Below are 144179 nucleotides of genomic sequence, written 5' to 3'. Positions count from 1 at the left end.
GATGACCTGCGCCACATCTCCAGCGTCTATCGGGAGGTCCATATATTCTCTGTGTTTATTATTGAACCACGCCAACGCGATGGAATCCAGCCCCTTCGGACACTCATCCTGGGTGTTAGTTAGGCCTGGGCGGTAAATTCCGTTCCGTTCGCGGAATTTGCGGAATTTGGGTAATTTCGCGTTCTGCGGAGAACGCGAAATTACCCCAAATTCCGCTTTCCGCGACTTCGCGGAATTTTTGCTTGTTCGCGTTCTCAAAATGCGTGTTCGCGAGATATTTCTCCCCGAGCACGCAAACAGCGATTGTGAACAGGAAAAAAGCATCGCGAACAAGCAATTCCGCGTGTTCGCGGAATTTCTGCGTGTTCGCGGAGATTTTTTACCGTTTCGCGGAGATTTGCGTAACGCGATTACGCATATTCCGCCCACCCCTAGTGTTAGTATATAATCTGGAATAAAACTCGGAGAACGCACCTACAATCTCCCCCTTAGTATGAAGCAGTTCGCCAGTCGTCGTGCGCAGTTCATGAATATATGTCGCGGGACGCGGCGGCCTGGTCATATTTGCCAATACCTTCCCCGGCCTCCCACCTTCGCCGTATCGCCGTGTCTCCGCATATTTCCCTAGAAATTTAACCTCCCGCATCGCCTCCTCGTCGTATGCCAATAATTTAGTTTTCAGCAGCCCCGCCACCTCCGATTCCCCACCCTCAAAGAAAGTGCGTTCGAGCTGTTTTATATGGCTTCCAGCGTAGCTAGGGTGCCCGTATCGCCTTCAGCACACCTGCCTGTCGGGCTATACACTGGCCTCTAATGACGACCTTGAAGGCCTCTCATAGAGTCGCCTCAGCGCTCACCGATCCCACATTTCGCTCGAAATAGTCAGTGATATCCGTCCGTATCTCCTCTTTGAAGGCATCATCAAGTAATGTGTGAGGCGGGAGCCGCCACGAGAACGCCGGGAAAGGATCACCAGGGATCAGCAACTTTAGCATGCATGGCACATGGTCGGACAACGAGCGGGGCATGTGCTCTACCTGCGACGTCCACAGTGCGACGTCCCGCGACACCAGCCAGAAGTCCAAGCGGGACCACGCGCCGCCATGAGCTGAAATACAGGTGCCCTCCCTCAGATCCCCATGTCGACCACGCCACAAACCCACCAGCGCGCCATCCAGCAGAATTTCACGCAGCGTGAAACTCGCCAGCGGATTCAGTGTGCGAGCCACCCCCTTCCTATCTGCTCTGTCATCAATCACGGCATTAAAATCCCCACCCCAAATAAATGTATCGCAGCCAGTGGTCTTCACCTGCCCCCAAATCTTGTGGAAGAACCCAGGGGAGTCAACATTAGGCCCATACACAGCCACAAATACCACCGAAACGCCGCACACAATACCATGAACCAGAACATATCTTGCTTCTGGGTCACATTGAACGGAGCCTTCCCACCAGTCCAACCCGCGACGGATCAGTATTGCCACCCCTCGGGCATAGTTGGAGTAAATAGCAGAATAAACGTGTCCCCATCTGGTGTGTCGCAGCCTTGGGGCAGGGGCGGCATTCAAATGGGTTTCCTGCAGAAGGCAGACATCCACACAGTGCCGTACCAGATATGCATGCACCAACCTAGCCTTCCTATGATCATTGAGCCCCCGAACATTACAGGTAATACAGTTCAACGTTTTTCCAGCTCTGGGCATTCCCCACACACATTAAGTAGATTGCAAGAGGACATGTTGACGAGAACCAACCTGCACGCTCCTGACACCACACATAGAGCATAAAATCAAATCTGGCAGTGAACAACAGAACAAAGACCCCAACCAACCTCCCCCCACCCACTCCAACCCCCCAACCGGGTCGTAGAATAGCCCTCCGCATACTGCCCCCACATAAACCTTAAATAGACACGGGAACATTCCCAATGGGGTGTGGCTGTGCCGGCTACTCCCCTGTGTAGAACAGGGTGGCCGGAAGATCTGCAGGGGATGCGAGCCGCCCAAACCCTAATAAAGGAAGTCTACCCACGTTGGCATTTGGCAGCACCAGAGTACTGGGCCTCCCTAGTGCACAACCCATTAGGGCGGATAGGAGACCCCAGACAAACATGAGCCATTCCCTCCAAGATACCAGAATGGGGACCCGCAGTTACTCAATGTCACTGAGTCCGCCAGTCACCGCCTCCACCACACCCTTGGGTCGTTGTGCGGATTTGCGACCCACGTGTTTGGCGAACTTCATCGCTTCCTTGGCGTCAGTGAATATGTGGGCAGACCCCTCAAAGGACACCTTTAGCTTAGCTGCATAGAGGAGCGAGTAGGGAACCTGCGCCTGCAGAAGAAGCCGTTTGGCCGGTAGAAATTCCCGGCGGGCAGCCTGAACAGCCGGGGTGAAGTCAGGGTAGAAGGACATGGTATTGCCCTTGTGCGTGATGGTCCCTCTTTCCCTAGCCAATTTAAGGATCAAGTCCCGATCTTGATAATTCAAGAGTCTTGCAAGTATGGGCCGGGGCGGCGCTCCAACAGGGGGTTTCTGACCCAGCGACCTATGTGCCCTCTCGACCGCAAACACCGCTGAAAGGCTAGGGTCAAACAATTCGTGGAGGAGATCAGTAACATACGTTTCCATTTTTGATATGGCAGTGGTCTCCGGGACACCAGTGACGCGCAGATTATTGCGCCGGGATCGCGCCTCTAAATCCTAGTTCTTGGCGCGAATTATGCCCAACAGTTTGTCCATATGCAGTAGCTGGTCCTTCGTCTCCACTTGGAACTCATGGAACTCCGATTGGCGAGTCTCAAGCGTGTCCAACCGTGTCTCATGCGACACCACCTGCGTTTTCACTGAGTCCAACTGACTGGTTAGGTTGTCTAGCTTAGTGTTAATATTACGGAGACTAGAGCGCATCTCAAGCATTAATGTACGTAAATCTTCGCCCTGATCTTCAGAGGGCAGGTCGTGCCTCTCCGCCGCCGGGGGGCCCTGCTCCGACTCGACATGCGGCGCAGAACGCTTGTGGTCGAAGTTCAGCTTCGGCTGCTTAGAGTCGTGTTTACCCATGGCGGAGAAAGCACAACCGGCTCGCGCCGCGAATCCCCAGCCTCCTCTCCGACCCGGGTCACCCCCACACCGGCTTAGTCCCTCTCACCAGATGACCACCTCTATGAAAGCCGGGGGGCCAGGCAGCAACCGTTATGTAGTACTTCCGACCACAAGTCCACGGTTGTAGGCCCCTGCGACCGTCGCTAGCACCACCTCCAGGTCACCCCGGGGCAGCAGCACAGGGCGGACCACTCCACAGCCAAGACACAGGCAGATGTCCTCCACACTCTCCTATAGTGCTGGGCAGGGGGGGAGGGCAGCCCCCTAGTCACCCCCAATGGCCACCTATCACCTGGCCAGCTCGCGGCAGCACCCGCCTCTGTACTCGCCTCCTACCTTCATGGAGTCCACATTCCTCCCCCTGCACCACGATGTCGTCGCTCGGGCTCGCAGTCTCTTCGCCACCAGCCCCTCGGCGTGTATCACTTGTGGCGCTCAGGCAGGTCGGGCACTCACCACCATCCCCAGAGTTTCAGCAGGTGCCCACCAGGCTCCACCCGACTGCCGCGGGGCCTCACCGCAGCTCCTCGCAGCCCACCGGTCAGCACGCCACGTCCCTCAGGCTCCAGGCACCATCCCCAAGATGGCGGCCGCCGCCACCGAAAGGGACCATCTGCCACTCAGCAACGGGGCCAGATCCAACAACTCGCAATCCCCCGAGCGCGCTGGGGCGCCGTATTCATACAGCTCAGGTCGTGTCTGCCAGGCTCATCAACTAGGCTGTCTCCGCCCGCTACGGTGAGCAGCGCTTCGATCTCCGGTCCGCCTCTCGTCCCCTTGGCTCACCGCAGCTCCTCGCGGCGCCAGCTCGGGGTCCGCCTCCCCTCCGCAGCGCACGCAGAGTCCAGTCGTCGGCGCCGGTCGGGCAGTGACTCCACCGCAGCCCTTCACCACACCAGCTCCGGCCTATTCGGCAGCGCCCGCCTCGGGCTCGAGCTGCGGCTCACCCCCGAATGAGCTCCAGGATGCGCCTCCTCCAGGGCCGCCCACTGGTCATGCAGGTCCCGATCGTCTCCAGGGCAATCGATGGCGGGCACAGCCTTCCACCGCCGATGCTCCGTCGCCACCTGCACGGATCCTGCTGGTTTGGGCAGCACACGCTCACCCCGATGTGTAGGATAGTGATAGGATTACGTTCCGGCCGGCGGAGCTCACTCACAGAGCGGCCACTTTGCTGCTCAGCAAGCCACGCCCCCCGCTGTGGAAACATATTTGATGTTTTAAGTTTTTGCAATATCTAGTGGTGCACGTTTGCTTGTGTTCTATTAATGTACACCTCTTTGGATAGATCTGATGGTCAAAGAGTAGGCTGAGAAAGAGTGATCTGAAAATGTTGTAGACTTGGTCGGAAAAATGTGAAACCATTCAGGATGTGGTATGGAGATAACGCACATGTTTCTTTTTTACTTGATTCACCTGCAAATTTGTCTAACCTAGTTTTATTTGGAAGAAAATCTATATAAAATTTCAAGGATTTTATTAATTGCTTACAGATGACCTGTTTGATTCACGGTATAGATCAATGAAGACATATAATTTTGAAACTCACTGTAGGATATAGTTGTTCTCATTGTCTTTGTGTGAACACAGGGTTCCTGCTTTCTTTGTGTCAAATATTGTGTTACATAGATGCCCTCACTGCCTCTCTTCAATTTAAAGTTCAGTGTGTCTTGGCTTTACCAAAGCATCCCATGAGAGTAACATTTCATATGTGATAAAGTACCCTAATCTTACATTATAAGGATACTGCAGGTCACAAAAGATTTGCATGAGCATAACAAGGAACAAGGCATTTTGGTGAGTACTTTTATAAGATCATGGAACTCTGAGATGATTAGCTATATCCATATAATTTACAGCAGGGGTACTTTACTCCTTATAATGTATGGTCTCAACATCATCCTTTCCACAATTTGTTTAAATCCTTGGTGTGATGTCCTTTCAAAGGAAAGAAATAGGATTTTTGCAAGATATGAAAGATAAAAATAGGATCTTCTGTGCGAAATTAACTTATACTAAAAGCAATTAGTAATTTTTTGCTGAAAGATATTAGAACCATTTTAATATGTTAGATAAAAAAATGCTGTAGCAGAAGGAATAGAATAGAATATCTTTATTTGCATGATTAATTAAAACCTTGGCAATACTTTACCTAAAAAGTAGAATAATAGGCAGAGAAGTCAAATTGTGCAATTATTACATTAACATAGTTTCATGTGAGAAGTCAATGAAATTGAGTTAAAAATGTAAAGCTAAGCGTGACTGGGGTATTTTCGTTCAGAGTGCCGTGATGAAGAGGCCACCATGGGCATAGGTTGTGTGCAAAAATTGTCGTTCGAGGGATTTCAAAAGCCATCTTATACATTTAAAAAGCAATGGTAGCAGCAGCATTTAATTAGTAACTTGGACGGCTCATCTGCTACTGTTTTGATGAGAGGCACGTCCACCCTAGGTCATCTTTAATTTTAGTTGGTCATACCATTGTGTGTTTAGGTTGTTTATCTTTTATCTTTGTGTCCACTATTGTCAAACATTTTACCAGACAGCAACTCAGCTAGCCGTCCTCTCCAGAGAAACTAGCTATCACTGCTTCTCTGCTGGACCGTATGTTTTATTTGTTGAACTAGGGTCTAAGTAATTCTCGGCGCTCCCTTAGTAGTTCCGTGCAAATAGTTAGGAAGGGCAGTATGTCCTCCTACCCTTCCCTGCAGAGTTGGCAGGTTGCTGGCATTGGAGGACGTAGCCATGGTGGCAAGTGCAATGAGGATGCCTAGGTGAAAATTCAGGAACTTTTCTTTAATGGACTTAGAGAAACCGATGTGAAGGTACGTTTGCGGCATAACTTTGGTGTAACTGTAAATTGAGAACCAGACGTGTGCTCTCTCTGACAGGATGGCTTTACCCTGTATAAGAGACTCTCTTTTGACAATTTTGTTGACTACGTTTTTTAAGCTTACGTAGCTCTCTGATGTCTCCCAAAGTCCGCTTACTCCTAAATGTTCGAGCTAGTCTTCAGATAGCGTCTAGCTAAACCTGCCTCCTTAGTTTGCAGTTCTTTCCATAAGTATGCATTTAGGGTTTCTGGGTCCCCCTTTCTTATTTTGTACCAGCTTTTGATATATACTCCTTTTGCAGGCCAGGTCTTGTTTTTGCATCCCAAACTCTAATCTCAATTGTGTGGGAGATGTACATCTCGGCAAGCCATAGATCATCCGTAGTGCTCTTGCTATTGTGCCGCCCAGTGCTTCTGCGTCCCTCCCTCTCAAGGCCTCACTTCCGTAGGTGATAGACTGTGTGAGTTTCGCATGTATCACCCAAGTCAGCGAGGAGAAACTTGTGCCAGAGATCTTATGTTTCAGATTTCTTAGTCCCTCAGCTGTCACTATTCACTCCTCTTTTTTATGGCCTGTTGGACAGAGAAGTTTGCTTTGCTGTCAATAATGACTACCAGGTATTTATATTTTTGTACAGTTTCCAGCTGGTGTGTTGCCAGGTGCCAGGGGTAGAATGACTTTGCTCAGCATGTATTCACGTACCGGACCTTTGTTTTTTCTTAGTTAATGCTCAATTCATTATCTCCTGAGTAGCTGATATGTCGAGCAAATGTTGTAAGCCATTTGGGGTCCGGCTAATGAACACAAGGTCAACAGCGTATAAGAGATTTGATAAGGTCAAGCCTCCCAGCTTCGGGCCATATGAATTGCATGTGTGCAGCCTGGCCGAAAAATGTGCCATAAAAAGATTAAAAAGTGTTGGTGCTAGCATGCAGCCCTGCTTCAGTCCTGAGGTCGTAGGAATCTTTTTTGTTAGGTAGTCTCCTGCACCTAATTAACTATTTTAAAAGTAGTAGTGGTGTTTTCAGTTTTTGCAGCGTTTGCCATAATATAATATATTTCTGTTGATGTGGTCAAATGCTGAACTGTAGTCAATAAAACAGATGTACAGGGGTCATTTAAGTGCAATTGTGCCATCTATCATAAGTGAAAGGGTTAAGATATTAGTAGTGAACCCCATGTTCTTACAGAAGCCTGTTTGATTTAGGGGAATTGCCGCATTTTCTGTGGCCCAAGTCGTTAGTTCCTGTAGTATTAGCCCTGCGTAGTATTTGGCTTCATTGTCCAGTAAGGCTACTAGCCGGTAATTTTTCGGATCATTCCTACTACCTTTTTAGTGGATAGGAGAAATAATGGAACCCCTCCATGATGCTGGAATCGTTGATGTTTGCAGGATTGCTACGAAGATCGGTTTTAATGCTTTGGCCCAATGTTCTTGGTCATGTTTGAACAGAATTGGTGGGGTCCCGTTAGGGCCTGGTGCGCACTCTGGCTTGCCCATAGAAATTCTTTTACATATTTGATTGTCCATGATGGTTAATATCTGTTCCGGTGTGAGAATATGATCGAATTGGGACAATGATTCTAAATTAATCCAAGGTGTGTTTGTGCTGGTTTGGGTCCCTAAATCTCTGTTAAAATGAAGTTGGAGAAAAGTTGACCAGGCGTCATCTGTCAAATGTGAATTGATGGCTTGGATCGATGAACTGGTCAAAGTGTTAATTGTTTGCCAGAAACGCAAGTTATTGTTGATCTTAATATCATACAAAAGTTTTGTCCACAAAGCCTCTTCTTGTTTTTTGAGGCGCCAAATACATTTTTGGTGTGTAGCTTTTATTTGCCTCAGGTTGTTCAAAGCAGAAAGATCTTGACCACATTTTTAAAATTTCCGAAGTGCATGATTTATGGAGGCCTTAAGATGTTTTACTTGTGCGTTTCTTCCTATAGTGGAAGTGAGGGATCTGCTCAGAGGCAGACTGCTCTCCTGATTTGTTGTTGTTCCTTTTATCTCCTATGTGTTGTTCGTTTTTATCTCCATATGTGTTGCCTACGTTTTTTGTGAATATCTCCCAGCTTTTTATTGTATCAGGCTCTGCAGCTTGAACTTCTCCGAGAAGTTGTTTTGCAAGGGCCAGATGGCCTTCCGGGTCTTTTATTCATTTTACTTTTTTGTCGTTAGTTGTACATACTTGGCATTGTGCTTTTGCTGGCAAATATCTGGTTGTTGCCAACATTTTCATCGTAGTTTCTTGCAGCAATTGATCGCTCTGATCCAAGATTACAATATGGTAGTTCTCTACTTTTGCAAACATATGGAGAGAGATAAAAGTATAATCGATTGTCGTGCTTGCTACTGTGTTATGGAATGTTGCCGTCTGTTGGCGATCTCCTGGGAATCTGCCATTTAGTGCACAGAAGCCCAGATGCTCTAGGGTCGCAAGAAACTTCTGAGCTAACTTATTTTGTCTTCCGTTAGTGTTGCTTTCTTGTGGGGGTGTGTTCCATGTGCATAGTTCATCTTCCATATGATTATCATCGACTGTTGAACTCAGTTTGTGTAAATTACAGTCCCCAGTAATGATCATGTTGGTCGTTTTCTCCTCCGGTAGTATTTTCATCAATTCTTCCCCCAACTGATTGGTGCCCTTGATTTTATCACACGGGTGTAGCTATAAGTTTATTAGTAGCACAGATTGATTTTTATTCACCCCCTGTGTCATTATTCTACCTACTTGCATTGCGTTGGGGGTAATAAATTGTAGGGTAGTGATTCCACTGCATAGATGCTCCTAATAGAGCTGTATGTGGCAAGACCCCCCTTCCGAGGGCCGAATTTGGCACTCTTCGTAGCTGCTAAATGATGTAGATTAAATCCTTGCATTTAAACTGGTGATTCGCTCCACGTTTCCTGCAACGAAATGATGTCAAATTTTTGAAAATATAATTGCAGCTCCGGGGTCCGAAGTCTTGTCTCCCATACCGGTAATGTTCCAGGTATAGAGTTTTAGAATATTTTTTAATTTTATGTAGTTGGCAGATTATGTAAAAGATTATGACTTTTGGTGTTTGTAGTCCTGGACAGCCATCCTCATTCTTGTGGGGCTATGGTTCCGGTTTTGTTTATCCTAGAATTCGGCTGCTCTGCAAATTCTGTACTCGTAGGAGATTTGCTGCGGGCTCCTCACAATACTGAGTATGGTCGAGTGCTGGGTTGGATTTCTGGTTGGTTAATTGGATCTACTAGTAGGGGTTCAGGCTATCTTGGCTTAATAAAGGGCCGCATTTTAATGCCCCAGGCGTTGAGTTGGGCATACTCATTCAAGACTTTCTTGGCTAAGTCTAGCAATGCCCAGACTGTTTTGGTTGCTTCAGTTCCCGGTTGAGCTGTATTCCAAAAATTCTATTGACTCCAAGTCATTGGTTTTTAGATTCTTTAAGTTACTGATGGATTTTCAGAGACATAAGATTTTTCCCCTGTTTAATATGTCAGCCCAGCCCTTTGATTTGTATTCAGGAAGAAACACAATGGTTGTTGACTCCTGTTAGGCTGCTTGTTCGCCGAGTGACTATATAAGTTGATTTTTTTAGTCTTGTGCTTTGAGGGCTCGTTTCGCCCACCCGTGCTGAATCTATGCCAGGACCTGCTATTGTGGGTACAACCCCATGTGTGATTCCTCTTCTGTCTCGAGAGTTCTCATTAGCAACTATGCTGTTGCTTGTTGTTATATTCCCGGTCGCACTTCTTTGGCGTCTTTAAGCCCTTCCTGGATGATGTTCTCCACTGTCTCATAGTTATGATCATGCTGTTCCCTCTCCAAAGTTGAGATGCCTAGTGAGTTTACCTTTGGTTGCATACCAGGGCGTTGACTCTGATCACGGGTGGAAGATGCTGGTTGAGTCATTTTCCTTTTCCGACCCTTCCTCTTCTGCTTTCTCCGCTGTTTTTATCATTATTGATGAATCAGTTTCCTGCGGAGATTTACTTATCGTGACAAGATCCCCCATTGTGGGTGTGAAGATACTTCGAAACAAGGATGTATTGGAATCTTTTGCTTTTAGCCTCGAATCCTCGTGGGGCTGCCCGGCTTCTGATTTTAAATTACAACTGAGCTTGCCCCAATCTCGGTATATTGGGTTTATCGCTGGTGGGTCGATATTCTCGACTGGGACTGTTATTTTCGCTGATTGACTTACCATAGCCTCTCTTATATCAGCTAAGAGATTGCCCATTGCTGTTGGTAATGTTGGCAATTTGTCTACAATTGTTACGCTGGTACAGCTGGCCTGTGTAAACTGCACCTCTGATTGGGCCTTCCTGATCAGGTTGTTAAGGTCTGCCAGTTTATTATCGATATTTGCCACAAAAATAGAGAGTGAATTTAAGACTAACAGTTGGATATCCATCTTTTCAGATTGGTATTGCATGGCGTTCAAGGACATTTGCGTAGTATGCAACAGGGAGGTCCAGATGTTTGTCTTGTTTGAAATCACAAGGTTTCACACATGTTATAGTTAGCTGGACATTTCACTCGTAAAAGACCAATGAAATTCCCCCGTTATAGTTAGTTCAGGTAACTATAACTCACGCGACCGCAATCCACTGCTGATGACGTCAGATATTACATCACTGTATTTAGACACTTATTTACCCATTTATTCTTCCATTAACCTTTAGTTATACATATATTACAAATATTTATTTTACAGAAAGACACATATGTCATCAGTGATGTAATATCTGACGTCATCAGCAGTAGATTGCGGTCGCGTGAGTTATAGTTACCTGAACTAACTATAACGGGGGAATTTCATTGGTTTTTTACGAGTGAAATGTCCAGCTAACTATAACATGTGGGAATCCTATGGTTTGTTAAGTGAATTTGCAAGGTTTTTTAAATGCTAATTCCTAACTATAACGTGTGTGAAACCTATGGTTTTTTTAGTGAATTTCAAAGGTTTTTTAAATGCTAATTTATGTATGTATTACTTTTTTTTTTTATTTTTTTTTTTTATGGGATTTTCACCGTGCGCGCATGGTGCGCGCACCTCGCGATTTTTTTGTAAAAAAATAAAATGTTTTTTCTCACCCTTCAGGGTCCTTCTGTGACCCCCTGACAAAGGCTAGGGGGTCAGGAACTCTCTTCCCTGCCCCCTTTTCACGTTTTCCACCTTTTTTCCACCTTTCCTTTTCAGTGCGACAGACAAAATGGCGGCCGACACTTCCTGATTTCGACCGATTCAAATGTTTACTGACATCTAACAACCAATCAGAATTTCGCTCGCGCGGCGGCACCGTGCGCGCATGATGCGCGCACGGTGCGCGCTTATAGATATTTATGTACTTTTAAATGCAATTTTCTCAGGAAATACTGAACAGATTGACACCAGATATGCAAAAGGCACTTCCCTGACCTGAGGACTACCTCTCTGCCAAATTTCAAGTAATTCTGTTCAGCCGTACGGGCTGTACCTTCGACTAAAGGTCCCTATGGAAAAATGCATGGGGAAAACGCGTTTTGGGACCCCCCTTTTTTCTCGGTCCCCCGCTTGACGAATCACCCCGAGACTTTCAGGGTAGGAGCTGAGCGGAGCGCCCCATTAGTTTTGAAAATTTCGCGAGGATTCATCAACCGGCGCCAAAGTTATTCAAAATAGAATTTTGAGATTTCCTATTGAAACACGATCCTAACTATAACTATCTACTGGCGACTGCCAGTAGATAATATATATATATATACATATATATATATATATATATATATATATATATATATATATATTCACTGAAAAAAACCATAGGTTTCATCCATGTTATAGTTAGGAATTGGCATTTAAAAAACCTTAGAAATTCACTGAAAAAACCATAGGTTTCAGGGGCGTTATAGTTAGCTGGACATTTCCCTCGTACAAAACCCTAGAAATTCCCCTGTTATAGTTAGTTCAGCTAACTATAACTCGTGCCCCCGCAATGCACTGCTGATGACGTCACATATTACATCACTCATGACATGGTCAGTGACATCACTGATGACATCACTGATGACATCTCAAATGACATCACTGATGACATCACTGATGACGTCATCCATTGAGTATGTGTTTCTGAACAGTTTTAATATGTTTAATATATATAGGATAAGGCCTGTTGAAGAATAAGTGGGTGTACAAGTGTGTTAATGGGTGATTTTCTAGGTGCGTAACTGACTCTATAAGTGAGTCATTAAATGTATCTTACTGCAGACTAGTGACTAAACTGTGTGAATGTCTGTATCTGTCTGTCTGTTGGTGTATAAGTGGCTGCATGGTTTTGTGAATAGCTATATGAGTGTCTATATGGGTTATTGATTGGTTGTCTGAGTATCTGTATGGGTGCCTGAGTGTATGTGTGGGTGGGGTGTGTGTGACTATGTGCATAGATGTGTGAGTGGGTGATTCTATGGGTGCATGGTTTTAAGAGTGCAACTGTGATGGACTGTATGGTTGGGTGAGTGTATGTAAGGGTGTGTTAGTGATTGAATGTATATCTCAGTTGTACATGTGACAGTAACTACAAATGTGAAACACAGTGTATATGTGTATAAGAGTATATAACTCAGCGCTACCAACAAAGTCCACACTTTCGGACAAAGTACAGTACTCAGGGAATATTCCGTAGGTTTGTTTATTCAGCAACAAACAAAAGACAGACGCGTTTCAGGTTATCCTTCTTCAGTGAAGGATAACCTGAAACGCGTCTGTCTTTTGTTTGTTGCTGAATAAACAAACCTACGGAATATTCCCTGAGTGCTGTACTTTGTCCGAAAGTGTGGACTTTGTTGGTAGCGCTGATTTTGAACGCGGGGCACCACCGCGTTACACCACCCGCCTACGAGTGCCTTGGCTTCTGGTGCAACTTGGTAGCGATAAGAGTATATAACTATCTATATGTGAGAGTGTGTGATTGCGGGACTGGCTGTATGGATGAGTGTGAGCTTGTACTAGAAATTGAATAAGAGTGTCAATTTTTTTTAGTATTTTTATGAGTAAGTGAACTTGAGTGTGTTTAACTGTATAGGTGAGTCAATTGGACTGTGTTTAATTATTTGCACAACTGTCTAGGTGTGTCAGTACCTCAATGGATGATTGGTAGTGTGTGAGTGTCTATATATGTGTATAAATGCATATGATAGTCTTGTACGGAGTGACTGTAAGTATGAGTGACTGTACAGGTGAGTGAGTGGAGGTGCATGCAGATCTAAGAGTCAATGAGTGGGTATGTAGTTATTGGTATTGGAGTATCTATGGTTTTCAAAATGGCCGTCTGAAATCTTGAGTTGGTGTATCAAAATTTATATTAGGGTGTGAGAAGGTGTACTAATTTATTACATAGATGACGTCATCAGTGATGTCATCAGTGATGTCATTTGAGATGCCATCAGTGATGTCATCAGTGATGTCACTGACCATGTCATGAGTGATGTAATATGTGACGTCATCAGCAGTGCATTGCGGGGGCGCGAGTTATAGTTAGCTGAACTAACTATAACAGGGGAATTTCTAGGGTTTTGTACGAGGGAAATGTCCAGCTAACTATAACGCCCCTGAAACCTATGGTTTTTTAGTGAATTTCTAAGGTTTTTTAAATGCCAATTCCTAACTATAACATGCATGAAACCTATGGTTTTTTCAGTGAATTTCAAAGGTTTTTTAAATGCCAATTCCTAACTATAACGCCCCTGAAACCTTTGGTTTTTTCAGTGAATTTCAAAGGTTTTTAAAATGCCAATTCCTAACTATAACGTGCATGAAACCTATGGTTTTTTCAGTGAATTTCAAAGGTTTTTTAAATGCTAATTCCTATCTATAACTTATCTCTAAAGATATCATGTTTAATGATTTTGATTGGTTTTCTATATTTTTCAAATTCAGTGTCAATTTCATGAATTTTTTTTTTTTTTAAAACAACTTTTTTATCACCATTTTTTAAACATATTTTTCCAATTAAAAAATATTATTTGAACTTAATGGGTTTTTCAAACATATTTTATATTTTTCAAAATATTTTTTTAACTATATGTGCAAAACTTTATTTTAGATCTATTTTTTTCAATGTTTTTGGATCCGCGCACCCTAAGCGCACCGTTCACGATCCATACCCGATAGTATCCGAGCATGATATGCGTTGGGTATGTGTTTAGTGCGCGATCGCTATGCGACCGGTACGCGACTCCCAGCCTATACGCGATACGTTCGATGTACATAACGCGGCGTTTACGCGCTTCCGCAATGCGTCATATGCGTCCATGACGCGGTAGGTGCGCGAATCCCGCGAAATATTTTACATTTAAAAAAACATATACATATGTATTTTATGTGCATATTAATTCAAGACAAACTGTAAACTAGTCTTAAAACTAATACATTTTTACATCTAATGCTATAATTTTTTTAAATTCAATTTCGCGGATGCGCGCTGGTTGCATGCTGCGTATGCGCAGGGTGCGTGGATACCATGTGACCTGCAAAAAAAGAGATTTGATTAGTTCATTACACTTCCTGTTCTAACTACTGAAAGACCCCACCCATTTCAATCATTCTTCTTTGAGCTTCTTTGGAGAACCATCTCTTTGGAGAGAAGAAGATTTTTTTAGACTAAGTATACACTTTTTGCAACCAAAAATGGCTTTAGGGCAGCAGGCATCACCTGCATCACCTCAAACCTCTGAGGATTAATTTTTGCCGGAGGAACCACGCAAAAAACGTTTTGCTTCAGTGGTGTGGACATTTTTTACTTTTCTCGAAGGACAGAATAAGACCAATGCCACCTTGGTCTCATGTAAGATTTGCAAAAGAGTCTTATCGAGAGGGATTCCTACCAAGAAATACTCTTGCGGCACGGCAAGTATGATGAAGCACATGAGGAGCCTTCATCCAAACAATCTTGCACGTGAAGAGTGCCGACAGATGAGAGACACTCCTGCTCCTGCGCCATCCACCTCATCGCAGCCGAGCACGTCAAGAGTGCATCAATCAGACCAAACCTTGGACATCCGTCCTCAATTTAAATTTTTAAAAGTGCTCTGCACTAACTGCAATAAGAATTTGTGCTATGGTGAGCAGTCAATCGGCCTCATCTGCCGCCGGCTGGAAAGCCATATTTGCTAGGTTGTTTTTTTTTTTTTTTTACTGTTCTCTGAAGTTCATTGTTTGGTTTCTTCTGGTTTTTTGGGGGTTTTTTTTTTCAGAAAAACCAAAAAAATCACAAAATTGTTCAGAATACCCCAAAAAAATTATAAAAGAAGAAAGAAGAAAAAAAAAAGTTCTTTTAAGAACTAACTTTCCTGGTTTAAAAAAAGAGCTAAATTTCTTTGTTAGTGTGTGAAAGTTTAGATGAATGTATGTGTAGTATGTAATTGACTGAATGAATGCATTAGTAGCGTATGGTGAATGTAGAAGTGCAGAACTATAAGGAAGTGCTGCAGCATCATACAGTAACCTCTTTAATTGTAGTGTGCTGTAGTACTTCCGAAGCACAGGGATGCAACATATGTACATAAATATGTTGCAAATCTATGCTTCTCTCTGCACGGCTGCTTAAACTGCAGCCATGTGGTGACACAGGCACCCTTGCACAATAGTGCAAGGATATCTGTGTCATGTGCTGTTTGTTTTTCTACAGGAAGACACACCTTCCTGTACAAAAACAATGAGAAAAGGCATTCTTCTCCTTCAATGTATGCTGAACATTTCAGCATGCATTGAAGATATAAAAATGTGGAGAAAATAAAACAATTCTCTTTGTTGTGCTTTCCTACACCAATTGTAGAATGGTGCACCATTCACACACATATCGAGATTTACGCTTTCTAATAAATCTAGACATGTGTCTTGTTCTATGAGTATTCAGTGCAATCATGCACAACAACACTTATAGTACACCCTTTCAACCAAAAGTGGTCTGCATGATGAGGTTATAATTTCATGGAGTATAAAAAGTGCACAGAGTGCCTTTTCCTCTCTTTGAAAATATGAAAGAGTATCTTACACAATAACTATGTTACAAAAAGTGACATATTTCCGTTTTTAAATTTCCTTGCGAATGATAGAAGGTAAGCACAGGATTTTGACTGCAAAGATGTTCAAAGAAGAATGATTGAAATGATTGCGCTCCTTCAACAGCTAAAAAGATGAAATATTATGAACCGCTCAAATCTCTTTTTTTGCAGGTCACTTGATATCTGATTATGTTCAGATTTCAAAACTACATAAACAAAGTGTTTCAAGAAACGTGTTTCAACTTTGTAGATTCTTGCAGGCCTCTTCATTCTGTATATTGAGACTTAGTTAAACTTACCTTCACAGTAATAGGAATAAAAAATGTTATTCATTTTTGTCTATTTTTCTTTCAAATATAAATTCTTAAAAATTGCTCATTTTAAAATTTGGATCTGTAAAAGAAAATAAAATAAAAATTATAACATATAATAATACATTTTTTACAACACAACATAATTTCACAAAGTAATTTGTTTGCCTTTTTTGCTGTTCTCAGAATATATTGAATTTCACTCGAAATAGTGATTTCAATGGTACTCATCACTTAACAGCGGGCAAAAAAAACCAATCACAAAGATTGTTAAAAAAAAAACAACATACTATTCTCAGTAAAATACCAGAAAATACAAATCATACATATATGAAATGCTTACAGCTTACAAAAACTTTAACTTATAAAAACTGTAAATGTTGCCACATTAAAATAATCACCGAATGAATGACCACCAAAAAGTTCATAATTCAAAAATATACCTTTCCTTGAGGCCAAATGGTATTTTTGCACTTCTTCTTTATGTAAACTGTCCAATGGTAGTTCTATTAAATTATAATAATAAATTCCTCAGAGAGTGAATTAGCTTCCTAAAACTTTGGCTTCAAAAATATTAGGGTGCCGATTCCGATCCTGGAAAAACCCTATACGAATCGTTGGACGGAGCATTTTCTCCGTCCGACTCATACCCGGGAAAAAGACCGTACAAACATGCAAGTACGATTCGTACGGAAACACCATTTCCGTACGAATCGGAAAAAACACCGACAGACTGAAAAATACATACGAATGTGATCCGGGACAGCGCATACGCGACATTCGTACGGAGTTAGGCAGCTTTTTACGTACCAGCAAGTACGATTCGTACTGACAGCACTCCGGACGGCAATATTTTTACGGCACCCAAAAAGTGCCGGAAAAGCTAAGGACGCCGTGAAGTGTGAGGAAAAGGGGACCCGGTACGTGCCGAACATCCCCCAAGCCCCCCCCGTATGTACGTGCTGAACACCCACCCAGCCCCCCCGTATGTATGCGCCGAACCCCCCCACAGCCCCCCCACGGCTGGACGTGCCGTACCCCCAGACCCCCACGGATGAACGCGCCGTACTCCCAGCCCCCCCACAGATGGACGCGTCGTACCCCCACCCATGTATGTACGGAGCGTACCCCCACCCATGTATGTATGGAGCGTACCCCCACCCCACCCATGTATGTATGGAGTGTACCCCCACCCCACCCATGTATGTACAGAGCGTACCCCCACCCGTGTATGTTGAGTGTACCCCCACCCAACCCGTGTATGTACGGAGCATACCCCCACCCGTGTATGTATGGAGCGTACCCCCACCCGTGTATGTACGGAGCGTACCCCCATCCGTGTATGTACGGAGCGTACCTCCACCCGTGTATGTACGGAGCGTAACCCCACCCCACCCGTGTATGTAAGGAGCATACCCCCACCTGTGTATGTACGGAGCGTACCCCCACCCCACCTGTGTATGTACGGAGCGTACCCCCACCCGTGTATGTACGGTGCGGACCCCCAGTGCTACGTGCTGGGGGTCTGCACCGTACATACACGGGTGGGGGTACGCTCCGTACATACACAGGTGGGGGTATGCTCCTTACATACACGGGTGGGGGTACGCTCCGTACATACACGGGTGGGGGTACGCTCCGTACATACACGGGTGGGGGTACGCTCCGTACATACACGGGTGGGGTGGGGGTACGCTCCATACATACATGGGTGGGGGTACGCTCCATACATACACGGGTGGGGGTACGCTCCGTACATACACGGGTGGGGGTATGCTCCGTACATACACGGGTGGGGGTACAGCACGTCCATCCATGGGGGGGCTGGGGGTACGGCACGTCCATCCGTGGGGGGGCTGGGAGTACGGCGTGTCCATCCGTGGGGGGGCTGGGGGTACGGCACGTCTATCCGTGGGGGGGCTGGGGGTACGGCGCGTCCATACGAGGGTGGGGGCTGGGGGGTGTTCGGCGCGTACATACGGGAGGGCTGGGGGGGTGTTCGGCGCGTATGCGGGCACATGTTTGGACATCTGCATGGTTGCTATTGAAATTTGCTCCGGACGGTCTTTTTCCATACGGTTGTACATTCGGACGGACGGGATGGATCGTACTCGCGCGGTCGGACTTCAGTTTTCCGATTCGTACGTAAAACTGTCCGGGGACGTGTCGGACACTTTTCCCGACCAGAGGACATGTCGGGGAATTTACCCAATGCGATTCGTATGGACTTTTTCACATACGAATCGTACTTGCCAGTTTGTACGGAACTTGTACGATTCGTACGGAAAAAAATCCGGATACGATTTGTACGGGGAAACTTTTTAATGGATCGAAATCAGCACCTTGCTAGGAATTTTGTAATTCCCTAGGCAAACGTTGTTTGAAAACCAACTGGGCATCATTACAAAGTGCCCAGCCTTTGTCACATTTTAGATAGGCAGTGTAATGTCCAGATGTGGTGGAAGGACTATCATGGAAATTTATTGCAATTGCTACAAAAGTCCTTCCTGACATTGATATTTGTGCTGCTACAAATTGTTTTATTAAAGTATCCAATTTTCTTCCATCAGCTGTACAACGTTGCATCATTAAAATTATGTATTCCCCATATTTTGTTAACAATAATGTGGATAACATTTCTGATTTACATTGACTACTCTCCATGTTTTGAATTGCACCTTTCACTAATGTATTGAAAGCCACTGATTTACAGTCTGGTAATGTTAAATACAGAAATCTCTCAGTGTCTACATTGGTGCTACATGTATACGTGCAATTTTCACAATGATGTTCCCATTTGTAAGAAAGGCCAAAAATATTTTCTATTTCTACACCTTCATTTTTAAAAATGGTAAGCATATACATTATAAATTCCTGAGCATCTTGTTGAATATTTTGAGTAAATTGTGTAGAACCAGAACACACATCCAAAAGATTACGAACATCTGAAACAGATTGTATTTTACTTCTATGTGTTGTCAATTTTTCATAAACAGAATGCAACAGAGAACAAAATCTTTTTTGCCGATTCTCCATAATTTGTTCTTGCAAACCTTCAAGATAGAAAACAACATTGACCACTACATTAGCATAGCAGTTGACACCAGAACTATTTTCAAACTGATAACCAACAATTCTCTTCAACGGTGTCCAATTTCTTTTTACCTGCAATCACAACATTATCTTGTTCTTTTCTTTTCTTGATACCTTCAGAACAGATACTCTCTAACCTTCTTTTTCGAACAACCACACGCTTTGCAAATACAGGATATTGATCTAAATTTGGAGCATACACCCTTCTTAACCTATTATATTCTTTTACACAGTTTGCATCTGCAGTAACCTTTGTCTCATCAAAATCAATCAAAAACAAACCAGATAATGTTAAATACAGTAGATCCAATGTTCACCAATGCACTGTCTACACTTAATCCTTGAGATTTATGAATAGTCACTGCATATGCCAGAGAAAATGGAAATTGTTTCCTACGGACATATAAATCTTTAACAAGCAAAAAACGAACTGAACAACGACCAATTTCTTTAACTTCATCAATCTGATCAAATTTAATTTTTAAAAATTCAATTCCTTCTTTTTTCTGATAATTCACAAAATCCACCACTTTGCCCATTGCACCATTAACTAAACCTTTCTCTACATCCAAATTACGCCTTAAAATTACCCGACAGTTTACACACACATACAGTGTCTTTTCCAAACCAGCATTTGCCTGTCGCATATTTGTTGTCAGTTCTTTGTATTCAAAATTACTCCAAATGTTCACATTACCAACACTGCCAAGAGACTTTCTCGTATCTTCATGGGCAAGTGTTTTAAATACCGTTTGTCCTTTTACCGGTGTCAGTTGCAGTAGATCTCCAAAAACTATGACGTGTTTTCCTCCAAATAACACGTCATACTCTGTTTTAAGAATTTGCTGCATTCTTAAATGCACAAAGGCAAGCATCAAGTTTGAAACCATGCTCACCTCATCAATAATGAGAAGTTTCATTTTCTTCAGCACTCTTGAAACTTCACAACAAGCTTCTCCAGATAGCTTGTGGTATTCCAATTTGTTCTCATGCGCTACTGGCAGCATTAGTAAACGATGTAAAGTAATTCCTTTAATGTTATGTGCTGCCAACCCAGTTGGAGCAGTGACAAGACAAGACAAATGCGACTCAGTTGTTTTTTGCAGATAACTTGTAATTACTTTAATTAAGAAACTCTTTCCTGTTCCAGCTTGACCACTCACATTCATTCGGATAGGTTGAAATGATGGACATGAGCAGTCTTTCTTTTCATGAAGTTATCCATGGTCAATCTGCTCTTTCACTTGCTGATATATTTGTTTCTGTTCAACATTTAGTTGCTCTTCCAAGTTTCCTAACTGTATTGCATCTTCTTGTGCTTGATACATTGCTGTTTCCACCTCATTCATGGCAATCGCTGCTTCATTTTCAGCAATTGGTGATCCAAGTGGATCTTGACTCAGCAGAACTTTGACTGTCTTGAGAACTGTCTCTAGCAATCTCAGCTGCAATTGTAGCCTCTTGACCAATTTCATCATTCAACATTTTCATATAATTTGCGAAAGCACTGCATTGTATGCTATCTTTACAAGCATTAAATGAATCTTCATAGCTGGGAAAATCTCCAAGTAATTCCAGTTCAGAACGCCATGGATTGAACATTTGCAAAAGGGCTAAATAGTAAAATTCCCTTTTGTCAGCAGTGTCGCAACTCAGTTTTCTGTGATCAATTAAATTTCCTTTCCTTTGTTTCACCAGACATCCTACAGAACCAATCACTCCATATTTTCCATTGTTGATGTTCTCTGTAATATTCCGTTTAAAAGTGTAGTTTTGCAACACTTTATAGAGACACATGTTCTCAAGATGATGACTTCTCTTTGGATAGTATGTGTCCAACATATTGGTTTTCAAAATATCTGTACTTTCAGGGTCATTTTCTGCTAAATATTCAATTTCTTGAACAGATTTCAGTACCCGATTTCGCATTCCGGCAAGACCTAGACTCACCCAAATGATTCTTCTACTTTTGGAATATAGACTTGCAGATGATAACCGATCTGAACATTCATATGCTCCAATTTCACGATGCGATAACATCTTCAAACTGAAACTGTATAATTTCTTACTTAGACTCTTCTCGTGAGAAATCTCTTCCCACATTTCTTTCAATTCAGTCTTTTCTGATTTAGTAATGTAAGACGTAACATATCGAGCAAGAGCAATAGAATTGTCCGCAACATACTGAATATCCATGTTAGCGTTCCACATGGATAAAATAACTGGTTTGTAGTCATTTATGTATTTTGATTCTTCGCTTCTTCTTAAGTTGTAGGTGTTTTTCGGAGACTTTCTTGTGTTGGCATGTCGTACAGCTGACATGAAACTGTTCATTCTTCCTTTGGCTAATACAGGACATGGAAATCCAAAACGACATTTGGTATAGAACTTATCCTTTGACTTGTACTTTCGTCGACAGTATTTTCCACACCTATGGCTTTAAAATCGTAAGACTTGTTCTTTTAAGTTTTTGTCTTCTCTGCTATTTGGTACAGCACATGTAGCATAATCTTCAATGAAAGACAAAACACTTTCATCTGAATCTGTTCCAAATTTGGGGGCATCCTTGACCCATTACAACATATGTATGTGAGGAGCACCTCTTGCTTGATACTCCTTTCTCCAAAAGAAATCCACAACTTCTCCAAGAGGAGGATTCTTTTTATTGCAGATGAAAGACATCATAGCCTCAAATTTATGATTGAAATATCTGCATACATTGACAGGATCCAAAGAGCACAATTCTCCAGGTGTCTTGTATTCAATATTATTTATATTGGAATTTGCCTCTCGAAGAAATTCAAGTAAATCATCCCAAGCATACTCAGCACAGCTTAGTGTAACAAACCATGTAGGAGTTCCCAAGTTCCGTAGCATGCATTTCAGTTCTCCATGTCGACGGTACCAATATTCATTAGTCCCACGCTGACATGCCATCAGATTAATCAACTGAGATTCTAAATGATCATCTCTCTGATGCACTTTATCCATAAAATCCTTTGCAGTTACATTTTGCAGATGCATTCCAGTTTTTAAAATGTGATTTACTGCATATGAAAGTCCAGACAAGTCACTTTCAAATAGAAGATGAAACATATAAGGGATACATTCTGCATATAATCTTGTTGTCCGATATTCAGATGCAGGAATCAGCACAGGACGTTCATCATATTTAGTCCACCTTTTTCTGTTGGAAACAACTGTGGGAAACAACGAGCTTCCAAACTCTCTTCCCATACACTCATGGGACTTCCTGTTGCTTTTTTCATTTGAAACAACTCAATTGTATTCCCCATCACCTCTTTGGAATGAAGTGGATGTACAATGTAATGTTCATAGATCTCTTCACATCTGGACATGTCCACTTTTTCAATTTGTCCACTTAATGTTTCACTATCTTCTGCTAAATCTATTTCTTCTTCTCCAACAAACACATTTCTATAGTACTCATTATTTTTTATCAGATACAATGATACCTTTTGCACTTTTCTAACATCCACTAACTCTTGCCAGATTTTCTTATTCTTAGTAGGAACACCATTAACTAGAATGACTAGTGGCTCATTTTCTGCATGGTCTACACCAATAGTTTCAACATTTTTCCTTAAATCTAATGGTAAATACACAACTCTTCCTTTCAATCCTCTTTGCAACTCTAATGGAGGTAATTTATTTGTTTTGGGCTCCATACGAACAAAAGCCTGAAATGGGTGAACACATTGTATCAGAATAGACTCATACGTATTTAAATCTATCAGCTCTGGAGGAATAGCAACCAACTCTAGATTATTATGAACAGCTCTAGCAGGCATTTTATTATCATCTAATTTATTATAAAAATATTTGCAAATACGCTGCTCACATCCCAAATCAAAACAATCCTCTACCAACAAATAAGTTGCAAATTCCATCCACTTATCATTATCTTCTATTTCACTTTTTAAATACAGATTGGCACCCCTAGTCTGATTTTCATAGTGACTTCGCCGACAACAAATACAAGAAACATTTGGCCTTTCACCTGAAATTACCTTAAACTTTGTAATTTCATCCTCAAATTTTTCTGTAATTACAGGTTCTACATTGTCTTCAACATTTTGTTCTACTAATATGTCAGTTTCTTCACTCTCTTGCTGAGGCCCAAAGTAACAAAACTCAATATCCTCACAGACCTGCTTCACATCTGAAACTGACCCACGCAAAAGAGCACTGTTCAACTCACTTAACTTTAGTGCTGGACTTTTTGCATAATACAACCTCTTCTCACTAACTTTCGCATTTGAGTATGATGTACTGCCAGCATTCTGAAATGGTGAAAAACACTTTCACAAACTTTCCTAGAAAGACAAGCCAGAGAATGACCTTGCAAACCAGTATGTTTTCTCACTCTGCAAGGGTCTAGTCCTTGCAACAGCTTAATCTTTTGTTTTACACTTTTGTTAGTATAGACTCGTAAAAAACGACACAATTTTTCAATAGATTCCTGTCGTACACTACAAACACTACTGCAATCCCAAGTGTACACAGGGTTTTCAGCACGTCTCCCTAAAACTTCATCAGCTATCACTTCTTCTGCATTTCTTTCAACCATTTTCTTTCTCCATTGGACAACCATCACTAACCTCATAACCTCTACCACTGGTGTCACCTGCATACAATCATTTTTCACTTAGTGAATAACTCTCTTCATTAAAAAAAGCCTCTGAACTAGAACTGTTTCCATTCTCCCCAAAAAACATCACAACATTTTTTTTTAATAATAACTCTTTTCCTCCTACTTTTGGCCTTCATTACATATATTGGTTTATCTAGTGATGGAATTCTGTTTAACACTAAAATAAACAGTTTCCTTTTTACTTCAAAAGCCTTTTCCACAATGCTTTCAATATGCTTCTTCTTTTTATAAAATAAAGCTCTCTTTTTATATTTCTTCACATCTTTCAGCAAATTATGCACTACTCTCTTGTAAAATATTTTTTTGCGTAATTCCTTATACTGATTTTGTATTCTTTTACCATACTTTATCTCCTTTGACTGAACATTTCCTTTTTTACTTTTCCTCTTATTTTGATTCTTTTTCTTACTTAAAAAAATATTTGAAGTTGCAGCATTCTCTACATTCTGTTTGCTCCTACAAACATTTTTAATAAATTGCTTCGTGATCTTACCAGAAGATTTTTTCCTTTTAGCCACATTATCTTTTTCATTCAATACTTGTGGTTGATGTTTCTTCAAATAATCCTCCTGTCTCTGTTATTTTCTTTTTCTTTTTTTTTCTGGTATACTTTCTCGATTTTAACGTTGAATAACAGGATCTGCAAAAAAGAGTCACAAATAAATGTATATTAATAACTTTCAAATTTACAATATTCCATTACTGTACAAACACACTTTTTATAAAAACAGACTAAAAAACTATAGCCCTGAACCACAAGTGTGACGATGATTAAAACACTACATACATAATGCATACTACTTTGAAGCAGTTCATGCCCTAAAGCCTACCTCACTAAAAGACTACATGCTAACTAACTGAATGATTACAGTACTAAAAAGAGACACACTGGGTGAGTAACAGGGTGTTTGCCAGAAGTGTATGAATACTAACTGGGGAATTGAAGCTGCAAAAGACAACTGTGTAGCTCATTAGAGAACTCAATGCATACTGGATAGGCATTTAAAGCAGTCCATGTGCTAAGGCCCGGCTCACTGCATGAGTGACTGAATGATTAGACTACAGCAAGGAGACTGCCTGGATGAATTTATAACTGGTAGACTTTTCGCACAGGGAATGAATTAGTACTTGGCACTAAAAAGATCACTAAAAGACTACAAAGGGAGTGACAAGATGTTTGCTGGACTATATGGATGTTGACTAGGGAATTGAAAGTATAAAAGACAAATCTCTAGGTGGTTAAAAGACTGCATGCATAGTGCATAGGGGTTTGAAGCAGTCCATATGCTAAGTCCTGACTCAGTGCATGAATACTTAGACAGTAACTGAATCATTAGAGTACTGGAAAGAGAGTGTCTTGGTGAATTTATAAATGTTTGAGTTTTGGCACAGTGAATGGATTAGTACATGCTGTTGAATGGGTAACTAGAAAAGCACAAAGAGAGTGATAGGGTGTTTCCTGGAAGTGTATGGAAACTGTCTAGAGAATTGAAGGTGTGAAAAACAACTGTGTAGGTGGTTAGAGAACTACATGCATACTGCATAGACATTTCAAGCAGTCTATTTGGTAATGAATAGTTCACAACATAAGTACTTAGAAACTGACTAAATCATCAGACTACTTCTAGGACAGTGCCTGGGTAAAAATTTTAAATTTTCAGTTCTGGGGCAGTAAAGACAATACTACATGGTACTGCACTTTAGTGTCAAAGCATGACTCATTTAATCAAAGCATAAGCAAAGACTGGCTTCTAATGCTACTAAAACTTGACAACATGACAGGTTTCAAAACAGTTTTCTGTCAGCAAATACACAATGTAACCAAACGCTTCTCTGACAGTGGTTCCCAAATGCAAAAGACTCACAGTGTGATTCTAGACAAGCACCACTATCCCTAGGAGTTTACCAAAACTCATTCACTACAGTAGAAGTGATAAGGGAACTGCACACAATCTACATATTTCACGACTACACTTTAGTGTCGATGCCTGACTCCTTTAATCAACACATAAGCAAAGCATGGCTTCTAATGCTACTACAACTTGACAACATGACAGGTTTCAAAACAGTTTTCTCTCAGGAAATACATGATGTAACCAAACGCTTCTCTGACAGTGGTTCCCAAATGCACACAGACTCACAGTGTGATTGTAGACAAGCACCACTATCCCTAGGAGTTTACCAAAACTCATTCACTACAGTGGAAGAGGTAAGGGAACTGCACACAATCTACATATTTCACGACTGCACTTTAGTGTCAATGTCTGACTCATTTAATCAACACATAAGCAAAGACTGGCTTGTAATACTACTAAAACTTGACAACATGACAGGTTTCAAAACAGTTATCTGTCAGCAAATACACGATGTAACCAAACGCTTCTCTGACAGTGGTTCCCAAATTGACACAGACTCACAGTGTGATTGTAGACAAGCACCACTATCCCTAGGAGTTTACCAAAACTCATTCACTACAGTGGAAGAGGTAAGGGAACTGCACACAATCTACATATTTCACGACTACACTTTAGTGTCAATGCCTGACTCATTTAATCATCACATAAGCAAAGAGTGGCTTCTAATGCTACTAAAACTTGACAACATGACAGGTTTCAAAACAGTTTTCTGTCAGCAAATACACGATGTAACCAAACGCTTCTCTGACAGTGGTTCCCAAATGCACACAGACTCACAGTGTGATTCTAGACAAGCACCACTATCCCTAGGAGTTTACCAAAACTAATTCACTACAGTGGAAGAGGTAAGGGAACTGCACACAATCTACATATTTCACGACTGCACTTTAGTGTCAATGCCTGACTCATTTAATCAACACATAAGCAAAGACTGACTTGTAATACTACTACAACTTAACCACATGACAGGTTTCAAAACAGTTATCTGTTAGCAAATGCACGATGTTACCAAACGCTTCTCTGACAGTGGTTCCCAAATGCACACAGACTCACAGTGTGATTCTAGACAAGCACCACTATCCCTAGGAGTTTACCAAAACTCATTCACTACAGTGGAAGTGATAAGGGAACTGCACACAATCTACATATTTCACGACTACACTTTAGTGTCAATGCCTGACTCATTTAATCAACACATAAGCAAAGACTGGCTTCTAATGCTACTAAAACTTGACAACATGACAGGTTTCAAAACCGTTTTCTATCAGCAAATGCACGATGTTACCAAACACTTCTCTGACAGTGGTTCCCAAATGCACACAGACTCACAGTGTGATTCTAGACAAGCACCACTATCCCTAGGAGTTTACCAAAACTCATTCACTACACTCGAACTGGTAAAGGAACTGCACACAATCTACATATTTCACGACTGCACTTTAGTGTCAATGTCTGACTCATTTAATCAACACATAAGCAAAGACTGGCTTGTAATACTACTAAAACTTGACAACACGACAGGTTTTAAAACAGTTATCTGTCACCAAATACACGATGTTACCAAACTCTCCACTCACAGTGGTTCCCAAATGCACACAGACTCACAGTGTGATTCTAGACAAGCACCAGTATTCCTTGGAGTTTAGCAAAACTCATTCACTACAGTGCAAGGGGTAAGGGAACTGCACACAATCTACATATTTCACGACTACACTTTACTGTCAATACCTGACTCATTTAATGAAAGCATAAGCCATAACTGTCTTCTAATGCTACTAAAACTTGACAACATGACAGGTTTCAAAAGAGTTATCTGTCAGCGAATGCACAATGTTACCAAACGCTTCTCCACAGTGGTTCCCAAATGCACACAGGCTCTCTGTGTGATTCTAGACAAACAACACTATCCCTTGCACTATACCAAAACACATTTCTTCATCTACCAGGAGTACTACATTTTACTGCAGAAACATAACTCATTTCACAAATTCATATACAATAAGTGGTTTCTAAATCTACCAAAATATAAGAACTGCATACTTATCTGTCTACAAACACATGAAAAAACACAAATCCTTATCACGGAATGGTTTCTACATGCACACACACTGTCAATAAGATTGTAGAGAAAAAAAATACTCCCTACACTTTAGCAGAAAAAATACATTAGTCTGATTACAATAAAAATAGTCTACATACATCCCCTCACAATTAAATAACTCACCTTTCAAGATGTTTTGTAGATTAAGAAGTATATCAGTCACACACCAGATATCAGCCACACACCAGATTTTCTTATACAGAATCTCTGCACTGTGCACCTGTCAGCAAAACCAAAGAATGGCAAAGTTTCCCTCTCATTTTCCACACATATACATGTAAACATCTAATCAGATTCCTTCCCACATAAATTCAAAAGCAAACACACATTTCTATTGCTTAAACATTTCAACCCTTTCCAAATGACATAAACTTCAACCCTTCTCCCAATCTGCCTTCTGCCCGTTACCATAGAAACAGGTCATGGAACACTGTAATGAGCACACAGGTCACAAGTTCAGCACACACAATGTTGCTAATCAAAACAGCAAGTGTGCTTGACTTCTCAACATATCAGCTTATCAAATATAATGTTCCTTACAATCTGTTTTTGTTAACCAATAAGAATCAAGCGTTTAAAAAACAGAAACATGCACCCTACCTTTCAGTGTAGAAGGTTGTCAAACAACCTATGATTTCTTGTCTTTTTTCAAAATTGCATCTTAGCCACCATTTTAGAAACATCTTACTTTCCAAACTGCCATTTCATTTACAGAGACCGTCTGAGTGCATCCAGACCTCCTTACAAGATGCTTACAGTGTGGATTGTGGGACACAGCTACATTTTCTGGAGCCAAAGGTATGCAGAAAACAAAGGCATTCACAAAGACCTAGGTTTGCCAAATGTAGACATTAAATGGATTGGACAGAGAGGGTTAAAGTGGCACCAATTGATGCCATTGGTGAAATCCTTCATGCAAATCCAACACCCTGACCTCATAATAGTGCACTGTGGTGGCAATGACCTAGGCACTTTGACTGGGGTAGGTCTGGAAATGCTTATGAAGGACACCTTTGCACAACTGATTTCACTTTTCCCTAAAACTGCCATTGTGTATTCTAACATATGCCAAAGGCAGAAATGGAACTGGTCCGATCATTTTTGTCCACAGATTGAGAAAGCTAGGAAACATGTGAATAAATCTGTTTCTGCTTTTCTCCGAGACTACAGAATGGGGTCCATTTACAATAACAATCTGCGCTTTCATATGCAAGAGATGTATAGGAGAGATGGAGTACACTTTACTGATGAAGGAAACAGAGTCTTCCTCAACAACTTTAGACTCTGTATAGGTACTTACTTATAAGTACCAAAAACTCTCAATGAACACAACGGCTCTTTTTAGAGCCACTCAAGAACAAAACACTTAAGCTTAATCTTTATCTGGCAACAATTTTTCCCTTGGATCCGCGCACCCACCGCGAGAGGATCCGTGCATCCAGCGCGATAGGATGCGCGCACCGTACGCGTATTTCGACGCTTTTTTTTTTTAAAAAGGGGTCCCCAGGGTTCCTTCTGGGACCCCCTAAGCACCTCTAGAGGGTCAGAGTATTTCCACTATGCCCCCTTTCTATGTTTTACGCACTTATTCCCCTTGCTTCTTCAGCCTCGCTTCTACCGAGGCAGAAAATGGCCGCCAACAGTTCCTGGTTTCGAATGTAGAGAGACGCTCGACAGCCAATTAGCATTCAGCGCGCGATCGGGAGGGTGCGCGCTCGGTTCGGGGAGGGTTCGCTTACGGTGCGGGTACAGTCCGCTGATCCTCCACGGCCATAGATATCACTAACATTTTTACCCTAATTTTCTCAGGAACTACTGAACAGATTCACACCAAATATGCAAAAGGCATGAGTCCGAACTGAGGACTACCTTTTTGCCAAATTTGGTGTCATTCCGTTCAGCGGTTCGGGCTGTAGCTGCGACAACAAATTGCGTGTTGAAAACGCGTTTTGGGACCCCCCTTTTTTCTCGGCCCCCGCTTGATGAATCACCACGAAACTTTCAGGGTAGTAGCGGAGCTGGCCAAAAGTTTGGAGAATTTCGGGAAGATTCGTCAATCGGCGCCAAAGATATTCCCAATAGAATGCTGCGGATTTCCTATGGAAAATAGGTCCTAACTATAACTATCTACTGGCGATATATATATATGTACATATGTATGTATGTATTACCTACTGGCGGTCGCCAGTAGGTAGTTATAGTTAGGACCACGTTTCCATAGGAAAACCTCAACATTCTATTTTGAATAACTTTGGCGCCGGTTGACGAATCCTCGCGAAGTTCTCAAAATAGGTGGGGCGCTACGCTCCGCTCCTACCCTGAAAGTCTCGGGGGGATCCGTCAAGCGGGGGCTGAGATAAAAGGGGGGTCCCAAAACGCGTTTTTCCCATGCATTTTTCCATAGGACCTTTAGAACGAGCTACAGCCCGAACGGCTGAACAGAATTACTCAAAATTTGGCAGAGAGGTAGTCCCGAGGTCAAGGAAGTGCCTTTTGTAGGTTTGGTGTAAATCTGTTCAGTAGATTCTGAGAAAATAGCCTTTAAATCAATATATATATCTGAGCCCGCTTACGGTACGCTTACCGTACGCTTACCGTAAGCGTACGGTGGCGTGCGCGAGCGCGATTCTGATTGGCTCTTAGATCTTAGTAAACATTCGAATCGGCCGAAACCAGGAAGCGGCGGCCGCCATTTTCTGTGTTTCACTCTGAAAAAAAAAGAGTGAAAACAAGAAAAGGGGGCAATGAGGAGAGTTACAGACCCCCTTACATTTGTGAGGGGGTCAAAGAAGGACTGTAAAGTACAAAACAAACATTTATTGATTTTTAAAAAAATCACGGGGTACGCGTACGGTAAGCTTACGGTAAGCGTACGGAAGAAAAATGGCGTGCGCGAGCGAGATTCTGATTGGCCCTTAGATCTTAGTAAACATTCGAATCGGCCGAAACCAGGAAGCGGCGGCCGCCATTTTGTGTGTTTCACTCAGAAAAAAAACAGTGAAAACAAGGAAAGGGGGCAATGAGGAGAGTTACAGACCCCCTAACATTTGTAAGGGGGTCAAAGAAGGACAGAAAAGTACAAAAAAAACATTTATTGATTTTAAAAAAAAACACGGGGTACGCGTACTGTAAGCTTACGGTAAGCGTACGGTTAAAAAAAATAAAAATGAATAAATGAAATGACGAATTAAGAGTTTAGAAATTAGGGAGCTCTAAAAAGAGCTGTTGTGTTTATGAAGTCATTTTTTAGTGGTACCTACAAGTAAGTACCGATGCAGAGTCTAAGGTTCAAGAGGAAGACTCTGTTCCCTTCATCATTGAAGTGCACACCATCTCCTCTATAAATGTCTTGCATGTCATAACGCAAGTTGTTGTGGTAAATGGCACCCATACCATAGTCTCGGAGGAAAGCAGAAACAGATTTGTTGACGTGCTTTCTTGCTTTGTCAATCTGCGGACAGAAATGATTGGACCAGTTCCATTTTTGCCTTTGGCATATGTTGGAAAACACAAAGGCAGTTTTAGGGAAAAGTGAAAACAGTTGTGCAAAGGTCTCCTTCATAAGCATTTCCAGACCTACCCCAGTCACGGCAAAAGTGCGCATGCGCGTAAAAAAGACACGCGCTTGCGCGCATGCGCATAACAGTCACTCCCCGACACTTCCGCGTAACGTGCGCACGTGGCGTAAGCGCGCACGCGTCCCACGCGCAGTACGCGCGGCTACGCAAAGTGCGTAACTATACGCAAGCAGCAAAGAAAGATTACGGACGTTGCGTAAACCGTACGCTTACCGTGAGCTTACGGTACGCGTACTAAAAAAAATGTAAAAAAAAAAAAAAACTGGAAATAAATTTTATATGTTTATTTTAAAAAATATATTAAAAAAAACATATTAAAGAATTTTAAAAATTTAAACATAGTCTTTATAAAAGGTACGAAAATTAAATTAAAAATATGTTAGAAAAAATTGAAGAATAAAAAAAAAATGAGCATTTAAAAAACCTTGCAAATTCACTAAAAAAACCATGGGTTTCAAACACGTTATAATTAGGAATTAGCATTTAAAAAACCTTAGAAATTCACTGAAAAAACCATGGGTTTCACACACGTTATAGTTAGGAATTAGCATTTAAAAAACCTTAGAAATTCAGTGAAAAAACCATAGGTTTCACACATGTTATAGTTAGCTGGACATTTTACTCGTAAAAAACCAATGAAATTGCCCCGTTATAGTTAGTTCAGCTAACTATAACTCGCGCGCCCGCAATGCACTGCTGATGACGTCACATATTACATCACTCATGACATGGTCAGTGACATCACTCATGACATCACTGATGACATCTCAAATGACATCACTGATGACCTCACTGATGACATCATCCAGTGAATGTGTGTTTTTCTGAAAATTAAATATGTTTTATATATGTATTTCTCAAGGTCAATGGAAGAATAAATGGGTATATAAGTGTCTAAATGGATGCTTTGTTTTTGAAAAATTTAGTGTGTAACTGACTGATTAAGTGTATCATAGTGAATACATGGCTTACTGAGTAATGTTTAAATATGAAAATATCTGTATCAGTCTCTCACTTTGTATGTCATGAGTGATGTAATATGTGATGTCATCAGCAGTGCATTGCGGGCGCGCGAGTTATAGTTAGCTGAACTAACTATAACGGGGCAATTTCATTGGTTTTTTACGAGTAAAATGTCCAGCTAACTATAACATGTGTGAAACCTATGGTTTTTTCACTGAATTTCTAAGGTTTTTTAAATGCTAATTCCTAACTATAACGTGTGTGAAACCCATGGTTTTTTCAGTGAATTTCTAAGGTTTTTTAAATGCTAATTCCTAACTATAACGTGTTTGAAACCCGTGTTTTTTTTAGTGAATATATATATATATATATATATATATATATATATATATATATATATATATATATATATATATATATATATATATATATATATATATATATATATATATATGTTCCCAAAAGCCTCCGAGCTTTAAAGATGCACTCCGTGAGGAATTGTTCAACTTGAACTTTATTGACACAGCAGCGGCTCCACGGACCCGCAAATGATGTCCCTGACGCGTTTCAGTGCACACCTGCACCTTATTCATAGGGAGAGGCACCGGAGGGCTGTGAATTTAAAGTGACTGAAAATCGGCAGAAAAATCGCTGGCATATTAATGACTATACCTGAATAGAAGAATTGGGACCTCTACTCCCGGCATATCGCCTACCTGAAAGTGAGTGCCATAAGGGTAATAAACGTGGAAGTCCATCTCATGTTTTGCCAGCTGCCGCCCTATGATTACGGTGCTTGAAGCACTGAAACGCGTCAGGGAAAAGGATTAATTGGGCCATTTTCGCGCCGCTTTCATCAATAAAGGTTGTGTTCAACTTACCTTTGTGGAGTGCTGCTTTAAAGCTCGGAGCTTTTTTGGAACAGTGATGACACGGCGCCTCCGGCCGTGGAAGCAAGCACCGCCTCCTCAATTGGACAAGGTCTGTGGGGCTGAGTATTCGACTGCAGCCTCCATGCAGCACAAGGGTTTGCAAAAAAGGAAAGCGGTTGAAATGGCCTGAGGCCCACCGGAGGGCTGTGAATTTAAAGTGACTGAAAATCGGCAGAAAAATCGCTGGCATATTAATGACTATACCTGAATAGAAGAATTGGGACCTCTACTCCCGGCATATCGCCTACCTGAAAGTGAGTGCCATAAGGGTAATAAACGTGGAAGTCCATCTCATGTTTTGCCAGCTGCCGCCCTATGATTACGGTGCTTGAAGCACTGAAACGCGTCAGGGAAAAGGATTAATTGGGCCATTTTCGCGCCGCTTTCATCAATAAAGGTTGTGTTCAACTTACCTTTGTGGAGTGCTGCTTTAAAGCTCGGAGCTTTTTTGGAACATATATATATATATATATATATGTGTGTGTTGAGCAGTAGTTATGGTAAAGCAGCTAGAGAAGCTTGAAATGTATGATAAACTTTATTGAGTTTAGGGAATTATTTTCTATATTGTATTTGAATTGTTTTAAAGAAGATACTGTATGATGAATTTGAGTGTTTTTAGTATGAATGTATATATTCTATTTTAGTCCTCATTTCAAGACAATGTCAGTGTGCATATTTCTATGTGGTGTATGTTTCAGAAGTAAAGTATTTAACATCTCAATGCTGCCACAGAATGTGTAGAAATGCACTTTCCTGTAATATCCTATAGCATGCAAAAGGAAACTTGTTGTTTTACACATATCTCCTTTCAGCTGAACACTGTTCCTTTGAAAAACAAATCAGAAAAAAAGCTATTTTTTTCCCTTGTGCAGAACTGCAGCTGTAATTATGCTCCGAGATCTGCCTTCCAGTGCCCCTGCTGGCTTTGGCAATAGACATTAAAATGTCTGTCACAACTTAACTGTAAAATCTTGTTACCCTCGTCATTTGTTTACAGATGACTAGAGATGTAATAACTGCAGTGTAAAAAGGAAATAATGTGCAAGCTCCCTCGTTTATATATATTATAACAGTATTAGCTATCCTGTAATTCCACTCCCATGCATAGGACAATGTGGAAAAGGAAGTGCCCATATCACATGTCTTTTGGGTAATATTGCTGCTAGTTATTGATATGAATTTCCTACAGCAGGTGGTTAGGTTTGTTGTGTATTAGTGGTAAGAATGGACCTCCCTTGAATGCCTCGCTTATCTGATAATTGAGCAACTCCACTTCCAATTTTCCATCTTTACGCGAAGCAGCTCTGTAGCCTAAACCTCTTATTAAGGTCACTGTCAATCTACTCCACTCCTTTCTGCTTTCTCACCTTACCTTCTCTAACTCTCCACTCACTCTCTCTATTTACTATGCCCTCTAATGATATACCCTACCCCGCTCTTTAATTTGTTTCTTGGTAAAACACCCCACTCTCTCTCTCTCTATATGCTAAAGTTGCAGTTAGTCCACTCTACCCACCAATGCATTCCTTTGGGAAAGTACTCTTCATAACTTTACGTGACTAACCTCTAAACACTTGTAACTAAATAAAAATATGTTGAGAATACACACCACACTGCTACGCCCTCCTCTGCCCCATGACTGAAGACACATAAGCCGCACCCCTTCCACCCTGCAGTTTCCATGTGCTGAGTGCATTTCTATAGTTTCCAGCCACAATCTTAGTGATGCCACAAGGCACCACTCATCAAATCAATGACAAAAAAGTGAAATTATATATTAGTGAATTTTATTTTAAAAAATAAGTTCAGAAGAAGAATTACACGAACATACAAGAAAAAACATCGCTCTGACTCTGGCCAGCATTAATTTAAAGATTAAGAAGATGTAACTGAGCAGTGGTCTAGGTGTGGTTAATGTCTTAATGTTCTCATTCTGACCACGTAACCCATCTCTCATACCTACTTTATTCTACAGAAGAGAGACACTTTGTTACATCCTCTTCTGCAAGATACATCCTCAGTGGGTCATGAACGCTCTTCATATTGTGTTGAAGACTTCCTACTGATCCTGTTGTCTCTTTTTGTAGCTTTCATAATTGTTGATGTTTTGGGATTTCACTCATCTTTCTTTCAAAATCAGGTCCTGTGGTTCATGTATCAGCATCTGAATATTTGCTGTGTTTCTAGTACCTATTGCCTCGTGTTGTTTCCTACAAAATTGGTCCCTTTGAAGTCCATGAGGTAGTGTACTTTTGGGTTGGTGGGTGGGTGATTGTCCAAGGTCATGGTAATCCCACAAACCTGAATACCTGTTAGAGGTCTAGCAAGCATATGACCCCACTTGGCCTAGCTAAATTTTAAAAAAATACAACAATAATTGGGGTAGAGCCTGCTTTGCAACTAGAAGAAACATTAAAACTGAGTACTCTATTCCATATACCTTCCAGGTACAAATTTTAGATTATAGCTCCAATACTGTCAGAAAGTCAGGAGAGGAGCGGTCACAGGTGCACAAGCTTAAAGAATGAGAGATTGTCTAACAGTTTGTCAGAAGACCTGTCATAGTTATAGATTCTAACACATGGAAGGTCATCTGAAAATGTGTTAGCAGTATTGAATACTTTAGCAAAATAAAACGGCTGCTGTTGTGGTGAAAGTACTTCAATTAATATACACCTATTGTAGGGAGCTATAAGATGGTGCCAGTAGCACACTGATACTGTACCTAAAACAATTCTGTATTATGAGCCCTTTCGTCTGTCCAGGGCCCTCTCTGCCTAGCGGGGTACAGCACAGATCTGATATGGGTGAGGCTGTAGATTTCCACCGAATATAGGGTCCATGTTAATATTCTTCACCCCTCCAGGAAGCCTTAAGGTGAAGGCCCGGAGGAGGCTTGTGAAGAAGATGAAGAGCTCGATCCTGGCCAGCAACTCCCCCAAACACACACGGTGTCCTGTAAGATGAAGGACAAGAAAGTTGCAGTCACTTCTCTTACAACTATCACAGGCAATGGTTAACATACATAATCCGCAATCACATGGGAGAAGGCATACCTCTGATGTGGAGATGGGCAAGGTGCACAGGAGCACAAATGGGGGAAGCTGCAGGGCGATAACTCCTTGAATGCAAGGAAGTATTTCTCCATCCAGGTTTTGGCGGAGATTTACTATGATTTTGTTTCAGGGTATGCCAATATTATGGCGAAGCCAAGATGCAAAATTCTTTTTGGTATTTACTAAGCAATGCAACGTTTATTTTAGTGGCTTTGCATGGTTTAGTAAATAACAAGTGACAGCAAGGCAGTGCTACGTGCTGCCTTGTGTTACTTTGCATTGAATAGGTATTACATGTGTGGAGCATGGGCTTTCCCATGCATCCACCCATGTATTTTGATGCAAACCCAAATTTACAACTACATGTAATCCTGGGTTCACATTAAAAGGGTGTGCCTAACCAAGAGAGGCATAACAAGGAGAAATATCTGTCTTTCTCCTTGTTTCGTCCTCTTTTTATGTGTGTTGCATTCTGCAGTACACATACAAAGAGGAATATACCTCTAAAGATTGTTTTTGTACAGGAAGGTATTCCTTCCCGCACAAAAACAGTCTTGCTCTTTAACACAAGCACCCTCTGCTTTGGCTCTAGGCATCCTCAAGCGCTCCAGTGTAGAGGGAGAGGTGACGTTCTCCATATCTTAAAAGATATGGCACTGATGAGCGCTCTCCCCTTCTTGCAATGCAGCACAGCAACTCTGCTTGCCATTCTATGTTGTGTGAACTCTTGATAAAATTGCCTATTTTTGCAATGGTTTCCTTGCTTGGCCCTCTCAGGACTTTTCTCAAGCACATTTTAATGGGGAAATGATCCTTTTATGAATAGGCATTGCTGTGCTTTTCTCCAGCAAATAAACTTCTTTCAGCAATATATTTTAACCATCTAACTTTTTAAAACTACGCAAACATCTTTAAGTTATATGTTCAGATCTTCAGAAATGACTCAGACAGCCTGAATCTTGCGTGAATATTGGGGTAAAATAGTACACAGATTGAAAGCAAAGTAGTGACCATAAATAATAAGAATTGTCCTTGAGAACTGTTGCAAGCAAAACTTCAGAGGTGAGAAGGAAGGCTGGTAGGACAGGAAGAGTACTTCATACAACAATTACTGCATACCAGGCAATTTTGTTTGCACAACTCACCCTGTGTAAAAGCAGGTGAAGTTTATGGTGTGAAAAATAGTAATATTCCAAATTCTCAGTTTGGAACATTTGGATTACCATTTACCCCTCATTCCAGCCTCTAAAACTCAGAATACAAGAATAATATTGCACAGCGGAAAACTGCACTTGTGGTATCTGCATTCCCTCAGCAGTATTCCCACTCCTTAAGAAAGGAGAGGGATGTTGTACCAATCCCCACCCCTAACTCGTACTTGGAGAAAATAAAGGATATAGTTATTAGCTGCCCCTATGTATGAACTGGAATTCCCTGGCCCCATCTCCAATGTAAATCAGAGAATGGGTGGGATACTGGACAAACTCTTCATTTCATAGAGCACATATTTCTCCACCCCTGCTTCTGAAGGTGGGGAATGAATGTACCTGCCTCAGGATAGTCCAATGGTGAAGAACATTTTTAGTGGAATCTCTCCCTCACAGGTGAAACAGGCCGAGGAGAAAGCTGTATGTTTGTAGAACTTATATTGCAGCAGTCTAGCTGGGGAGACAGGACTCTGCAGACATATGCATAAACAAAAGGGACAATGTTGGAAGAATGACATTTCTTAAGACGTGTGATGTCAACCTTAACTACTGAGGAGCAATACATTTAATAGACCCTCTAAAAAGGAATGTATACACTTCATTCCGTGGACCAGGACTCAAATCTGCTTCTGCATAAGTCAGACCTAAACCATGCATAGCCCCTCAGATCAAGACCCCAAAAGACAAGTGGAATAGTCACTTTCAGTTATGATTTACTCATCCAGCACATTTTTATGTACTTTGCTAGGACAAGATGTGTAGGTTTTTCCTATGATATCACCTGTATTATTAATATTATGACCTTATTTACTTTAGAAGAAAAACTAAAACCTCACACTTGTCATGGAGAAGCATGTGTTTAACATCAAAATTGCCAGTACCATATCAACTTAAACAAAAGGTGGAGAGACCTCAGGTGGCTGAAAGAAGGAGGGGAATGAGATTTCTTGATCATAATATATTAGGGAGCTGATTTAGAGTTTGACAACAACCCTGCTTACAAAACCCTCAGTATGCACAGCTCATTTAGATGCTGGTGGACCTTAAATATTTCATCTACGGAGCCCCATTTCCTCCATCGATGGAAAATGTCTTCTAACAGCCCAATGGGATAGGGATCACCAGAGGAAGAACATTACACCATTTGCGCTATGTCAAGAGGATGGTGTCATTCCTTTTTTTCCTGTCCATCACGAGGAAGGGAAAAGAAACAAGAATGACTTGAACGCCCAAGGAGAAAACTCCCATGGTGTGGTGTAGATTATATTTTAGTTTTTTTGTACAAAAGTCCTGCCTGTTAGTTTGTTTCTGAAAAACTAAAAATAATTGTCAAGATTGTGGACAGCTGTTCAAACTGACAGCAGCCATCCACCAAAGTTTTAATGCATTTAAAGGAACCACTATGACAGCGGTTGCCTTCAATGTACAGAGATGACCGCTAAGCCATGTCTAAATTTGGCGGATGAAGGACCATTAAGATGAAGGAGGTAATGTCCTACAATATTCTGATGAACACTACTCTGTCTGCCAAACTCTGATTCACGCATTAAATCTCTTGAACCCGCCTTGGCGTACCTGCAGAAAAGGCTAAGAAGGCCTCCTTGTTCATGAACCTCCGTTCTTTGTCAAGGAAATGTCCTGGATTGAACTGCTGAGGTGTCTCCCAGTGCTCAGGATCACACAGAGCTGAGGAAAGATTAGGTATGATGAGAGAACCCTGGGAGGAAAATATAGGTTATTAGATTAGAATGGCAGGCAAAATATGTTCCTATTATATAAATTATTTGATATGGCGCAACTCTCCCCGAGGTGGATGTCAGTGCTCTAAACTCAGTTCTGAGAAGGTGGAAGTTGGACGGGTGTCTTAATCTTTCCAGACTCCAAAACTCATGCAGTCATCCAAGTGAGTTTAATAATGATCATTGAGAGTTTGGAAGGAAGATGACCATTGAGTCATAAAATCTCTGAGGAATGGCAAAGAAGAATTCTCAGAGGTAATACATGATGAACATAAACCTACAGGTCTATAGTTGTCTGTCTCTCTGGCCTTAATTCTGATGAGTGACTTCTAACAAAATATTTTAAATGTCCATTTCATACTTTACTTCATGTATGAGGTGTGTCTTGAAAGTAACTGATGGCAAAACTTGTAATCTCTGCCTCTGCACCACCTCGTAATGCTGATGATTCGTTCCTTTTCATGAGATAAACCCTGCACTTTGTTCTTCGTATCCTGCCTCACAATACTAGTGTATTCACCTTGCTCGTCAATAGATGCCCCAAATGTCAGCCACAATGTTAGTGCATTAGCACCTTGCCTGATGGTAAACTTTATACTCAATGTTACGTATTTTACCTCACAATAATGCATTACCTATACACTGCCAGATGATAACCCTGATCAATCTGCTTCGTATTTTGGCTCTCAGTGCTGGTCAATAGCTGACTCACTGCTGGTGCATAAGTACCTTCTCAATTTTGAATCCCTGCAATGAGGTCTCCTTCAAAGTCTTCCTAGAAAGCCCAATAGGTACAATGTTGCTCATGCGCTGAATCTCATGGATCACGGCATTGGTGTAGGGAAGCCTCTTCCGGTCCTCATAGTGAATGATCTGGGACTCTCCTAGGACATCATCCAGCTCCTTCTGAACAGTCTCTGGCGAGAGATATTTACACAAATCAGGGAACTGGTGGCATTCTAACCCACTAATGTCTGCAAGTAAGATAGTTTTTGCAAGATAGTTGACAATATAAGCCCATCCAGTCCCTCAACCCATCCTAATTCAGACCAACTGAGCTCAAACCAACTCATTGGAAGTCAACTCTGCTCAGTTCATTTGAATACACCCGTGCCTAATGACATAAAATAAAAACCTCCATCCAAGTGCCGAAAATATGCTCTATCATTTGAATTAAGGAAGAGACCGGCACTCTGGGAGCGATTTCACAATTTTGTTTATTACAATGCCACAAGGATTAAGCACATCAATGCTCATGGCTTTACACAAGCCTTGGTCATGATGTTCATCGCCATCTTTGATGGTGCTTTATATACATTGTAAAAAAAAGTGAAAACAGACCGTAATACAAACACTGAAAACTAAACATATTGACATGATACTAAGAAAACATGCCTGCACAAAAATAATTCCTAATCATTTTACACACAAAAGTTTTGGAAATAGGCAAAACTATAATTTCATCTCCTTTCAAACTCACTAATAACTCAATAAACCATCAGAATTCACCGGTCTTAATTCATCAAGCTCAAGGCTTAGCTTTTAAACAAATTGACTCAACATACTCCACAGTATTTAACAGGCATATATCATAATGAGCAAATATTCACATAGAGTATACTGCTTGTCAAACTAAATAAATAAATAAAAAAGATATATTAAATTATTAAAAAGAATCATATTCCTGTTAACTCATGATCTGCTTTCATGTCCCAGTGGGCTATCACAGGCATATATAATGGAAGCTCACTAGGGCAGGAGGGCTGATCAGGAGTTCTAAGAAATATAATGATTTTATTCACTTATAATACTGTGATGAGAGGAACATAGCATTTTTGTTTAATTTTTTTATTTATTAGATTAAGCCCTTCACCCAACAACCCCCGTGGGTGCACAACCGTCTTTAAAAAAAAAAATGGTGGGGTTCCATGAATCAGCAGTCAACCATCTTTTGCCCTAGTATTTCTCCTCCCTTCTTCCAGAGTGGTACCAATAATCTTGCACAGTTTTATACAATAGTTTTATATGAATAATGTGCTAATAATATATGATTTAGTACTCTCTTTACTCTTCTATCTTTATAACCTACTGCTGTTTCTTTCTTTTACTTTATTAAACATTAAATAAAAAGAGTTTGAGATAAGTAGAAAATGGTCAGGAATTGGTATGGGTTTACCAGAGAGTTATTGTCAGCTCTTTAAATAGGTGGTCGCAGCGGTATGCCATGAGAGATAGCAGTCTGTGACTGAAGTATTCACTTTATTAGCAGTTAATGGCACAAAATATGTGCGTTCCCTGCATAATCTGGTAAATAGTTTGAGGTTTACCATACCATTGGAAATTTATGAAAAGAGCTAATTTATGCTAACAAGATACATTAATGAGAAGAAGACCCAGCAATATCTTAGCACAAATAATAGCTATAGAGAAGCCTATAATGGCCAAGGTGTGTTTACAGTGCGCTCTTGGAAATCAAGATACCTATACATTTTGGCATTTAATTGAGTGGACCTCATATTTGGCCAAAGACATACTCTGTTTCTTGGTTAGATGAGAGGAAAACATTTATAAACTTTACAATGGGACCAAAATTCGAAAGTGGGGATGTTTTAGCTTTGTGTTTTAAATATGTGGCACATCCATTATCAGGTTTCTCCGAATTAATCAAGAGCAATCAAGATGTAAACCTGTGACCATGTCCTTAGAGTAAGGGTCACTGTTGGCATAGGACTCCTTTTACAGTGGTAAAGCAGTCTCACTATTCAGCCACGTAAGTGAACATCACACTTGATCTTCCATCTGCCACCACGGCCACTGGAAGAAGAGACAAGCAATCTCATATAAACCTGGAATGAGTAAATGTGTTTTTCTACGCACACCGGCCAGGCAGTGGTGTATTTTGAGGCAGAAGTGTAAATGCATTTTTCAGGTTTCTGTCTTCCATTAGTGGTAGGACCATTGTTTCCACAAACAGAAGATAGAAATGTCTGTTTTTCTTTCTTGATAAACTCGACCATGTTCCTGTGAAGCATCTTCATCATCTGCTTATCGAATTACACCTAGCTAACGGTGCATTGGGGGCTTGCGGAAGTGATATTTACCCTTTGTCACATAAATCTACCAATCAAGTGTTAAAATCGGGGAGATATTGGCACTGCTGCTATTCAGACTAGACAGAGCATAAATAAAAAAAGCACTGAATAAAGTGCATAATTTTCTTACTTTAGGGTGGTGATATTAAACATATTGGACCTGAGGCACAAAGGTAACTTACACTTTTGAGTAAGTTTATGCTTTTGAATAAGTTTACTACTTTTTTTTTGGTATTTAGAAACTGTGCTTTTGTAGTAACCCCCATAGAAAATAATGTTACAGGAAATCTAACTATTTTAAATAGTTAAAATAGTTAAACAGATAAATTGAATAGTGTATATTTGCTATTTAATTGAAAAATATTTTAATAATCTGCTGTGAATTTGAAAAATAATGTAATTAAACATTTTTTTGAAAATCATTAAAATAACTTTAATTCAGTCTGTACATTACTTTTAATAATTATTAATGCACATAAAAAACTATCACTGCCTTGACTGCCACATTCAGGGTGTGGAGAAACATTAAACAATTACTAATTGTTACAAGTGATGTAGAGAATTAATTATAATTCATGTAATTAGTTTTACTAAAGATTTATGTTACATTATGTTGAATTATGTTATACTTAATTAATAGATATTCTTACTTTTGCATATATTTCAATAATAACAAATATGTCCTATTTTTACAAATTATGTTTAGAATTAATTTATATTTTTAGGTATTTTTTAATAATCTGATTTAATTTAACATTCTTCCCGATTGGGTTTTATTTTAACTCCCTGACTTCATTATTTTGGGAGGGTGTTGCTATACCAGTGGCTTGTCCTTTGTAGTGCTGGCCTTACTATAATATTGTAATTTACTACAAAAGTATAAGTGAAAAGGGCTGGTTACTACAAAAGTTTGTGAATAGCACATTGTAGTAAGTTTTGTAGTAGTACTACTCTGGACTACAAAAAAGAACCACAAAGTGCAGTTAGTGAATCAGGTCTGAGGTTTGTATGTTTGAAAAGTGTTAATATGCCGCATCTGACATATAGTTAGAATATTAAGAGAAAATCCTGAAGGAAAATTTTACACTCATTACATCAGTTGTTTGAAAGATTAGTCAGAACGGTATTTAAAGTCAAGTGTAAGCAATACATAAAGCGATTTATTTAAGCATAGTTTTTTTCTATACTAAATCACACTGTGATTAATGTTTTTTTCAATACATACAACAACAATCCCCTTAAATTAGTCCACGCATCAGTTCGTAGAGACATTTGATAGTGTATGAACCAGTGAGACAAAAGAGAAAAGTCTCTGTAATTATTTATGAAGCATCAACCGTTGGTTTGTCAGGCTGATGGGAAATGACCTGACATATGGAGGCTACACTCTAGTTATATGTTAAATATGAAATCAAATATAACTTTTCAACTTTTTAACAACTTTTATTATCATTAACTTTTTGTGGTTTATGAATTGTGCACTTTGTTTTACTTTGTTTACTGCTAGCATGAAGTTGTTATGATTTCAACAGTGTCAAAGATCAATTCACATCTCTTTCTAGTGTGTTAACGTGGTCAAAGGTAATGTGAAATCACAAATTGTGGTAAGAATAGAAGCTGTATTAAGGTTATGGAGCATATTTACAATAAAGTGGTGAAGCGTGTCGTTAAGCCAAGAAGGCTAACGACATGCTTCGTCACTTTAGAAATGCAGGGCTGCACCATATTTACTACAATATGGTGCAGCAATTCCCCCTGCGTTGGAGCTAAATTAAGCTGCCTAGCGCCAATGCAGGCACCCTTGCACCAGGGTGCCTGTGTTGAGGGGAAGATTGTTTATGTGCAGGAAGATCCCCCTTCCTGCAAATAAACAATCTTTAAATGCTGTTTTGTAACTTCTATCTGTGCTGCTTGATGCTGTACACATAGAAGTTGCAAAACGGGTTTCTTTTTAAACGATAGCCCTGCATTTCATAGGCAATTTGGTGTTTCTATATGTCCTGACAAGGCAGCACACATGGAAACAGCAAAAACGAGCATTTCTCCTCATTTTGCCTGGTTAAGACCAGGTTTTCCATGGTCTTAATTTTGGCGCTGCCTCCTATTTCCATCAACATTCTAATGGGTATTGCGGTGGAACACCCATTGCCCCCCCCTTTCACGCTAAATACAGTGTAAAAGGGTGCCTTATTTACAAGGTAGCATTAAGCCACGTTAATTATCAGTGAAAGTGACGTTGTGATGGCGATAGTGGTTTTAAATATTTCCCTGTGTGACTTCACTTCTGCAACCCATGGCATTTTGGTGAATTACTGCCATTGACTGTTCGCATATACATGCCTAAAGGACATTCTGCACATGGTGCTTGTTTTGAGCTGTAACTAAACATTCATTTCTTAGTAGGATATCATGCAACCCAAATATAATTCTTTAATTGCATTTGTTAATCTAATGAACATGTCCATTCCTTAGACTACTGAATTAATACCACGTAGGGTATAAAATACTTTCTGCAGTACCCATCCTAGACCTCACCTTGGATTTCTGGGTATTTCACCATGTAAAGGAGTGCCCAGCGCAGGGTGGTGGGGGTGGTCTCTGTCCCAGCTCCAAAGAAATCAACTGCAAAGCGGACCATGTTATGCTCATTAAATGTAGAGGCGACATCATGAGAGTCCTGAATGGAACATTAATATGCAAATTCAGTAAATGTGAAATATTGAAACAGCTTCTTGTGAAGACATCATAACTTGGGGAACTGATTAATAATGTAAAGCAGTCTAGTCTTGGTCATAAAATCAAATCGACGGAAATTGGTATGTTGAATTGCATAAATCAATTACACATATTGCAGATTTCATTTTATCATAGGTACGGATAACATATTGTTAGATAAATTAAGGTAAGGGTATATTATAAACTCTGACATGGAAGCATAATGAATGTGGAAGAGTGATCATGCTTGCAGTAGTTATGGTGAGATTAATTGATTCCTTTATCCAGAAGAATGAAAGTGAAGAAAGATCTAAGAAATCTGACGGATGGTCAGATTCAATAACCCTACAATAAGGAGTGATAGGAAAGAGCAGTATTTCCCTTTGAAAAGTGGAATGGAACACATTAGTAGCAGATAAGAATTTAAAAAAAGGAAGGAAGGATGATTGAATCAGTGAAAGAGGATGAATTTATTCAGCTTTTTTTGTTCTGTAAATTGCCTCATTTATTGCATTTCACTTCCTTTGGACAGCTGTGAAACTATCTCTTTCAGTAGGGTTTGGGTTGACTTGCTGGGGCAGTGTTTGCAGTCTGATCCTGTAAGAACTGAAGTGAGTCCTAAGCTTGCTGAGGTTTGGGGCCCACTCCCATGTTAAGGAGGAAGACATGTTATTCACAGAAGTGACCAGGGGTGGTAATATAGGATGCGGCTCACTCTCCTTGTTATTGTGGAGGGCACCTATCAAAAGGTGCGCTTGATGTTAAGAAGGAGAGTGCACCGTATTATGTTTCATGTGCAGCCCCCTGGGCAGACAAAAAGTTTAGCTGCCCTGGGAGCTTTAAAGATCCCCTTGCAGGTGGGTGCAGTGGGGGACTGCACCCCTTTCTACCCTCTAGAGGGCTGCAATCAGAGGGCGCACTGAAAATGCACCACATACTAGGTGGCCCGCTGTCAGTGTTCCTCCTGACAGCTTCTTTGCCTCTGCGCACATATCTATAATACGGCACAGAGGCAATGGGATTCCCTAATTTGCATTGAGCCACTCCCCCATGAAAACGAGGGAACACCCTCTAGCGATAGCGCTGCCTCATATGGGCTCCAGCACTATTTGGATTACAGAAAGAGTAGCAGAAGCGTCAGCTGCCTTTTGTGTAATATCAAAGTGCCACTGGGATGCGCAAAGCCGGCACACATACCCGTTGCACGCCAGGACACTCTGCATAAAACGGCCATAGGTGCTGAATTAAGACCTTAAAAAGGCATGTCCTTTAAAAGCTCAGTTGGTTTGTTAGTTAAGAGCTGCAGTTAATCAATCTTTGGGAATACCGAACTTTTAATTTTTTACTCATACACTTTATTCTTGTGTAAATTTTAGTATAAGTACCCATTTGCATGAGAAACCAATCAGTCATAAAGATTCCTGTTGGGTGACATTTTTTCTTATCATCGCTTGGGTTTTTTCTAATGTACAAAGCATCGCCAGGGAGCTTGACCAGAGCAGCCAACATGGCAGAAGCAAACACTTACTGTTGATATTTTAGCATGGTAGAAATCAATCAAGTCCTGGGGCTCCTCAGGCACTCCATTCTCTTTGTGCCTCTGAATTTCCTTCTTCAAAAATTCTTCCACAAAGATATTGCTCTTGAAGGCATCCTGATGAGGTCCTGGAAGATGCCGCATCAGCCAGGGGAATGCATCAAAGAGCTGGAGTGAAAGATATTGCATTGATTAAGCAGAGTGTCCTTTCTGATCATACATTCAACAAAACTATTGTAGGAACTTAGCAGGATACTCCCTGAAGGTTCTTGTTTGACACAATCTGAATCTAATACAGATGTATTCTGGATTATTGGTAGACAATCATGAAGCTTCACGCTCTTATTTATGTGAGTAGGTGTGTGGGACAAGTGTTTGATAAGACAAAATGAAATTAGAAACTGCATTGTCAGAAAACGTAGAACATAAGAAAGAATCTCTTATTGTATGAACTGTACAAATACAGTAACAGTATGTAAGAACTAGGCAAGAGAACTTTAATTAAAGCCAATCTATACAAGTTCTGATTCTTCTGTGTATTCTCGAAGGAAAGCCTTGCTGTTTGTGTCAAGCTGTTATGGTTGAGCTCAGATTCCCTACAGTGACTAGCGTTTATTTCTAGGTGCCATATTCTAACTGTGTTAGAACTCAGCCACAGCTCACATCACTTTTGAGGCTTCTCTCCCACACCTTCAAAGTCCCCTTGTCCATCAACCCTCCTTACTCTACCTCTTTTTCAAATGAACCCTGCTCACCCATTCTTCTAAATCTTTTTGTGCCCACCACCCACAGACGGGTCCCACAACAACAACAGATCTTTGCTACTTGTGTCCAAAAGCATTTCCTACACCTTGTTGCATTGAAAGTGGACTTGTCTCTGAGGTAGTTTCCAGAACTCCAGTGAAAAATGTAGGGCACCAAAAGCAAGTGACAGAACATCCAAGTACTTGGTAACTTAGAATCAGTCGGCCGTCATGCTAAATGAGAAATACAGAATGTGGCAAAAGTGCAGGGCACCAAAAAATTAAATGTTAATAAAAATGTGACGATGCAAAAGTTCAGAAGTGATGGAGAAAAACTGTAGCACATGTCAGAAGGGGAACTAAACAGAGTCAATGTGAATTCAATTTCCAAAGGGGATCTGTCCTTTACCCTAATTCTACATATGAAATTCAGAAATCAATCATACTATAGTGTTCGCTCACTGTCCTGTGTCTAGTCTTAATGTATGATACAAGATCTGTTGACGCCTCTACAATATTTGAAAGTGCTTTGAAGTGGATTAATGGTGAAAAAATTTGAAACATATAAGCAACTATGTGAATTCCATACATTAGACTGTAATGGAGAATTGTGCTAAAATTATCCCTGATCATGAGAACATTAATATGATGTCAGCTACTGTGGAATTTTTCTATCTCTGAGAACATCAGCGTTAATGACTAGTGTAAACCGCCCTCTCTGTGAGTATAAACTAAACCAGTCAATATTTCGGAAAGATGTTGATGTGAAATTGTGTAAGGTTGAGAAAATGTCATCTCATCTTTTGACCGTTGTATTCATCTCTCTTTCTCTTAAAATGTATATTTCATCCCACTCTCTCATCTAACTTCTATTTTTATTCATTATCATTCTATTTTCTCTGTCTTTGGTGGTTTGCTTCCTCTCTTTTACTTTATCTGTCATTGTTTTTGGCCTTTATTTTGGTCTTGCACATGTTAATCTCACTGAATGCGATGTCAATGTACGCCATGATGTATGCATGCATAGCAATGTCAGTACCAGTAAAAACAATGTAGATGTATGCTATGACAAATGTACGCATAATAATGAGAATGTTGGTAAATATTATATCAATGACTGCCATGTTATATGTACACGTAAATACTAAGTCATATCATTGCTGTCAAATTCACCCCAGATGACCTTCTCTTCAACCTCAAGTCAGAGATATGTGGTGAGACAGGCCCTGCGACCCAAACCCAAGCCTACTGATTGATAGGTTTGGCCAAAAGCGTGCCGTCCCAAAATACCATAAAGTCAGATGTCACATGTAGTTAGGAACACTCACAAAACCAGAACACAGCATGTACACCACACACAGTGATCAAACGCTCCCTATGGCAGCTATCTGGACAGATGCACACTGCCCCACTCTAGCTATCCATGAGATCGAGAACCACCTAGGCCCCTGCTATCAGATGGTTGTATTTATGGTTCATGACTAGACCTGGATCTACATGTTTTACAAGAATGTGTAACTATTCAATTGTACCTCAGGAACTGTATATTACCGGCCAAAACATCTGTGCATTGAGACGGTGGTCAGACACGACTCTATTGATACTCTTCCGGCTGCTGCGTTTAATTAAACCAACCTGTTCCTACTTTTCCAAACGCCTTGTCTTTTCAATTTGTCAAGGTAAATTCATATCCGAGCAACACACATGTAATATTAATATTAGAGCTGGTATTGGGGTAGCTATGTGCTGTACAAACTTTAATAATAATAATGATGTTCTATCGTCTACTGCTGCAGTTTTTATTATACGCCTGTGCTTTTGTGGTATAGAATACTTTCTGATTTTTTCTTACCCGCTCCCCTCCATTTTCCATTTCTTTTGCACTTTCCTCTCCATCTCCTTTTCCTTTTTAAGTTCTCTTACTCCTTTACCTACTTTCTCATTTTAATAAATCAGTTTCTCTCTAAATGGGCATTTATCTTCTTCCTAATTTTGTAACAGAAAGCTTGCATCTCTCATTCATCAACTTTTCTTTCACAAGCTAACTTGTAATCTCTCTCAGGTCACACATTGAAGTTTCTGTGCACAGGTTGCTTCCTCTGATTAACCACTCACTTACAGTATGAAGTCATCTTAAGACTCACCCTGCCCCACGAGCTGACTAGTTTGCTAACAGTCATATAATTTGCTTCAATGAGCTGATGAAATTCTTTATCATCTCTGGAGAAGCGGTGTCCAAAAACCACTGCAGATATCACATTAGTGACAGAATGGATGATCGCAGTAGATGGATCCAGTCTTTTCCCTGCAACAACAAAAAGAAGAAACATAACTCACTCAAGTAAGGTATAATAAATACCTGTAAAAATGAGGAAAACAACAGTGGACTGAAATGCTTTTCCGAGTAATTTAAGAGGTTATTTCAAGAATTCGATCCACTCCTCTTTTTTCTTGATGTTTCGCTATCAGAGTTATTCTTACGTTTTCTCAGGTGCAAGGAAAACCTACTAATGGCTTGTGAGATTCCAAGTGTCTGGCACAAACCAAGACATTGATTACTCTTTTTGCAATGGAAAGTTTGTTACCCAAGCCTCCTTGACTTTGGAAGTAGTTTGCTTTGATCAATTAAGGTCTGTCTCAAAGGATGTAGTCTGATGCTAGAGTTTAGATCCGGTACCACACAGATGCAGCTGAAATAAAAATTGTAAGAAAACAGGCTTTTTTGCAGATGCCCATCCCCTTTTGCCCCAGTTAGACTACTAGATGTTTTTTTTCTACTCTGAAAGTGCCCTGGAGCCTGCTTGCCAGGCCCCAGTACCAGAGCTCTTTCCCCAAAACTGATATCTGTCAATTAGGAATCTTAATTGGCAAAGGACTTTAACCCGCTTATGAATTCCTAATATGTGGTACCAATGGTGCCCAGGGCATGGGTTTTAAAAGGGGGCCCAGGTCTTCAACACAGTAAGTGCCATCCTGAGTAATCCAAGTAAACTTCTGACAGCAAGCCTGCAAATGCAGACTGCCGGAGCAGTGCAGACTGCTTGAACTCACCATGTGTCGCAAAGTCAATGCACTATTTTTAATATATGCCACTCTCTTCTAAGGAAGGCCTCCTAAAGCCCAAGAGGCAGGGTGCATTATATTAAAGGTGTGGACATGTAAGTGCAAGCTTATCTGTCCCTATAGTGGCCTTTCTATTAAAAGAAACTATAAGTGAAAGACGATCCATAGGATAACATGGGCTGGCAACTGGGCAAACCCGAGGTTGGCAGCTCCATTATGATACTGCCAAATATGTCATGTTTTGTATCAAACAACATGCCTCCTCCTCACCCCTAAAATGAATCTCATGTCGAGGACGATGTAGCATACACCATGGTGGCCACCTTAGAGGTTGCCTACTTGGTTGACCCAGCCTTTCCTGTGAGTTGGCTGCCAACCGGCGCTTGCTGCAGCCATGACTGGAATCTGACCCCCAGTCAGGAGATCACACCTCCCTCGCTGAGAGGCTGGCTAGTGAAATGGCATATCAAAGCGGTGAGATTCAAAGGTTGCACCGCCTGTGATATGCATCCAAGCTTCCTTGCAAAGGAAGAAGTAGCGCTCCAACTGTCCACAGGTAAATTTGCACTGGGGGAGGCAGGAAAATTAGATAAACAGGGGGTGTACATCTAGAAGGCAAGTCACACCTCTAGGGTGAGGTACCTGGTCTATACTGCTGAGGAAGACTACTGCCATTTTTATAAGCGATAGAATAGGGGTTTTGGTGTAGAATATGACCTACACCCCGGATGTGGTCACTTCAGGGGTGGATTAGCCACTGGGGCTAGTAGCCCAATGGCCACTTGCACCCACACCCAAAAGGACAAAGAAGAGACCGAGTCCGCGACAATAGGACTTGCACATACTAAAAGAGGGACATTACACCTGTGGAAACAGTCTTGGAACTGCACAATCAAGGATTGTCATTGGCTAAAGATCAGTTCTCCCAGACAGAGGGATCCCCGTGAAAGCCAGAAGCAACCTTGGACTAGTAGCATTAGTTGCCTGCAACTGCAAGTAAAAACAATGTGCCGGAACCAAATGATCGATAGCCGTCGGGTCCACTGAGGGATCGTCCAGGAGTAGATGGTCTAGTCCATTGTGGGAATCGAAGTCCTGCCCTCCACAAAGTTTCATGCAGCTACCATGTTCCGAAGACCTCCGCAATCAAGTTAGCCTTCTACTGAGCTTACCTCTGCCAAGACTTAGTGGTCGTCAGTCTGGCAACCACCGCCTTTACTTGATGCTGCACCTCAAGGTGACTCCGCAAGACCTTCATCCGACGTCAACAGTGACTTCATCGTCAAAATTTTGCACCCTGTCTGCCTCCAGCACTATGTAAGCTGTAAAACCTGATTCAGCACCAAGGACTGCCAGGACAACTTGAACCCAGGCTTCTCGAGCCAGGTAAAATGGGGCTTACTGTAATGGATTGGTCCTGGGACCAGCAACACCTTTACCCTCCTTGGGACTCACGCAACTCGACCTGCAAGTGACCGATTGTCAATAGTGGTTTTCACCATTGATTCCAATGATAAGGTTGCACTGTATTATTTTGCACTGATTGTATATTGCTTCTAAAATTTATAACTCAGGTTATATGTATCTGATAAAGTTCATTTTGGTGTCTAAATTAAGATCAAATCTGCTTTATTTTGATAAATGAGTGTCTCTGCCCAATAAGAATAGCAACCAAACAATTAAAAGCAATTGAAGCAAAAAATACCACACAGAAATACAGCTTGATCACTGAGCACAGAAGTTACAATCACTTTATATTATTCACGGTTACTAAGTGTTTGTGAACAGTAAACCATTTGTAAACAAAAGAAAACCATGCCCTACTTGCCAAATACAATAATGTGTTCATAGTCTGTAACCAATGATGAACAGTCAACATCACAATACAACTACCACAGGGATCAGGCTGCAATCCTTCTAGTTCTTTCCTACCTGGATTATGTCATTAGACTCTACTGTCATATCTGGAAGACATGAGGATGTACAGTAAACATGTTTGTGCCATAGGACACATAGGTGCCGATTCCGATCCGTTAAAAATATTCCCCGTACGAATCATATCCAGATTTTTTTACGTACGAATCGTACAAGTCCTGTACAAACTGGCAAGTACGATTCGTATGAGAAAAAGTACATACGAATCGCATTGGGAAAATTCCCCGACACGTCCTCGGGTCGGGGAAAGTGTCCGACATGTCCCCGGACAGTTTTACGTACGAATCAGAAAACTGAAGTCCGAGCGCGCAAGTACGATCCGTCCCGTCCTTCCGAATGTACATCCGTATGGAAAAAACACCGTACGGAACGAACATCAATAGCAACCATGGAGACGTCCTAACATGTGCCCACATACGCACCGAACACCCCCCCAGCCCCCGCATGTACGAGCCGAACACCCCCCTAGCCCCCCCGTATGTACGCACCGTACCCCTAGTCCCCACCGTATGTACGCGCCGTCCCCCAGCCCCCACGTATGTACACGCCGTACCCCCAGCCCCCCGTATGTACGCGCCGCACCCCCACACCCGTGTACGTACAGAGCGTACCCCCACCCGTGTATGTACGGTGCGTACCCCCACCCGTGCATGTACGGAGCGTACCCCCACCCGTGTATCTACGGAGCGTACCCCCACACGTGTATGTACGGAGCGTACCCCCACCCCCGTATGTACGGTGCGGACCGCCAGCGCTACACGCTGGGGGTACGCTCCGTACATACGGGGGTGGGGGTACGCTCCATACATACGGGGGTGGGGGTACGCTCCGTACATACATGGGTGGGGGTATGCTCCATACATACACAGGGGGCTGGGGGTACGGCACGTAAATACGGGGGGGAACTGGGGGTAAGGCGCCTACATATGGGGGGGACTGGAGGTACGGCGCATACATACGGGGGGACTGGGGGTACGGCACGTACATATGGGGGACTGGGGGTACAGCGCGTACATACGGGGGGCTGGGGGCACGGTGTGTACATATGGGGGGGACTGGGGGTACGGCATGTACATAGAGGGGGACTGGGGGTACGGCGCGTACATACGGGGGGCTGGGGGTACGGCGCGCACGTACGGGGGGACTGGGGGTACGGCATGTACATACGGGGGTGGCTGGGGGTACGGCGCGTACATACGGGGGGCTGGGGGGGTGTTTGCCGCCTACCAGGCCCACTTTTCCTCACGCTTCGCGGTGTACTTCGCTTTTCCGGCACTTTTTGGGTGCCGTAAAAATATTGCCGTCCGGAGTGCCGTCGGTACGAATCGTACTTGCTAGTATGTAAAAAGCTGCCTAACTTGGTGCAAGCAGTAGTTACATTCAGGCTCAAGGTCTCACCCATTATGTAAAAGTGTCAGTTGATTTGCACTGAGGAAGGCTGATATGCCGAAATGCATCTGCACAATTAAATCAACTTTAAAACTGTCCCGTGAGTGCTTCGCAATTTGTAGCCTGGATTTATTATCGTGACCTCACCCTCACGAACAGCGGTTAAAAGCACCCGCCCTGAGTGCAGCAGAAAGGGTGAGACCTTGAGCCTGAATGTAACTACTGCTTGCACCACCGAAAAGAAGATTGGCGTAACATCCTACCAGCGCTGCTGACAATTATTCAAATTGTAGGATTGAAGTAATCCATATGGAAACCTGCAGGATGCCAAACCTTTCTCCTTCTGGCAGGCGAGGGACTCAATAACATCAATAACATCGTGGCACGTAACTTTGAGGCTTTGCAACTGGATTAATTTCGAAGGACTGGCTGAATCATGCACCATGTGAGTTTAATTGCAATTTGCTTTTAAAACTGTCCATGAAAGACTGAGACTCATTCAGAGTTTAAACGATCTGTGTTTCATTTAAACCAGCACACACAGACATGGCAGCCAAGGAAAAGGCATTCAGACCTTGAACTTTTCCAGTCCTTCGTTACTTGCTGTGAATACACATCCCTCCAATGAAATCATGCTTGAATGTATTTAAACGAACATTATGTAAAAGTGTCAGTTGATTTGCACTGAGGAAGGCTGATATGCCGAAATGCATCTGCACAATTAAATCAACTTTAAAACTGTCCCGTGAGTGCTTCGCAATTTGTAGCCTGGATTTATTATCGTGACCTCACCCTCACAAACAGCGGTTAAAAGCACCCGCCCTGAGTGCAGCAGAAAGGGTGAGACCTTGAGCCTGAATATATATATATATATATATTGAAGGAAAAAGGGTTGCCCCAAGGTGGACCAGCACTCGCACAGGGCATCCGCTCGCCAACGCAGGCAGCATCCCTGCGACTCACAGCCCCTCTCAATTCGCTGCTCGACGCGTTTCGGGCTTGGTCGCCCTTCCTCATGAGCATTTCAAATCCCAATGACAAACGGCAAAAACACTACCAGTGAAGTCCCCTCTTTTATTTCTGGCATAACATAGCACTCAGCATTATGGGACTGGTAGTGAACATAGTTCCCCCTGTGGGTTGTCGTCGTTCATGGAACATCACGATTTTCCAGGAGTTTCAGTGCCGCAAAGAGACCCCTGCAGCTTAACAAGAGCACCTCGTGCGCCGTTCACGCTGTCCATTACAAACAGCATGGATGCTGCCTGCGTTGGCGAGCGGATGCCCTGTGCGAGTGCTGGTCCACCTTGGGGCAACCCTTTTTCCTTCAATATATATATATATATATATATATACATACATACATATATATATATTCACTGAAAAAAACATAGGTTTCAGGCACGTTATAGTTAGGAATTAGCATATACAAAACCTTGGAAATTCACTGAAAAAACCATAGGTTTCAGGGGCATTATAGTTAGCTGGACTTTTCACTCGTACAAAACCATTGAAATTCCCCCGTTATAGTTAGTTCAGCTAACTATAACTCGCGTGCCCGCAATGCACTGCTGATGACGTCACATATTACTCATCACATCACTCATGACATCAGTGATGACATCTCAAATGACATCACTGATGACATCACTGGTGACATCATCCAGTGAATGTGTGTCTTTCTGAAAATTACATATGTTTTATATATGTATATCTCAAGGTCGATGGAAGAATACATGGGTATATAAGTGTCTAAATGGATGATTTGTTTTTGAAAAATTTATTGTATAACTGACTGATTAAGTGTATCTTAGTGAATACATGGCTTAGTGAGTAATGTTCAAATATGTAAATATCTGTATCAGTCTCTCACTTTGTGTATAAGTGGCTGCATGGGTTGGTGAGTAGCTACATGAGTGTCTATATAGGTTATTAGTTGGTTTTTTGAGTATCAGTATGAGTGTCTGAGTGTCTGTATGGTTCAGTGGGGGTATTACGTAGTGCATAGGTGCATGAATGAGTAACTCACTGTTTGTATGTGTTGAAGACAGCATGTGTGCAGGACTGTATGGGTGGATGAGTGTGTGCATGGGTGTGTTAGTGAGTGAATGACTGTCTCAATAGTGTCTTTATGAGTAATTACATATGTTTTAAACTAGTATATGTGACTATTGGTGTATATAAGTGAGTATATGTGAGAGTGAGAGATTGAAAGAGTTCCTGTAAGAATAAGTATGTGTTTCTATAAGTGATTGTTTAAAAGACTAAGTATGTGTAAGTTTCTGTAGAAGTAAGTGTGGTGGTGTGTGTATAACTGTATATACAAGTAAATGGATGTTTGATTCTTTATAAGCATGAGTCACTATGTGTGTGAGTAACTCTGGATGAGTGGCGTTGTGTAACAGGATGTATAGGTGTATGAGTACATATGATGAGTGAGTACATGTATGAGTGACTGTATAGGACTGTTGGTGAATGAGTGGATGTGTATGTGGATCTTAGAATTACTGAATAGGTTGTTGTAACTGATATTGGTATGTCCATTGTTTTGAAAATTTTTGTTTCTATTTTTGAATATGTGTATCAAAGGTTATATTAGGGGGAGATGAGGTCTGCCACTCTATCACAAGGATGATGTCATCAGTGATGTCATTTGAGATGTCATCAGTGATGTCATGAGTGATGTCACTGACCATGTCATGAGTGATGTAATATGTGACGTCATCAGCAGTGCATTGCGGGCGCGCGAGTTATAGTTAGCTGAACTAACTATAACGGGGGAATTTCAATGTTTTTTTCAGTGAATTTCTAAAGTTTTTTAAATGCTAATTCCTAACTATAACGTGCCTGAAACCTATGGTTTTTTAAGTGAATTTCAAAGGTTTTTTAAATGCTAATTTCTAAGTATGCCTATAGAGATAGGACATGTGAAGAAAGAAGAAAAAACGCACAGAAAGAAAAAAAAGAAATTCAGAAAGAAGCAGCAGAAGTCCTTAAAGACGAAGAAAAGTGCAGGAAGAAGGATAACGTGCAGAAAGAACAAACAGAAGAGCAGAAAGAAGCCTTGTTGCAAAATCATCCTGTACCCTCAACTTTTTCAGACGGATACTGGTGGTAACTGAGTCTGACTAACCAGTCCTAGAGCCAGTGCTATGTTAAAAGACACTCAGAATACAGTGAAAACACCTACATACACTAGGGAACACTATGCCTTGGGGTCCCCCTGTGATCAGCATGACCTCCTCTGTAAGCCCCTAGTATATAATAGGGCAGGGGATTAAAACTACCTCTTAAACGCGCCACAGGGCGTGTTTGCACACGTCACCTCAGGCCCCGTCCCCTCACTTCCCCACTGTGTAAACACGCCCTGTCGCCATTTAAAGTTGGGAGATTAAGTCCCCTTGAATCCTGAGGGTTCCTAGGGTCCAATTAGACCACTAGGTACCTCTATTAAGTGCCACAGAGCTGCGTTGCAGAGAGATGTAAAAAGGGGCACGGCCTAGACCACCTCTCTGCAACGCAGCGCAGTGGAGCTTACTCGAAGCACCTGGTGGGCTAGTTGGCCCCCAGGATTGAAGGGGAATTATTTCCCCAGCTTAAAACGCGCCACAGGGCTTGTTTGCACACATTAACTCAGGCCCCGTCCCCTCACTTCACCACTGTGTAAACACGCCCTGTGGCCGTTTTTAGTTGGGAGATTAAGTTCATTTGAATCCTTAGGGTCCCTAGGGTCCAACTAGCCCAATAGGTACCTCCAGTAAGTGCCACAGAGCTGCGTTGCAGAGAGGTGTAAAAAGTGGCACGGACTGGACCACCTCTCTGCAACGCAGCTCAGTGGCGCTTACTGGAAGCACCTGGTGGGCTAGTTAGCCCCCAGGGGCCCTCAGGATTGAAGGGGAATTATTTCCCCAACTTAAAACACGCCATAGGGCGTGTTTGCACACATCACCTCAAGCCCCGTCCCCTCCCTTCCCCACTGTGTATACACACCCTGTGGCCGTTTTTTAAGTTGGGAGATTAGGTCCCCTTGAATCTTGAGGATCCCTAGGGGCAAAATAGCCCACTAGGTACGTCCAGTAAGCGCCTTTGCAGAGAGGTGTAAAAAGGGGCACGGCCTGCACCACCTCTCTGCAACGCAGAGCAGTGGCGCTTACTGGAAGCACCTGGTGGGCTAGTTGGCCCCCAGGATTGAAGGGGAATTATTTCCAAAGCTTAAAACGCGCCACAGGGCTTGTTTGCACACATTAACTCAGGCCCCGTCCCCTCACTTCACCACTGTGTAAACACGCCCTGTGGCCGTTTTTAGTTGGGAGATTAAGTTCATTTGAATCCTTAGGGTCCCTAGGGTCCAACTAGCCCAATAGGTACCTCCAGTAAGTGCCACAGAGCTGCGTTGCAGAGAGGTGTAAAAAGTGGCACGGACTGGACCACCTCTCTGCAATGCAGCTCAGTGGCGCTTACTGGAAGCACCTGGTGGGCTAGTTAGCCCCCAGGGGCCCTCAGGATTGAAGGGGAATTATTTCCCCAACTTAAAACACGCCATAGGGCGTGTTTGCACACGTCACCTCAAGCCCCGTCCCCTCCCTTCCCCACTGTGTATACACACCCTGTGGCCGTTTTTTAAGTTGGGAGATTAAGTCCCCTTGAATCTTGAGGATCCCTAGGGGCAAAATAGCCCACTAGGTACGTCCAGTAAGCGCCTTTGCAGAGAGGTGTAAAAAGGGGCACGGCCTGCACCACCTCTCTGCAACGCAGAGCAGTGGCGCTTACTGGAAGCACCTGGTGGGCTAGTTGGCCCCCAGGATTGAAGGGGAATCATTTCCAAAGCTTAAAACGCGCCACAGGGCTTGTTTGCACACATTAACTCAGGCCCCGTCCCCTCACTTCACCACTGTGTAAACACGCCCTGTGGCCGTTTTTAGTTGGGAGATTAAGTTCATTTGAATCCTTAGGATCCCTAGGGTCCAACTAGCCCAATAGGTACCTCCAGTAAGTGCCACAGAGCTGCGTTGCAGAGAGGTGTAAAAAGTGGCACGGACTGGACCACCTCTCTGCAAAGCAGCTCAGTGGCGCTTACTGGAAGCACCTGGTGGGCTAGTTAGCCCCCAGGGGCCCTCAGGATTGAAGGGGAATTATTTCCCCAACTTAAAACACGCCATAGGGCGTGTTTGCACACGTCACCTCAAGCCCCGTCCCCTTCCTTCCCCACTGTGTATACACACCCTGTGGGCGTTTTTTAAGTTGGGAGATTAAGTCCCCTTGAATCTTGAGGATCCCTAGCGGCAAAATAGCCCACTAGGTACGTCCAGTAAGCGCCTTTGCAGAGAGGTGTAAAAAGGGGCACGGCCTGCACCACCTCTCTGCAACGCAGAGCAGTGGCGCTTACTGGAAGCACCTGGTGGGCTAGTTGGCCCCCAGGGTCCCTCAGGATTGAAAGGGAATTATTTCCCCAACTTAAAACGCGCCACAGGGTGTGTTTGCACACGTCACCTCAGGCTCCGTCCCCTCACTTCACCACTGTGTAAATGCGCCCTGTGGCCGTTCTAAGTTGAGAGATTAAGTCCCCTTGAATCCTAAGGGTCCCTAGGGTCAAACTAGCCCACTAGGTACCTCCAGTAAGTGCCACAGAGCTGCATTGCATAGAGGTGTGAAAAGGGGCGTGGCCTCAGAACACCTGTCAGCAAAGCAGCTCCCTGGCGCATACTGGAGTTACCTGTTGGGCTAGTTGGCCCTCAGGGACCCTCAGTATTGAAGGGGAATTAATTCCCCAACTTACAACTGGCCAGGGGGCGTGTTTGCAGAGTGCTGCAAGGAGGGGGTGTGGCCTCCGGCGCGATGCCGGTCTTTTATTTATTTAATTTTTTTAAGAAGGAGGGCTGAGTGGCCCCCCTTCTTTTTCTAATTTACTGGCCCTGGGGACCCCATCCCCCAGGGCCTGCACCCTAATTTGTTTTGTTGAAAAAAATTAATTTGGCCCTCCCAAGGCCTTAATCGGACCCGGGGACACAAACCCCCGGGTCATGGCCTTTTTTTTTTTTTACTCTTTAGGAGGGGGCTGCATTGCCCCCTCCTCAGGCCACTTATTGCCCCGGGGACCCCATCCCCCGGGGCGGGCCTTTGTTTTTTATTATTTTAAAAAAAATATATATTTATAGAAACACCAAGGACATGCTGGACAAACCGTATGTACCTATCACTATGACGATTTGCGTGATATTCATTAAAAGGCGACTATGCATAGAATGAATCCACATGGAATGTATTTACACCGCTAGTGAAGCTCTGACGCCCTACCGTGCCTAATCCCGGCGCCTCCGCCGGTGGGCACTCTCCAAGTAGACACCCCTGTCGTTTATTTATACAAACATGGGTAGCTATTGACGGGCACATTTAATATACACGCACACCAAGCCATTCAAAGGGGATTCGACAAAAATTCGACCAAACTATGCAAGAAACCCCCCTCACGCCGGTTAATAAAATACACATCCACCGCCGGATGTGTAATACTTTTTATTTTACTCTCTGGAAAGGAGACGAACCTCACTTGAGAGTCACAGCATGCTCCGGGCTGAGCCCAATGTTGTGTCACACCCACCAGTGCCCGCCGAGTGCCTCACACCTCTGTGTTGTATTCCACCAGCTAGTGCGCATGCTATGACACTCTCTAGCCCATGTGCACTGTAACACCACCCCGTGAATATGTCATGCCACACTTGCCTTCGCACGGGTTATGTTGCCCCATCTAACGTGCCTTCCTCGATGCCTATGTTATAACGCACAGCGCCATGCCATACATATTACAATCTGGGATCCATATCTTTGTCAGAGTGCATATGCAACGTTACACTCCACAGCACATATTTTATATTACAACTTTAGAGACTAGTTAGGTTACACGACACTGCCCTGTGCATATTACACTCGAAGGCGCATATCGCATAGCACGCGCTAGTGCCTGTGCTATCTCGCGCTCTCCAATGAATCTGTCATTGCACACAATGTATTGCATATTATATTTCATGCCCCGGTTCATCTTATATCACACTTTTTGGTGCATAGTTTATACCGTATACTATATCTAGTTTTCATTTTCAATCGTGCTCTCAGGACTATGTTCTATATAACACTGCGCCCACCTACCCTTTTCACGGGCATTACATTTTGCGATGGGGGGTGGAGGGTCAGGGGGTGTTTCTGCCAAGTGAGCCCGGAGTCACAGTCACAAACGTCATCTTCTTCCTGAATAAAAGTGAGATTATGCTACATACTTGTTCATATTTTAAGTAGTTTGCACAGACAAACATTTTAAAAACAATAACGTTCCTAATACCCACCTTCTCTGAACAGTTAGCTTGCTGCCCCATCAACCTCCTCCCTATCCTTTGTTGTCTGAATCCATGGACTAGCCTCCTCCCTCCTGCCATGCATGGTCTGATGTGCTGCCACTGCCCTCCATTTAGCATGATGTACCAGTCCACTCCTCCTGCCCTCCATTGCCCATTTCTATGGCCCATCATTGACCTCCTGCTTAGCCTCTGTGCTTAGCTTGCTGCCCCTATTCTCCTTCCCCCTGCCCTCCGATGTCTTTGTGCATGCCCCTGCTCCATCCTTTTTGCCCACCATGTTCCATGGACCTGCCACTCCTATCTACTCTGAGTGTTCTGTTGAGCTGCCACTCCCCTCCCACCTGCCTAGCATTGTCAAATGACTGTAACCTGTCCCTGGCACCTCCACCTTGCCTGTCCACATGTCATGGCCCTATCCCATTCCTCCTGTCCTCCATGGTCCATTTTACTGCCACACCCTTCTGCCCTCCCTGGTCTGTTGTGCTGCAACTGCTCCTCCTGCCTGCCCTGCGCGGTCTGTTGTGAGGCCCCTTCCCCTGAACTCTCTTGTCTGTGCCCAGGTCCTGACCCTCCCTTCTATCCTCCATGGTCCTTTGTGCATGCCCCTGCACCCTCCTTCTTGCCCATCATAGCCATTGTGCTGCCACTAACCCTCCCGCTTGCCATGCATGGTCTTCTGTGCTGCCCCTGACCCCCTCCCACCTTCCCTCCATGGTCTGTGTGTATGCCATCATAGTCTCATTGTTGCTCTCCATGGCGTGTCTTGTTTCTAGTGCCCATCCTGCCTGACCTCCATGGTTATCTTGCTGCTCCTGCCCTGCCCCCTTGCCCCCAGCCCTCTGTTTCCATGTGCAGACCCCTATTCCCTCCCTTCTGGCTTGTCTGTTCCATTGTAATGCCCCTGATCCGTCCCTCCTGCCCTTTATGGTCTGCTATGCTGCAGCTTTCTCTCCTGTCTGTCCATTATGGTCAGCTAGCTACCATTGCCTCTTTCCCCTCTGTTCTCGGTTGTCCATGTGCATGGTCCTGTCCCCTCCCTATTCCTTTCTATGGATTGTTGTGCTGCACTCCCGTCCCGCATGTGCTGTGTGGTGTATTGTGCTGCTGCAAACCCTGATGCCTGCCCTGTAGGGTCAGTTTGGTGCACCTCTCCATGTCCCTCCTGTCCTCTGTTATCCGAGTCCATATCCCTAACGCAATTCCTCCTGCCTACCATGATCCAATGTACCATACTTGCGAACATTTTGAACTTGGTAAGAGGGAGATTTTGAAAAAAAACTGGGGTGTTGATTTTCCCCTTTGAGTTACATTGAAAAAGAGGAGATTGTAGACAGGAGACAGATCAAATAAAGCCCATTTGAGCTTAGAAACATTAGACGTTTCCTGGCTGAAACGGGTCTGTTGGCATGTATGGTTGTACTACCACTGCCTCTTCCTTCTGCCCATAATGGTCTATTATATTGCCACAGCCTCTCTTGCCAGTCCTGTATTGTTGGCTTGTTGCCCCTGCCCCCCTTTCCACTGCCCTCCATAGTCTGTTGTGCTGCCACTGCCCTTCCTGCCTGCCCAGTGTGGTAAAATTGTTGCCTCTGCACTCTCCTACCTGCCTTCAATTTTCAGAGTCCGTGCCCCTGGCCTCTGCCTCTCAACAGTATCCCAATGAACAACTAGATTGCTAACATTCTATATTTATTACAAAAGTGTGGAACGCCTGACGTCATCTTGATGTAATGAAAACTGTAATACCTACAGTTTTTCCTTTAGAATTACATATATGAGAGGGTCTTATTTGCATCAAAATTATGGTTAGTGCTCTAAAAAACTAAAATGAGGACATATTTTCTGAGTTTTCAAATAGCGACAAAGATCTTTTAAATTATTTGTAATCTTTATGTTTTTTTATCCAGTTGGCCACTTGATTAAATGTTGCACCTAGGGGAGAGGATGTGGTGTTACTTCCAGAGCTGCAGACTTTGCAACTGGGGAACCAGGTTGGCGTTTCTGCTTCAGCTCAACATTCTGTGATTCTGGTCATATCACTTATTCTCCCCATGTCTACAACCAAAATGAATTTGATCTTGTGTGATGTAACCAATGCTCATGTTAAGCACTCCAATGCCTGACAAGTCTGCACTATATAAAACTGCAAATACAAAAAAAATATGTGTTTTGCACACTTCGGTCATTGGGCTACATGTGGGCTACATCTGGGTGATATTTGTGCTGCATTTGGGCTCTTTTGTCTCTGGTGGCCATCTTGGGAGATGTATTTGTTATGGAGTTTCCTAATTTCCTCATTTACTGCAGTCTCCTCAGTAGGAAATGCTTTCAGTTTTTTACTTTGATTCCATCTAGAAGGTATTCAGATATGTCACACATTTGCCATAAATTCTGAATGTTAGCACTCTAGTTGCTCATTAGATCACTGTACTAAAGCTACTGTTCACCACGGAAGTCTGCTGCTGGTATTAAAAGTGCATGTTTCAGTCTGCATATCAGAATTTTTTAATGAAATAGAAGAGGATTTGAGAAGTCACTCAAAATGTGCCCTAATTTTTCTTTCTTCAGCCCTAATCATAATTTCTATGGAAAAAGGAACCCCCTCATTGTGTTCCTTTTTAAATTAAATGTTTTAAGTGTTACCTGTTTATTCCAATCAAGATGTGCCATACTTTTGTCATAAGTAAGACAGTAAGCGCTCTAGTTGTTTTTAAGAACACTCTGGGACATTCTGTCATTGGGCTATACTTGGACTACATCTGGGAGATTTATTTGTTATGAAGTTTCCTAATTTCCTCATTTACTGCAGTCTCCTCAGTGGGAATACTTTCAGTTTTTTATTTTGGTTCCATCAAGAAGGCATTCAGATGTGTCACACATTTGCCATAAATTCTGAATGTTTGCACTCTAGTTGCTCATTAGATCACTGTAGTAAAACTACTGCTCATCAGGGAAGTCTGCTGCTGGTATTCAAAGTGCAAGTTTCTGTCTGCATGTCAGAATTTGTTTATGAAATAGAAGAGGATTTGAGAAGTCAAAATGTGCCCTAATTTTTCTTTCTGCAGAACTAATCATAATTTCTATGGCAAAATGAACCCCCTCATTTTGTTCCTTTGTAAATTAAATGTTTTAAGTGTTACCACTTTATTCCATTCAAGATGGCTTCAGGTGTGCCATACTTTTGTCATAAGTAAGACTGTTAGCGCTCTAGTTGTTCGTTAGAACACTCTGGGACATTCTGTCATTGGGCTATACTTGGGCTACATCTGGGTGATATTTGGGCTACATTTGGGCTCTTTTGTCTCTGGTGGCCATCTTGAGAGATTTATTTGTCATGAAGTTTCCTAATTTCCTCATTTACTGCAGTCTCCTCAGTGGGAATACTTTCAGTTTTTTATTTTGGTTCCATCAAGAAGGCATTCAGATGTGTCACACATTTGCCATAAATTCTGAATGTTTGCACTCTAGTTGCTCATTAGATCACTGTAGTAAAACTACTGCTCACCAGGGAAGTCTGCTGCTGGTATTCAAAGTGCATGTTTCTGTCTGCAAGTCAGAATTTGTTTATGAAATAGAAGAGGATTTGAGAAGTCAAAATGTGCCCTAATTTTTCTTTCTGCAGAACTAATCATAATTTCTATGGCAAAATGAACCCCCTCATTTTGTTCCTTTGTAAATTAAATGTTTTAAGTGTTACCACTTTATTCCAATCAAGATGGCTTCAGGTGTGCCATACTTTTGTCATAAGTAAGACTGTTAGCGCTCTAGTTGTTCGTTAGAACACTCTGGGACATTCTGTCATTGGGCTATACTTGGGCTACATCTGGGTGATATTTGGGCTACATTTGGGCTCTTTTGTCTCTGGTGGCCATCATGGGAGATTTATTTGTTATGAAGTTTCCTAATTTCCTCATTTACTGCAGTCTTCTCTGTAGGAAATACTTTCAGTTATTTACTTTGGTTCCATCAAGAAGGCATTCAGATGTGTCACACATTTGCCATACATTCTGAATGTTAGCACTCTAGTTGCTCATTGGATCACTGTAGTAAAGCTACTGCTCACCAGGGAAGTCTGCTGCTGGTATTCAAAGTGCATGTTTCAGTCTGCATGTCAGAATTGTTTTATGAAATAGAAGAGGATTTGAGAAGTCAAAATGTGCCCTAATTTTTCTTTCTGCAGAACTAATCATAATTTCTATGGCAAAATGAACCCCCTCATTTTGTTCCTTTGTAAATTAAATGTTTTAAGTGTTACCACTTTATTCCATTCAAGATGGCTTCAGGTGTGCCATACTTTTGTCATAAGTAAGACTGTTAGCGCTCTAGTTGTTCGTTAGAACACTCTGGGACATTCTGTCATTGGGCTATACTTGGGCTACATCTGGGTGATATTTGGGCTACATTTGGGCTCTTTTGTCTCTGGTGGCCATCTTGGGAGATTTATTTGTTATGAAGTTTCCTAATTTCCTCATTTACTGCAGTCTCCTCTGTAGGAAATACTTTCAGTTATTTACTTTGGTTCCATCAAGAAGGCATTCAGATGTGTCACACATTTGCCATAAATTCTGAATGTTAATACTCTAGTTGCTCATTGGATCACTGTAGTAAAGCTACTGCTCACCAGGGAAGTCTGCTGCTGGTATTCAAAGTGCATGTTTCAGTCTGCATGTCAGAATTTTTTTATGAAATAGAAGAGGATTTGAGAAGTCAAAATGTGCCCTAATTTTTCTTTCTGCAGAACTAATCATAATTTCTATGGCAAAATGAACCCCCTCATTTTGTTCCTTTGTAAATTAAATGTTTTAAGTGTTACCACTTTATTCCATTCAAGATGGCTTCAGGTGTGCCATACTTTTGTCATAAGTAAGACTGTTAGCGCTCTAGTTGTTCGTTAGAACACTCTGGGACATTCTGTCATTGGGCTATACTTGGGCTACATCTGGGTGATATTTGGGCTACATTTGGGCTCTTTTGTCTCTGGTGGCCATCTTGAGAGATTTATTTGTCATGAAGTTTCCTAATTTCCTAATTTACTGCAGTCTCCTCAGTGGGAATACTTTCAGTTTTTTATTTTGGTTCCATCAAGAAGGCATTCAGATGTGTCACACATTTGCCATAAATTCTGAATGTTTGCACTCTAGTTGCTCATTAGATCACTGTAGTAAAACTACTGCTCACCAGGGAAGTCTGCTGCTGGTATTCAAAGTGCATGTTTCTGTCTGCATGTCAGAATTTGTTTATGAAATAGAAGAGGATTTGAGAAGTCAAAATGTGCCCTAATTTTTCTTTCTGCAGAACTAATCATAATTTCTATGGCAAAATGAACCCCCTCATTTTGTTCCTTTGTAAATTAAATGTTTTAAGTGTTACCACTTTATTCCAATCAAGATGGCTTCAGGTGTGCCATACTTTTGTCATAAGTAAGACTGTTAGCGCTCTAGTTGTTCGTTAGAACACTCTGGGACATTCTGTCATTGGGCTATACTTGGGCTACATCTGGATGATATTTGGGCTACATTTGGGCTCTTTTGTCTCTGGTGGCCATCTTGGGAGATTTATTTGTTATGAAGTTTCCTAATTTCCTCATTTACTGCAGTCTTCTCTGTAGGAAATACTTTCAGTTATTTACTTTGGTTCCATCAAGAAGGCATTCAGATGTGTCACACATTTGCCATACATTCTGAATGTTAGCACTCTAGTTGCTCATTGGATCACTGTAGTAAAGCTACTGCTCACCAGGGAAGTCTGCTGCTGGTATTCAAAGTGCATGTTTCAGTCTGCATGTCAGAATTGTTTTATGAAATAGAAGAGGATTTGAGAAGTCAAAATGTGCCCTAATTTTTCTTTCTGCAGAACTAATCATAATTTCTATGGCAAAATGAACCCCCTCATTTTGTTCCTTTGTAAATTAAATGTTTTAAGTGTTACCACTTTATTCCATTCAAGATGGCTTCAGGTGTGCCATACTTTTGTCATAAGTAAGACTGTTAGCGCTCTAGTTGTTCGTTAGAACACTCTGGGACATTCTGTCATTGGGCTATACTTGGGCTACATCTGGGTGATATTTGGGCTACATTTGGGCTCTTTTGTCTCTGGTGGCCATCTTGAGAGATTTATTTGTCATGAAGTTTCCTAATTTCCTCATTTACTGCAGTCTCCTCAGTGGGAATACTTTCAGTTTTTTATTTTGGTTCCATCAAGAAGGCATTCAGATGTGTCACACATTTGCCATAAATTTTGAATGTTTGCACTCTAGTTGCTCATTAGATCACTGTAGTAAAACTACTGCTCACCAGGGAAGTCTGCTGCTGGTATTCAAAGTGCATGTTTCTGTCTGCATGTCAGAATTTGTTTATGAAATAGAAGAGGATTTGAGAAGTCAAAATGTGCCCTAATTTTTCTTTCTGCAGAACTAATCATAATTTCTATGGCAAAATGAACCCCCTCATTTTGTTCCTTTGTAAATTAAATGTTTTAAGTGTTACCACTTTATTCCAATCAAGATGGCTTCAGGTGTGCCATACTTTTGTCATAAGTAAGACTGTTAGCGCTCTAGTTGTTCGTTAGAACACTCTGGGACATTCTGTCATTGGGTTATACTTGGGCTACATCTGGGTGATATTTGGGCTACATTTGGGCTCTTTTGTCTCTGGTGGCCATCTTGGGAGATTTATTTGTTATGAAGTTTCCTAATTTCCTCATTTACTGCAGTCTTCTCTGTAGGAAATACTTTCAGTTATTTACTTTGGTTCCATCAAGAAGGCATTCAGATGTGTCACACATTTGCCATACATTCTGAATGTTAGCACTCTAGTTGCTCATTGGATCACTGTAGTAAAGCTACTGCTCACCAGGGAAGTCTGCTGCTGGTATTCAAAGTGCATTTTTCAGTCTGCATGTCAGAATTGTTTTATGAAATAGAAGAGGATTTGAGAAGTCAAAATGTGCCCTAATTTTTCTTGCTGCAGAACTAATCATAATTTCTATGGCAAAATGAACCCCCTCATTTTGTTCCTTTGTAAATTAAATGTTTTAAGTGTTACCACTTTATTCCATTCAAGATGGCTTCAGGTGTGCCATACTTTTGTCATAAGTAAGACTGTTAGCGCTCTAGTTGTTCGTTAGAACACTCTGGGACATTCTGTCATTGGGCTATACTTGGGCTACATCTGGGTGATATTTGGGCTACATTTGGGCTCTTTTGTCTCTGGTGGCCATCTTGAGAGATTTATTTGTCATGAAGTTTCCTAATTTCCTCATTTACTGCAGTCTCCTCAGTGGGAATACTTTCAGTTTTCTATTTTGGTTCCATCAAGAAGGCATTCAGATGTGTCACACATTTGCCATAAATTCTGAATGTTTGCACTCTAGTTGCTCATTAGATCACTGTAGTAAAACTACTGCTCACCAGGGAAGTCTGCTGCTGGTATTCAAAGTGCATGTTTCTGTCTGCATGTCAGAATTTGTTTATGAAATAGAAGAGGATTTGAGAAGTCAAAATGTGCCCTAATTTTTCTTTCTGCAGAACTAATCATAATTTCTATGGCAAAATGAACCCCCTCATTTTGTTCCTTTGTAAATTAAATGTTTTAAGTGTTACCACTTTATTCCAATCAAGATGGCTTCAGGTGTGCCATACTTGTGTCATAAGTAAGACTGTTAGCGCTCTAGTTGTTCGTTAGAACACTCTGGGACATTCTGTCATTGGGCTATACTTGGGCTACATCTGGGTGATATTTGGGCTACATTTGGGCTCTTTTGTCTCTGGTGGCCATCTTGGGAGATTTATTTGTTATGAAGTTTCCTAATTTCCTCATTTACTGCAGTCTTCTCTGTAGGAAATACTTTCAGTTATTTACTTTGGTTCCATCAAGAAGGCATTCAGATGTGTCACACATTTGCCATACATTCTGAATGTTAGCACTCTAGTTGCTCATTGGATCACTGTAGTAAAGCTACTGCTCACCAGGGAAGTCTGCTGCTGGTATTCAAAGTGCATGTTTCAGTCTGCATGTCAGAATTGTTTTATGAAATAGAAGAGGATTTGAGAAGTCAAAATGTGCCCTAATTTTTCTTTCTGCAGCACTAATCATAATTTCTATGGCAAAATGAACCCCCTCATTTTGTTCCTTTATAAATTAAATGTTTTAAGTGTTACCACTTTATTCCAATCAAGATGGCTTCAGGTGTGCCATACTTTTGTCATAAGTAAGACTGTTAGCGCTCTAGTTGTTCGTTAGAACACTCTGGGACATTCTGTCATTGGGCTATACATGGGCTACATCTGGGTGATATTTGGGCTACATTTGGGCTCTTTTGTCTCTGGTGGCCATCTTGGGAGATTTATTTGTTATGAAGTTTCCTAATTTCCTCATTTACTGCAGTCTCCTCTGTAGGAAATACTTTCAGGTATTTACTTTGGTTCCATCAAGAAGGCATTCAGATGTGTCACACATTTGCCATAAATTCTGAATGTTAGCACTCTAGTTGCTCATTAGATCACTGTAGTCAAACTACTGCTCACCAGGGAAGTCTGCTGCTGGTATTCAAAGTGCATGTTTCTGTCTGCATGTCAGAATTTGTTTATGAAATAGAAGAGGATTTGAGAAGTCAAAATGTGCCCTAATTTTTCTTTCTGCAGAACTAATCATAATTTCTATGGCAAAATGAACCCCCTCATTTTGTTCCTTTGTAAATAAATGTTTTAAGTGTTACCACTTTATTCCAATCAAGATGGCTTCAGGTGTGCCATACTTTTGTCATAAGTAAGACTGTTAGCGCTCTAGTTGTTCGTTAGAACACTCTGGGACATTCTGTCATTGGGCTATACTTGGGCTACATCTGGGTGATATTTGGGCTACATTTGGGCTCTTTTGTCTCTGGTGGCTATTTTGGGAGACTTATTTTTTATGATGTTTCCTAATTTCCTCATTTACTACAGTCTCCTCAGTAGGAAATACTTTCAGTTTTTTACTTGAACTTGGTAAGAGGGAGATTTTGAAAAAAAACTGGGGTATTGATTTTCCCCTTTGAGTTACATTGAAAAAGAGGAGATTGTAGACAGGAGACAGATCAAATAAAGCCCATTTGAGCTTAAAAACATTGGACGTTTCCTGGCTGAAACGGGTCTGTTGGCATGTATGGTTGTACTACCACTGCCTCTTCCTTCTGCCCACAATGGTCTATTATATTGCCACAGCCTCTCTTGCCAGTCCTGTATTGTTGGTTTGTTGCCCCTGCCCCCCTTTCCACTGCCCTCCATAGTCTTTTGTGCTGCCACTGCCCTTCCTGCCTGCCCAGTGTGGTAAAATTGTTGCCTCTGCACTCTCCTACCTGCCTTCAATTTTCAGAGTCCGTGCCCCTGGCCTCTGCCTCTCAACAGTATACTCTGTGGTGTCTTTCTCATGGGAATTTCACTGTTTGCAAACACTGGAGTATAGAATTAACTTTCTCCATAGAGTAAACACTGTTTGCAGTACTAAGTGCACGCTTACGATGGCGGCACCGTAACGGGAAATGGGACCGACTGCCAGAGGTGTGGAGGTCCCACGAGGCAAATTACGAGGTGTGTCCACCACACTGACGGGCGCATTCTTGCCTTTAACATTGCGGTGAGCGGTGCTGGTAACATCACCCGCCGCAATGTTAAAGGTGCATGTCGTGCATTGCCATGTACAACATGACAGGTACCGCGCGGTGCCTGCCATCTTGTCTATGGCAATGAAGGGAGGTACCACCGGTACCTCCGTGCAGCCACCTGACCCCCCAGGGGCCCTCAACGGGCCCCCAAAGTCAATCTACGCATGCCTTTCCATGGTGGAGTCTCCGCCATGGAAAGACATGCGTGCCGCACGCATCATAATATGGATGGCAGTGCCTGCAAGGCGCCGCCACCATATTGTGCACCTTTTCCGCCTGGCAGGCAATCGTGACAATTGCATGCCATCGGAAAAGTGGCAGACGGTCTTTCCATTCGCCACAGTACCCCCCACCATGGTAATATGGCGGGGGTTATTGGCGGTCGGGCAGGGAGTTATGGCGTGCAGATCCCCGCTGTTAGTCGGGCGGTGGCGATCCGCACGTCATCATGATAGGCCCACTAGTTCTCTACTGATCTCCACTTAATTTCTTATTGTAGGTTCGGTGAGTTTCAGGATTTTGATGCAGATACAAGTTGTCCATAGTAGGGCATTCATTTTGAAATTGATACTTGCTATTTTGGCTTTCTCTGAACAATTGAATACAGATTGATGATCGTACTCAGAGAGAGTTTACCATATATATGTGGATGATTGGTAATGTGAACTATGCTACCAGTAAAGTATATGCTATATGGTCAATGTTGCACATAAGGCTTGTTATCAACACCTAAGGCAGTTATTTCTGTGTAGGTCTTTATGATGCCTGATCTTCACCTGAACTATTTAGTATTTATTGTCAGACCTCTAATGTATAGAACAATATGCGGGAAAACAAAGCTTAGATGATGTCATCAGTGAGGTTATCATGGATGCCATCAATGATTTTATTTGAGAGGCCATCAGTGATGTCATAAATGATGTCATAGAACATGTCATGGGTGATGTCATATGTGAGGTCATAAGCAGTGCATGGCGGGGGCGCAAGTTATAGTTAGCTCTACTAACTATAACTGGTGAATGTCTGTGTTTTTTTTAGTTCAAAACTTTAATGTCGTCACTGACAAATTCACCTAACAATAACGTTAAATTAACCTTTGTTTTTTTTTCACTAAATTTCTAAGGCTTTATTAAAAAAGAACATACAGATCCTTTTACCACACCTAACTATAACGTTACTTTAACCTTTGTTTTTTGCGGTGCATTTCTAGGGTTTTCTAAACATATAGTAGTACTTAATCACCAAACGTTACTGCGAGACCTGCCAGGCCCTGCAGCCAACCCTGTGCCTTTGGCCGTGAGCAGCGGTGGGTTGGCCATAGGGCCTGAGGACCCTATTCTCCATGTTTTTTTTTTTTTAAATTAAAGGGGAGAGTGGTCGTGCAGCTTCCCTCACTGAGTTGTTATCGGCCCCGTGGACCCCATCCCCTTGGCCACTCATTTAATTAAGGGGAGTGGGCAAACCTGGCCCCCTCCTTAGGCCAATTTGTGCATGGCGTTGGCCCAAGTTATAGTTAGCTCTGATAATTATAGCTGGTAGATCTTTGTGGTTTTTTAAAGTTCAAAGCGTTAATGCTGTCACTGTCCTATTTACTTAACATTAGTTTATCCTTTTTGTTGTTTTTAGTGAATTTCGAAGTAAAAAAAAAAATCTTTCTATCACACCTAACTATAAGGTTACTTTAATCTTTTTTAGCTAATTTATAGGTTTAAAAATGTAAGTAATATTTTATTAACATATTTAATTAATAAAAGGAAGGTGCCTTCATGCCTATCCATGGCACCCACCATATACTTGTTGGAGGCCGCAGGGGGAGCCCCAAGGCTCCAACAGCCCCAGCCCCATTCGGCTCCCCGCATGCATCGGCACTGTTCCCACCCAGAGGGAGCAGCTCCTAATGCTGCTCCCTCCTGGTGGGAGCAATAGTTTGATCTGTTTTCCTACCCACAGGACAGTATTTTTAAAGTTCCTGCCAGCTGGAAACAGACTTTGTATTTGCTGCCGCTTGGTGGGAGTTTAAAAAATGCTCCTGCCAAGCAGTAGCAAACACAGGTTTCCTTTCCCTCACCAGTGCAGGCAAGGAAATCGCTATGTCCCGGAGGGTGGTCTCCCGGGACATTGTCAATGAGCTGGCCCCAGGGGATGGGGTCCCTAGGTCCATTAATGGCACAGGGAGGGATGCCGTGTGGCCAATCAGCCCTCTCCCCTTTATTATTGAAATTAGCCCTGGAGGATAGGCTCCTCGGGACCTCTGGAGGCCAGGGGAGGAGGGCCACACGGCCCCCCTCCTCTTGCATGCAAATTTCATCCCTGGGAATGCAGGGTGAATTGTTCCATCGTGAATTTCAACTAGACTGATTACAGGTCCGGTATTCTTGACCACTGCATCTTGTTCTTATTACAGTTGCCATGTTGGAAGATAATTGGTGCCCGTGTGCTATTGCACTTCTTTAGTTCTTGCCTTCGGTTTGTTAATCTTCACTCATCCTCACAGCTAAAGTGCTTAACTTTCTGTTAGAATCTGTTAATGTAGATGATTGTTGCTTTAAATGTATGTAAGTAATCAAAATGTTCACGTGTATCCTGACCCATAATGTTGATTTTCATGCTGCTTGTACGCAGCAGGTACTGTTTATTTAAAGCGCTTAGAGATCCCTTCGGGTCTGGTTTGTGCTATATAAAATAAACAAATGGTGATTGCTGAAACTGAATGAGCCCAATATGGGGATCAGGTGTTTAAAATCATGGAAGTGGCACCTGGGCCTGAAACCATTTACCTTTCTTTGTTGCAATGAACTCCACCAAGCCTTGGGCCTCCTCCTGGATTCGCGCTTCTAGATTTTTCTTCCCGAGTCCGAGATTCCTCAGAGTCGTGAGGCCAAAGCGTCTCTGCTGCTTCCAGGTGTGTCCAGAGGAAAAGACAACTCCTACTTAAACAATTGTATATTTGGTTTTAGTTAATTATATCTTCAACGTAAAATATGCATTTACCTTTTTTGTCTGGCTAAATAATTTTTTGGTCCTCTCTGCTAACGTAATGCCTGTACAAATAGAAGTGTTTTGTGCAAAAGGCTGCAAGAGTAACTTTTATTTTTGAGCTGCAAATATCACTCTCTCTCTCTCTGCAACTCATTCAGCTCTTATTGCTGCCTTTACTAACTGCAGAAAATACAATTTGAAGATAGCGTAGCTGACACGCAGTGGGATCCACAGTTGTGTACCTCCCTTGCACATCCAGGAGTCCTGTATCTGCCGCACAGGACACACTGTGGATCACCCTGTTTTTGTTTGATGTATAGAATGCTTGCTCTTAGATTCCTATTGGTGCACATGTGTAGCATCATGCTACAAATAATCACAGACACCTAAGTGTGATTCTAACTGGAGCTTTATTCTCTGCTTCCAATCTCTGCCCTGTCCCTACTCTAACTGCCCTCATCCTGTGTCGACTCCTCCTCTTCCCCTCAACCTCACTCGCTCCGCCCCCCAACTACTAGACCGCTAACTTCATTACATCTCCCCTCTTCTTAGTAAAACAAACAACAGTGCTTCAGTCCATCTCTTCAATGAGTCTCTTTGGTGGCTGGATATCCCGACCTGGACGCAATGACATGTTCCCGGTGGACACATTCGGCCTGGGCTCACTCTGCTGACCTCTTCCTTCTGTAGCACCAAGGTCAAGCTCTTCAAGTGCGGGAGTGCCAGTAGGGCTCATCCCCGGTCCCTGTATGTCTCGCGGACATCTCTTGAAGTGGGAGATTTTCCTGGTGATTCTGCGTTCAGATTCCGCTGTCACCATAGTGCCCTTCTGTTGGGTCACTAACAGTGGCTCGTCCCGGAATCGGGAATCAGTCTTTCTCTGCTGCTCCTGTTTGATGAAGACATGATCCCCTTCATGCAAGGATGGAGACCTCGCTCTCCTTTTGGCATCAGCATACGATTTCATTCTGTCCTTGTTATGCCTGTCAGTCACGGCCATTTCCTGGTGAATGCGATGTGGCGATACCGCTTGCAAGGCACCTTCCCATGTCGGGATGCGATTTCTCATTGGCCGCCCTAGCATGAGAGTTGCAGGGCATTGTCCGGTGGTTGAGTGGGGAGTTGTCTTGTAAGCTCTGAGAACTTCATTCAGAGCTGCCTGCAGTTCTTTCTTCTCAGCAGTGGCGTGCTGAAATGTCTTTTTGATCGTAGCCATAAATCTTTCGATGGTGCCATTTGCTTGTGGCCAGAGTGGTGTAACTTTTCTGTGCTTGAAGTCCATGTGTTTCGCAAAGGCACTGAATTCGTGTCCATTGAATGGAGGCCCATTGTCCGTTTTGACTTCTTTGGGGACACCCCATGTTGCAAATACCTCATCCAGCACCTTGAGGGTGCAGGAGGCGCTTGTAGACGATAATATTTGTGCGATGGGAAATCGTGAATATTTGTCAATTATGGCAACCACATATTTTCCAGACTGCAGCGGTCCATAAAAGTCCATGGCAATTTCTTGCCACACTCCACTGGGTAGGGTGGTCATTTGTAGTGGTGCCGGTGGGTTGCTTTTGCTGGTCAATTGACAGAGGTGGCACTCCTTCAGTGTAGACTCCACCATTTGGTCCAGAAAGGGGAACCAGACGCGTTCCCGTAGAGCTCGCTTCGTAGATACTACTCCTCTGTGGCCTTCATGGGCCAGATTGATAACTCCCTGCCGTAGTTCACTGGGGATGACAAGTCGTTGACCTCTTAGGATGACTCCATCAGTGGTGACCGACAGTTCATCGCAGACGTGCCGGAATGCTTGTATCTCTTTCCGGATTGTAGAGTCTGTGTCTTCTTCTGGCGGGTTATATCTCCATCTATTAGTTTGAATCCGGTGGAGTACCATTTGCAAGATAGTGTCTTGAGCGGTGACCTCCCAAATGACGTCCAAGGGAATGGCAGGTGGCAATGCTTGGTCAGCCACGAAGTGGATATACTCCTCAGCGATCGATGGTTTGGAGTCTGAAGACGGCTGAGGGTGGCGGGACATGTAGTCAGCCGGGTTCTCCGCCTTCCCCGGTTTATGAACAATAGTAAACGTGTACTCCTGAAGTCTGAGACCCCATCTCCCGATTCTCGGAGGCATCTTGGACGTCGGGTTGCCGTAGATAGTGACCAACGCCTGGTGATCAGTGATCAGGGTAAAGTGCTTGCCATATACGAAGACATGGAAGTGTTCGCATGCCCAGACTACAGCAAGACTTTCCTTCTCAGGCTGCGAGTACTTCTTCTCGGGGTCAGACAGGCTGCGGCTGGCATAGGCAATGATCCGCCTCTGGTCAGAGTCATTATCATATTGAGCCAAGATGGCCCCCAAGCCAACGGGGCTAGCGTCGACGGTGATCTCAGTCTTCCGTTGAGGGTTGAAGTATGAGAGGCTGTCGGCCGACTCTACGGCGCGCTTGATGGCCTTGAACGCCCGCTCACACTCAGGGGTCCAGTCAAACGGTTGACCAAGCTTGGTGAGAATCCGAAGGGGGTGACTGATGGTCGCATAGTCACGGATGTAGCGGGCACAGTAGCTGGCCATCCCTCAGAAGGACCTCAAGTCATTTACATCCTGCGGGCTCTTGGTGTTATTCAGGGTCGCGATCTTGTCCGGGTCCGGTTTCATGCCCTCGTCCGAGAAAATGTGGCCAAAGAATTTCAATGTGGCCTGGTGAAGCTCACATTTCTCTTTGTTCAGCGTCAAATTCGCATCCAACAGGGCATGGCAAACGCGATCAAGAGCGATGTCGTGCTCACGAACATCAGACCCATAGACCAGGATGTCGTCGCTATAGTTTAAGGTGTTGGGGATGTGTTGAATGATTTGACGGATTGCCTCCTGAAAGATTTCCGCGGCCGAGGAGACGCCAAAGCTCAGCCGCTTGTACCTAAAAAGTCCTAGGTGAGTCGCAAACGTGGTGATGTAGCGAGATCTGGCGTCTCATTCTAGCTGGTGATAACCTTTGTTCAGGTCTAGCTTCAAGAAGACCCTTGCACCATTCAATGCAGCAATCATATCGCTCAGATGCGGTCCAGGGTGTCGCTCCCTTTCAATTGCGGTGTTGGGTAGGCGCATGTCAACGCACAGTCTCACCTTGTTGGGAGTCCCTTTTTTAGGTGCGATGACCACCGGCGACACCCAAGGGGTCGGGCCATCCATGAGCTCAATGATGTCTGCGGATAGAAGTTCCTGAAGTTCGTCCTCGACGGCACTTTGAAGATGAAATGGAACACGTCGTGGGTGCTGCGCAACGGGTTTGATCCGTTCGTTAATGTGCAGCTGAATTTGACAACCTTTTAGCTTGCCTAAGCCTTGAAATAATTTGGGAAACTTGCTGACACAGTTCTGATTGTCGTTGACTTTGAATAAGATTTCCACCAGACGAAGACGCTCCGCCGTGGGGAGGCTAAGTAGGCAGTCGGCTTCAGGCCCTTTGATGACATGTATGACCGCCTGTATGGTGATGTCGTCATGGGTGAGAGTTGTGTGGAATTTACCCAGGCAGGGGAGTGGTTTTTTTGGACATCCACGTGAAGACGTGGACCGGTGCAAAAGTTAGTGGGGGTTTCGGGACCATTTTCTCGTATTCCGTGACTGGAATATAATTCAGCGAGGCTCCGCTGTCCATCACAAATTTGGTGTCGTGATTCCCTACTCTAATGTCTAGGCGTGGATACTTCTTCAGTTGATCAGGGTCCGCAATCATGTTCAAGTATTCCACAGTGTAGGTCGAGTCTTTGGAGGACGATGATCTCGAGTCCCGAGATGGGGATCTGCGTTCCCATCGTGACCTGTGTGAATCCCGGCTGGAATGTGATGAGCCTGGGGACCACCTGGGCTCTCCTTGAACCGCTCGTATGTGATGTTTCCTTGTGTCAGAGCGGGACGATCTCGTTGTTTCACTTCGCCTTTCTTTGTGATAGTCCCCGCACATGGCTTTGAAGTGGTTGGATCGCCCACATTTCCTGCATCGCTGACCCATGGCCGGACAGGTGTCTATATGAGGATAGTCATAACCACACCGATAACATCGGTTAGTCCTTTCTGGCTTTCGGTCCCTTCGCCTTGTGTCTCTTCTCCTGTACTCCGAGCGTCGTTGGTGGGACGACGGTCTCTGACGCCATTGATTCTCCCGCGCCTACTTCCTTCTGCTACGAGGTTGTTCTTGAACACGGTGTGCTTGCTCCTGACGGCCGTTGTGTCCTGTTTCGACGGTGACGGCGTGTTCTTCCGCTTGGTCGTATATGCGAGTCATTTCTTCGATCTCTTCCAATTCGTGGGGTTTCCTCAGTAGCCGTCTCCTGAGTGTTTCTGAGTGACAGCCGTCTATGATTTGCGATTTGATGGCAGCGTCAGGCGAGAAGGTTTCAAACTCACAGTGTCTCGACAGCCGTCGTAACCGGGTGATGAATGCGCTCATTACTTCCTCTTTTCCTTGACGCGCTTGGTGAAAAACGTAGCGATCATAGTCCACGTTTCTTTTATGGAGAAACTTTTTGTTCAGCGCCTCACGCACCTTGTCATATGTTCCAGTATCTGCAGGCGAAAAATCCTTAATGATTTTGCTTATTTCCCGGCCTGCTAGGTTGCGGAAGGCAATTAACTTTTCTTTGTCTTCTGTCACTTTGGATCCCTCGATATAGTCTTCGAAGTCTTCCAACCATTCTTGCCACTTGGGGCCCATACTCCCTCCCGTGGTCACGGTCAGAGGTTCCGGAGCTCGCAGGTGTGATCCTCCCGCGACAAAAGGCTTCCGCTGTGGCGAGGCGTTGGGGGTCGCCAGGTGTCGTTGTGTTCTGTTCACCCTTTTGTTGGTGCCTAATTTTTTTTTTATGTATCCTCACTACTGCTTGTTCGTTAACACTCGACAATGCTCGATTACTTCTTCTCGCCAGTGTTTTATTCTTTGCTTTCGTTAATGCTTGTTTATTTCCATTCGCCAATGTTTGTTTACTTGCTCTTATCAGTGCTTGTTTATTTTTTTTTATTTTTATTTTTCTTCGCCAATGCTTGTTTATTGCTTTCCTTTCCGCCAATGCTTGTTTATTTGCTATTACCAATGCTTGTTTCTTTTACTGTATGCCTGACTTCAAAATGGCCGCTCTACAACAATCAAGGGGTCTGTCTTGAAAAATGCCTGACTCCAAGATGGCCGCTGTCACTGCATGCACACGAGGTTTGCTCTCATGGCTCACTCGGTCCTCTTTCACTCGGGACTCACCAGCGGGCAGCTTCAGAGGCAGCACACATCAGGACCTGCATCTCCCCAACAGCGGCTACTACCAGGTGAGGTTGGGGTGGGCTCCCGCCTTATTCTGCAGGTTTCTGCATTTCTTCTCGCGACAGCGTGCCAAGACTCACGCATCCGGCGTGAGATCTTCCAACGTCGACGGGCACTCGAGCCCGGACTTCAAGGCACTCGGCGGCGCGCGCCAGCAGGCCTTCAGGGACGGCGTCCTCCACGCTGGGGCACTTCTCCTTCGCTCTCGGGTGCGAGGCAGGGTCGGGGTGGGCTCCCGACTTCGGTGCTCGCCAGCCTCACACAAGGCACACGCTTCTGGCGTGAGGCGCGCTGCGGCGCTTTGGTGTCTCGTGGGTTCTGAGCGGTGAGGTTTGGTCATCCCACCTTCGTCGCCAGTTGTAGCATCGCGCTACAAATAATCACAGACACCTCAATGTGATTCTAACTGGAGCTTTATTCTCTGCTTCCAATCTCTGCCCTGTCCCTACTCTAACTGCCCTCATCCTGTGTCGACTCCTCCTCTTCCCATCAACCCCACTCGCTCCGCCCCCCAACTACTAGACTGCTAACTTCATTACACACATGTATGCTGACACCACTGTGCAGGGATACTTTCTTTCAAAGAGTATCTCAGTGCCAGGATACCCTCCTGGGTGATAACGCCCTCTACAAATCTGCATACCATTACAGTGTACATAGGTAGATTTGCAGGGTAACATCACTGCAGCCTTTTGTCAGTAGCTCACACTTCAGGGCCTAGACAGAGAGAGCACAGATCTGTATCCCACTTGAGAGAGAAAGGCTTCTGAGAAGGCTTCCTGACAGCCAGGTCCCTATACACACTGTGCCCCTGTGGCGGCAACACTGTATTGTGTGACTAATGCACAGTGTTCACCAGCTGCCCACCCTGAAAGTACTAATTCTTCATCGTCTGTGGTAATATTGCTCAATAGTCCATTCGTTCTTCCGTCCAGCCATTCATCCATCCCACCATTTACACAATGGATACACAATTCACAAAGGTTTACTCCATGAGTAGGAATAGGTTAAGAGTACGTCGGACAACCCAACATGGAAATCCGATTATAACCGGTCAGTGAGTCTTTACAGCAGTCATGAATATCTACACATAGCTTGTATTTCATCCATTCATAACCCAATCAATAGCACCTCCTGATATCTGACCCCTGTCTGCTTTTTAATACTCTAAAAAGCTGGATGAATGGCTTATTGAGTTCCACCTTTGATCCAATAAAATACTGTGGAGATCACACATTCAAAAACTTACATGCTCTTGTTCTTCAAAGTTGGTAAATTGAGTGCCATTAAACTGAATATCAAAATTTCTAATATTTACAGAGCTTAGAAATGACTGAAGTGCGGTATGATGCACTATATTAAAACAAGTTATTTGCTACCTGCTGTTGTGAAGCGAGAGCTACCTACCCTTGCCCCTTGATATCTCCTGAAACGTTGGGATTGTAGAGCGTTCAACAAGCTCTTCGGAGTGGGAGAGTAGACCATCTCTTAAAGCCTGGCATCCATTCAGCACAACCACTGGCTTTTGCCCCAGCCACACAGTGAACACGTTCCCATAGATCTTGGCCAGCTGGGGGTGGAATGTAATCATGGAGCGAATTAATGGAACAGCAAACAAGAGGAAATCAAGTACTACTCTAACAAATAAATATCTGATCTCTTGGGGGAAGGTAACTATTATGCATTTCAGACTCAGGGCAGCCGCGTACAACGTATGTTACTTTATGTAGGGTAGTAAAACTGGCCTACCTTCCAGGAAGATAGAGTCTCACACAAACCTTGCCCCTTCCTAGATATTATTTAGCTTCTGAGTAATTAAGGTACTGTTAGCCAATCATCATTTTTGAAATTGTCTTAACTGAGTAGTATAAATAATTAAGTGTAAAACTACCAAGTTTAAAGGTGCAGAGCTTACAGTTCATGCATACATGGGGGCATGATAGGATCGAAATGACTGTCCTAAACTGAACTCCCTTCTCTTTTTTACTTTGCACATTGCCAATCTCCCTTTACACACTGCAGATCAAAATCTATGTCCTCCATCTTTCAAGGATTGAATTAACTGCATCATTAATAATGGGGTGGACATCTATCAACAATAATTACATTTAAGAAATCTCTTTTGGTGTCCAATTGCTAAAGAGTTTTCTGTGAGTAGGTGTGTCTTGCTCCAGGCCTAGGCATTTTTATCCATGTATTTTGCGGGAGTAAAACATGCATACCAATGAAAGAAGCTGTGTGAATCACACATTCTCTAGCATGCATTAAACTTTGGTCTTAATGGGAGCTAGACACACACATGAATTTCTCTCACATGGTCCAGACTTATGTGTGAATCCTCTCTTTTTTTTTTTCTTCTTTTTTTTTTACTTTTATTTATTACCCGGCATACCAATAATATATACATTTTGAAATTCATTTTGTACTAAAATGATTAAAGTATAAAATCCTGACAATACATAAAACCGATAATTAATTCTCTATACAATAGAAACACTTGGTGTAAGCTAAGGCTTAGGCCGAGATAAAAAAAGAGAGCAAAGATAAAATTACATTGTCTTGTTGTTCACTCATTGATAACAAAAAAACCAAAAAAACAGCCTGACAACAATACCATTACTCTAGTTTTCATTCAGCTTATACCCATCTCCTTTAGCCTTGTATCAAATTCTAACCCACTCCTTTGGTTTCCATAGTAGGAGGTCGTTGTGCATTATCTCTCCATCTCTTGATGGGAGCCCAAATTCTCCATCCCAGCTCACTCATCTTCCTACCTCTCCTTAAATATAGGCAGGATTCCAAATTATGTATCCCTAGAAGGCGTGCAAGCCACATTTGAAAGGTAGGGGCAGTGGGGTCCTTCCACCCTGCTGCTAAAAGTATCCTAAAAGCTGCCGTACCAATAAAAACACATGATTCCTGTTCCTTTCCCAGGCCCAAACTGTAATCATGCCCCATTAGCATTAGGGTGGGGAATAGGTCGATCTTAGATCCTAGCAGCCCCTCACAAAAGGCCCCAATCTAATCTTGAATCTTCCTGAGTTTTTCACATTGATAAAACATGTGTAATAGATCGGCTGGCCCTTCTCCACACCTTGGACATTTATCATCTTCTCTCTTGCCCCAGTTATACAATTTAGCTAGAGTAAAATAGAGGTTGAAGAGGATTTTATAGTTAAATTAGTAGAGCGAAATACGTTTTCGGCTAGATGCAGCGCCTTATGCATATCTACCTCAGGATCGTTTAATTTGGTTACCCATGATGTTTCCAATTTTTCCAGATCGTCTTGTAGACTTAGAAGTAGGGAAATTTCTGTTGTATGGCCTTAAATCCCAATATTTGAACGCCTTCTAAAATATCACCAATTTTTCATATACCTTCTTGATCCCAGATCCTACCCATCCTATCATATATTAATTGTGGTAGTGCACTTGTTTTCCAAAGAGGCGTATAATCATTTATTTTTGGGATCGCCAAGGTTTTTTGAATTCCTTTCCATACCTCCTGGGCGCTTACCATTACCTTATACCACGTTTTCTTATAATATCGCCTATCAGTTTTACGGAGCAGAAGCCCTATGGCCTCTCTGCCTAACATCAATTCATATATTGTTGGAAGGGAGTGACTACTTGCTATCATGTCCACTTGACTTCTTTCTGGGTCGAGTAGTATTGTCATCTGACTCAAACGACATGTCCACTGATAAAATCTAACATTCGGGACCGCCAACCCACCCCTTGCCTGTGGGAGAGACAGATATTTCATGGCGCGTCTGATTTTCCCATATTGCCACTTAAAATTCATAAATGTTGCCTCAATTGATTTCATGATTGATTCTTCGATCATGAGAGGAATAGATCGGAACAAGTACAAGATTTTTGGAGCATAGTAATTTTTAATATGTTGGCCCTCCCAATTATAGACAAATGTAACCTATCTATCCTTTTTAGGGCAGCTGATATTGACTTCACCAGAGGGGCGAAATTAACCTTTATTGTTGTGTCAATTGCTGGGCTAATTCTGACCTCTAGATATATTGCACTTTCTATACATCTTGAGTCATTCATTCGGATATTTTCAGTGCATACTATCTGGGTCTTGCTTTCATTCAGCATGGTCTCAAAGCCATTGGTAACTATAGGCTTAGTGTCTTGGCACATCATTAGTCTTTCTATCAACGGGTCAATATATAGGGCGAACAATATTGGTGAACAGGGACAGCCCTGTCTTGTCCCTCTAGAAATAAAAATATAATCAGAGCTGCCCCCCATTAATTGTATTCTGGCCTTTGGGTTCTAGTACATTGCCTTGATGGCCTTAGATATTTTTGGTCAAACCCCTTTTGTTCCAATATCCCCCACAAGTATGACCACGTTACCCGGTCGTAAGTTTTCTCTGCGTCGAGAAGGATCATGGCCATTCGACACCCTGTGGCCGCCTATACATTCAAAAGTGTGATGGTCCGTCTTATGTGATCAGTTGTTCCGCACCCTGGGATAAACCCATGCAGCCACGGGGAGACCCAACCACCTATGATCCTTCCCAACCTCTTTGCCAGCACTTTTGAGTATATTTTAGTATCTGCATTAATGAGGGATATTGGAAGATAAGTTGCTTGGTTATCCTTTGGTTTCCCTTTTTTATGAAACACTACTATATTGGTTTCCTTCCAGGATTCCGGAATCTTGCCAGTATGTGTTAGACCTGGCACCTTGGCGTGAGTCTCCCTCCCTCTTTTTGTCGCTGTGCCTCATGTGATTTTATGGTGTTGGCCGCTCAGCGCGCTGTGCCACTGCCAACCAGTGTCGCGGTGCGAGTGCTTCCTTTGTAAATTGTATATGTTGGTTGGATTCCATGATTGGATTGTTTGATTTACTATCAGACCCCAGTAAAGTGCGCCAGGAGCGCCAGGGCATGTAAAGGCAAACGCCGCTGGTGGGCTTGCAGCACGGGTTGTGCCACCCACAGAAGCGGCCGGTAAAATACGTCTAAGGTCTGCCATCGCAGAGCCTGCGTGCAGTCTGGTACTGACACGCCGACCGACAAGTGCCCACACTTGCCGGTCCCCGAAACCTTCCCTTAGCTGCATGTTAGTCACCCCTCTGGTAGGCCCGCGGGCAGGGTGCATTGTGAGCCTGAGGTAGGACAAGCCTAGATGCGTGGCATGTCCTGGTAGTGAACGACCGCCATTTTGTTGTTCACTACTGTAAGGCTACCCTGTTCCCATAGGCCAGTATGGGCGGCCTGGATTATTACACCCTATGATCCTAACCGACCCAGGGAACATGGTAGGAGATCGAGTTTAGTATGCCTGAACTCGGAATGATAAGGTACATCTTTTCGCAAGGTTTATTTTAATATTCCGGGTTTGCAAATGTCACTTTTAGAAAGTTGGCCTTTGCTTGCCTAACCATTTCAGCCGCCTCTGCGTGATGTGTATCTGATGTCTGGCTGGTGTGAGTGACAGGGCTGGGGGAACCCAGATGGGCAGGGCTAGGTAGCCTGGTATGAATAGGACGATCGACAGGTAGATGGGTGGGAGGAGTGCTCCTAGGTTCTGAATAGGACAGTGCTCCGCTACCTCGATGCCGGCTCCACCCCCTGTGGAGCGTCTGATGACTCTGCCCTGCACTCTGAAAGAAGAAGCCTGCATCGCGTAAACAAAGTGCTCAGAAACCGGACTGAACTAGGCAAGGGCCCCCCTGGCCTGGGAGAACAAAAGATTTGTGGTATAAATGGAGGAGCCCTGCTCCTAAGAAACTAGATCCGCTTTTGACCAAGAAGAATCTCTGCCTGAGGAGGAGGCACCGGGAAAGCTGTAGGAGGAAGACTGTCCCTGTCCTGGGGGATTGGCCTGCAGTGGTGACCTCGCTGCCAAAGGGGAGAAGAGAAACTGTTGCTGAAGACTTTGCTTTATTTTTACTTTCAAGACTTGTGCTTTTCCAAAACGATCTCCAAGGGCTTGGAACTGAGCTTGCCCCCTGAACGGAGCCCCAGGACCATTGGGCTCTACCTGATCTTCACTCGCCTGCTGCTAGACCGTGGTGTCCTTTCCCTCGCCGGAGCTGTGACCCTCGTGCCGCAGTCCCTCCCTGAGCCGTGACCAGGACTGCTTAGCCGCCCCCGCCTTGGGAAGAGCCTCGCTCGATCGGAGCCGCTCCCCCTACGCTGTGCTGGGCTGCCCCTCTCACCTCGCTCGCTGGAGGCTCGCTGTGCACCTTCACCCTCCCGCCGGAATCGGCGTTTGTGAGCATCTCCAAGCCTCGGACGGCCCGGACGTATCTGCGTGCCCGGCTGCCCCGCTTTGTTCACCCGCCACCTGCAACACCCTGCTCTGGTCGTGAGCCTGAAGATCAGACACCCATCGTGAAGTGTGGGATCCCCGGACGCCGCCTCGCTCTTCTGTGGAAGAGCCGCTGACATCCCGCACCCACCTTCGCGTCAAGAAACAAGGTACTGTACTTACAACCTCGACCACGAGCTCGCATCGGATCCAGGGTCCGCAACGTTCTGATTTCCCTGTCATCTGCCGTGGGCTTCCAAGTCGCCACCTCAGCCTAGAGTGTGCTGAGGCCTACAGTCACCTTGTGCCCGCCTAAAGAACTTTCCGTACAAAGAGAACTTTACCGTATTCCTAAGAATTGTGGCCCCATCAGTTCAACGTTACTGGGCCTTGTATTTAACTCTGCTGAAACTACATAAAAGCTTATTTTTATATACTACCGGATTGGTGTCCATTTGTGGTGCATGCAGGGGGTTTACTGTATGTGTAATTGCATTTGCTTAACCGTGTACGCCTGAGACTTAGCCTAGACTGCTCGCGCCACGCACCTAGAGGGTGAGCAGGGGTTATTCTGGGGAGTCATCCTTCGCCCTGACAAGAAGTAAAGAGTCCCTGCTTGTTGTAGGTTCACACCTGCGTCAACCAGAGCCCCCTCATTTCTAACAGTATGTAATATACCATTAAATAGATTCTTCAAAATAGGGGCGATCGCGTTCTGAATACATCTATATGCCTCCAAAGGGATGCTCTCTGGGCCAGCTGTCTTTCCTGATGACAATTCTTGAAGAGCTTCGTTTATTTCCTCTATCGAGAAAACTTCCTCTAATATTTCTTTTGATTGACTATCTAACTGGGAGCCTAATCCCACAGCATCCAGGTTAGAGACTTCCGTGGGGGTTTCTTCTTTATATAGCTTTTGATAATATTTCTTGAATATCTTAAGTATGTCTTTAGGCTCTGTATATACCTCATCCTCCTCCCGAATCTCTGTGATTATATTTCTGGTGCTTTCCTGTCTAATTCTCCCGTCTCATAAAACGTACCCCTATGAGTTTGATAATCATCTGCAGCTTTTTGAGCTAACCATTTAAATAGTTCAGATTTTATGGTCAGAATCCTATGTGCCTCTAGCACCTCTTTTCCCTAAGCAACAGCTTCCGTATGTTGTTCCTTCGCTATCAATAATTCTCTTGACAATCTGTAATTTTCCATCTGAACCTCTTTCCTTGACCTAGCAATAAAGCTGATTGTTTCTCCTCTAAGGGTAGCTTTGAATGTGTCCCAGACTATATTCCTGGAGATGCTAAAACGGTTCATATCAAAAAAGTCTTGGGCCCACTTCTTCATATGATCCACATAATTCATGCTGACCAATACCTTCCTACTGAATGTCCATTTTGAATAGTTCTTATTTGCGGATTCAATTTCTAACTGTAATACTAGTGGATTATGATCCGATATTGCTTTTGGCAATTTCTCAATCCTTGCATTCTTCAATATTGTTGCAGATATCAGAAAATAATCCAACTTTGTATATTTTTTGTGCAGGCATGAGAAATATGTAAAACCTGCCTTGTTTGGTTCATTGTACCCCCAGACATCTGCCAACGCATGGCTGGTGATTTGAGATTTCAGGGCGCGAAACACTTTAGATTTTCGGCTCGCATACACATTATTATTGACCAGGTCAGCGGCTATAATAAAATCTCCACATTGGGCTAAACCCTGTCGTCAACTCAACTTCAAGGTGGTCAGTAATTTCAGGATCATCTAGATTTGACCCATATATTGTACACAGAGTAATTCCAGTACCAAGCTCCACCACCACCCATCTCCCTAGGGAGTCTATTATTTTACGTTTCATGCCCCCCCAGAGCCACCTTACCCAATATTGCTACTCCCCTAATGGTAGAAGTTTGGGAAGAACAAGCCAATAAATCATATCCTTTTATAATACATTTCTTTTTGCCCACGGTAAATGGGTCTTCTGTAAACAGACCAAATCAAAGTAGTTAGACCTTACGAATTCCCCCAACCGTTGTCTCTTCCTCCAATCATTTAACCCACCTACATTAATAGTGCATATCTTGATTTTTCCCATTCTCCTTTAGAAGGTTACACCATCCAGTACTACTCTCATTAATCAACTGTTTTATCCGCAGAACCTTCAACCTTCTTTCTATAAAATACCAGGTATTCATTTCCCCTCCTTGACCCTCTCCCCCCACTCCCCCTACCCAGTCCTCTGACCCCCGACCCCCTCTCCTCCCTCCCCTCTTACGTGACCCCCACCACCCATATGAGGCGCTCAGACCTTGGTCTGTGCATAGGATGTTTTGCAGCTTTAGTGTCATGGCTGATCCTAATCCTATATTGTCATGAATTACATTACCCCAAAATTATCCTATTAATTCATAGGTCTAATTCTACACATTCATGGCATTTCCCCTTCTCCGTCCCCCCTTTTTTTTTTGTTTTTTTTGTTAGGCTCCTTCTTTTTTCCTTAAACAAACTTTTTGCTATTTTTTTTCCCTTTAAATCTCCCCCTCTTTTTTTTTTTTTAAAGCATCGTTATTACTACATTTGAAGAGAGAGTATCTTACATTACAGGAACTGAGCTTATATTACTTTAGATATAGAAGAAACAATGTGTTTTTTTATTTTCCCCCTCGCTCATAGCTTTATTTGTCCATAGAGTCCAAATATTCCTTTGCTTTTATTTCTGATGTGAAGTAACTCATCTTCCCATCATGAATCACTTTGAGCTGTGCCGGATTTATCAAGTAGACCTGGATATACTTCTCCTGGAAGGGTTTTATAATCTGTCTTAACCTCCACCTTCTCTCTACCGTGGTATGGCAGAAATCCGGACGCATGAAAAACGATTCCTCCCCACTATTTCTCTTAGAATCAGGTCTAGCCTTGTCTGAAAGTGCCTGGCGGAGGAGAACATTTCCAAAGTAAACCAGGATCGCACGCAGTTTAGCTCCCGCTCTTGCTTGAATCCTTGGTTTAAACGGGGTGCGGTGTGCTCTCTGGACTTCTGCTACCCAGTTCCAATCTGATAACTCAGGAAATGATGATTTAAATAACCTGATTACATATGTCCTGACATCGGACCCTTCCACCCTTTCTGGGATCCCTAACACCCTACGGTTATTTCTCTTCTGTCTGTTTTCAAACTGTTCCAATTTCCATTGTTTATCTTTAATTTGGGAGCCTTGGGCTTCCACCTGGGTTACAGCGCCTATAGCCACTGCTTCCATAGATACTATTCTGACCTCCCGATCGGTCACCCTTTCCCCAATATTAACACAGGATTCGGAGAGCTTCCTGACAACCCCTTGCATTTTTCGCATTGCAGCCTGCGCCTTCCGGCTGTCCTGGCGCTTTTCTTCCCTGTGTGATAGAATAGCCTGGTGTATTACCTCCAGAGTGGGAGAAACCAAATTAGGCTCTGTGGGGGTTATCCCGGACACGGAGCCGCAAAGCTGAGTGGTCCCAATTTAGATCCTTTTTTTCCCATCTTTGTGTACTTAACCACTGATTTTGTTTTGTTGCATTTAGAGGTTGTGCTTCGTCACTATCTTCAGGATCGGTATCTAGATTACTTGCATCCGATGTTGTGCTAAACCCTTCTTCCGACCAATCAGCCCCCTCTGAAACTGAGAAAAACAGTCACTTGGCTCTTTATCTGTTACTCTTGCTACCGGGTCCACTACCAAATTCGAATCGCTTCCCCAGACGCTGGCAATGGTTTTATGAGCAGATATGTTTTCACTTTGTTTTATCTCCAAATAATCGTTTACCTCTTTAGAGCCTGTCTCTGACTGCTCTGCCATACCAACTGGTGACTCCAGAGGGGCTAGTGATGTCTCCTCAATTTCCACAGTTTCACCAATTTCCCCATCCTCTGCAGCAGAGGCATGCTCCCCATTCCCCCCCACACCTTGCACTAGGGAGGGTATCCACCACTCCCTGTTGCCTACCGGTATCCAAAGCGTTCACTGTACCTCTTGTAATGTCCCGGATCTCCTTCCGGCTCTCCTCCTGAGTTTGTCCTGCCCTCTCTCCAACTACAGCTGCCGTCTCCTTCGAGCGTTGCAGGAGCTCAACCACCGAGGGACCCGCCGGACGGAGTTTCCCTGCTGCTCCGCCTCTTCCTCTCTTCACCACCGGGGGCTCCGCACTGGGAGCCCGAGAGCGTTGCATGCATCCCGCAACCTGTTCCGGAGAGTCATGCTCCACAATGCCCTCTCCCCACAGCTTTCGGCTCACCAACAGTTTAGAAGTGGCAGATCTTGCGGCCGCTTTCGGACCCATCTTCTTGCGGGTCACAAGCAGTTGGTGCTCCATGTGGAGCGGGTGCCTCAGGATAGCGCACCTTAATATCTTTAATCCAAAACTGACCCAGCCGGCCCAGTCTCCGCAGCAGCAACGCCGCGATCTCTTCATGGGGGGACTTCTCCGTCAGCAAGTAATTTCTCCATTATTCATGCGGGGTTTCACTCATTTACACAGCCATGGAAGACTCGTGCCGCTACGGGCCTCCTAAGGGGCCGCCATCTTGCCTCGTGTCATGCATTTGTGAATCCTCTCATACACCTGTTTAAAGGCTTTGCTCTGGAAATAGCACATAGGAGTTTATTGAAGTGATGGTCCTCTCACATTAAGTTCACTAGACTGTCGTAAAGAATGACAGTGCCACATCCATGCACTGTCACTTACTGTCCTGGGTAAACCCTGGTTTGTCTTAAGGTTCAAGTGCTACTAAAATACACAGTAGTCAATTACCAGGGACTTGGCATAAACAAAATGTCTTGTGGGAACTATGAAGATAGAAATGTGCCGCAGCTACATGCTCTGCATGTGCCGCAGCTACATGCTCTGCACTAGCAACGTGTGCACCCTGTCTTTGGATATGAAAGAATATTTAATGTATGATTATAATGGAAATGGCCACTCTTGCGCAATACCCAACATTATACAAATCACCTGCAGAAAAAAGAACACTATTTTGCCCACCCCACTGGTATTGTTATCTTTCTGCTATTATGTTTGTTTGTGTGGCGGGGCAATGTGTGCTGTGCTTTACAGGATCAATTTGGACACCACCATGGTCATTTGATAGGCAAAATAGAAACAGACATAGCAATGTGTGCTTAACTGTGGAAGCTGGTTTGATATTGCTTGCCCAGCAATATGTAAGAAGCACAGTGTACTATCCGAGCAACAGAAATATAATGGATTTACCCAGACATTTGATGGCAGCTCAAGGCATGGAATATTGTGTTGCAGAAATAAGCCACAGATTTATATTGGTTAATAAGTGCCTGAGCAGCAATAATAGTCCATGCATCAGGCATCGCGTTTCCTGTGGCTGAGGTGTTTTTAGTATTTAGTGTTTGCTTGTGTATTTAATTTTCTGACCAGTACAAACATGATCTGCTGCAGACAATCCCGAGCATGGCACTGAGGCAGACCTGGCTGTAAGGATGCACAGATTGCATCCTGAATCTGACTGCTCCTGAGGGCTAAGGCCCATCTATTTGCCTCAGCCCTCTTTGCTTATGTTAAAATCATGAGCACTTCACACTTGGACAGTTACACTGGTAAAAGGAGTCAGGCCTAATGGAATATACACCCCTACAGTGTTGGTGTTAAAGAATCACATGGCAAAAGTAAGAGGGGCATGTGAGCAGGGACATATAAAGTGGTCACATAGAATAGGCAGATGTTTGTCTTGAACCAGCATCAATAGGAAACCATAGACTAATGAGTCCCTGAGGAAACCCCATGGATGAACCTTCACACCTCAGTGCAACGTTGAATGAGGTGTCCTCTTACTCTGCTAATGAACTGACCCACTCTTGATTTACAAGGGGGAGCAACACTCACACCAGAAAGCACTGGCTAACAACCAAGACCCTCGGTTTTCTTGAACAGAGCCTGTCAGAAGCCATCATTGAGAGTTTCACTGAGATAACTTTGTGGTAAATGGTGAGTGCGGTTGAGTTTTGGAAAATGTTATACTTGGTGCAGTAAAAACTGCACCGCAGGAACCGTTTCGGAACCTTTGCACCTGAGCACATACCCGTAAGAACCATCAACGTAGTAACTAGTCTGGGTGCTCACTTACTACTCTCTGAGGGCACAGAGAGGCCCAGTGGAACCAGCGATCAGTGAACTCCTCTGGGTCTTGTGATAATTTGGTTTATTTTGAAAGTACAAAAGGGAGCAAAATAAAGTGACACAGAGCATTGGCAAGCTATCAAAATCCTTTGCCATCTTGAAAACGCCTTTAGGAGATTGAGGCGATTTTGTAATAAAACTGGGCATAGACTAGTTTAGGAAAATACCTACAAATGCACCCATAGGAAGCCATACAGCATTAAAAGTATTGTTATAATTGAGAAACATTATTTTGGTGGATGGAAGAGCAGTAGAAGAAACATTCCGATCGATAGGTTTGTGTGCGTGTGTTTGTGTGCATGTGTTTGTGTGTATGTGTCTATCTATCTATCTATCTATCTATCTATCTATCTATCTATCTATCTATCTATCTATCTATCTATCTATCTATCTATCTATCTATCTATCTATCTATCTATCTATCTATCTTAGTATATATAAACACTTTTCCCGGGCTCCTGTCGAGTGCTTGGAGTTTATGCCACAGGACCAGATGATTCATTTATATTGTAAAGGGTCTATTACATTTAAATTGACCCCTTGGGTACAAATAAGGAATAATTGTTGTGGGTATTTTTAAAGAAAAGTGGACAACAGACATATTAATAAGATAATGTGAATATTCTCCAGTTAGTTTTCTACATAACACACCAGGTTATCACCTCTATGGTGGATCATTTTCTGTTTGTCGCTATCCTTTTACTATTTGACCTCTCCAAAGGGCGTGCAAATGAACTGGCAACAAAACAGTCTCTCTGGGCTCTGCTCCAGTGCTTGGTGGCTGTGTCAGAGGACCTTAATTGACACAAACATAGAGTGTTGATTGTGGCTGTTGTAAGGTAAATTACTTTGTGCAAGGAACTTATGGGCACATGCATCAAACCAAAAACCGGTCGCAAAAGGGCAGATTCTCAGAATCTGCCCCTTTGCGACCGGTATTTTTGCATTTGGGATGCATCATCATTTTAGGGCAGCTGATATTGACTTCACCAGAGGGGCGAAATTAACCTTTATTGTTGTGTTGATTGCTGGGCTAATTCTGACCTCTAGATATATTGCACTTTCTATACATCTTGAGTCATTAATTCGGATATTTTCAGTGCATACTATCTGGGTCTTGCTTTCATTCAGCATGGTCTCAAAGCCATTGGTAACTATAGGCTTAGTGTCTTGGCACATCATTAGTCTTTCTATCGACGGGTCAATATATAGGGCGAACAATATTGGTGAACAGGGACAGCCCTGTCTTGTCGCTCTAGAAATAAAAATATAATCAGAGCTGCCCCCCATTAATTATATTCTGGCCTTTGGGTTCTAGTACATTGCCTTGATGGCCTTAGATATTCTTGGTCAAACCCCTTTTGTTCCAATATCCCCCACAACTATGACCACGTTACCCGGTCGAAAGTTTTCTCTGCGTCGAGAAGGATCATGGCCATTCGACACCCTGTGGCCGCCTATACATCAAAAAGTGTGATGGTCCGTCTTATGTGATAAGTTGTTCCGCACCCTGGGATAAACCCATGCAGCCACGGGGAGACCCAACCACCTATGATCCTTCCCAACCTCTTTGCCAGCACTTTTGAGTACATTTTAGTATCTGCATTAATGAGGGATATTGGAAGATAAGTTGCTTGGTTATCCTTTGGTTTCCCTTTTTTATGAAACACTACTATATTGGTTTCCTTCCAGGATTCCGGAATCTTGCCAGTATGTAATATACCATTAAATAGATTCAGCAAAATAGGGGCGATCACGTTCTGAATACATCTATATGCCTCCAAAGGGATGCTCTCTGGGCCAGCTGTCTTTCCTGATGACAATTCTTGAAGAGCTTCGTTTATTTCCTCTATCGAGAAAACTTCCTCTAATATTTCTTTTGATTGACTATCTAACTGGGAGCCTAATCCCACAGCATCCAGGTTAGAGACTTCCGTGGGGGTTTCTTCTTTATATAGCTTTTGATAATATTCCTTGAATATCTTAAGTATGTCTTTAGGCTCTGTATATACCTCATCCTCCTCCCGAATCTCTGTGATTATATTTCTGGTGCTTTCCTGTCTAATTCTCCCGTCTCATAAAACGTACCCCTATGAGTTTGATAATCATCTGCAGCTTTTTGAGCTAACCATTTAAATAGTTCAGATTTTATAGTCAGAATCCTATGTGCCTCTAGCACCTCTTTTCCCTAAGCAATAGCTTCCGTATGTTGTTCCTTCGCTATCAATAATTCTCTTGACAATCTGTAATTTTCCATCTGAACCTCTTTCCTTGACCTAGCAATAAAGCTGATTGTTTCTCCTCTAAGGGTAGCTTTGAATGTGTCCCAGACTATATTCCTGGAGATGCTATAACGGTTCATATCAAAAAAGTCTTGGGCCCACTTCTTCATATGATCCACATAATTCATGCTGACCAATACCTTCCTATTGAATGTCCATTTTGAATAGTTCTTATTTGCGGATTCAATTTCTAACTGTAATACTAGTGGATTATGATCCGATATTGCTTTTGGCAATTTCTCAATCCTTGCATTCTTCAATATTGTTGCAGATATCAGAAAATAATCCAACTTTGTATATTTTTTGTGCAGGCATGAGAAATATGTAAAACCTGCCTTGTTTGGTTCATTGTACCCCCAGACATCTGCCAACGCATGGCTGGTGATTTGAGATTTCAGGGCGCGAAACACTTTTGATTTTCGGCTCGCATACACATTATTATTGACCAGGTCAGCGGCTATAATAAAATCTCCACATAAAATCATTGGGCTAAACCCTGTCGTCAACTCAACTTCAAGGTGGTCAGTAATTTCAGGATCATCTAGATTTGACCCATATATTGTACACAGAGTAATTCCAGTACCAAGCTCCACCACCACCCATCTCCCTAGGGAGTCTATTATTTTACGTTTCATGCCCCCCCAGAGCCACCTTACCCAATATTGCCACTCCCCTAATGGTAGAAGTTTGGGAAGAACAAGCCAATAAATCATATCCTTTTATAATACATTTCTTTTTGCCCACGGTAAATGGGTCTTCTGTAAACAGACCAAATCAAAGTAGTTAGACCTTACGAATTCCCCCAACCGTTGTCTCTTCCTCCAATCATTTAACCCACCTACATTAATAGTGCATATCTTGATTTTTCCCATTCTCCTTTAGAAGGTTACACCATCCAGTACTACTCTCATTAATCAACTGTTTTATTCGCAGAACCTTCAACCTTCTTTCTATAAAATACCAGGTATTCATTTCCTCTCCTTGACCCTGTCCCCCCACCCCCCCTACCCAGTCCTCTGACCCCCGACCCCCTCTCCTCCCTCCCCTCTTACGTGACCCCCACCACCCATATGAGGCACTCAGACCTTGGTCTGTGCATAGGATGTTTTGAAGCTTTAGTGTCATGGCTGATCCTAATCCTATATTGTCATGAATTACATTACCCCAAAATTATCCTATTAATTCATAGGTCTAATTCTACACATTCATGGCATTTCCCCTTCTCCGTCCCCCCTTTTTTTGTTGTTTTTTTTGTTAGGCTCCTTCTTTTTTCCTTAAACAAACTTTTTGCTATTTTTTTTTCCCTTTAAATCTCCCCCTCTTTTTTTTTTAAAGCATCGTTATTACTACATTTGAAGAGAGAGTATCTTACATTACAGGAACTGAGCTTATATTACTTTAGATATAGAAGAAACAATGTGTTTTTTTATTTTCCCCCTCGCTCATAGCTTTATTTGTCCATAGAGTCCAAATATTCCTTTGCTTTTATTTCTGATGTGAAGTAACTCATCTTCCCATCATGAATCACATTGAGCTGTGCCGGATTTATCAAGTAGACTTGGATATACTTCTCCTGGAAGGGTTTTATAATCTGTCTCAACCTCCACCTTCTCTCTACCGTGGTATGGCAGAAATCCGGACGCATGAAAAACGATTCCTCCCCACTATTTCTCTTAGAATCAGGTCTAGCCTTGTCTGAAAGTGCCTGGCGGAGGAGAACATTTCCAAAGTAAACCAGGATCGCATGCGGTTTAGCTCCCGCTCTTGCTTGAATCCTTGGTTTAAACGGGGTGTGGTGTGCTCTCTGAACTTCTGCTGCCCAGTTCCAATCTGATAACTCAGGAAATGATGATTTAAATAACCTGATTACATATGTCCTGACATCGGACCCTTCCACCCTTTCTGGGATCCCTAACACCCTACGGTTATTTCTCTTCTGTCTGTTTTCAAGCTGTTCCAATTTCCATTGTTTATCTTTAATTTGGGAGCCTTGGGCTTCCACCTGGGTTACAGCGCCTATAGCCACTGCTTCCATAGATACTATTCTGACCTCCCGATCGGTCACCCTTTCCCCAATATTAACACAGGATTCGGAGAGCTTCCTGACAACCCCTTGCATTTTTCGCATTGCAGCCTGCGCCTTCCGCCTGTCCTGGCGCTTTTCTTCCCTGTGTGATAGAATAGCCTGGTGTTTTACCTCCAGAGTGGGAGAAACCAAATTAGGCTCTGTGGGGGTTATCCCGGACACGGAGCCGCAAAGCTGAGTGGTCCCAATTTAGATCCTTTTTTTCCCATCTTTGTGTACTTAACCACTGATTTTGTTTTGTTGCATTTAGAGGTTGTGCTTCGTCACTATCTTCAGGATCGGTATCTAGATTACTTGCATCCGATGTTGTGCTAAACCCTTCTTCCGACCAATCAGCCCCCTCTGAAACTGAGAAAAACAGTCACTTGGCTCTTTATCTGTTACTCTTGCTACCGGGTCCACTACCAAATTCGAATCGCTTCCCCAGACGCTGGCAATGGTTTTATGAGCAGATATGTTTTCACTTTGTTTTATCTCCAAATAATCGTTTACCTCTTTAGAGCCTGTCTCTGACTGCTCTGCCATACCAACTGGTGACTCCAGAGGGGCTAGTGATGTCTCCTCAATTTCCACAGTTTCACCAATTTCCCCATCCTCTGCAGCAGAGGCATGCTCCCCATTCCCCCCCACACCTTGCACTGGGGAGGGTATCCACCACTCCCTGTTGCCTACCGGTATCCAAAGCGTTCACTGTACCTCTTGTAATGTCCCGGATCTCCTTCCGGCTCTCCTCCTGAGTTTGTCCTGCCCTCTCTCCAACTACAGCTGCCGTCTCCTTCGAGCGTTGCAGGAGCTCAACCACCGAGGGACCCGCCGGACGGAGTTTCCCTGCTGCTCCGCCTCTTCCTCTCTTCACCACCGGGGGCTCCGCACTGGGAGCCCGAGAGCGTTGCATGCATCCCGCAACCTGTTCCGGAGAGTCATGCTCCACAATGCCCTCTCCCCACAGCTTTTGGCTCACCAACAGTTTAGAAGTGGCAGATCTTGCGGCCGCTTTCGGACCCATCTTCTTGTGGGTCACAAGCAGTTGGTGCTCCATGTGGAGCGGGTGCCTCAGGATAGCGCACCTTAATATCTTTAATCCAAAACTGACCCAGCCGGCCCAGTCTCCGCAGCAGCAACGCCGCGATCTCTTCATGGGGGGACTTCTCCGTCAGCAAGTAATTTCTCCCTTATTCATGCGGGGTTTCACTCATTTACACAGCCATGGAAGACTCGTGCCGCTACGGGCCTCCTAAGGGGCCGCCATCTTGCCTCGTGTCATGCATTTGTGAATCCTCTCATACACCTGTTTAAAGGCTTTGCTCTGGAAATAGCACATAGGAGTTTATTGAAGTGATGGTCCTCTCACATTAAGTTCACTAGACTGTCGTAAAGAATGACCGTGCCACATCCATGCACTGTCACTTACTGTCCTGGGTAAACCCTGGTTTGTCTTAAGGTTCAAGTGCTACTAAAATACACAGTAGTCAATTACCAGGGACTTGGCATAAACAAAATGTCTTGTGGGAACTATGAAGATAGAAATGTGCCGCAGCTACATGCTCTGCATGTGCCGCAGCTACATGCTCTGCACTAGCAACGTGTGCACCCTGTCTTTGGATATGAAAGAATATTTAATGTATGATTATAATGGAAATGGCCACTCTTGCGCAATACCCAACATTATACAAATCACCTGCAGAAAAAAGAACACTATTTTGCCCACCCCACTGGTATTGTTATCTTTCTGCTATTATGTTTGTTTGTGTGGCGGGGCAATGTGTGCTGTGCTTTACAGGATCAATTTGGACACCACCATGGTCATTTGATAGGCAAAATAGAAACAGACATAGCAATGTGTGCTTAACTGTGGAAGCTGGTTTGATATTGCTTGCCCAGCAATATGTAAGAAGCACAGTGTACTATCCGAGCAACAGAAATATAATGGATTTACCCAGACATTTGATGGCAGCTCAAGGCATGGAATATTGTGTTGCAGAAATAAGCCACAGATTTATATGGGTTAATAAGTGCCTGAGCAGCAATAATAGTCCATGCATCAGGCATCGCGTTTCCTGTGGCTGAGGTGTTTTTAGTATTTAGTGTTTGCTTGTGTATTTAATTTTCTGACCAGTACAAACATGATCTGCTGCAGACAATCCCGAGCATGGCACTGAGGCAGACCTGGCTGTAAGGATGCACAGATTGCATCCTGAATCTGACTGCTCCTGAGGGCTAAGGCCCATCTATTTGCCTCAGCCCTCTTTGCTTATGTTAAAATCATGAGCAGTTCACACTTGGAGAGTTACACTGGTAAAAGGAGTCAGGCCTAATGGAATATACACCCCTACAGTGTTGGTGTTAAAGAATCACATGGCAAAAGTAAGAGGGGCATGTGAGCAGGGACATATAAAGTGGTCACATAGAATAGGCAGCTGTTTGTCTTGAACCAGCATCAATAGGAAACCATAGACTAATGAGTCCCTGAGGAAACCCCATGGCTGAACCTTCACACCTCAGTGCAACGTTGAATGAGGTGTCCTCTTACTCTGCTAATGAACTGACCCACTCTTGATTTACAAGGGGGAGCAACACTCACACCAGAAAGCACTGGCTAACAACCAAGACCCTCGGTTTTCTTGAACAGAGCCTGTCAGAAGCCATCATTGAGAGTTTCACTGAGATAACTTTGTGGTAAATGGTGAGTGCAGTTGAGTTTAGGAAAATGTTAAACTTGGTGCAGTAAAAACTGCACCGCAGGAACCGTTTCGGAACCTTTGCACCTGAGCACATACCCGTAAGAACCATCAACGTAGTAACTAGTCTGGGTGCTCACTTACTACTCTCTGAGGGCACAGAGAAGCCCAGTGGAACCAGAGATCAGTGAACTCCTCTGGGTCTTGTGATAATTTGGTTTATTTTGAAAGTACAAAAGGGAGCAAAATAAAGTGACACAGAGCATTGGCAAGCTATCAAAATCCTTTGCCATCTTGAAAACGCCTTTAGGAGATTGAGGCGATTTTGTAATAAAACTGGGCATAGACTAGTTTAGGAAAATACCTACAAATGCACCCATAGGAAGCCATACAGCATTAAAAGTATTGTTATAATTGAGAAACATTATTTTGGTGGATGGAAGAGCAGTAGAAGAAACATTCCGATCGATAGGTTTGTGTGCGTGTGTTTGTGTGCATGTGTTTGTGTGTATGTGTCTATCTATCTATCTATCTATCTATCTATCTATCTATCTATCTATCTATCTATCTATCTATCTATCTATCTATCTATCTATCTATCTATCTATCTATCTATCTATCTATCTATCTATCTATCTATCTATCTATCTATCTTAGTATATATAAACACTTTTCCCGGGCTCCTGTCGTGTGCTTGGAGTTTATGCCACAGGACCAGATGACTCATTTATATTGTAAAGGGTCTATTACATTTAAATTGACCCCTTGGGTACAAATAAGGAATAATTGTTGTGGGTATTTTTAAAGAAAAGTGGACAACAGACATATTAATAAGATAATGTGAATATTCTCCAGTTAGTTTTCTACATAACACACCAGGTTATCACCTCTATGGTGGATCATTTTCTGTTTGTCGCTATCCTTTTACTATTTGACCTCTCCAAAGGGCGTGCAAATGAACTGGCAACAAAACAGTCTCTCTGGGCTCTGCTCCAGTGATTGGTGGCTGTGTCAGAGGACCTTAATTGACACAAACATAGAGTGTTGATTGTGGCTGTTGTAAGGTAAATTACTTTGTGCAAGGAACTTATGAGCACATGCATCAAACCAAAAACCGGTCGCAAAAGGGCAGATTCTCAGAATCTGCCCCTTTGCGACCGGTATTTTTGCATTTGGGATGCATCATCCCAAATGCAAAAATCGCAATGTAAGGAATCGCAAAATACCGATTCCTTAAATTGCGATTGCATTTAAGGAATCTCAAATTGAGATTCCTTAAATGCAATGCATTACAGTGAAAAAAATAGCGATTTCGCTAATTGCGGGAGCAAATTACCATGAAGCTGGACTTCATGGTAATTTGCTCAAACTTAGAAAAATGCACTTTTTGGCATTTTTCCAAGTGTCATGTTGCGCACACACATGCCCTTAGAGCATGTGTGTGTGCAACATATGTGCACTGATCTATTTCAGGGGTGCAATAGGGTGTCATCTTGACACCCTTGCACCCTTGAAATTGCGTGAGCAATTTGCGAGTACCTACTGGTACTCGCAAATTGCTCTTGCAATCTCCCATTCATTCCTATGGGCCTGGAGGCCCATAGGAATGAATGGGATGGCATTCCTTAATTGCGACTCGCTATTTGCAAGTCGCAATTAAGGAATGTGTGGGAATCGCTATTTCTGTAGTGATTCCTACATGCATAGGCTTTTGCGATTCCTTAATTGCGATTCCTTAATAATCGCAATTAAGGAATCGCAAAAGCATTTGTTGATGCATCTGCCAGTTAGTTTGAAACTTTGTAGTGACGAGGTAGGTGCCTCGAAGGCCCTCCATGAGTTCTGGGCTCGGATGGCTCCGAATCCCGACCCCTAGGGGCACATGCATCAACCATTTTTGCGAGCGCAAACGGTCCGATTTGCAAAAATCGGCCGTTTGCGACCACAAAAAGGGCATTTGCGATGCATGAAGGGTCAAGGCACTCGCAATTTGAGAATTCGCAATTAATTGCGAGTTCTCAAATTGCGATTGCTTTTAAGGATTCGTAAATTGAGATTCCTTAAATGCAATGCATTAAAGTAAAATAATTCGCGATTTCGCTGATAGGGGGCGCAAATTACCATAAAGTTGAACTTCATGGTAATTTGCAAAAACTTTGAAAAAGGCACGAAAGTGGATTTTTCAAAGTGGTAGGTTACACACACATGCGCAACATTTGTACACAGGTTGATTTCAGGGGTGCAACAGGGTGTCGTTTTGACACCCTCGCACCCTTGAAATTGCATTCTCAATTTGCGATTCTCTAAATGAGAATCGCAAATTGAGAACTTCCTCCCATTCATTCCTATGGGCCTCTTGGCCCATAGGAATGAATGGGGAGGTATTCCTTAATTGCGACTCGCAATTTGCGACTCGCAATTAAGAAATATTTAGAAATCGCTATTTTGAAAGCGATTTCTACATGCATAGGCTTTTGCGATTCCTTATTAGCGAATCCTTATTTTTCGCTAATAAGGAATCGCAAATGGCATTTTTGATGCATGTGCTAGCTAGTCCTTGAAAGCAGAATGTGAAATTAGCTCCAATGACAGCATATGGATAAATAAGTCAGAGCTTTATTCCAAACAGACCTCATCCACCAGCTTTCCTCATCACCGACTGACTACCTGTCGAAAATTGCCTCCACATTCCATTACATCACATTCTTGAACATAAATCTTCCAGGACATTACACGTCTTCCTTTTTTTTTTAAATCCTCAAAACAGAGAGACGTGCAACATAAACTAAATTTTCTTTTTTAAAATTGTTTAACATATTCTTTCGGATAGTTGGTGTTCAGACTTTCTCTACCACTCCAGCTTCTTCCATTACTTTCTTGATGATTTCCATCATTTAAGTTTCTCATCCTCGACAAATGGTATTCCTCCTTTTGCTTCAGTCATTCAAGAATATCATCAACCTTTCAAAAAAACATACAAATTTGTAATAGCTAATCTGTCTTTAAACATGGTCAAAGACAAACTCCAGCCTTTCATGAGCCACTGTAATAGAGCAGCCCACCAGCAAATTGTTCTTAGGCCCAAGTATCAGGGAGTGTCTGTTTAAAGAGCACTATAAACTATACATTCAGCTGGGAAACATTTGCACACTCAACAGAAGTAACAACCACCTTGTAACCAGGTATACTGTACCTGCATGAGGACCTCGTGGTGCAGCACAAATTTCAGGGTCCAGAGATTTCCAATGATGGGCAGCGGAGTTGGTCCAGGAGGGTATCTTCTCCTCAACCACTGAAGCTTGAAGTAATGTCCAATGAAGAGAGTAAGAAACAGAGCAATCAACAGCTCGGTGATTGACAGCATGGTAGGTGCCTGGCTCTGCTTCTAGCAGATCTCCTAAACAGTGGAATTAAAAATGTACTCAGCACTATTCTTGTCTTAGTATAATTTATTCCTAGTTCTTTATGAATCCTATATCTATTTCTCTAGCTGATCCTGTCCTTTTTTCTCTCTCTTTATCTCTTTCTCTCTATATTTCTTCCTTTTTCTCTCTTTATCCCCCTATGTAGACTGAGTCTATAGCATGTCTTTATCTGACCTAAATGTCTGTTTCCCTTTTTCTGCTAACCCTTTATTTTACTCAATTTCACCTCCTTTTCTTCCTTTATCTACTTTCAATTTCTCTTTTCTTTTTGCCTTTCCTCCTTTATGTCCAGTCTTAATATCTATCTTCTTCAGTATGTATGCATCTCTCTCCTTTCGAGTTCAGTAAAAATCACCTTCTTACTCGCATTCATTCTCACGTTCTCTCCCCTTTTATACTTGTCTAAGAACCGCAGAGGAGGCGTATATTCTGGAAGTGTACAAGATAAGAGATTGTTGATTGTGTAACATGCATGCTTATCACCTGAAAGTTGGAACGTTTGCTCTTTCATCACTGCCCTGCTGTTGTTTGACCTCTTGTACTTACAAGAGGTCAAACACCAATGAACTGCCAATAAACACATCTCTTTTCCTGGGCTTCTGTCCAGTGCTTGGAATTTATGCCACAGGACCTGATGACTCATTTATATTGTAAAGAGCCAATTAAATTTAAATTGACCCGTCTGGTACAATTAATTCATAATTATTGTGGGTAATTTTAAAGAAAAGGTGACCAGAGACAGGTTATAAGATAATGTGAATATTCTCCAGTCAGTCTTTTACATAACTCACTAGGTTATCACCTCTATGGTGGATCATTTTCTGTTTGTCACTATCCTTTTATTTTCACATATTAAATATAATAATGTTACTCCTATCTTAGTCTATGGGAGAGGTAGGCCTTGCAGTAGTGATCAACAAATTTAAGGGTCTTGCACTACCAGAACACGGAAAACTAAAAAGAACATGGCCCACATTTTAGATACATTGTACCCTGACATCTGGGCTGGCCAAGGCCTAGTTGTGACTTACATGCCTTAAAAACAAAGGTTTTGGCCTGGTAAAAGGTTTCCTTTGCCAAGTCGACAACACAGTTTAATACTGCAGGACACCAGCTGTAGTGGAGTCACTGAGATATGGTTAAAGGGCTACTTAAGTGGGTAGGACAATCAGTGCAAAAAGACCACTAGTAGCATTTACTTTACAGGTCTTGAGCATAGGTAATGTTACTTTACTAGGGACTTATAAGTAAATTAATTGTGCAAATGGGTCATAAGCCAATTCTACACTATTGTAATGAGAGAACACAAGCACTTTAGCACTGGTTAGCTGTGGTAAAGTGCACAGAGTCCAAAATTCAGCAAAAACTGAAAGCACAAAGCAGGAGGACTTAAGGCAAAAAGGAAGGTGGAAAACCACACCAAGGATACCAACACTTGGTATGTATCAAGTCCGTGCACAAATATTAATCCTTCAGAAGTGAAATGGTGTGCCAGTCATCGAATATGATCCTGGTAAGTAGAAAATATCGATAGATCAGAAGTGTAATGGTTTGCCAATCACCAAATAGGATCTGATTCAGCCCACATTTTTAGTTTACAAAATCAGGGACTAATATTTCTATATTAGTTTGCCTTCAAACAAAGGCAATTAAAGTCAACAGGACTTTGGACAATGTCTATCTCGTGTGCCTTTGTGACATGCTAATTACAACATCACAAATACCCAACCTGGCATGGGTGGTGTTTCACAGAATAACTTGTGGACATGTAAAACACTTTCTGCAAATGCACCAATTCAATTTGTGCATATACAACATAAGCCTTAATATTTATTATGCAACAATGTGGTAATAATGTACTGTTTATAGCAAATACGGCAGAATCATTTACAACGGATCCAAAAGTCTCAAGATGTCTGTCAAATATTGCTCAACAATCCTTGTAACATTCAGTCACAACGTCATACCGTTTCAGACTGCCTCAGGCAAATTCAAAAGTGTCCCATTCCTTGTGACAGCCATGATTTGAGTCTTTCCCATTATCACAAACTGTTGGGTGAGGCTAAAGTGCCAGGATGGTAACAGGGTGGGTGTTGTGTATTAGGTGACCAACATAATGGGAAGAGATTTGTGATGTTTGAAGAAACTAGAACTAATTTTGAAATAGGGTCTGATCAAATCCTGTTTAATGGCCGCATGAAGCAGGCTGTACACCGTAGACGGAGATGCATTTCTCGCAAGACCACAGAAATTGGCTCCACTGGCAGTAATTTGTGAACTCACAAAGGGTAGTAAACTGATTCCTAGTATGTACAAAACCCTTGGCGCCTGATTTAGATTTTGGTAGATGGGTTACTCTGTCACAACGGTGATGGTTATCCTGCCCACTGAAATATAAATCCTATAATATCCTAAGGGATTTATATTTTGACGGACGGGGTATCTGTCACTGCTGTAATGGAGTAACCTGTCCACAGGAATAAAAATATGCCCCTAAGATACTGCATCTAAAGATATTGGAAAAGGGAGAAATTACCTTGATTTTCAGTGTGTACTAAATTGGGTGAAACACTAGTTTAGCATAAAACTGTGACAAGTAATGCAAGATTACATTTTACCCAGGTTAACACTATGCACAAATATATCCATAATTGTTGGGTAAAAAAAGCATGTCAGTTCAAAAGACCACGTTTGATGTCACTGCATGGAGGCTGAATGTTTTCAGAAACTATGATGTGAGGAAATACAGTTTGTTATATGGCATGGTTGTGCAACCTCAGCATTTAATAAATTCACAGACCTATCTTGGGCCCAGCGAGGCTTGTTTGTAGAACCTTAGCTCAATCCTAGGTAGCTGTGGGTTCGAGCAGTCAAGCTTTATCAAAGGAACAAGATAAAAGCATGTAATTATCAAAACAATCAAATAATACAGGAAACACAACACAAAGGAAATCCAACATGAATCTATAAGAAAGTATAAAAATGATCTTTATGAATTTTTAGACATCAAAATTATCAAAATCCAGTAGAGGCTTCTGTAGGTATCAATTATTAAGGAAATCGTAAATCACTGTTTTTTCATTCCAATTACAAACAAGCATTGGCAACTAATGCAGTTAGATGTTACTTTAAAAACTTTAGAAAACGGGTACTGGGTTGGGCCCTCCCGGCAGACTCTTTTCCACAGTACTGACGATATAGGAGGGAACCTGTACAAAAGACACCTGCTCTTTTTAGGTCTCACATTGGCCAAGCGCGACATAGCCCAACAGTGGAAGTCCTCTTCTCCTCCTGGGGTGGCGGCCTGGAAATCCGCATTAGATAAATGTATGTCTGCCGAGGTGGCGGTATTCCAGGCTCGGGGTTGTCTGCAAAAGCACGGGAAGATCTGGTCTGCATAGGCCAAATACCGTGGCATTGATCTTCCTATCTTTCCCACGTTCACAACTCAGGAACTCATAGACAGACTTACCATTTAGTGTCCTCCCGGTCTGGCCCGGGGATTGACCGATACAGCGATATTCCTATCTGTTTATATGCCTATATAATGTTTTCAGCGGGATGTGCGGTGCAGGGGGTGGGGAAGATGGGATGCGGGGGGTGTTGGTGTGTTTGTTTTATTGATCATCGGAGGACACCCTCATCACTAATTTGTAATGTGTTGATTCGTGCAAATTATGACCATTATGTGTTGTTTTTTTTTATCATGTAGTTGACTCTAACACCATAGATCACAATTTTTTCTTTTCTCAGCAAGCCTATTTATTGACTGCGAATTTTAATTCAATTATTACAATCTGCAATTCTTTGAAACAAGGAGAACACTTCTGCATTTTGACAAACACATGTCCTTTACATAAAACATAGAAAATTCTTTACATTTTTCACAGTGACTTAATGACATAACATACAAACATAAATAAAGTACTTTAAACAAACGAGAAAATTATTACACTACAGTACTTAGATATCCAAATTTGTGGGGACTCAAACTTGTTGGGTCCTCCACATTAACTGCTTATTGTGGTCCTAAGCAGGGTCAGAGAGAATTGTTTCAGAGTAGTTATAGAGAGCGGTAACTGAATTGTTGTTTTTGCTCTTTGGGGGACGCTAGTGTCTTGTTTTTATCCCAAACTTATCTGAGTCTCTGCTAGCCGACTCGTTTCGACCTATGTTGTATTGGACCTATATTTTAATAATAAGGTCTTCGTCAGGGCTCATAGATGGTTCCAATGGGACATCTTTTTCGTACTACTGGTTATAGGTTGCTGTCATCTTCTTTGCCCTTTTAGTTGATTCTTAGGGTGAAGGAATGGCATGTGTTTCTGATCCAATCTCGCTTTCGGTGGCTAGTTTTTCTTGCTGCTCGTATGGTTGTAGGTACCGACTTGCTTCTGTTCGGCGTTTCCTTCGTCTACGTCCTCAGCAGTTGGAAAAGGCTCCGTGATCTTTCTATCTTTCCCACGTCCACAACTCAGGAAATCATAGACAGACTTACCATTTAGTGTCCTCCCAGTCTGGCCCGGGGATTGACCGATACAGCGATATGCCTATCTGTTTATATGCCTATATAATGTTTTCAGCGGGATGTGCGGTGCAGGGGGTGGGGGAGGTGGGATGCGGGGGTGTTGGTGTGTTTGTTTTATTGATCATCGGAGGATACCCTCATCACTAATTTGTAATGTGTTGATTCGTGCAAATTATGACCATTATGTGTTGGGGGCACACCCCGTTGGATGTAAAATGTTAATAAAATCTATTGTAAAAAAAAACAAAACTTTAGAAAACGTTTGTAAGGTTGGGATTTGGTTACTACAGACCACTTCTGGTGACCAGCTCCGGCAGGTGGCAAGTCACAGGGGCCAGTAATGCTTAGCAGGACAGTTACCTCAAGCCACGGACATCAATGAAGTGGTTCTGATGCAAGGTATATGGGATGCTCAAGGTGCTGAGAATCCTGTGAATGCTGATCCGGTCAACGGGGACCTTCATGGGGCCATTCCTTTGTCTATAAACATGGTGGAGTGTCTTTAACCACAAAGGTCGATGTCCCTTGAATCCAGGTGAAGTACAGCCAAAAGCCATTTGCCATTGTCCTACTGGTCTCCGGTTACAGCATAACCAGCTGTTCTTTTTACTAAGGCTAGCGTCCATCTTGGGTGACCAAACTGCATGCTGACGACTCTCTTGGGTCCAGCAGGCTTGGGTACAACTTTTGATTGTTGAGTCTTGGTCTCCCCGGCTGCGCTTCAACTGTCAGTTGTGATGAAGCAATTGTAGCTATCAACTCGCCAAGGCAGCTTCGTCAGCTTTTGAAGCCCAGGAGCTGTACCTGGAATTTAGCCAATTGACTTTTGGAGTTGACCTCTTCTGTCTGGGGCTCATGGACAACTTTCTTGGAGCAGGGCACCACAGGCACAGTCCCCTTTGCTAGCCTAAGGATAAGCAGGTGCAATCTGGGTTCAAGGAAAAGCAGGGCAGTCCTTCTTCGCTCCTTTCTCCAGTGCAGACATAATCTGAGGTCTGGCTAATAGGGGTGCCACTTTTATGCCGACAACTTGCCTGTGGGGATGTGGTCACTACTAGCCAATGTGCTACCAGGTTCCCTCCCGCCTGATGATAGACCCACTCGATGGCTGGGACAGGGTGAACCCAAATTTGGAGGTCGAACTAAGGGGGAGGGGGTTTTGTACATGTTAGTTTACCAAGATGTATTTCTTGCTTAATGAATCTGTAAACCACTGGAGGGATGGGGGGATGGCTTGCACAAGTTGGTTTACTGTAATCTCCTGCTGTTTTGTTTAAAAAACAACAATAAAAAGTGTTATTAAAAAAATTACAATAAATTCAACATGTGCATCAAGTTGGGGTTTAATGTAACTATTCTTCTGATATCTTGAAGTACCAACTTAATTAGGCCCATTCAGAAGTTAACACACTTGAGGTGTTGGCGAATAATCCTATACTTGCCAATGGGGCTACTAGCTAAGACCGACTAAGAATACAAGCTTCTGCGTGGACTCTCTAATTAATTGTACTTTGTATATACACTGTGAAAATTATAACGTATTGCCTCTCATACCCTTGGGAATATAGCTTCCATGTACATTGTATATCCAAACTTCTGCTGAATATTATCTGAGCAGCACAGACAGCTGCAGGAAGGATGGAGGGAGGGGTTGGGGCAAACACCACAACACCAGAAGGTCGGCTGGATGAAGGAACATGGTGGTGGGAGAAGCAGATGAGGGAGCCAGCTGAAACACACACACTCACGTAGAGTGTTTAAACTCAAAGAAAAATAGTGCCTAAAAAAGGAGCAGTGGACGGACACAAGTAATGAATTCATGCTCAAAGGGAGGGACAAACGCGCAAAGAGGAGGATAGCCTATGGCAGCTGACCAATCCAAAGTAATCAAATGTGATTGACAATGAAGCCAACCAATAGTAAGCAGAGGGAGGCCTCACATCCGCTGTTAGGAAACATTTAGCAATTGTCTTGCAAGAGACAGCACCTGCTGTGTCTTAGATGAGATTTAAACATTTATTTGAGCTAAAAGATGCAACACTCCACTCAATAAGGTTCTAAATTCGACCACCAGACCTTTGCACAGTCTCCATTGGCTTGCTACTACCATGATTTTGAAACCAAGATTATTTGCTGTCTGCCAAAATCATGACCATGACACCTAAATACCGACATCTTGGGGGGGGCGTGGCCTTTGGAGAAAAAAAACATAACAGCCGTTCTGTAATGTTGTTGTGATATGACAGGAAGACTAGCATTGTAATTTTCCAATGATACTGCTCACACATTTTTGGCGGAGAAAGTTTGGGTGATGACAAGAATGTAAAAAGCATCAAAATCTAAATCTGGGAGGCCAGCCACCACTGAGTTAGCATAGGTGGTGCCTCTACCATCCAAACTACTTGTGGGACAGAAGATCATACTTTAAATAGTGCATCTAATATCTTTGCTAGCTAAATAGATTAACCGGTTGAGCCTTTATCTCTGTCATGTAAAGTCACTCGTAATTCACAAGTTTAAATCCAACCCAGCCATTTGTCATAGGCTGATAAAATGAGGGATGACGGGTGATTTTTAGAGTCCTTAGAAATAGATTTATTTTAGTGCAATGAGCTCTGGGTTAAATGTTTAGTTTGGCAGGCAGGCCACCTTGCAAAAAATGTGCTGGGGTGCCCTTTCAGCAAATGTGATTGTCCGCATGCTCAGATTTGGGTGGACCTTCGTATTTATATCAGACGTCCAGGAGTAGTCCTGTCCGTTCTACAATTGGAAACCGTGGAGCACCAGCCTGTCTGAGTTTTTAAGTCATCCACTCTAGTTAGAGCAGATGGCATGACTTACTAATTCTCTTATTTGTCTCTCCCAAACAAAAAATTTAAATAAAAAACTCCCACGGTGTCAGGGTCATTCAATTTTAGTTTTTCAAACAAAATCCTGCTTTTGGAGTTTGTTTTTGAAAAGCCAAGCCCAGAGACCTCATGTTATTACTCTTCCTAGTTTCAGGTCTGACTGAAACTGAAGTTGCATTTCTTAGAAGCGGACTTTATGCAAATGTTAATGAAATTGTTTTAGGTCTGCATGAATGTTGGTTGGGTCCCTCTATGAGGAGACCTGAAGATCATGCACTAGATTATATTCAAACCAGCATTTTTGGCTTACCAAATATATATAGATTACCAAATGCAAAATGTATTTTGTTTTGTGAAACACCTGACATAACCTGTAAGTCTACCATGTTCCTTGTTAAAGTCAACTGATGTTCCATTAGGCCTTTTCGGGGGTGTTGCTGGATTTCTGCATTTATTATACAAAGTCATGACAATTGTTAAATAGTACCTCACTGATAATGGGAACATAGCAGGTTTATGGGGTTACTTGCTGCCTGTGGTTATTTTTTAGTTTAAATTAATTGCACCCTGCTTGTTCTGTGAAGACCCATTAGAAGGTTTTCCAAAAGTTTATTCCCATTGAATCCTATATATGTTTGCTGAGTTCTAAATATATATTCCTCAGCACCTGCCTATGTCAGCCATGGACCTGTCTACCTCGCTATTTTGTGAGTCAAGTGCTAAAAGATTTACTAAGTTCCCAGTCGAGGGTCCGTGTTAGAGAGGCCCAGGGCCCGGTGCCAAATTTACCCCACTGATAACAATGGAGGCTCAGTGGTGTAACACAGGCCACTGCACTCCCCGCGATGAGGGGGGACCCTCAAGCTCCAGGGAGCCATCTCAACACAATACTCTGATTGGAGAGCTCCTGATTGAGTCTGGAAGGGACCCCTCCATGTACCTTACAGGAGGGCCCCCTCAAGTTTTGTTACGCCAGTGTGGGGGCTCTGTAACTTCTGAATGCCCTTGGACTCCCCAAATTGGATTTCTCCAAAGAATGTTCTCAGTATCAATGACTGTAGTATCCCATACTACATTGTATTCATACATTTAGCAATAGGAGACTCAAAGTGCATCAGTGAATCCTATTTGTACAAAAAATTTCTTATGGTAACTGCCTCATCAACCCCTCCCTGTGACTTACAAGCCCTGACACTTACACTTGAAGGTTTTACTCATCTGTTGGACTTGCTCATTCAATAAGGCTAATATTTTACCAAGTCCGCTATGATTTTGAAAACCTGAAAACACTGACCAGCACCCTACTATGAAAAGTGTTCCTGTATTACTGACTTTAAGTCTAATTACCATTTTCACAGACCGGGACATTCACCCTACACCTCTCTGTGTCCTTTGTTGGTAGTCTCTCCCATCCTCATTGCCGTGTTTGAAGGGCTCCTTTGGTGCTTGGTAAGTGCGATTTGTAGGCCACAGGGGTTTTGTATATGATGGGAACAGGACAAATGGAATTTAGAATAGTAAGGACTAAGTAAGTACATAAAAGAGATAATGTGATTTCCCAGTTCTGTAACAAAATAGTGTTTGTCTTGGCTAAGGGTTCTCCTCACATGTGCAATGGCACCAGAGACCAGAAATGCCAAGGCTTCCAGCCCTCAATTATGACTGCATTTTGCCCCTAAATCTGTATGCAGGGATACCACTATATAGCTTGGTCTGTGGTCCATATCATTCTTCCCACATCACAATAACCAATGTGGACTGTAATGAGCATGACTAGGACTTAGAGTAATGATTACTTTGGATATGTAAGTAAGCCGTCTACATAATCTACTCAGTTTTTCACTATAGTTCCTGGTTTTCAAAACTCCGGCAATCTCTGCAAACTCTTAAAAGGACTGGACCCATTCGATCTGGAACTTTCTAGAGACTCTCTCCGATGGTTCTTTTTAGCAGCATGAAAGTGCGAAGGGGAGAAAATCATTAATAAAAAATCAAATTAAAGTAACTCCTCTTAATACATAATAACCAGAGGACTCTTGAGGAAGGTTGGTTGAATTTATTACAAAATCAGACACACCTCAACACGAGAGTGTAGAAATACAAAGGGAATAGCTTAACACTGAATCTACGCACCCAGTTCAGATGGTGCAGCATGAACAAAATTATTAGCTCAAGAAGCAGAATACAGGCAATCAAGAAGCAAGAGTCCAAATTCCCCTGCATCGATGGTTGATGAATAAAGAGCATTTACTCTGCCCTACTCTATTGCTAAGGTGATATCCCTAAGTTAATAAGGAAGCATCCTGAATAGGAATAAAAGGTGTCAGTCGTGGAGTCCTCCTAAGAAGTCTCTCCACCCTTGAAATGGGTCAAGTAGCTTGAAGCCACTATTGCAAAGAAAGATCTTGTTCTGAGATGCTCCCTCTCTGAAGGCGAGAAAGAAGTGGGCACTTTCCCTAATTCCAACAATCAGTTATCCACCGGTAGCTTTCTCATGATGCACGGCTTCCACATATTCGACAATGAGTAAAGTCAAGATTGTATTTTTCCATGGTTTTCTCCATGTTCTTTTTCTCTGCAATAATTCGACCTTGATTCCCATTCCTTCTCTGGTGAAAAACCAACATCTCTCCTTTATCGCCTTCGAGTCATATTATTGTAACTTCTTCTCTCTCGCCAGGCTGCTAAAACAACAACATCACTTTGCCTAAGACAATGCTCCTTCACCTGCAATGCAAAACTTGAGAAAGAACAGCCTCCACAGTGCCCATGAAATTCAAAATGTTAATCCTTAAGCAAAAGTTGTCTGAGGTTGCATTTCAGTTCTAAAACTTCAGTTAACATGAGAATGCATCATTTAGACATTATGAGTTCACATAAGTATATTAATTTTGACTAATACATCTACCTAATTAGGGAAACATTATCATAAAGAACACTGTTAGTACGTAAGTAGTGTCAAACTTCACAACACAGTATGTTCAGGTTAATGTTTTCTGTTAGATACGTTTATTTTCCTACCTTAATTCCTCATTCTACTTGTCGGAGAACTAAAGTGTTATGTCAATACATTAACGCACTTCACAATCCTAACACCTCACATTTACACGAAACAAGATTATATGCGGGTGTGCTCTAAACATGAATATGATGCACCTCTACAATGGATTAATGAAAAAAACAGAATGTCCGCTCCATCACTCTTGTGAACTCTAAGGTGTCCTGTAGAATTTGGTTTCTAAACTCCTCTGAATCATTGCTTTTTAATACCCTGTTGAACGTGCCGGCTATGCTCCCCTGAGTACTTCACTCTCTTCACACATTGTAGAGTTTGCTGCTCAGCTAATAGCATATCTCTGGGTGTTCTGGTTGGTGTTGCCAGTTACAGATATTTCTATTATCTGATAAATAAGTGATTCCCAATACAAATCCTGGCAAACTGCTCCATCCTTCAGAGCTTGGTAAATTGAGTAGTATTAGAGTGGGTATTAGCAACATAAGTTATTTTCAGAACTATGAAATGGCAGCAGTATGTCATGAAGTGTCATAAATTAGTATTACTAACATTTTAAGAGCTGTGAGAGGTGAATGCTGGACTAATCATCTGGAATTAGAGGCACGTTTGGAGATGATACATATCAAATAGTGTGGGGTTTTACAGAGTAACCTGATAACTTGATGAGCGTTTGTGGTTTATATTAAAAATTGAGATTTATGTGTACTGTGTATGAGATTTTATTTAGAGTCCAGTTGTTGCTGTGCTTATCTGGGGGTTAGACCTGAGTTTCCTGTTCGCAAATTTGTCTGTCGGCTATGTGCCACCCCACCTGTGACCTGTCAATTAGTAACCCCAGGCCTAGGTCTCAAAGTCTGCCTGACCACGCATTTCTGAGTCGGGGTTGATGGAGAGTTCATGACACCTGAATTTAATAAAAGTGATGAGATTTTGTTCTGAAATGCAAATGTATTATTGTGCACGTTGACATCACATTATTGGAGACTTATTGTTCTTCAGTTTTGATTATCACTACTTTCCTAGGTACTTGTATTCTACTCAATTTGAGGACTGAGATTACAGCAGGAAACTCCCAATTGCATAAAACCACACAAACACAATAGCAATATAAAAACGGGCAACAATGACGTACACAGACCATCAACCACCAATGGAACCAGGAGAATCAGTTCATTTACGACTCCTGCTCAGGGGCACCTCCCTCCTCACACATGTCTCTGTAAATGGTGCAATGCTTGAATGACAAAAGTCAAATTCCCATTGTCTATGTCATTACCTGTGATAAACGTGAAACAGGACCCACCGATCTTAGCACACACACCTCCCTCAATTACGATCATTAAGCCCAACACAAATCGATGTTACATCACCATGAGGCGGATGCCTCTTAGTTGTTCCTTTATTGCATTAAGGTCGAGCTCAGTGCTGTTAATTAGCTTGAGAATCTCCCAGCTGGTTATTTGTAACCAGTGGGTGTTCACTTTCATCTGTACCGTAAAGAAGGGTCTGGACCCTCTCGCTGATACTTGTGTGTCAGAAAACAGTCTGTTTTGTTCTGGAGTGTCTTTGTACCGAGCCCAGCCAAAATACTCAGCAGTTCTTTTTTTTTTGCCTGATGCAACAGAGCAGTCTTCTTCTTTAGCAGATGTTGGTGCAACTCTCACAGCTCTTTTCCGGGAATGACCAGGGTTGGGTGTGTATGGTGATGAGGGAGCACAGGCCGCACCATCAGTGTAGGCAAACTCGCCACATTGATAGTACATATCCATCAGTGTGGAGGTGTCCCATTGTCCGCAATGTGCAGTACTGTGCCATAGATTTCATTTGTTCCCAGTGGAATGGCTCCTTTACCTCTGCAACCAAAGGAATACAGTGTAAGTTTCCGTACAATGAGGGGCTACCCCTTCCCTTTGCACCACAGATATCTATTTACCCCAGTATCCCAGAATTCCTAACATGGGGTATCTATGCTATGGTTAATCGCTTCCTCAAGAGACTCATCACCCTTTGTATCATTGAGGTAGATTGTGTTACAGTGGAACTCCATGTCTGGGGTCCATTTGTTATTAAAGAAGACAGTCCCAGATATGCTAAGGGCCACCCTGGTAACACAGATGAAAGCGGGAGTAGATGTGTTCATGCATTGATACCTACCTCCAAGAATCTCTTTTCTGGAAAGTCTTGGGGCCAAACAGTATCCTCCCCTATGGGGCCCCTCCTACACATCCTATCTAGCTCTGGTTGAATGTGACTAGGCTTGGTGAAAAGGTACAATGCTGTGGGATTAGTCTCATATCGGGTCAGATTTGCTACTACTCTATGGATTTCTACTGTGTTGGGTTATATTTTAGCCCTAATCCCACATAGGAAGAGGTGGAGAAGGAATTTTGCTTTTTCGGGGCCTACTGCAGGAGGTATCAGCGAACAGATGTAACATGACCTGGCTGTTGTCTTGGAGTACAATGCAGTCATGTGCTGATACCAAATGTTGTGTAAGAGGGCCCTGTGTAGTCTGTGTGGAATGGTAGGGTTGGGTTCGGTGTAATTATAAGTGATGTGGAAGAGGTCCCTAAACAAGTGTGGGGATAGCTTTGGGGTGGACTCCAGGGGAGTTGTCTTGTAGTCCTCTTGTGATTAGGAGTTTTTGACTTGAAAGTTCAAAACAAAAAGTCCAAGATCCAGTTCATAGTTCTCAATTCACACACTGCAGTTCTCATTGATGATAATGTGGCCACTGAAAAGGTGGTTCACTTGGGTGCTCTATTGCCAATCTGTTGAATAAGAGCTACATCCATTGGTTAGTTTAGAAAACAGGGCATTATTGCATGTGCCCTCATCAATTCCTTTGGGGTGCCTATGCTTTTCTTTTAAGGGGTATGTTATTCCACATTAAGTTGTACGATTTTTAGTGAGGCACTGGAAGGTGCATTATTGCCCATAGGATTCATTAATTTTATGGGTTGTTGAGCCTCCCCCCTCTCTGTGACTGAAAATATATTTTACGGGGTGATTTCATGAACATAGGATGGTATTAATTTTAGATAGTGTTCAATGGGTGTCGCCAGCCCCTCTCCCCAATGCGTACATGGGGTTTGCTATTGGTGAGGTGGTATCTTTTAAACTGCATGTGCACAGGCGATGTATAAATAGGGGGAGTGTTGCAATTGAATGTTGTTGGTGATCGCAACATGCCCTGAGGTCATATGTATACCCCTCTAGTCCCAGCATGTGGTATGCAACGTGACCCTACCTAGGAACGCCAGGTGTCTTGACTAAGCCCTTTTTCTAGAAACATCTTTTTGGGCTAGCTTTGGGCTTCTTTTTCTCGGTCTTTTGAATGCTTTCCTAAATCTCATGTGATCTGCTATCTCATTTATCAGGAAGAATAGAGGTGTTCTGAAAGCTGTCCCATGGCCCCCATGCGCTTCTAATATTGTGGTGCCTGAGATTGGACTTACTGTTTCCTTCAGATGGTGTGTGTAAGGCCTGGTGTGTGTATTGGCTGATTGCTAGGCTGATACGGGGGTGAACACATTCTGCATTCTACGCTTGCTCCAATAGATTTTCTGGACCCCCATTTTTCTTGGACTCCCTTCTCCCTCGGACTATGTATTTTCCTGGGTTTTTGTACCTGGCAATTCTGACTATCACCAGGGACTCCAAACTGATAACACACGTCTGTCATTATTTTGGAGGGGCATGAACCAGGGGGCAGTTTTGGGAAATTTGAAAAATTGAGGGAAAGGAAAGAAAAACATTGCTACATGGAGAATCCAGAGTTTAAGATCAACAACTTGTTGAAATTCGTCTAATGAAGGCGATGGACTGGGACAGTTGGTTATTCAGACAGACCTCCCCTCCCGACTGGGAGTTTATGGGATCTTCACTATCCCAAGCGCCCTGGGACAATCTGGCTCCGGACACTGGAAGACAGCTTTGTTTTGAAACCAAAAGGGGGCCTCCATTGGCTGGAGGCTACTAGCTTTTGGGGACACTGTTGGGACACGCACCATGAAGGAACCTTGGTCCTTGGCTGGGAGCTCAAGAATGGGGTCCTTTCGATTTGGTAAACGGAACCCTCCCCAATTGAACTTGGGTGGTGGGACCTGGGTGCCTGCTTATGAGGACTGGATGAGGAGCCGCCCCTGCCCACTCATCAGACTACCCTCCTCCTGGGGTGTAGTCGGCAGCTGAATGGGGACTAGTGTGCTGCAGGCACCGTGAATGGCAGACTTAAGTGAGAATACCCGATCGACAAAACAAATCCAGCAGCCCTGAATTTCCAAATGTGAGTAAAGGCTTGAATTTCTAATGTTCCCTCGTTGGTCATTCTTTTGAGTTTTGGTACAGTGAATTTTGAGGTGCGCATGAAATGGATGCTCCACATTGGGGCTCTTTACTCACTGCATATTTGAGTTCTGCGTTTGCGCGAAGGCATTGCCTCCCCAGACAGTGTCCCCTCCCTGCGGTGATTGTGGCCCTGGTCCTGTTGGGCTGGCTTTTCTGTCTGTTACAGTTGCAATGCATTTGTCCAACTACCTGAACCCTGTTGCGGTTTTGTGGTGGCTAACTGAATTCCCTGCATATGTGTGCAAAGTGCATTTGGGTTTCCCTTTGCTTGGTTTTGTAGATGGATATTCGGTGGGGACGGCCCCAGGCTTATCAACCTCTTTTTGTGATATGCTTTTAGCTGGCATCAGTCGGCCATGTGGCCCATTTTGCGCAATAGTAACATTCTTTAAGGTCTGCCTGCTGTCTACCTCCCTGACTTCTGCTGGTATGGCTGGGTTGAAATCCTCTGGGGTTTTGTGGGTGAGCCCCCTTAAAGACTGATGCCATTTACTCACTTGCGGCCAATGTGTCCCCCTTGAGGGCAGTCTTTTTCAATTTGTGGTGGACCAACTTAGCGGTGTCTCTCTGGGTTTGCTCCTGTTTTCTCCCTATCCTTCTCTTGTTTCTTTTTGTAATGGTGGAATATGTGGACCTGTATCTCCTGCCAGGTTTTGGTAGATAACCCTACTACTCTGTCCAAACTGCTCTGTAACTCAGTGGGCAGCCCCTTTTTGTGGATATTATAAAAGAATGTGACTTGCGGGCCCATATCTGTCCAAGGCTGTCTTGTCCCTTGTCCTCATCGTTCCATCATTCTATCCAGTTTCCCCAGGTTTCATAGTTTCCACCAATAATCTCTACCCTCTCATTGCTTTCTTTACTTCATGCCTGTCCTTCTTGTCTCCTCTCCTTTGATCCATTTTGTCTTTCCATTCTATCTTATCTATCTTTTTTGTCTATTTTCCTTCCTGTCTCTTACTTGACTTTAAAGTCTTTCATTTGTACCCCCTTCGTACATTTCTCGACCTCCCCACCACTTGCCTCCTTTTTTCTCTCTCCTTTAAATCTCACCTGTCTGTGTGCTAGAGCCCAACCTTACTCCCTCTCTCTTTGTTAGGCATACATTGATGCTGGGTTCCGATGATGGGAGCTGAACATCTTTGTAAATGAATGACTGCTTTTTCAGTCATCCAATTACAAAGCAGCTCAGTTCAATTCAAACACTGTGTATTTTGCATCTAAATATTTGGCTGCTGCTCCGTTGTAGTCTAACACTGGTCTCGCTGTGTGTTTGCCAGTGCCTGCATCAGCCTCTATTGCTCTTTATGAGAGCAGCTCTCAATGCCCCAGGAATGAGAAAGCACAAGTCTTGCCAAAGGACACACTTGCATAATAAATTCTAAGAGGGCAGACTGTTAAATAAACTGCAGGTGATGCAGGGTACACTGTGCACCATCCCATTATAGGCCCCGGTGCCACTACAACAGCTGCACCTCTGACAAAAACACAGCAGAACAAAAAGCACAAAATATCACCGCCACAATAAAATGCAACATAGCAAATAAAGTTTAAATATTCTTGTCCCATATTACTACCTATACAAACCTGCTTTCACGATAACTGTGGTAGAATGTGTTTGTATCCAAGCACTACCTTAGTTACCATTCTAAAAGGGGATTGGTTAAAATCTTTAAAGTGCAAGAATTTGTGTTTCTTTAACTAAGAACAACTTAGGCCTCATCATCCATCTTTTATGTGGCGTTAATCTTTAACACGTGACCTGAACTAGTGTCATAATAAAGACTTGTAGACTTCACTACCTTAGTAGTTTTTACTTTCCTAAGGACAGAGCAACTGTCCCAGAATGAATAACATACTATGTAACATTTAATGTACAAAGAACAGATGCTCAATGCATTAGAATTAGTGAGAACATCTTAAAATGTATTTCATTACCACTGTTGCTCTTTGCATAATTTCTGTTGGTTGTGAACATGTGAACAATGCATTAATGTTGTAAATCTGTGAAGCTTTTGCCAGAAGCCATATAAACGGACAAGATTTCTCTTTGTAAGGAGTCCTTCATTCACTCTTTGAATGCAAAACTGTGGTGTATTTGACTAGAAACCTAATGCGTTTTGCTGTTTTTTCCATTGAATCTTATGTTTATTGATTCAACATTGATGGCCCTGCTTGTGCACCTATGTAATTTCATAAAATAGTCTTAGAAGCTAGGAATGAGGAAATTAGACAGAAGGCTTGGGTTGATCTAACAGAGGCAGGGAATGCAAGGAAAACTGAAAGGTTTTGGGCAATGTGTTTTTGAATTATGAGGAATTGAATCTTGAATGCCACATTAGTGTGGATAGGTGAGAGGAACAGTTTAGATCAGTGTTTCATGCTGCTGAGGGAAACGTGTTCTTGGATGAGGGTGTATTCCCCCAATGTGGATATGCCATCTGCCCGCGCTTTTAGTCAGTCACTCAGTCTTAGTGAGGTTATAGATGCCATTAATATGACTGCATCTGACAAAGCCAATAGACCTGTGGGGTCCTTGCTGATAATTTTAAGGCTAACATGGAATTATGGTGGCCCTTATTGACAAATGGGTTCTGTTCATAATTGTTGGTTTACTGGGGTACACATGAAAAGAGGCAATCATTGCCTCCATATTTAAATAAGGGGATAGAAATCATCCCTCTTGTTACCGTCCAATATCTTTACTTGATACCTCCTCTAAAATATTGGTTCATATTGCAGTCCGTCAGCAGCACAGCAGTCCTTCTTCCTGGCACAGTATCCACAGGTCCAGAAGTGTACTGAAGAGGTGGTGCCTAAGGTCCTGCACTTACACACAGTGGTGCCTTTGAAGTGGGCAAAACTTCAAAGATAAGCATTTGAAGTGCACATAAGCCCTCCCTTTCTGCCCTGGCTCCATTCTCATTACAGGGTGGTATGCTGCCCTTTGTTTGTGGATAGGATACAGCTTATTCAGGTGTAAGTGAGTGTGTACTCTCCTATCCTGCCGGAGATGGCCCATTGAGACACACCTAAGCTCCAATTGTGTGTGGCTATCTAGGAGGAATGCACAAAGCCCAACTGCCAATTACACCCAGTCATGTGATCAGAAACAGGCTACAGACACCAAGGGGCCGATTCCGATCCTGTATTTTTTTTTTTCGTACGACTCGTATCCGTAATTTTTTCCGTCCGAATCGTACAAGTCCCGTCCGACCCGTGAAGCACGATTCGTAATGGAAAAATACATACGGATCTGCCTGATCCATACGAATCTGATTGGGAAAAGTTTTACGAGACGGACCCGGACACTTTTCTGTACGAATCCTAAAAATACAGTCCGACCATACAAGTGCGATCCGGACCGGCTTTCCGATTTACGAATCGTACGGAAAACATCCCGTACACGGGGAATGACTTTACCCGCTACGAAGCGAACTTTGTACGACTCGTATCCTGGGAAAATGTGTTCCCGGGGTGCGAGTCGTACAGGGGTACAAGTCGTACAGGACCCCCCTTGCATATGTACGCACCTTACAACATCGCGTATGTATGCACCGTACATACGCGATGTTGGGGTACGCACCGTACATACACAATGCAAGGGGGTGTATGCCTGTACGACTCGTACGCCTGTACGACTCATACCCCTGTACGACTCGCTCCCTGGGAACGGAGTACGACTCGTACCGCGGAGAACGTCGCGTATGATCGAGTCGGACGCACAAAAACACAGAAGCTAATACAACGAAACGAGTCGAACTGAACCACGGACACTGTAAAACAGCACAAGGAGGGTCAATTCGACCCGCACAACACCACAAAACACATCTACAGTCCACAACACATCGAAATTACTGACCTGGCCACATCCAAACAGGCAAACAGAGGGGCAAACTCACAACCACCCCTTATAACACACCCACCAAAAAGTTAAACTGAGGCCCACCCACAAATGGACCAATAAAAAGGGCCCACACACACTAACCATGAGCCTTTGCAACACACTCACTGCAGCTAGAGAGCACACACCAACAACTGCACCCATCCACCTTAACATATACACCTTCACACAACCTCCTTCAAACATACCCCCTTCACATTCAGACCCACACCTTCACATTCAGACCCACACACCCACAACCATCCACACCCTCACCCCACACCATGCCCACAGACAAGAATTCAAAGTTCACGAGGGAGGAGCTGGAGATCCTTGTCAATGAAGTCATCAGAGTCGAGCCACAGCTGTTTGGAACATTGGTCAGACAGACCAGCATAGCCGAAAAATCACACCTGTGGCAGAGGGTTGTCGATAGGGTGAATGCTGTTGCACCCATCAGAAGGACCAGGAATGAATGCCAAGCCAGGTGGTACGATCTGCGGAGGGCAGTCAAGTGAAAAATGAATGACGACTATGCCCAGAGCAAAATCACTGGAGGTGGTGGGCTCCGCAGACCAGTACACTTCCATCCCTAGGAGGAGAAGGTGATGGCCCTGCTTCCGCCGGCGGGAGGACATGGACTTCAAGAAGTTCCAGAGCCTGGTGAGTACACAAACAACTTATGTAACATGGGGTAATGGCATCCACACCCCAACTACACAAACTGCACGCAACTACCCCCAAGCCCTCACCAGCCAGAACCACAGTCAAAAACAACACTAATGCCACTAACATGTGTATGCCCCATTGAGAAAGCAAGGCCATGCTATGTTCCATGCTACGCGAAGCACTAACCCAAGAATGGATGTCCGGTATGCTGGGAGGGTGGGTGTCACAAAACGCATTGTTGAACTCCAAATCAGACACAATTGCCCTCATTCCATATGGCCCAGTTACATACCCATGCACCATGCTCAATGCACAGGGACTCGGAAAGTACTGACAAGATAGCTGACACTGGGCCCTGGTGTAGGCAGCACAAGGCCCTCCTGTGACCAGTGCAAACACAAAGACCAAGATAACAAGGTCAGATATCTAGGACAGGAACTCACACTCACTGTCATGGCAGCATGCTCCATGGAGGGACAGATACATCACCTGGGAGCCCCAGTGCCAAATCACACTACACCCACCAGCAGGCCCTGTCACACACTTACCCCTTACACAAGCAGACACCCCCGGGACAGGCAATGGATTTACCCACTCTCACAATGGACATGTAACACAACAAGACCAATACATAGCCGAAGAAGCATCCAAGCCAAAAATCAACATGTCAAAGACTCAGGAGCACATATAAATCTGTCCCCCGCAACATACCCATCCACAAGTGAACATTGAGGAGAATGCTAGGCAAATACAACTACCTGGAGGAACAGTGCCTACTAGAATGTGTATGAAACATGGATGTTGCATGAAACAGCATTAACATTGTCTGTCTCTCACACACAGGGCAACGTGAGGAATCTCCCCCCAACAATGGGGGTGAAGAATCACAGTCCCAGGCTCGGGAGGAACCTGGTCCCACTGGCAGCAACGCCTCTCAACACTCCACGGATGACCCTGACCCACCTGGACCCTCTGGTGTCCAAGCCCTGCAGCACCTGGTTCAGGAACATCTGTGCCAACCACCCCCCCCATTCCTGCCACATCCCAGGAGACACCGAGGAGCCCTGCCCGCAGTGAACAACTGAGCCAGTCTGACCAGGAGGGACAAGGTGCGCCGGGCACCCAGGAGGAGGCAGACAACACCACCACTGCCATCCCTCAGGGGTCCCGTAGACCCGATGTGCCCACAATGGCAGGCCAGGCTCATGTGGGCAGGGGTGGTGGGAGTGGAGGCAGGCGGAGGCGAGAACCTGACCAGCCAGCTGAAGGGACCGGTATGTCACACATAGACAACATCATGGACGCATACCGGCGTGATACCAGGGAGATCAGCCAGGTAGTGGGGACCCTCACAGAGATAAAGGGGACCATGACAGAGATGAAGAACCAGCAGGCCGAGCAACATGCCAGTCAACAAGAACACCAAGGACGGATGGAGGCAAGACTGGCAGAGCTCCTGGCAGTGCAAAGGGACATAAGCCATTCACTCCGTCGGATCGCCGACAATATGGGCAACCCTCCCTGTGCCACCAGGCGAAGACCACCACCAGCCACAGGGAGGGAGGAGGAGGAGGATTCGTCCGACGGAGCATCCCAAGCATCGTCAAAGCCTGCATCTGAGGGTCCCCCAAGGAAGGTGGGTCTTCCACGGAAAAGACCGTGAGAGGCAGCGGGCCATCCACATCTCCCAGGTCACCTGGCCTGGCACCTGGCCTTAATGTGCAACAGCATCACCTCATTGACTGACATTCTCTGCCACATGGACTTGCTGGTCACAGTCTGACCAATGGTGCCAAACACTGTGGTCTGGACTCTGCTGACTTCAAATGCCAAGGATCCCATCTCCCCCTGTGAACTTTTGGATTCTATGGTCCCTGTATTGCACCTTTTTTTTTACACAAATCACGCCCCAGACCTATAATAAAAAAAAAATTGAAATTTTATGTTGCAGTCATTTAGCATGAGTCCACAACATATGTGTGTGGATATGTCAAAGTATGCCTGAGTGTGGAACTAACTCCAGCCATCCATACACTGGGATCTGAGTCTGGTCGAGGACACACATGGGTCAAAATGTATCATCAAATACAGACATGGAGCCCAATACTCACCCGTGATGGCCTCAAGCTGCTGAGGGGGGGCTTGCAATACTGCTCGGACAGACCAATTTGGAAGAGTATCATGAAGGCGTAGAGGTCATGGGTCATGTGTAGGGGCCTGGGGAGGGAGTCCCAGGTATGTTTGGCGAGGTTGGAGAACTATCTCCTGCATGCAGTTGTTCTGTGGATGTGATGAATGGTGGTCAGGGCAAGGTTGGCTGCACGGAGTTGGGCCAACGGGGTGTTGGATGACAGACGTCCAAGGTCGGTTTTGGGTCTGGGGTTGTGGACTGCCTCCTGAGTGTGGGTGAGGAGTCTGAAGGTGATCCTGCAGCAGAGAGTGAGCCATTGTAGCTATCTCAGGTGGACGGTGATGTGGCTGGGGCGGGGGATGTTGAAGATAAGGTGTGCGGATGCACCCTGGATGTGGACAAGTTCTCTTGGAGTTTGGCTGTTGTTCCTCTGTAGAGGGCGGTGCTGTAGTTGACCCGGCTGGTGTCGTGGACCTGGGGCACGGTCTGACTTGCCTTGGAGTGGATTTATCTGTGGATCATTTGCAGCATGTGGAGGGTGTTGCAGCATGAGGTACAGATGGTGTTGAGTTGCATGGTAATTGTGAGCGAGGAGTCCATGATGAACACCAGCTTGTGTGCGTGGCCACTGGGTGCTGGTGCGGTGCCCAGGCCGGTGGGACACAAGGAGTTGACCCAGCCGTAAGGGGACAATCCTCAGATGATGACCTCAGTCCTTTCCAAGTCCAGCCTCAGGTGGCTGATGTTCAGCCATTCGTCAACGGACCTCATGCCTTCTTGAAGGTTGGACCTGGCAATGGCTGGGTCTTTGGTGAGGGTGAGGAGCAGCTGGGTGTCAATGGCATACGAGATGATGATGAGGTCGTGTGCGCAGGTGATGGTGTAGAGGGGGGTCATGGAGACATTGAAGATCATCACGCTGAGAGATGAGCCCTGGGGCATGGGCCAGGTGACCCCAGTGTACTACATGCCGAAGGGTGGAGGCCGACTCCCTGGGCCTTGCTGGTGAGCTACTTGGTGATTTAATCCTGGGCCCTCCGCTGGATACCAGTGTTGGAGATGTGTGAGCTGACAGTGTGGTAGCACATGGTGTAGAATGCCGTTGAGAGGTCAAGGGGGGTGGTCTCACCATTGTTGAGCAGGGCAAAGTTGTTGTTGGTGGTGGCAATGATGACGGTTGCAGTGGTGTGATTACTGTGGAAGATGGTCTGGTGCCGGTTGCCTGGAGGTGTTTGCATTGAGGAAGTTTATCAGATGCCCGTTGAGTGTCTTCTTGATGACATTTGCTGGGTAGGGAAGCAGGGTGATGTTCCAGGAGATCCTGCGGTACTGCCGTCCGTTGTTTAAGAAGGGCCTGGGTCTCTGCATGCCTCCAGCTCCCATGAAATGTGGCAAACTCAAAGGAGACATTCATGACGTGCTGGACGTGGGCTTCAAGGATGGGGAATTATGTGGTTGAGATGTTGTGTGGTTAGGGGCCTGATGGAGAGCCAGAGTGGATGGTGTACATGAGCCAGGTGGTGTCTTTGCTGCTGACGGGAGTCCAGAACCTGAGGGGGGTTTGTCCCACGGATAATAGTGCTGTATGCCTCTGTGTGCCAAGGCTGTCATGTATGTCCATGAGCTTGCAGTGGTAGAAAGTTGCAAAGGATTTGCTCTGCCTTGCAAGGGTTGGGTGTCTTTTGGATGGAGAGCTGCTGTCTGTTCACTCACAATGCTGATGAGCTCCTTGTCCCAGGTGGCTTAACTATTGTTGTGCTTCACAGGAAAGTCCGTCAATGTGGCAAGATTGTTGGATCAGTTGCTGATCCAGTGTGTGAGGTTGCAGGGTGTGGCAGTGGTGTTGGTTCGAGTGTCCCACACAGCTTGTCTGTGGTGACTTACATCAAGCATCTTCGGTAGCGGGGTGTGTGGCAGTGTGTTGCTTGTCAGAGACGTGGATGCAAATGTTGATGGACCAATGATGGATGGTGGTGTGGTTCTTTCCCAGCCAGAAGTTACTGGCCCCCAGCCACATGTAGCCTGTGGAGGTGAGAGCGTGCGTGCAGATGTACGTGTTGATGGCTTAGCGGAATTGTGGATGTAGGCCTGGAGATCTGTAGATGAGTGTTACTCTGATGGTTGCCAGGGGTTTGGTGCGAAACCGGATTTGTGACTTTGAGGGTGGACTTGTGAATAAATTGCAATTCATCCTCCGGGATTGTTGGTGCCGTCCCTGCGGGTGATCTTGTATCCGTCTGAGATGGCAATAAAGAAGTTGTGTGCTGAGGATGCTTTTATCCAGGTTACTGTCATGAAGGTGATGTGTGGGGCTGTTGTGTTGAGGAGGTAGCAGAGTCCAATGGCGTGCTGGTGGACGGAGCAGGTGTGGAGTAGGAGGCACATGACCTGGTTGTTCTGACAGGGTCTGGTAGGCGGGGCAGCGCTGTGTAGGTAATTGGAGTTGCACACTCAGCATGCGAAGGTGTGTGTGTGTGCTTAGAGGTTGCCTGATAGCAGGCGGTTGCTTGTCTGGTGGACATTGCTTGGAGGGTGGCTGCAGCATGAGCCTGTTGTGTGACGTGGGACATGCAAGGACCAGAGGGTCGTGCACTGTGCACGTTGCAGGCACTGACGGTCCTGCCTTTGGCATGGCGTTGGCGCAACAGTGGCACAGACAAGCTGCTGCCTGCATTAAGAATGGGTGGAGGGAGGAAGGGAGGAGCATCTTGGAGGCGTGTGGGTTGCAGAATCAGGGCACTCGGTGGGGCGGTGCCACGGGAGAGGCAGCAGCAGGCGGAAGGGGTGAGAAACTCGGCAAAAAGTAGCACACAAAGACAAGGAGGTCAGAAAGGCACAGTGCAACAGGTGTATGTAAAGGAAGGAGTGTCAGGTTACTCATGGGTCACTCTGAGAAAATGGATGAACAATCACCAAAAATGACGGCCACAGGATCAGGCAACAAAATGCCGAGCTGCGCACAGGAGACACACCGTCAGCAGGCGTTGACGGCCCGTTGTGGGGAGCAACCTGCACAAATACATACACAACCAGGTACTTCATGCACAATAGAGATTATTAGCCATGAAGAACTGCATGCATGTTGCCGAAGTACACATACACTCATATGCACAATCTTTGACAATTATGCCATAGATGACGCATGCAAAGTGGCAAGAGATCTGCAGTGACAGAGATGAGGCACTTTTGATTGTGGTGAACACTTTTATTACACAAACTTACACAAAGGGATCAAGTATGTGTTGATGCCATGCTGCATGAGCCAATGTCCATGGCCAGTGACATTGCTCTGCGGAAAATAACAATCATGTAATGAGTCTGCCTGTACTGATGGTGATCCAATGTGCACATGACTGCCTGTGGCATGACAAACTGGCACAAAGGGAAAGGCATCCATATGAACAGACTCACAGGTCAGTTGACATAACATGTGGGACATACGCTGGACCCCCCTTCACAACACGGATGTTGTAAATCCCAATGAACTGGCACACAAGTTAAGGGGATGAGCCAAACACATCCTGCTGCAAACGGTGAGGCTGCAATTCCCCATAGAGCCTGTTGTTGTGATGTCCCAGACTATGGCCACCCGTAGCATCCGCAATGTTTCAGAGGCAAGGTTTACACACATTGATGCCTTCATCAGACTCCACACTCCACTACAGATGACTGTCAAGAAGGGTGACTATCATATCATGGGAGTGATGCTACATGTTATATGCTCCATGGTGAGAAGACATGTATGCATGGTACCACAACATGCACAGAAGCAGTCCCCACACATTCCCAACCCATACCACCACCAAAAAGCCTTGCTGCAATCCTTACCCAAACTGACATTTCCACATGTCCGTGCATGGAACGCTGATTCAGCACACGTTGCAATCCTCACGAGGAAAAGCAGGAGGACAAAGATGACACGAGCAGACAACAGGCGCAAAAACCTGGGAATGACAGACACACAAGAAGTCACCTAAAACAATTGTCGCCGCACACATGGTCAGTTATGAAACATGAACAATGTTGGACACATGCAAATTTCAAAGAAAGTCTCTCCGCAAAACTGTGTGACATGACATCATCACTCGAGTGACACATCAGAACACATCAAAGTCACTTTGCAATCAGTCAGCTGGACACACACATTGCAACACATGCCACTCAATGCTACAAGCTTGCACACTCATACCCAGTGACTCACCATTATGATAAGAAGTTGCGTATGCGCTGACTCCGAATTTCATCCTCCTCCTCCTTCTCATCACTTGCCTAGTGACCAAGCCCTTGATCCTCCACGGATGGATATTCCTGCTCATCCGGATGAGTGGCACTGCCTTCTCAACTGCCATGTTGTGCAGCATGCAGCACACAATGAAGATTTTGCAGACCTTCCCCAGTGCATATGGGAGGGAAACGCCTGTCTTGGCAAGGCACCGGAATCGGCTCTTCAGGAGGCCAAACGTCCTCTCAATCACTCGCCTGGTCTGCCTGTGTGCATTGTTGTACCGGTGATCTGCAGCTGTTCTTGGGTTGCGGAGAGGTGTCAGTAGCCATGGAATGTTGGGATATCCAGAGTCCCCTACATGGAAACATCATGTAAATAAGTGGGTCAGGAGATGCCGTAAGAGCCAAAGATACTGCAACACACAGGACAAACAGAGTATACCCACTAACAAGACATGCTCATTCGTTGTGCAGCCGCAGCATCATTTGTGGCACCCTGCTACGCCTCATGATGTAGGCATCGTGTTCTGATCATGGAAAATGTGCACAGACATGGGAAATCAGCATGTTAGAAAGACACACCACAAGGGCATTTATTGAGTGGTAATGTTTTCGGTTGTGATGGGCTTGCTTCTGTGCCTGTGGTGGTAGCAAAGCCACATGTGTCCCAGCAATGGACCCAATGACATGGGGCATCCCTCCCAGGGCATAGAAATCACCCTTGACATCTGTCAACTCCTCAGGAGTAGGAAATTTGATGAATTCATCAAGGTGATCCAACATGGCTGCCAAAACATCACGCAGGACACGGCTGAACATTGTCTGTGACATCCCACCAACATCAGCTATGGTCAATTGAAATGTACCTGTGGCAAAAAAATGTAGGGCTGCCATCACCTTCATCTTGGGGGTCAGCGCAGTAGGATACCTGTGTTGCGGTTGGAGGTGTGGTGCCAGCTTGGTAGTCAAGTCCTCAATCAACTGTCGAGTGAATCTGTAACGTCGGATGCAAGCACGTTCCCTCATGGCAGCCAAGTCTGGCATTGGTCTTGGGACAGGCGGTGCCCTGTAGGACATTGTTTGGAATAATGAAGATTGAGAGTCTGCCAACATCAATGTCAATGAACATAGCACATGCTAAACTGCTACTAAACATCATGTAACTATGGAGTCTGGTGTGTGCAATACATCCAGGACACATATGCCAACTTGCTGGCACTCCTACAAAAAGCTAGATACACCTGTTGATTGTCAAGTCTACATGACATGCCCTGAAATGAGCTGCGGGCCAGTCTGACTGAACAGCCAGAGATATCACCGGAGTGACACACATCCACATAGCTGCATTGGAAGGATGTCATCTCATCCAGACAGCTGACTGCAAGGCACACTCACAGGTCACATGGAAAGTCAAATGTACATATCAAACACATTGCGATGAAGGGGTACACGGGACAACAAAAAAACACAGCCATTGAGACGATGCAGACATGTATGCCTGCGGAAATATGATGTCCGATGCACACAGACCCTACAGCCGTGAGAATCCACATGTGACATGGTGTGCGTAGATGTGTGCCATGCCCATCTGCACACAGACCCATGTTGGATGCACCAACAGCAGAAGTAGTTGACGGAACACTAACAGCAAGCTCATGGGAACACATGACACACACCTGACATAGTCATATTGGGGCACGCTGATCGTGACATGTCAGTTGATAGAGTGTCCCTGTCCCTGGCATCAGAAGACAGGTGCGGGTGGTGATGACTGTGCCATCCCACTGCTGCTGTGCATGACACAGTTGGACTACAGACACACATGTGGCAAGTGTCAAGGTGATGTGTGCCACATAGTGCCCCATCACACATGACATGTGTACACAGGTCATCACACATCAATTGTGCAACTTGATGAGATGACCTGTGCAATATCACTGGCCTGTACATGAAAGTATGCAATGACAAGTACTTGATGGACATACTTGTGCGACTCGTAGCCCTCCATTCCTGGCGTGTGTACATCTCGTATCACCATTGTAAGCGTGTGAAACGCACCGTACACACGCATTCATTGCGTGTGTACGGCTCGTATCACTATTGTACTGGTGCCGTACGGGTACGTGTGAAACGCACCGTACATACGCATTCATTGCGTGTGTACGGCTCATATCACTATTGTACTGGTGACGTACGGGTACGAGTGAAATGCACTGTACACACGCATTCATTGCGTGTGTACGGCTCGTATCACTATTGTACTGGTGCCGTACCGGTACGTGTGAAATGCACCGTACCCATGCATTCATTGCGTGTGTACGGCTCGTATCACTATTGTACTGGTGCCGTAGGGGTACGTGTGAAACGCGCCGTACCCACGCATTCATTGCATGTGTACGGCTCATATTACTATTGTACTGGTGCCATAGGGGTTCATGTGAAACGCACCATACACACGCATTAATTGCGTATGTACGGCTTGTATCACTCTTGTACTGGTGCCGTACCGGTACGTGTGAAACGCACCATACACATGCATTCATTGCGTGTGTATGGCTCGTATCACTATTGTACTGGTGCCGTAGGGGTACGTGTGAAACGCACCGTACCCACGTATTCATTGCGTGTGTACGGCTCGTATCACTATTGTACTGGTGCTGCACGGGTACGTGTGAAACGCACCGTACATGTGTGTGTATTTCAAAATTACATAGGGGACACATAGGGGACAAGTAGTAGGCCCAAAATGCATGCTGGTTGTCATGGATACCGAGTTTTCATTTGCAATGTGTCCATCAGGTGTCCTGGAACAGTCAGTTGGCCAAAAAATACAATGTCGCTAAGTGGTTGTTGACTTGACAAGATGCTCAAAATGTGAACGATGCGAATGCGTGTCATTGGTGTATTATTAAAGGGATTTGAGTAAACGTACGAATGAGTCTGACCAATCACTATGTACTCCTCTAAATGAATGCCCCTCAGCAAGACAGATAAAAGGCAGCCAGAACCCATGAGAGGGCACTTGCCTGCACAACTTTCTGCTTCCTCTGGACCATGTCGCGGACTGTGGAGAGTGCCCAGCCATTCACCCTAGAGGAGAATGAGGCATTGCTGGACTGCCTCCTCCCACAGTACCCCAAGCTGTATGGGAGACCAGGGGAGCAGGTGAGTGCTGACTCCACTACCTTTGCCTATGCACCTGTTGTGTGACTGTCACTTCTGGCATTGTGTCCAGGTGTGACAGACATGCAATGTTGTTTAGAGTGGGTCCCGGGGGGGGACATGCTTATGTCTCTCATGCAGAGCATGATGTAGTTCCTGTGTGCACTCCTCACTTGCATTGTGCTTACTGCGACATTCACTGCATAGTGCATGACACATTCAGCCTGGCAAATCCTTGGTGGCTTTTTTTCCTATTGTCCTGAGGTGATTCAGTGGTCCCCCCGGTGTGACAGGTGACTGTACCCACAGATGTGTATGAGTTGAGTGGACCTGTGGTGAGAGTGTCCAAATGTTGTGTACGACCTCATGGACATTGATGTGTGTGAATGTTCCTTGTCATGTGGGTGAGTGTCTATGTGAAGTGTTGCACCAGAGCTGCATGGAGGAGGCAACAGCTCTACCCATCTGATGTGACAAGTAAGCTGTGCTGTGTGTCTGACTCGCAGAGCTAGCACAACACATGTGACACCCCACAAGCAAGTGGCACATGTGCAGAGTGAGGGTTGTATCCGCTGTTGTCAGTGACAGGCGAGTGATCTGTGCCTGGGTGTGTCTGTCTAGTCTGCTGAGGGTGCGTCAGTGGAGTGGGACATGTGACTGCTTGGCATGTGCTGTCCATCAGCCTGCTGTTGCATGTGCTGCACAGTGTGTGCCATGATCAGTGAGTGTTTCGCACCCCTTATGCCACCTGTTGACTTTCAATGCCATGTAGTGCATTGGTGTTTGCACACAGGCCAATTTCTCATTGAGAATGATGCAATTCCTGTCAGCAGCCTATGCCCTGTTCAACATATGAAAGATGTTCAAATTTGTGTCTCTGGGACATAGAGCAGGTGTAGTGATGTTGTCTCACTTTGTCATCCTGACAGGTAACTGCCTACGAGAAGACGGGGATCTGGTGGGACATCGTCAGGGCCGTGAGATCGGTGGGGGATCGTAGTCGGCGCCTACCACAGGTCCGCAAAAGGTGGCAGGACATCCGGTGCTGGACCCGGCAGATCGCCCGGGTCCAGCTGGGGATCGACCCTCCTCGCCCCACGGAGGGCGCCGATGCCTGGCCCCCCACATGAGCCGTGTCCTGGTGGTGGTCTTCCCTGACCTCGATAGGCAGTTACAGGAGAGACTGCAGCAAGGAGGGTGTAGGTACATGGCTGTTTGTTGTGTTATGTGTCACCAGCTTTTGGAAGTGCTCTGTAGCCTGGATACACTCCCAGAGTTTATAAGTGCAGTGCTTTTTCTGTTCCCCAATCTCACCTGGTGCTCTTTTTCATCCCTTCCCCTCCTTGACATTTGTCCCCTGGTCTGTGTGTAATCACATTTGCACATGGTCATCTAGGGTGCCAGAAAATCAAAGTGCACATTGCTTTCCGCATCAAGTGGGAGGGTGGTCTGTGACATGTGTTGGTACCTTGCTTGTACCATGACCTGTTCACTATGTTGGGGGTCCATATTTGTTGGCACTGATGATGAGTCTCATCATAGAAGTGTGAGGTTTCAACTGAACACCCTTGCACCATGCATGACCAATGTTGTGGCCTCAGACATGATGTGCATGAGTGGGAGATATGCATAGTGCCATGACGGTTGCTCATGGTACAGTCAGCTCATTCCAGGAACACGGAGCAGAGTGCCCACTACAGTCCCCTCAGACACCCTGGCCTCCTAATCATGTGTGTCATCCAACACTGTGCACATTCTCTGTGGGTTCAGCATAGGTCTGCCTCTGTGGCATTGTTCCCTGGCCTAGTTTGTATCTTTTCCAATGTGTGCTACATGTGTCCACTGGACAGGGATACACCATTTGGCTTGTGCATACTCACACTGGGCAGTGCCTGTGTGGCTATTCACAACAATCTGTTGATGGTTGTTTGTCACAAATATGTGTTGCCAGCCCCACGAGGTGATGTTGTGTCAATTTAGCAATTGTTGCTGCACAGTTTTTGTAACCTTGATTAAGAGGTGTCACTCCTTGATCTGTATCAATCACATTGAGTCAGGTATGGGGGGTTGTGCGGGAGAGGCCTATATGGGCACCCCTGATTTTTCCTTGCCAGGTCTGACCTGTGTGTGAGAATTGGCTGTACAAAGAATCACCGTGCAGCGCCCCTGTGATGGTGGCCAGTGCTTAATGTTCGTGCTTTGCAGCCTGTGTCATTTTTGTAAAAGCATGATTCATGCTCATACATTTTTAGCACCTGTGTGTGGTTCAGATGCAATGCAGTTTGGTCTTTGTGTGCTGACATCTGTGTGGACATTCTGGCTTGCCATGAGGGTGTCTCCACAGTACAGCTATGCTTTTTTACAACACAATTGCAGGCCCATTAGCTTATGCATTGTCCTGGGTTTGGACATGTGTGCCATTCCACATGACAGGCAGTAGGTCATTTGTGTAGCCAACTGTGTCATCAGGTAACGGATGGCCATGTGACAACTGACATAATTCAAGTTGTTAGTCAAAAATGATTGCACTCACAGCACTTGTCAACAGTTCTTCATGTTTTAAATGTGGTAATTTGATGATTTGTGTTAAGAACTCTAATGTGCCTGTATGAAAGATGTCTCCCAAGGAAGTGCACACCAAACGACATTTCCACTTTCATGGAACACGCTGGCACCTTTTCAAAGAAGCCACTGTTAGAATTAAATGGTGTTGCAGATTATCCTTATACATGTTCCCACAGTGGTCTTGATTTTGTGAAACTCCTTTGTTGTTGGTGATACAAACTAACGAGTGTCATGACATCAAGACCTCCATGGGCCCATGTATATGTACTTTCTGCAACACCATTTATTTCTAACAGTGGCTTCTCTCAAAAAGGTGCCAGCTTCTTCAATGACAGTGTAAATGTAGTTTTGTGTGCACTTCCTTGGAAGACATCTTTCATGCAGGCACATGAGTGTTCTTTTCACGAAATAGTGAATTGCCACATTCAATACATGTCGATTGTGTAAAGTATTGTGAGTCCCAAGGTACCTTTTTTTTTTGTTTTGTGTTCCAAAGTACTTACAGGTCTCTGAGTTTGGGGACACCTTGAGTATTGAGGTGTGTTAGTTTACCTTGTGTGCACCACTGCTGTTTCTTTCAGGGTAAACAAGAGGTGGCATGACTTCATTGTATTGCTGTGCTCACCTGTTCACAGACACTAGCTTCTCAGTGTATTTCTCATTCAAGTTGTGGCCTAGTGTGTTCTATTTTTCCTTGTGTCCAAGTGGCATAGTGGGTCTACCAACTGGGCAGGACAGGGCTTACAACTTACATATGTGCGGAGTAATCTAGCTGTTACTCATGATGCATTGCCTGATATGCACTGTGACCTATTGTTTTTGTGCTCATGTGTCAGATGTATACAGGTGACTGATGCATTTCTGTTTCTTCTCCTTGCCCACAGCATCATCATCCAAAACAGAAGGAGACACCTGCACGTACCTGGAGGAGGGACCCAGCGACAGTGCCACCAGTACTGTCGAGTCCGAGGGAGCCAGTGGCACAGAGGGCGAGGGGAGTCAGTCCGAGGACCTGTCTGGAGGCGATACCACCTACGATGCCGACGGGTCCGACGCTGACTTCCTCAAGGAGGTGGAGGCTGCTACACCACCTGGCAGCAGCCCCACATCTGTCCCCGCCTCCTCCGTTACCATCTCCGCCCTCCCAGTTGCTCCTCTCCGTTCTGTCCGTGCAGAGGCCCACCATGTCGCCTTTGGCCCAGGCACTGCACCCCCTGCCCCTGTCACCCCTGCTGCCCTCAGTGAAGAGTCTGTGGACATACTGCGGCAGTTGCAGGTTGGTCAGGCATCGGTGCTGACTGTCCTCCATGGTCACACTAAACTGCTCACACAGATGGTGTCGTTCATGGAGGGCATGTCAGCAACGATGTGTGACCAACGCAAGATTTTGCGGTCCATGGACTCTTCCCTGACGGCAGCAGTTACTCTCCAGCAGCGCTCCGTCCCCCCCCACCCCAGACCCATCCACACTTCCCTCTCACATACCAGTCCAACGCACACCCAGACAGTCACGTGCACGCACACCACCAGACACAGGCAGCACACCCCCAAGTAAGGCAAAGCGCACACCTCCTGGCACGCAGACTCAGGGGGATGTAGGCACACCCACAGGGTCTGGGGACAGATGACATACATGCAGCCACAGTCGCAGTCTGCAGTCCTCACAACCCTGTCCCTCCAAAACCACTCCCCTTGGCTCCCCGGCAAAACGCTCACCCAAGCAGCTCTTTCTGGGTGAGCTGGACCTCACCCCCGCTGAGCCACCATCCCACACGCGGGCAAGGAAGTCCCCGGGCAGGGGAGTTGAGTCCCCAACCACATCGACCCCCTCCCCCAGGAGCGCTGCACCCCACCCCTCGCCCGCCACACCACACCCTCCCTTGACCCTGGGGAATCCTCAGGTGAAGGGATTTGCCTGGACGTCCTTGCAGCGGTGTGCAGCGCCGAGCTCGCCTCCACCTTCGGTGCTGCCCCACCCCCTGTGGTGGAGACATCCAACCCTGCACCCACCACACCTTCCCTTCCCCCTACTGTCCCTGCGGTGCCTGGTACTGCCACAGATGATGCCCCACCCCCGGTCGACGAACCTGGAGGTTCATTTGTGCAGGCAAGCTAGGGGTAGACGCGGTTCCCTACGTCCCCCCTTGGACTTTCCATTTGGACTGGCCATTGGCCTATGTAAATAGTCTTTTTTTTTATTTTGTTTTAGTGCTGAATAAAGCCTTTTGTTTTCATTTCAACACTATTGCATTTCAGGTACTTGATGTTGGTGATGAGGCTCCTGGAGTTGGTGTTCTGGTAATGTGTTAGGGTTCTGAGAAATGTTTTTGTCTGATGGTCATGAGGTGGACCATGGTATCTGTGTGCCATCACAATGTCTCTGCAAAGAATCATTGGTAGTGTGTGTTCATTTTGTTAGGAGACATTGTCCCAAGGAGTGTTCCTTCCTCTGTGGCACCTGACATCTTCCCTGCAAACAGTTGCACAATTGTTGTGCTGACCTGTGTCAACATTTCGTTTGTTGGTGACGGATCCCTTCAACAATGGCCCCACCTGCTCACCGATGTCTCCTGCTGAATCGTCTGTGCCATCCTTGCTAGTCACTGTACTTGTGTTTTGAGTATGTAGAAATGCCTTCAGGGACAAATTCACCCTTTTCAGCACTATGCATGTGTGTAATCACGGCCTACCACACAAATGGTACTTGTTATGCAGGGTATTTGGACACCTGACTCACAATTGTGGGCATTGTATCTAGGGGAATTCCACCCTATTCCTTCCATGAGAGACAACATCTTGGTGGCTGGACCAGCACCTGGGCATTCCTATCAGTCCTGGGATGTGCGTGACAGTGTGTGTTCCCTTTGGCTCTCTTAGTTTTGTAGGCAGTTACATGACTATACAGTCTTGTGGCATGATATCAGGGTGTGTATTGTGCTGCATCTGCCATGGGTGGGTATGCATGTGTTATTTGTCCTCACACCGACATGTGGTGTGTCATGCAGTGGGTGAAAGACATCCATCCTCCTGGGAGTGGGACACTGCTGTCAGTGATGTGTTGTTATGGCACTATCATCATAGTCCAAAGTTAGGGATGCGTACATACCCCCATGTAGGTGTGGTCATCTGATAATGATGTACACCCCCCCATATCTCTGTCCACTGCTGGGAGTCCTCTGCATCCACCCCCATGTCTCTGTCCACTGATGGTAGTCATATACACCCACCTCTTACATGTCTGTCCACTGCTGGTAGTCCTCTGCACCCACCCCCATGTCTCTGAACACTGCTGGGAGTCCTCTGCACCCACCCCTCATATCTCTATCCACTGCTGTTAGTCATATACACCCACCCCTCACATGTCTGTCCACTGCTGGTAGTGATATGCACCCACCCACATGTCTCTGTCCACTGCTGGGAGTCCTCTGCACCCACCCCTCATATTGCAGGCCACTGCTGGGAGTCCTTTGCACCCACCCCTCATATTTCTGTCCACTGCTGGTAGTCCTCTGCACCCACCCCCATGTCTCTGAACACTGATGGGAGTCCTCTGCACCCACCCCTCATATCTCTATCCACTGCTGGTAGTCATATACACCCACCCCTCACATGTCTGTCCACTGCTGGTAGTGATATGCACCCACCCCCATGTCTCTGTCCATTGCTGGTAGTCCTCTGCACCCACCCCCATGTCTCTGTACACTGCTGGGAGTCCTCTGCACCCACCCCTCATATTGCAGCCCACTGCTGGGAGTCCTTTGCACCCACCCCTCATATTGCAGGCCACTGCTGGTAGTCATATGCACCCACCCCCATGTCTCTGTCCACAGCTGGGAGTCCTCTGCAGCCACCCCCATGTCTCTGTCCACTGCTGGGAGTCCTCTGCAACCACCCCTCATATTGCAGGACACTGCTGGGAGTCCTTTGCACCCACCCCTCATATTGCAGGCCACTGTTGGTATTCCTCTGCAGCCACCCTTGTGTCTCTGTCCACTGCTGGGAGTCCTCTGCAGCCACCCCCACATGGCTGGACACTGCTGGTATTCCTCTGCAGCCACCCCCATGTCTCTGTCCACTGCTGTGAGTCCTCTGCAGCCACCCCCATATGTCTGGACACTGCTGGTATTCATCTGCACCCACCCCTATATGTTTGTCCACTGCTGGTATTCATCTGCAGCCACCCCCATATGGCTGGACACTGCGTGTATTCATATACAGCCACCCCTATATGGCTGCCCACTGCTGGGAGTCCTCTACAGCCACCTCTACATGTCTGGACACTGCTGGTATTGATCTGCAGCCACCCCCATATGGCTGGCCACTGCTGGGAATCCTCTGCACCCCCCACCCCCTTGGAGCAGTACACTGCTGGCCTGGACCTACACATACACCAATATGAAGGTAACATGCAGGGCCAGACCGTAACCCCACATTTGTGGCGTGTGTACGCCTTGTATCCCAAATGTATTGGTGCCGTACGGGTACGTGTGACACGCACCGTACCCCCGCATTCATTTTGTGTGTACGGCTCGTACCACTATTGTACTGGTGCCTACGGATACATGTGAATCGCACCGTACCCATGCATTCATTGCGTGTGTACGGCTCGTAAAACTATTTTACTGGTGCCATACGGGTACGTGTGAAACGCACCATACCCACGCTTTCATTGTGTGTGTACGGCTCGCATCACTATTGTACTGGTGCCGTAGGGATACGTGTGAAACGCACCGTACCCACGCATTCATTGCATGTGTACGGCTCGTATCACTATTGTACTGGTGCCTACGGGTACGTGTGAAGCGCACCGTACCCACGCATTCATTTCCTATGTACGGCTCGTATCACTATTGTACTGGTGCCGTACGGGTATGTGTGCTACGCACCGTACACGTCCACTTCCGTTGTTGCGGTACGCAGGGGTTGCTGGACACGCCCCCCCAAGTGACCAGACCCTGGTGGTAATGTATGGGCTCCATATTATAGGTTTGGATTTGGGTATGGGGGATGTTTCCTGCCCCTCACCCCCACTCTGGCCCCTTGAAGGACTGGGTTATTCTAAGACCCAGCGGTGCCAGGGAACAACACCTGAAACCTTCGTGGGTTACCTGTTCTGGCGTACCAAACACAGAGACACGGGACACTTCCAACGACGTCAGAGATCAGCGTTTATTTACTGCAGGGATACAGAGGTCACAAGAAGTACACAACGTGTAGGTTCTCGGAGACTGCTTCAAATTCGTAGAAGTGGGTCGCTCCTTTTATACACGTTTTTGCCAAAGCACAGTATGGCGAACAAAGGTTACAACTCAGTTCCCACAACAAACTTCAAAAGGGTCGCGTTCATGTTTCAGGAGGCCGGAACATAATTACAACAATCTTGCCAGTTCCCAACTGTAAAAACATATTCCCTCCGCAATAAACACATTTCCTCCCAACCATAAACACATTAAGGAAGGACGAAAAACAGAATGCAAGGAAAGGATGAGGATGCACAACAGGTTAGAAAAGAGTGTTAGGGGCAATAAAGGAAACTCGATAGAGGGTTCAAAGACCTCGTGTCTAATGTATGCATGACTGAAACAATAGACCGGAGCGGCAAGATGGGCCTTGAGCGGGGCCATCCGCCTCACTCGTGTCTTTCCCCTCATCGTAAAAGTCACCTCAAAGAAACACGTGTCCTTCGTACTAGCTGGAAAGTCCCAGGGTCACGAAGCGGACAAAAAGCCCGTTCGCTGGCTACCTGAGGGCAAGAAACAAAATGGACGCTGTATCTAAAATGGAACCCGAGGGTTCGGATGAACGAACCCGAAAATGAGGCGAACCATACGTGGCTGTATTGCGAAACTTCGTACACCCACTGTACTCGTCATTTGCGGTTCATAGATACCAAACTCGTCCATATTCGTCACCACTCAAAAAGTGCCATCCCGTCTCACACGGAACCTCAGACGCTCCTTTTGCCCTCATGTAGGCAAGCACTAGTCAAGATCGGAATCTATATCAATATTCATCAGATCGCTCAGATGCTGCTGGAACATCATTCTATTCATCAACGTCTCCTTGGTAACAGATGGCCGCCTTATACACGTCGCAGCACATAGGCCACATAAGGCAGGACCACCCTGTACACAAAGACAACACGTGAACAGAAACGCTACAACAGCCCCTACGATCATCAGAATCCTCCAACCCCAGGTTGACATCAGGCCCCAAAACCATCCTAGGAGCGTCCAATTACCTTCGTCCACGTGTATGGACTCGGAAATCTTGTGCAACTTCGAGATGGCTTGATAAACAGTTGGAGCATTGTCAGGAATGAAAATGCAACAACTCGAATGGATAATTTTACACACACCCCCTCTATCTGCAAGAACAACGTCTAGAACCATACGGTTCTGCAACGTCATGAGTCTATCCGCCTGTAGTTCCGCTGTTAGATTACCAAGGGCATTTGCAGTAATATTAGCGGTTGACTCTACCACGCGGGTCAACTGTCTTAGGTTCCTACTATTAACCATAGGTCCCCAAAACGGCAAGAAACCCTTAAAGAAGTCTCCTGCTTCTTGACCAGCGGTATCCTCTTTGCTAATGACGCCTCTCACAACTCTAGTTTTGTGGTAGTCCGAAGCAACTGTGAAGGTCGGAGGTAAAAGATTCGCAATATAACAGGTACCCGAGAAATCGCGGGGTAACCATGTATATGCGCGTTCATAACACACAAAATAGGTGCCCTTGGCAGTCAGAAAAACAGGGGAGGAGAGCATCGGTAGGACATACGTTTCAGTGCAAGCACTGTTCCCAAGTTGTGCTCTCGGATTTCGACCCAAACCTTGCAAGCAGAAATTACCAAGGTGCGGTACAATCCATATCGGGGACGAGCTCTTCAACTGTCTATTTCCCACTGACGTACCATACTCAGCCTCGCTCAGATCCTTATAAGCCTGCACTTCTTCATCTGGAATGAGTGATGCATCGAAAACATCTCTGTCCAGATCTGCTATGGCTATCGCCAAAGGCTTGTGGTACGGCCCAGGACCGGGATTGACAGATCTTGGCTCTCGCCTGGGGTAGGAGTCTAGTGCACTGCGAAACATAGTTTGGAATGCTCGAGCTGAACCCTGGGAGCTGTATGGAAGGACCAAGTACGGAATACCCCTATCCATCGTGTGTGGCATTAACCCACATACCCAACAATTGGTAGTATTCACCACCAACTGATGCTGATGTAGGAGTTGAACAAAGGAATTATTCATGAATTCCGCACGTCTAACCTGCTCGTGTTGAGGCAAAGGATGAAAAGAATGTGGGGAGACAGTGGTGAGGGAACTTAGGTTAGGAGAAAAGGTAGGTGGAACAGAAGGCAAGAATTGCGATACCCCAAAATACACTCCACCCACCAATAACATGGATACAGTTAGGAACAATACAAACACCTGAAACAGAAAACATTTTGTTCGTACGACCCTCCATAACTCTGATCTCTGTGCCAACACCCTTTCTTCTTCCACCAGCTTAGAGAATGCCATCCTCTACAAACCGTCCGTGACGTACTTGACGCACTTCGTTCTGAGTAGCGATTATCAATCCCCAGGAGTTCCCAGGAATCGACAAAAGTAACCAACCTAGCGTCAGAAACCTGCTAAACAGAAAGAAGTACCCGCACGGCCCTACGGTAACCCGGATGGAGAGGTTTCCTCGAAACGTTTAAATTTATTACAAGTCTCTTAGCAGTGGAAAGCACAAAAACTCAAAAAGAAAGGATGTAATTGTCCATAATATGCGTAACGTCAAAAACCACTATACTGTCAATTTTTATTAGTCCTTGAAGTCCTTGAACGAAGAAAGTATCGACTTCTTCCAGGTCGAGTTTGCTCTACGAACAATTGTTCAGATGGCGCAACAGTGTTCAATGAAGTAGATGATGAGTCGGACCTTGGGTTCTCTGCTACTGATGACTCCACTTGTGGATCTGGCAATAACGAATCCTCCTCCACAAGTTGAGCGTCGCTGAATGGCACAAAACGCGAAGGAGTCTCAGTTTCTTCGGCCGGAATCCCAGTTCTCACCCAACCGTCGGTTGGTAAGGGGATCGGTACCTTCTTTGTGTGGCTGGCATGGACCCAATTTTTCCGGCCCTCCAGTCGAACCGCTGTCCTCGTCGTCAACAAGACTAGGTGGGGTCCAACAAATCTTGGCTCCAAATTACGCTTCCGACCGAAGTTTCGGGTAACAACCCAGTCACCTGGCCGGAGCTGATGTCCAGGACCCTCTGTCTGCGCTGGTAGAGCTTCAAAGACCTGTTGATGAATTAATCGTAGTTTAGTGGTCAAATCATACAAGTAATCGATCAACATTGGATATTCAAGACTATCAAAAGCCCTAGGTCTCGGGACTCCCCAAATATTTGCAGGGCGACCGAACACAATCTCATATGGGCTGAGCCCTACTCGAGAGTGTACAGTCGCTCTGGTTGATAGGAGAGCCAGAGGCAAGGCATCAGGCCATGACAGACCAGTCGTAGCTTGAATCTTAGCGAGTTTCAGCTTCAGGGTACCATTGTACCCTTCAACCAAACCCGCTGCCTGAGGATGGTTGGCACTGTGGAATTTCTGTCGTATTCCAAGGCCCTTACACACACTCTGCATTACACTCCCCACAAACTCACTTCCATTATCCGACCACACAATCCGCGGCATACCATACCTAGGAAAGTACTCCTTCAGCAGGATTTTTGCTGTGGACAGGGCAGTATTATCCTTAAGAGGATAGGCCTCAATCCATCTGGAGAACGCGCAAACCACAACCAAAACATACTTCAGGTTATTGCATCTCTCCATATGGATGAAGTCCAGCTGGATAACCTCAAAGGGACAGGCAGGAGGAGCGAAATGACCAGGTGGAGTGGGAATGCCCTTTCCGGGATTGTGCATCAAACACACCATACAATTCTTAACCACTCTTTCAGCACACTTAGCGATACCATCATTCCTCCACACAGGAGACAAGAACTTGCATATTCCTTTCGCACTAATATGTGACAACCCATGAGCCATCGTCACAACAGCTAATACATATGCATCTGGTAACATCCATCTCTGACATTCCGTCAGGTCAACCCAACATCCATGCATATCCAATTTCCCTGTACTTTCTTTCCACTTGGTCTTTTCAGCTTCAGTAGCTCCATTCTGAATTTCTTTCACACTTTCGACAGTATTTTCACACATACCGGTCTCCGCCGGCCACCTCACTGAACTCGTAACATACATTCGAGTCGCAAGGTTCTTAGCCGTTTCTTTAGCAATCTCATCCGCAAATGCATTACCACGACCAACGTCATCCGTCACTTTCCGGTGCGCACTACATTTCACGATCGCCACTTGTTTAGGCAATGTAAGTGCATCCAAAAGATCATTCACGAGCTGCCCGTGTTGAATCTTCGTACCATGCGATGTCATAAATCCTCTTTCTCTCCACAATCTTCCAAAGTTGTGCGCAACACCAAATGCATACTGACTATCGGTAAACACATTCACACGCTTTCCTTTCGACAGAACACACGCTCTTGCTAATGCAATTAATTCTGCAGCTTGTGCTGAATTCTGGTTCAATCTCGCAGTTTCCACAACCGTGCTCAATGTCACCACAGCATACGCAGTCGTCACATCGCCATTCGGCAATTTAAAGCAAGAGCCATCCACATACAAAGTACCATCGGGATCTGACAAGGGAGTGTTTTTCAGGTCCACACGACCTTTTGTTTCTTCCTCAGTCCGTAAATAACAATCATGGGGCAGCACATTATCTGATTCCATATTAATCGGCAACAATGTCGCCGGATTCAGTACATTACAACGCTTAATCTGTATATGACTTGCCAAAAGGGTCAGCTCATACCCAGACAACCTTGCACTCGTTAGATGTTGAGTCTTTGTCCGATTCAAGAGCGTATCAACTGCATGCGGAACCATTACTATGAGCATATTGCCCATGACCAAACCTGCGGACTGCCGAATAGACGCCGCAGCTGCCGCCGTCGCCCTCAAGCAACTTGGCAATGCTCTAGCTACCGGGTCTAAGGTCGAGGAAAAATATGCACACGGACGCTGCTTATCACCAAATTGTTGCGTTAGAACGCTCAACGCACAACCGCCCCTCTCATGGACGTATAATGTGAAAGGCTTACTGTAATCAGGAGTACCTAACACAGGGGCCGAACACAGAGCATCACGCAGTTCAGAGAAACTTTTCTGACATTCCTCCGTCCAAGGCAAAGGAGTCGAAACGTCCTTGCACGTGAGAGCTACCAATGGTTTCGCTAACAGTGAAAAGTTCGGGATCCACTGTCTGCAGTACGATGTGATACCTAAAAAGGCACGCACATCTCTCTGAGTTGCTGGCACAGTCATTCGAGCAATTGCTGCAATTCTTTCAGGGGTCAACCTTCTTCCCGCCTTTGACAATAAGTGACCGAGGTAGGTAACTTCTTGACAACAATATTGTAGTTTGGAAGGTGACACTTTATGATGTAAGTCGCAAAGGTGCTGTAAC

General features: G+C 44.1%; 1 protein-coding gene across 1 annotated transcript; it reads right to left on the bottom strand.

Moving 5' to 3' along the window:
• Positions 1-35311: 35311 nt before the first annotated feature.
• On the bottom strand, positions 35312-102615 carry LOC146786141 (cytochrome P450 2J5-like). The gene is made up of 9 exons (XM_085635646.1): positions 102017-102615; positions 80709-80871; positions 73788-73937; positions 49780-49940; positions 46884-47060; positions 45176-45317; positions 40278-40465; positions 39385-39526; positions 35312-36501 (listed from the first exon to the last, which is right to left on the bottom strand). Exons 1-9 carry the CDS (start codon positions 102185-102187, stop codon positions 36323-36325), a joined length of 1473 nt encoding a protein of 490 aa, XP_085491772.1. The 5' UTR covers positions 102188-102615; the 3' UTR covers positions 35312-36322.
• Positions 102616-144179: the final 41564 nt, after the last annotated feature.

This window comes from Triturus cristatus, chromosome 11, assembly GCF_964204655.1.
Source record: "Triturus cristatus chromosome 11, aTriCri1.1, whole genome shotgun sequence".
Taxonomy (NCBI): domain Eukaryota; kingdom Metazoa; phylum Chordata; class Amphibia; order Caudata; family Salamandridae; genus Triturus; species Triturus cristatus.
The sequence above is the reverse complement of the archived record's forward strand: the minus strand, read 5'-3'. Positions and strand labels throughout refer to the sequence as shown.

What these genes read in the sequence shown, in the direction of transcription:
- LOC146786141 (XM_085635646.1), bottom strand. Translation starts at nt 102,187, where the DNA reads ATGCTGTCAATCACCGAGCTGTTGATTGCTCTGTTTCTTACTCTCTTC. An exon ending in GAAATACCCAGAAATCCAAG is followed by an intron (nt 40,466 to 45,175) that starts GTGAGGTCTAGG and finishes ATCTCTCGCCAG; the next exon opens with AGACTGTTCAGAAGGAGCTG. An exon ending in CTTCTTAGCCTTTTCTGCAG is followed by an intron (nt 36,502 to 39,384) that starts GTACGCCAAGGC and finishes TTCATCTTACAG; the next exon opens with GACACCGTGTGTGTTTGGGG.